Genomic DNA, 121,896 nt, shown 5'->3' with positions numbered 1-121,896 from the left:
CTTTCGCTCTTAAGCCCATTTGAGTTGGGTTTTTGCGCTTTGCAGTCATGAGTCCTCATAATACCACTTCTATGAATTCAGGATCTGGTGACAAGGGGAAGCAGCTTGACCTCTCTCTGCCTCATTCCCAGCCCTGAAGTCCCACCCAGACCCTGATTACAAGAGAACCCTACCACAGGGTCTCTGGATCCCCAAAAACCCCAGACTCCAACAGCTGCAGCATGAAGACATCATCATTCTTCCCTTGGGGTGGAAAGGGGGACCAGCATAACCCCAACCCTGCAGGGAAGGAAGAGCAGAGACATGGAGAAAGTCCTAAATAAGTTTCTGGGGTTTTATTCAAAACAACGCTGGCTGGCGGTAGGGCTTGGTTTCTCTATTCCCGGGCCATCTGGGCCAGCAGGGACCAGCGCCTTCAGCAACTAAGAGGGAAGTTCATTCACACTGTAGAAACTGTACAGTGACCAGAAGTTAGAGTCACAGCAGCAGAGCTGGGCTGGGGGCTTTCTGGACAAGGTGGCCTCTGCCTCCTCCCAGGCTCCAGCTCTGCCCGGGACACTGATTATTGCACAATGACGAAAAGAAAAAGAAAAGTGTGTGTGTGTGTGTGTGTGTGTGTGTGTGTGTGTGTGTGTGTGTGTGTGTGTGTGTGTGTGTCTGGGTTAAACAGCAGCTTCTAAGACCCCAAGCCCTTACACAGACTGGCAAAAGGGGCTGGAGGTGAGCCGGGGAGCTCGGAACTCTAGGAGAAATATTGGGGACAAGCAGATGGGTGAGTTCTGCTCACGGTTCATCCTCCTCAGAGGGACTGCCTGGACCAGAGCAGGAGACAACAAGAAGGGCAGAGCAGACTCTATCTGGCTTCAGACCCTTCCCTAAAGATGTTGCCATGCCCTCCAGGCTCCACACCAAACCACCTGGTAAATTAACAGCTTTAGGGCATTGGTACCTGGGTTCCCGTTCTCCTCACACCCAGGCCCATGTGGATTGGGGGAGTTTGTGCTTTGGTGATGGACAGGCTTGACCTGAGGCCACAGCCCCAAGCCACAGTGTTAAAGAAGGGTCGCCCAACCAATCCTTGCCCATTACAACTCATCTTACCAGCCGCTCACAACTTTCCTGGTCCCTAATTCCCCATTCACAGGCAAAAGACCAAATACCTGGGATTGGTCCTAGGGAAATCCACCCCAGGTCGTTTGTGTGCTTCTGGGCTCAGCTAATCATTCTCTCTAGATGCCCGGTTGTACCCAGCTACAGCCCTTGCTTATTAAACCTTGCTCATTTCCCTAAAACACCCTTCAACATGTCTGCTTGCTCTGGGGTCACACAGCCCACCGTAAAGGTACAGATGCCTGAACATCTCTGCCCAGCCTCAGAACCATGAAAGAGAGAAAGCTGACTGTGAAGAGCAGCATACACACACACACACACACACACACACACACACACACACACACACACACACACACACGGCACCCTGAAGATTTAGCTAGATGACTAACACTGAACCCAGAGAGCAGAGGGTGCTAGATGCTATCAGATAACACAACTATAAAGCCTGAAGACCATGGGCCATAGGCCAACCCTCTCTACACAACAGCCAACTCTTTCCTGGGCCCTTGGAGTCACCCTCCCTTCAACCATGATTGTGTGTGCACAGTCCAGATGTTCAGGCTAGTGCCCTTCACAGGTAACCCAGGCCTTTTGCAGCCAGGGCTGCATGGCTGTTTCACTTACTCAGAGCCTCAGTTTACCATGTGTAAAGCGGGTTTAACAACCACTTTCCCACTCCTCACCCCTAAGAAGGGCTTTGCAGGCAGCACCCCTCAACATTTCTTTCCTCCTCGCTCCCTCACAGTGTCCTGACCCCAGGGTCCCTGTGCCAGAAGGGAGTACCTCAGAGCCTACCAACACTAGCCTGGCTAGAAGCCCACTTCTGTGAAATCAGGATTTGGGAGCAGGGACAAGATACACACCTGCTTTTAGCAGGACCCAGGGCAACGCTTGGTGATCTGGGTGAGCATCCACATCACTGCCCTTATCAGCAGGCCACCACCAGCAGCACGCCCCACTCTTCTTCAAGCTAATTTTAAACCCATCCACTTTAGAGCTGAGCCTGTGAAAGTCACAGGCTCGATGCAAGGTATTTTTTTTTTAAATAAATGGTTAACCATTCCAATAAAAAAAACACCCATCCTGAACTCATTGTGAGACCGGGAAGCACTACCATCGTGAGACCCGACTTGCAGCTTGAAACAGCAAGACATACTCAGGAGTAAGCAGGAGTTGGAGGATGTGAATGTCCAGGTAACTGGCTGGGGGTCCTGGATGGGGAAAGGCTGGAGTCAGGCTTTAGGCAGGTACGCAGAGCCCCCTTTAGATTTGCTGTTACCCCAAATACCCCTGGGTCAGGGGTAAGGTTGCTCAGGGTGGGTTGCAAGAATTATTCCTGTTTGCTGCCTTCCTGGGGAGTTGAACTGTCCCCCAAAGTGCTCACAGAAGTCAAAACTTGACCTGCACACTGAGCCCCCTGCCCAGCCTCAGAACTGTCCTATCCCCCAACCCTGCTCTAAGAAATGACTAAACAACCCCCCCTGGTTTTTCTAAAGAGAACATCTAGCTGGTTAACTAAGAAAGTCTGTGTGTCAGAGCGTCTACAAAAGACTTCACAACACGATAGTCAGAGGGACAAGACTGATACCCCCGACATGTGGGTAGAGATTGGGGATCTTAGCAGCGTCTCTTCTTTAAAAGGGAAAAAAAGTGCACCCTGAATTGCTTCTCTTCTGTCTCCTGGGCCCTGAACTTTCTCCCAAGCTGCTCTCAACTGTGGGAGATACCCGAAACTACAGCCACCGATGCCCCAACGGGAGCGTCTGCGCTGTGCAAGCCTGTATCCTAACCAACAGACGAGACCCCTGTCTGGGCCCTGGCCTGTACCTTCAACTTTAGCACTTTCTGGAATTCATAAGCTCTCAGTAAAAAAAATAAATAAATATATGTCTGTCTCTCTCTATATATATGTATATATGTATATATCTGCATATGCACTGGAAGGGCCACGGATGGGGCCGCATCTGAGCCTCAGCTAACCCAGACCCTCCTCAGTCGTCTGCCCAGTGGCCTGGTGCTGGCTGGCCCCTATGTCACTCCCAGGTGTGGGCAAAGTATTGCTGTCTGCTCCCTGGCTCCTGAGGTAAAAGAAGGCAAGACGGGGCAAGCGGGCGGACAGCGGGTGGCAGGTCCCCCCGCAGCCCCTGTGGGCCCCTCATCTCTTCCTCTTCCTGGCAGCATCAGTTGACTCCAGCTCCCCAGGAGGCGGCTGCGGTTCAGGTGCTGAGGAGCCCAAGCCTGAGGCCAGCTGGACCTGGCCTGGTGGGTCCTTGCTGCGGTCTGCAGCCCAGGAGGGGCTCCTGGCCAGGCCGCGGGCGGAGACAGTGGCTCCAGGACGGCCAGGTCCAGATGCCAGGCTGCTGGTACTGCTGAACTTCCTGGAGGGGGTGAGGCCCGGGGGTGGCAGCGTGGGTGGTGGGCAGAAGAGAGACGTGAGCGACAAGCTGCTGAGGGTCTCGGAGTGCTCACTGCCTGCACCCCCGCCACCTGCACCCCCGCGGCCCTCCTCATCAGAGGGGTCCATGGAGTCGTGGTGGGTGCAACCCGGGCTGGTGGAGCCGCCGCTGCTGTGGCTGCGCTGATGGGCCCGCAGTCCACGCAGACTAAACAGGCCGCGGCCCCGCAGGCTGAGGCGGCGCCGGGTGGCGGGTGACAGGCCGGCACGTGGCCCTGACAACTGGACTGGTGGTCCCAGGGCACGCCGGGGACTGTCGCTCAGTGTCAGACTGTCCTCCAATGTGGTCTGCAGGCTGCCCGCTGAGCTGCTAGGGCTGGCATCCAGTGATGTGTCGCTCACAGTAGCCTGCAGGGAGGTAAGAAGGGATGAGGCTCCCTGTATCATCTCCTTTCCCTGGTCCTTAGTGGACAGTCTGATGATGGGGCCCAGGTTACTTCCCTTCTCAGCATATCCAGGATCCCACAGCATCCCCTCTGCCACATGGGCAATCCCTGGGATCTCTCAGGGCACCTACTGTAGATGCCTCACACGGGGTCCCGGTCCTCTCTGGACAGCCTGAGCCATCTTTCCTAGTCCCGATGTCAATGTCAAGCCCTTCCCTAACATAGTTCCCAGCTGGCTCTCATCCACCCACATCTCCAGCCTTACTTCTCTACCACCCTGTCCCTTGTTCACAAGTTCTTCTACCTGATCCCCCATGGCCCTGCCCCATCCCAGCTGCCCCATCCCAGCTGCCCCATCCCAGCTGCCCCATCCCATGCTCCCATCCTCTCTTCTAGGTAAGCCTTTCCTTGCTATCTCAGCCATGTCTCACCTCCCCACAGATTATACTCCCAGCATGCATTTGCTCTGCCATCTCTCCTTCTGCAATACACACACACACGCACGCACGCACGCACGCACGCACACACGCACGCGCGCACGCACACACACTTTAAACCTGAACTGCCCTCCATGGGAGACAAGGAGTCAGGGTCCACCACCTGCTGCAGAGCTCAGCCTGGAGAAACTGGAGATTAACCATGTCTGACTAAGTGATTACTAGGAAGCCTCCCCTGTCGTATAGGATTACACATGCCGCCCCCACAAAGGTGCTGGCGGACTTTTGTTTCATGCTCCAGAGGCCCTCTGTGCTCAGCTGGCATGGGGGCTGTGGCTCCAGCCATCCTGATACTGGAGACCATACAGCCAAGACTCCCCCTTTCCCAACCTGACCCTCTGGAACCAAGCAATCTGTAGTCTACAAGCAGTCTAGCAATGACACTCTACCACCCACCAAGAACACTCGAGGCATGGTCCCTGACCCCAGCACTGTGTCACCCCACAAGGCCTCCCCAGTGCTACCCTCTCCCTCATCTCAAACTAGGGCCCTGTGTCAGCTGACTGACCAGCTGGGTGCTCCTCAGGGGCTGGTCTTGCAAGTGTTCATCTTTGGTGCCACCTCTCAAGTCTCAACTGCCGTGGCTGTCTGTGTTCAGTGCCTTCCCTTCCCCTCCCCACCTGCCATCCGTGGCTCCAGGACACACTTCAGAGTCCTGGATGTGCCTGTACCTGACGCAAGAGGGTGCAGTTGACACTTGGTGACCTCAGGGATGCCCAGGAGCCCTGAAGGGCGATCTTGGGCAGGGTCCCCGCACTCATGCCCGGTTCCTGTCCCTTCTGGCTGGCAGACACAGCAGGGTGGAAGAACTCAGCAGGCATCTGCAGGAGAGGGCTGGAGGCATCTGGGGAGAAAGGGCTCGGCGGTGCTGCAGGGGAGGAAGAGGAGGTGCTGGGAACAGCCCAGGAGGTGGGTACAGAGCAGCAGCCCTCACTTGGGTTACTTAACACTGGCTGTGAGACTCTGGGCAGGTCTCCAACTTAGAGCCTCGGTTTCTTTGCTGTGAGAGCAAGAAATGCTTCTGGTGCAGTTCCTGGAAGGCCTGGCTCCGAGCAGAAGGCTGCTTCCAGAGCCCAGCAGACCGGACTCCAGGCCTGACTCCTGGGCCTTGGTCCCTCTGGAAATGGGGATAGATACCCATCCAGTAGAGGCGGCATTGTCGACACTGTCAACTTGACAAGCTCTAGAGTCAGCAAGGAGAGGTGCTCTGAGCATGTCTATGAGGAAGTTTCTAGATTGGGTTGGGGTGGAGAAGACCCACCCTAACTGTGGGCGGTCCCATCCCATGGGCTGGGTCCTGGACTGAACACGGAGGAGAAAACGAGCTGAACACCAGCATGCATCTCTCTCTGCTTCCAGTCCGTGGATGCCATGTGACCCGCTGCCTCAAGCTCCTGCCGCCACGCCTTCCCCGCCATGATGGACAATAACCTTGAACTACCAGCCAAAATAAACACTTCCTTAAGTTGATTTCACCAGGCCCTTGGTCACAGCAGTGAGAACAGTAACTAACACAAGAGGAGGGCTGTGGGGATAACAGCAGGTATGGAGCACCTAGCTCAACACCGTGCACATAGTAGTTACTCAATCACTAAGACTCAGCACCCCTCGGGCCCTGACAACTCCACATGGCCTCGCCAGGCCTGAGGGCCCCTCCTGGACAATGCAGGTATCTACCAGGCCCTGCGCTGATGGTATAGAAGCTGCTGGGTGGACCTGGTCTGCCCATTGCGGATAGAAAAGGACAAGGCCAGGCTGGGGGAGCCTGAGGCAGGGCAGACTTTTGTATGCCAGGACCAGCAGCAGCTGCTCTGCCTGTGGCCCCCTCTGCATCTCATAGAATGAAGAAGGAGCACAGGGTTCAGAATACATGAATAGACACCAGGCGGCTGTGTAGGCTGCATCCTGGTAAACTGCCGAGTTACTGAAGGGATGTGAAAATAAACAGTTAAATGAACACTTCATCAGAACATGCCTGGGGTCAGACCCTGGCTCAGGTTTTGAGATCAGGAAATTCGGGGTCCTGGCACCCCAGCCATATGTCCAGTATAGGCCACTGGCTTTACAGAGGGTCCATGGAAAAGCCAGTCATCCAGATATCCCGGAAGACATCTTGGGATGAGTTTGTGGTCTTAGGGTCACTCTTGTGTTAGACTGTCTTCCTTCCTTCCACCAGCCAGTGTTGACACCCAGGCTGTTGTCATCCTCCAAGAGGGAGACAGACAAGCAAGCTCAGTCCCTTGTTATATCCCTAAACACAAACCAGGTCTTCAAGGAGGTTTGGGGTAGCGATCCTTTTATCAAATGGCCATTGAAAACACCAGTCTTCTAGTGACCTTGTGTGTATATCTGGGGGGGCAAACGCCTTTCAGATGATTGTCTACCCAAAGGCAATCATCTGTAAGCCTTCCTTCTGCTTGATAATAAGAGCGGTGTGTGGCAACCTAGTTCCCCTTTCATCACAGAACACAGGAAGCTCAGTGTGACGCTTCCTTTAGACCAGGCTTCAGCTGTCCTTAGCTCCTTTTATCACTTAACCGTATCAGGCCTCTCTAATTGTCAGAACCCCACTTGGTTCTTGGAGGGGAAAAACAAACAGATGCTTAGGACCAGGGTGCGGGGGGGGGGGGGGGGGGGCGGGGGGGGGACTGGTAAGGCTGCCGCCCTCACCTTGGCTGCTCTCGTGTTTGAGCCAGGACTGGACGGGATTGAACGGGATGGCCTCCATCTCACACAGCAGGTTCTCTGGGCCTGCAGACACCGGCGCATTGGCAAAGGAGAAAAAGCATTCGTCCAGGTCTCCTGCCTGCAAGGGTTCCGGAGGCTCCAGCTCACTCTGCAGGCAAGGGGGTGAGATGGTCAGGAAGTTGAGGGAGAGGCAGGGGGCCCCTGCATAGCTGACCCCATCCCTAGGAAGCCCTTCCTCTCACTACCCAACCAGAAGTCACCACTTTCCAGTCCTCAAGTGGAAGGTCCTGACCTCTAGGAAGCCCTCTTGGACGCCCCCAGGCAGCCATGGCTCCCCTGCCCCTTCCTTCCTGACTCTAACTGCCTTGAGACAGCACCCCGTCTTCTTCATATCTATAATCAAAGGCTAATTCAATGTAGCAGTCACTTGGGTGAAGGCCTCAGAGCAGCACAGCCCCTCCCTTTGCCGGGACTCAGTTTCCCCATTCATACTTAGGGAGAGGAGTTCTTCCTCTCTGGCCACGGCCTGGGGTCTTGCACATGGAGCAGAGGGCTATGGCATCTCTTTCCAGACTTTCTCAGCTCTACAACTTCCTTGAGAGCTACCCGATGTCCACTCTGAGGTGGAGGGGCTCACACTATCCCAACCTGTGACTTGCTATCTGTGTCTGACGCAAGATGTGGCCTCAGTTAACTAGACTGTACCTCGCCTGAGCCTGACCTGGCCAGATAAATGTGTACCCCGGCATCGCACATGGAGAACAATGTAAGGAGACTCCTAGCTACTTACCTTACTCTCCTTGGGGCCCTGTGGGCAGGCTGTGGGGTCCTCAAGACTCAGGTCATCCCCCAGCAGGATGGACGAGGACCTGTCTGAGTTCAGGGAGAAGGCCTCTGTCTCAGCCAGCTGCACCTGCAGGGGGAGGTGGTGGCCTCGGGTCACCCTGGGGCTGGGATGGGGCAGCCTGGGCCTGGAGCGCTGAGCAACAGGTCCCTGAAAGGACATGGGGCAGTGGTCAGAGTGGTTCACAGGCCTGCTGGGCATGGGTGGTGGGCCCACTCTGTGTAGGATCCCAGCCTGGGTGACACATGATGGCACAGGGGCCACCCCCCACGAAAACCAGGTCTGAGTGGCCCACCTTGGTATCTGAACACACAAGTAGCCATGGTACAGTGAGCTATGGAGCTCTGTTGTCCATTTGTCCCAGACCAAGTGTCCATAGAGCATGGCTGGGTGTGGCTCCTCTGTGAGGGCTACTTGCATTACATGCCCCTGCAAGACCTGCTATCCTGAGGCATCTGTCTCAGCCATGGGACAGGAGAATTGGGCAACCCACATGTTCAGCCCCTGCCCAAGGCTCCTGGGAATAACCTCACAGCCACTGTCCTTAGAAGGCCATGGGGCCGAGCCCAGGAGTGCATGTGTAGGGCCATAGGAGGAGAAGAGCTCTTGGAAACAGCCTGGGAGATGGCCCCTGAGCAGGGTAGGGCTGAGCTGCCTCTGAGAGGAAGCCAGAACAAGGCTCCCGAGAGAAGTTTTGAGACACTCAGCGGGACCATGGCCACTGGCGAAGAACAGGCACCAGTGACCCCTTCTTGGTTCACAAAGTGCAAAATGCCCTGGAAGGGACTCAAGGCTCTTGGCTGCCCCAGAAGCACAAGGAAGAACAGCTACTTCTTCTGTTCCCCTTTTTACGCCCAAGGTGCTGAGGATGCGGCTCTCTAGGCTGCGCTTCACAGGCAGACTACTAGGACCAGTGGGATCGGTATGCTCCTAGGGGCCTAGAGCCACGACTGCCCCCAACACCCCAGTCACTCCCAGGTGACTCCCAGGGAGCCAGCGCCTCTCAGAAGGCCAGTACCTCTTGCTTGTCATGGTGACACTTGTCACAGCCAGCAGGTGAAGAGTAGTGGTGGAAGATGGAGCCGGACAGGTTGTCAATGATGGTCAGCTCCCCCTCCAAGGAGTCCTTGATGATTAAAGAGACGCTGTCCAGCCACAGGGTCTCCTAGGCGGACGGGGCAGGGTGGGGACAGGTGGGATTATCGGCTGGGTCCCTGGACTTTGGGGTGGGTGGGGCAGAGCTGCCCTCCCATTCTCTGGGCCCACAGCCTAGGACGGAGCCTCTCATCACAGAATCACCCTATCTCAGAGCTGAACACGGAGGGACCCCAAAAGATAAGGCGCCTCCCAGCCCAGCTGCCCAGCTGCCCGGCTGGCCCCGTGGCTCCTGCCCTTTGTGCCCCATCCACCTCTCAGTCCCTGCCCACCTGGGCTGGAGAGCAGCAGTGCCGGCACAGGTGGCTGTCATTGTCACCCCCCAGCACCTGCCCCTCCTGATCCACGGCTGGGGGCTCCTGGTGAACTAGTGGGCAGCCTCGGGCCAGGACAGGGGCAGGGGCAGGGGCCGGGGCCGGGGCCAGGCCCGGGGCCCAGGCCATGGGCCATCTCCAGCTCGATCTCGGCATCCATCTCCGCGTCCTCCTGGGCCTCCTTGTTACTGTCATCCAGATGTTTCATGAGCACGGCCACCACCACGTTGATGAGCACGAACTGAGCCGTGAGCACGAAGCTCACGAAGTACAGGGGCGACACGAACTGAAGGCTGCTTAGGCAGCTGCGCTCGTCGTGGGTGCAGTCTCGCAGCGTGTCCTACCACAGGGACAGGCTGGTGGGGTCAAGGCCACCCGCCACCCGCCACAGCCGCCCAGCCACATACCTCACCTCCATAGCACAGAGGACCCACAAGGCTACCAGAGGTCAGGCACACACACACACACACACACACACACACACACACACACACACACACACACATGAACCCACGTGCACATGCCATGTGGCCTAGGTTCAATCCCCCTCTGGAGTCCTAGCTGCCTTTATTGCCTTCATGCCCATCTAGCTTATGGCTGCCTGAGCTTGCCTCAGTTTCAGCCAAATCCCTAGGGCCCTAATCCAGTGTGCTCCAGCCCTCTTCACTCCCCACTGTGGCTGACCCCACCTCTCAGAGCCACAGGCAAATCTGAGAAGATGCATGGGGTTCCCTGGGCACTCACTGCTGCCCTTCAGGCCAGCCCAACAAGTTGGTCCCGCCTGAACTGACTACAGTTCCATTTCACTGGAGTCAAGGAGGTCTCTGACTCTCCTCCTGTGTACAATGGGGTACTGGGCATGCAAGAGTCCTGTGTCTGGATCAGCAGCAGTACCACCATGCACCCATGACGTGAAACTGCCTGATTTCCCCTCAGCCGGCCCATGAATACCTTCATGATTCCATTCCAGTTATCGCCTGTGGAGACCTGGAAGAGCGTGAGGAAGGCCATGCCGAAGTTCTCGAAGGTAGCATGCCGGCTCATGCCCTCACACGGGTTCTCATCATTGCAGACTGAGAGGGGAGAGGTGGTCAGCCTGTCGGCCAACAGCACCCCAAACTGCCACCCCTCAGCATCCTCTCAGAATACCCCTACAACCCTCATTAGTGTATAGACTGTGCCAAACCCACTGATGGACCTGAGGCTTAAAGAAGTGGTGCCCTGGCTGAGGGCTCAGTCTTAGGAGCATCCGGCTTTTCTATCCAATAATCAGCTCCTGAGAGAGGTGGTAGAGTAAGGGCCAGCCCCTCTGGGAGCCCCTGATTTCTGGAACTGACCTTATGTGCGGGGCTGGGCTCTGTTATTGGGGTGGCCCTGGCTCGGGACAGGCATTGGCTGGAAGCAGAAGAAGGAGGCTCCCACGGAAGACTAGACAGCTTGAGTCCGGGACTCCACCACACAGATCTGATGTACATTCATGAGCCAGGCCTCAGAAAATACCTCATGCTAAGATTGGGTTTGGATGAGGAGTCCTGCTACTGAGGCATCTCCCCATACAATGACCTTGGGTGGCAAGCTGAGGAGCCCAGCCTAGACATTGCTCACCCAGCTTTCCAAAGAGCTCCACTCCCAGAGCAGCGTAGATGAAGAAGAGCAGCATGAAGAGGAGACCCAGGTTGCCCACCTGTGGAGAGAGATGGGCGGGGCTGGGGGCCAGAGGCCTAGGGGTACTCACGAGGAGAAGGGGGAGTCCTGGGGGGGAGCGCAGAGTGGGGAGGAGGAGTCCCAGGCCTGGAGAGGGGCAGGGAAGCAGATCCCTGGAGCAGGAGGGTAGAGGTGAAGGACCTCAGGCCGGGGGGGACAGAGGCAGAGCCAGAGCCAGACTCGGGGCAGCTATAACATTACACCAGACTGAGTATCCATGTCTGCTGCCCCCCTTGTAACCTCCGGAAGGGCGAGACTAGTGAATCATGGATTACCGAATAAGAACTGAATGCTTGAAGTCTATGCCATGAGCATATCACTTGTCCCTGTGAGGGAGTAGGGGAGATGCAAAGTGCCTGTGGCACAAGCGTGGGGACCTGGCTTCAGATCAGCAGCCGTGGAAAAGCTGCACACAGTGCTGTGCATCTGCCCTGCTAATGTGGACAGAGACTGGCAGGTCTCTGGAGTTCGTGAGCTCCAGGCTCAGGAAGATACCCTACCGAAAGAGAGAGAGAAGGGGGGAAATAATATAATAATATACACTAGATGCCACACCCTCACACACATGTGTATGCACTCACACATACACCATCCACCCACCCTCCAATGAATCTATGTGCCGTCTTTTGCCCCATTTCTCAGGTGAGAATGAGACAGACTGAGAACTGAAGTTCCTGTTTAATTACATGGATCGCAAGTGATGGATCAGAGATTCAAGCCCAGCAAACTGTCCTTTGCTGGCCTGGGACACCACTGGATGAAGTCAGATCTGCCTCCACAGGCCAGCACAAGGCTGGTCACAGAAAGGAATTAGTGAAGGAATCACACACGCCCATGGTCCCGGGAGCCTCCTGCAAATGCAGCCACCCCCGTCCCATGGCTCCTACAGGACAGAATGCCCCAGATTCTAAGCCTGGTTCAAATCTAGGCATCAGTGGGAGATTGCCTTTACCTCACGCTATGGATGAGGCTAGAGGGCGTTCCTGCCCTACAAAGAAAATCCCTCTTGACCCTTCAAAGGTTCCTGTGAATTGAGTCAGGAGGCGGTTGAGGTAATCACTATAAAGTAAATCCCCGTGGATCACAGACTGCTCTAGAGGAGGGCTTCCTTCCCAGCTGCTCCACATTGCAGTGCAGGCTAATTAATGACATCCTACTCATTAAGGACACAAGCACTTAGCCTGACAGTCGAGGAAGACCCAGCCTCACCATGGCCCACAGAGCTCAGCTTCCCGCCCTACTCAGACCTGGCTGGTAGTGTTCCTAACCAGGATCCAGTCTTTCCCATCAGTCTCCGACCTTCGCCCTCAGCCCGTTGGGGCCTGAGAGCCCCAGCAGCCTCCTCATCTGTCTCCTTGCCTCCAGCCTTTCCTCCAGTCTCCCCACAGAGGCAGCTCTGCTTGAAGCCCTGTTGTCCAAATACTCCTATGGCCTACGGAGTCCACAGCACAAAGCCCACATCTGTTTTGTCCCAGAGATGAAAGCCTGCTGTGACACCCCCTCTAGCCCCCCTTCCAGTCTGATCTTTCAACTCCTGATTCCAACCATGTGGAAATGGGCTGCCGCGTCTCTGCATAGCCTGCCCCTCTGCAGGGGAGATGTATGGTTAGTCTCAAAGGCCAGTTTAGGTCACCTCCCCTGAGGAGCCTTCCCTGATGTCTCCTCCCTCTGTATTGGGCAAAGTCGGTGGGAAGGGGCTGAAGTCCCATGTTCACAGCACTCTACAGTATCCATCTGTGGTGGCTTATATTGACTGTCCACTTGACAGAACCTAGATCCATCTAGGACACAAGCCTCTGGGCAGGTCTCTGAGGGAGTTTCTAGACCGGGCTGAGGTGGGAAGACACCCCCTGAATGCGAGCAGCTGAGGTTCTGGATTGACGAAAACGGAGAAAGTGAGCTGAACACCATTGTCTCCCTGCTTCCTGGGTGCAGATGCAATGTGAGTCGCTGCCTCGAGCTCCTGCCGCCATGCCTTCCCTGCCGTGATGGACTGCATCCTTGAACTGTGAGCTAAAATACACCCTTCCCTCTGTAAGCCACTTTCGCTGGGTATTTTATAGCGAGAAAAGCAGGGAATACACCATTTAACAACATGAACTTAGACTGGCAGGTTTTTTGAGGGACAAGCCCCTCCCCTGCAGCCACCAGTCACTTGGCACATGCTTATGTCATTGGATTTTTTTCTTTTTTTAAATTTTTTTTAATTAATTAATTAATTTATTTATTTATTTATTTATTTATTTTATTTATTTATTTTGGTTTTTCGAGACAGGGTTTCTCTGTGTAGCTTTGCACCTTTTCCTGGAACTCACTTGGTAGCCCAGGCTGGCCTCGAACTCACAGAGATCCGCCTGGCTCTGCCTCCCAAGTGCTGGGATTAAAGGCGTGCGCCACCACCGCCTGGCTTTTTTTTAAATTTTATTTTATTTAAATTAACATTTTCCCCCATTTATTTCACATACCAACTACAGTTTCCCCTCCTCCTCTCATCCTCCCATTTCCCATCTACCCTCCTCCCCATCCACTCCTCCGCGGTCTCTATTCAGAAAGGGGCAGGCCTCTCAAGGGCTTGAACAAGCATGGCACATGCAGTTGAGGCAGAACCGAGCTCCTCCCCCTGTATCAAGGCTGGACAAGGCAATCCAGCATGGGGAACAGGTTCCCAAAAGCCAGCTAAACGCCAGGGACAGGTCCTGATCTTACCATCATGTGTCTCCTACTTACGCCAGGGATTTCCCCAATATCTCCGCGTACCCTGTGTCAACTTAGTACTGGCCTCCAGAGCCCTGACAGGATGCTCAGGGGTCAGGGAGGCTGGACACGTGCCTGTCACCACCATATCCTCACTCCCACATGCATCAGACTCTGCTAGGGAGCTTCCCATGAGCCAAGCCCTGCTAAGAACTTGATGAGCTTTACCTGTCTGACGCCTCCAACTTTGAAAGACTGTTACCTCATCACTCACAGACGAGGAAGCAAAGCAGGAGCCATTAGGTCACATGCTCAGAGCCCACCCATGGGTCCCAGGCAAGATGTTCAAGTTCAGGCTTCAGTTCACTTCCTGTTTGCACTCAGGTACATCCCAGAACACCCCCTCTCCCAGCAAATGACCTTGCCAGACTGAAGGTGAGCCATGTTGCTTTCCCTTTGGAAATGGACAGACTATTCCTGGACAACTTCTTGGATGGTGGGCTTGGGAGAAGGTACTATGACCTTCTTGGTCATGCCAGATTGTCCCATCCCCTAACTGGGAGAGACTTATTACAAAAACTACAGCCTCCACATCCTTTGGGGAGGCCACTACCCACCCTATTTAGAATCCTACTCATCCCCCAACCTATATTCTTGTGACAAGCCTCCTGTTAGAGGAATACCTCCTCCAATCAAATCTGGTACCAAAAAAATGATACTCAAACTAAGGATACTTGCAGAATTTGCAACAGCAGTGCCCTGGTGTATGAGCTGAGGATAACGCACCAGGACTGGCCATCCACTGGGCACCAACTGTCATCCAACTACTAAGTACTGTACCCAGTATGGATCAAACAGTACTCTGTGAGCCAGGAAACCAAACAGGGGGTTGCTAAACCCAATAACAGTCTACAGAAAGCAGGGATCCTCATCCCCTGCCGTTCCCCTTGGAACACTCCCTGCTCCTGATCCAAAACCAGGTACCAAGGACTACAGAACTGTGAAGGATCCCAGAGAAGACAACAAAAGGGTGGACACCTCCCATGGCTCCTGACCCCTACACCCTCCTGAGTCCCCACCACCAGGAAAACAAGTCCATATAGTTCTGGACTTCAAAGATGCCTTCTTTGCCTCATATTGGCACCTATAAGCCATCCCAATGTTGCCTCTGAACGAACTGGTCCTGAGAGAGGGTTCACAGGCCAGCTGACCTGGACTAGGTTGTCACAAGGGTTCAAAAGTTCCCCCACACTCTTCAATGAGGCCTTGAGTGAAGACCTGACTTTTCGGCAGAGGCATCCAAAGGGCACCCCGTTACAGTATGTGCATGACCTCCTCAGAGCCTCAGAAACAGAGGAGGAATGTAAGAAGGCCAGTCAGGGCCTGAGAGAGATGGTAAAGGGCCCAGGATACTGGGTCTCAGCCAAGAAAACCCAACTATGTGCACCCCATGTCACCTACTTGGGGTACAAGTCGGAAGGAGGCAAATGAACACTTACCCAGAGCCAAATCTTGGCAATCCTATTGATCCCCACACCTCAAACAGAGAAGCAAGTGCAGAGATTTCTGGGAAGGTCAGGTATTGCCGCTTGCGGATACCTGAGGTCTTGAAGCTAGCTAAACCATTGTATGCTAGTACCATTGGGGCGGCACCCAGCCACTGCAATGGACTGACTCTGAACAAGGAGCTTCTGAGGCCTTGAAAAAGGCTCTCATTTCTGTACCAAGCCTAGCCCTCCTGGACATCTCTAAGTCCTTCTACTTACATGTGACTGAAGCCCAGGTCCTGGGTACTACCCAGGCACTGGGACCCTGGAAGAAGCCAGCAGCCCACCTATTGCCTGTTGGCAATATCTGCCTGTTGGCCAGTTTGTGGGTAGTTGTCTCTACAGCCATGCTAGTGAAAAGCTGACAAGTTGAACTTGGGCCAGGAACTGTTCCTAACCACCCTGCACTCTGTAGAGGCCTTCCCAAAGGGGAACCCCAAAAGGGTGGATGTCCAATGCCCCAGAAATGCATTGCCAGGTGGTTCTGGACCAGCCCCACATCTGATTCTGTAAAACCTCGGCCATCAGCCCTGCCAGCCTGTTGCCAGATGATAACCCAACAGAGCCCCTCCATGATTGCCTGGAAGTGACTGATGAGGTCCAATCTGTCACACCTGACCTAACAGATGTCCTACTGTGAGAAGCAGGAGAGGTAATGTAAACTGATGGGAGCAGTTTTGTTCAAGACAGAACCAGGTATGCTGGGCTGCAGTTGTCAGCTTAGACGAGACGGTGTGGGACCAGTCCCTCAGTTGAGGGACCTCAGCACAAAAGCCCAGGCACTTTGCTGGGGGAAGGACAAAACTATCATTTTCTACAGTCCATGTCCATGGGACCCTCTATCAAGAAAGAGGACTCTTCACCTTGGTGGGAAAGGAAATAAAAAAAAAACAAAAAATCTTGGCCCTACTAGAAGCCATATGGCTGCTAAAAAAAAAAAGAAAGAAAGAAAAGAAAATAGCCATTGTCCACTGTGAAGGGCATCAAAAAGGGGATTCCCTAAAGGCCCAAGGAAGCAGGGCAGCAGACCTGATCCATGGAAAGTGGCCATAGAACCAGTGAGGCCTCTCCAGATCTTGGTTACCCTGACCAATCCCAAATTTCTCCAGTGTCCAAACTGTGCACAGGAAGAAACTAAGTGATCAAAGATGAAAAATGTCAAACAGGAGACGAGTGGATGGTGGTTCTTGCCAGGCAGGAGGCCTGTGCTCCCTGCCACTGTCGGGAGACAAATGGTCACCAAACTCCACCAGGCCAGCCACCTGGGGGCATCCAAAACTGCTGAGTTACTCAGACCCAGATAGTACATCCTTCCATTAGACAAAGACTCTTTCCAGAAGTGCTACTTATGCACAAGTGAATTCCAAAGGAGGAAGAAAAGCCCCATGAGGAGTCCATGCCCGAGAAAACAGGGAGCAATGGAAAGTAAATTTTATAAAATCCACAGTTCATGGGTATAAATATTTGTTAGTTTTCATAGACACCTTCTCTAGATGAGTGGAAACCTATCCTACCTGAATGGAGACAGCCTCGGTAGTCACCAAGAAACTCCTCCAAGGGTTGATTCCTAGGTTTGGATTGCCCCTCTCCCAAGGGTCCGACAATGGACCAGCCTTCACAACCAAAGTTTCTAAAAATCTAGCAAAGGTCCTAAATGTTGTGGGAACTACATTGTGCCTCTGGGCCACAAAACTCAGGTCAGATAGAAAGGATGAATAAGACCATGAAGGAAACTTGAACTAGATATGTCCTTGAGACCACCAAATAATGGGCCAACCTCCCATCACTTGCCCTTCTAAAGGCCAGGTGCACCCCATATTGAGACTATTTTACTCCATTGGAAATTACGTTTAAGAACCCTCCCTGTCTCTTCCCTAAGCTAAGAGATGTTCATCAGGAAGAAATTGCTAGCCACTGCCTCCTCCTTATAGACCTTGTAACAATCTCAGAGGACTATTCATCAGACAGTTCAAGAGACCATGGCCTTGTCCATATCTGAGTCTGCCCACAAGTTACAGCCTGTTGATCTTGTGTGGATAAAGAGGATCCTGACCCAAAGCCTGGAGCCAACATGGAAAGGCCCATACCCTGTGGTCCTCACCACCTCTACAGGAGTAAAGATTGTCGGTGTCATCCATGACTCCACCACACTCCCAGCTGAGGAGGCCGCAGAGGACAAAGACAGAGGGCTTGTCACCAGGTCCTCCAAACCCATTAAAGGTAAGACTGACACAGGCCCTATGACTATGATTGTCCTATTTTGTCTTCTTTGTCTCCCTGTGGGAAACGCTCAAAATCCCCATGAGCCAGGACCTTCGGTGTGGGGGACTAAGAAAGAATGGAACTGGGGAGCTGATACCCAGTCGATATGTCCACTGAGACTAACCCACTTCCAGGTAGGTTTCTGTAAAATATGACATCCAGAGGCAACTGGGAGAAGAGGCCACAAAGGAGGCCACAAAAGCTCCTGGGGATATAGGTCCACTTTTGAGTAGATGGGGCTCCAATCTGCCCAATACTAAGCCTGCTCTACTGATGGCCCCCCAAACTAACAAGAGCCAGGTGAACACCATTGTGCACAGTGGGGTTTCGAACGCAAGTCCTCCTAAGGGCACACTGACACTTTCATAGTCCTAGAGAGAAAACCATCACAATCTGTCTATAATTTCACTAGTCTTGGGCAATGCAATCCCGTATCCAACCTATGCAATGCAAAGGTTAGGGCCTGGCAGGAAACTGAAGGTCATTACTGGGATACTGGCAGAACCCAGGGAGCCAGGTTATGTGTGAGTGGTCAAGACCCAGGCTGCAAATTTACTATCCAAAGGAAACCTCCACGTAGGGTTATCTGGCCCATCTGCGCTAAACTGGCCCATCTTGATAACCCTGGAATACGAGCCCCCTAAAGTGGCAAGCCCCAAAACTCCAATATCCGCAGGAATTCCTTTGGTAACCATGGAGAGTAAAGGTCCAACAGAAGCCAGCCCTTCAGTGTTTGGGATGCTAGAAGGAGTCAATAGGTTCCTGAACCATTCTCAACCAGACAGGTAAAGCCTGCTGGCTATCCCTGGATCCCAAACCCCCGTATTATGTTGGGATAGGAACTAGTCAAACAGTACGCTCCACTTCCAATCCTGAAAACTGTAAATGGGACCAACCTAAGCTCACCCTGGGAGACCTCCAAGAAAAGACTGCTTAATGGCACTAAGATGCCCTCTAGAAAGTCCTCCCTGTGCAGATTCCTGTGGCCACGCATGGTAGGTTAACTCCAAGAAGAGAAGATCAGTGTATTTCCAGGCCCCAGCCACCATTTGGCCTGCTTGCAATAACACCTTCACCATGTGGGCATCTTTTGAATCTTCTGCACTGGAGGAGACCTCACTCCTTTGAGCCCTCATGAGTTCCTCAGGTACTCTTCTGTAAGGAAGAACTGGGCAAGGCCGATCGAAAGCTCGATGGTGGGCTGGCCTGTGTGTGTGCCGAGTCAACCCCATTTCCATCCCCCTGTTGGTGGGGAAACGAAATCATGGCTCCACTAGAGTTGGAACTTCAGCCCCAGTTGTGGGGAATAAAAATTTTAAGGAACTCAGTGCTCAAGTAAACACAGACCTAGGCCACCTGGAAAATTCTGTATCCCATCTGGAAACTCAGGTAGGTTCCTTAGCAGAGGTTGTATTTCATGAAACAAGGAGGTCCCTGGTTGGCACTGGGAGAAACCTGTTGCTTCTTCTCCAACAACCAGTCAGGGTAATCAGAGAAAATTTAGCCATGGTCAGAAATAACGTTGAAGAAAGAGAAAAGAGACATCGAGAATCTGATGACAGGTATCAACCTTGTTCTCCTGGTCCCCCTGGTTAACTACTCCACTTAGGGCCATTGCCGGGCCAGTGATCCTTTTGCTCTTAGCCCTCACTATAGGACCCTGCTTGCTCAACTGCCTACTTAACTCCGTAAAGCAGAGAATAAGTTCTGTTAAATTCTTAGTGCTGAGGGGACAGTGTAACTCCCTGCCCTAAGATGACGCCACAGTTTGACTCAGGCCCATACAACCAGTAGGGAATGTAACAGGCCCCAGACCTTAGCACATTGAGTCTGTGTTAGAGGCACCATTGTGACCTTAAAACCCAGCACATAGGCCTCAACACCTGCCAACCTGGGAACAAAGTCTTAAAATCCATCAAAGACCCAATCCATAGTTCCAGGGAAGTCCCTAAATATACAAATCTTGCTTTTTTTCTTTCTTGCCTTTTTTTTTTTTTTTTTTTTTTTGCTTTTGAGTTCCACTTCTTACTAACTGAAGTGTGTCAACCAGGACGTGCTTTTTGTGCATAAAAATCCAAGAGCTGCCGGGCGATGGTGGCACACACTTTTAATCCCAGCACTTGGGAGGCAGAGGCAGGCAGATTTCTGTGAGTTTGAAGCCAGCTTGGTCTACAGAGTGAGTTCCAGGACAGCCAGGGCTACACAGAGAAACCCTGTCTCGAAAAAAATAAAAACAAAAATCCAAGCGCTCAGGGTTGCTGATTTGGGCGAGTTCCCCATGATTTAAGAGTGCCTGTGTGTGCCGGGCGGTGGTGGCTCACGCCTTTAATCCCAGCACTCGGGAGGCAGAGCCAGGCGGATCTCTGTGAGTTCGAGGCCAGCCTGGGCTACCAAATGAGTCCCAGGAAAGGCGCAAAGCTACACAGAGAAACCCTGTCTCGAAAAACCAAAAAAAAAAAAAAAAAAAAAAAAAAAGAGTGTCTGTGTGGTAGTCTCTGGTGGGCTTACCTTGCAACCCTGGGAAGCTCACACCAAACTCCAGAACAGAACTTAACTGGTGTCCTCAGTGGAGGTCCCCGAGAGAATCTACTTTGCCTCCATTTTGTGTGTGATCTATCTATGCCTTTGACTTTTAGAAGACATGAAGTTTCCAATGTGAATAATAATGGGTGAGTGAATGTGTGCAAGGGTCAGCTCAGCACAGGCACTCAACATGGCTGGGGGTGGGGAGGGGAGAGGCAGGAGGGGCTAACACTGCCCAAGTATCAGGAAGATGGCAAATGCCCCCTGGTGAGTCAGATCCCAGCTCACCTTCCTCTGACCAGGGCCATGGTCCTCCCTAATTAGTGTCCCCTCACTCAGCCTGGGGCTTGTACTTCCCCTCCTGGAAGGCTGCATGGGGACCTCATCATCCATTGCGTGACATCTTCCCATAAAGCCACTCTTCAAGGTTCAGCTCAAGAGTCAGCTTCTCTGGTTTCCTAGGGAGTAACATGTGCCTCCTCCCTTCTGGGAGCAGAACACAGTCCTCTTCCCATAGGACTCTGAGGTGTCTAGCTCCCCCACCAACCTAGGGGCTCCCAAAAGCACTGTATGGGTCCTCAGAATCCTCATAGGGCTGGACATAGAGTGGATGCTGGTGACCATGTTGTGAGTTCCCAAATAAAAGCAGGGGAGGGGCTCTGCCCTGGGTCTTGGCAGGCCTGGGGAGGAGGGAAATCGAAGCCTGCATCCCTCCAGGCCCAGGCCCACACAATGAACCCTAGATTTTAAGGCAGGGTTCCAGGAGGGTGTGGCTCTTACCTGGGGCAGAGCCTGTACCACGGTGTCCAGCAGAGCCCGCATTCCTGTGGCCATCTTCAACAGCTTCAACACTGTGGGTGACATTCAGCCCTGGCTGTCAGTTCGGGCTATGAGTGTGTACATGCAAGTGTGTGAACTCGGAAAAGAGAGGGGACACAGAGCAGTATGTGATCAGAGTTCCCTCGTGGGCACCACGTAAGAATATGGCTGCAGGGTCTGGAAGGATGGCCCGGTAGTTAAGAGCACTGGCTGCTCTTCCAGAGGTCCTGAGTTCAATTCCTAGCACCCGCATGGCGGCTCACAACGGTCTATAACTGTAGTCCCATGGAATCCAATGCTCTCTTCCGGTGTGTACATGTACATGCAGACAAAATACCCATTTACACAAAGTACACAGATAAATATTTGTAGGGTGAGGGGTATGTGAACAAAACAGAATACAAAATGGGTACAGAAAAGCTCAAGACCACAAAACACATACCATGGAGTGAGGGGAACACAGGTATGTGGATGAATGAGTCAGTAACTGCTGTATCAAAGCTGGCTAACACAAGGATCTACATCCCTTCCTGTCCCTTCAGGCTAAAGAGGACTCTGGTGTCACAGTTTCTGCACATCTCTCTCTCCTTAGAACATGGAGGCAATGGACAGGAGGTGGGCAGAAGAGCAAGAACCACCCAGCCATTGCTTGGCAATAAGATTTTGAAAAAGTAGGGAAATCTTGGTGATGAAGGAAGGGCTTCTGGGGAGAAAAGGAGGATTCTAAGACATGTTGAGGGCTGTGTCCCTGCTACGGGGCTGGAGAAATGCCAGACAGCACACAAACCTGGAACTGAGTCCTGAGACTGGACCACACAGATGGTGCTGTCATGAGGAAGGAGAGGTGTACACAAGTATGGGGTAGGCATCTTGGTGTGTGGGAGGCTGTGCACACAGAGGGGTGATACATGGGCTTCTTTTGGATCCTGTTCTGCCCTACTCAGCAAGAGCCTCTCTTGCTCATGTGTTCTACCTCTCACCCCACTCCTAAATGCTCTCTCCTAAGCAATGAGGAGTCCCCTTCCTGATCCTGCTTGTCTCTGTCCTGTCCTGTCTCCTACTTACCCCGGGCGATACGCAGAACACGCATGATACGGATGATGGTAGGATTGATGGGCAGGGCTGCGTTGATCTCAATCTCCTCCAGGGTAATGCCCATGACAGACAGCAGCACAATGGCCAAGTCCAGCTGATTCCATCTGTACAGCAGGGCAGTTGAGGCAGGAGTGAGACTCGGGGGGAGGAAAGCATAGTGGCTCAGACACACCTGAGTGGAGGGCCATCTCCCAGCACTTCACACTCCTATGGGGCCCACTATAATGTATGAATATCCTTTCTTCTACCCATCCTCTATGATAACAACAAGTCTGTCTCGCTTTTTTCCTTCCTAAACATGGAGCTGCCCAAGCTGAAGAAACATCTCTGGCCTCCTGTAGGGGAGGAGGCATGGACTCTGACTTCTAAGTCTAAATCCTAAACTAGCTAAATAGTCTAAACTACCTTTGGATAGCTTTTGGCCAGTCTGTTGAGCATTCTGAGCCTCAGCTGCTTCCTCTGAAAAGTTAGCATGGGGCAGACCATGTTCTGTCTTCAGGTTACAGAGGACCCACAGAAGATGAGCTGAGACAGCCTGTATCCATCCAATGAGACTTAATGGCTTCCTGTCCAGGGGTCTAGTCAGCAGCTAGGAGTCTGTGGCCATCAATAGCTAGATGTTACTGGCTCTTTCAGGCTTTCCCAAAGATCAGGACTTCTTCCCAACCCTGCTCAGCCACTCACCGGTCCTTGAAGAAACGCCTCAGGCCAAATGCCACCAGCTTCAGCACAGCCTCCAGCACAAAGACAGTGGTAAACATGTAGTTGCAGTACTTGAGGGCTGTCTCTAGGGACTGCAGTGGGGGGAGAGAAGCATGGTCCAGGACTATGATCTGCCCCAGAACCTTTCTACAACCAGGGAGTCTCTGCCTTTTAAGGGGAGAGTTTAGTCCATTTACATTTAATATAATGCTTTGTTCCTTTTTATTTATTTATATTTCTTTTCATTCCTTATGTCTTCATGTGTGGTAGTCATTTCACATTGTTATTTCCTTATTTGTGTTGGCCCAGCCCAGTTGCTTCTCTTTGGAGACAGTATGGGGTAGTAGTTAAGGATTCCCCAACCTAGACTGCATAGATTTGAATACTGGCTTAGCACTTGTTCCTTATTTAATCTATGATCTGGGATAGTGTTTGAACTCTCTGACACTTAGTTTCTTCAATTAAAATTTTTGGAAATTAACCCCAGCAGCCTATCAGAAAGCTGATGGGATGATTAAATGAGCTAACGATTGAGTGCTGGGCACAGGACAAACAATTGGTCATTGTAAACTGTAATAATCCCATTTCTCCACATTAATTTGGAAATTCTACAGTTACTGTTCACTCTGCCATGGTTCCCTTCCTTTTCACTTCATAATAGTCTTCTCTGTCCACTGAAATAAGATGCTAATTCTTCACTCAGAGACTTGGCTCCACCTTTCCTGCCAACTCTGCTGAGAGGAATCTTTTAGAAAGCACCTTCCCCTTACATTCTTCTCAGGCATGCTGTCTGACATCTATTCCAAGGATGCCTACCATGGGCCTATCCCCAGAAAGTCATCTTCTAGACCCAGGATACTCAGTGGGCAGTGGAGGCCCCAGTAGACTTTGAACACAAATCTAAGTTCCAATTATGGCTCTGCTACCTACTCTCTGAGACTCAACTTCTTCATCTGGAAACCCCAAGCAAAGGTTCTCCCAACATTGACATTACTATGAGGATTAAAGCATGCACCATGCCTTGCAGAGTCCCTATTAACACACCATAACCACTTGTGCTCTAGGCTGTTCTCGAATCCCACCTCCCCCAGGAGTGACCTTTTTCTTTCAATCTTCTAATTCACCAGGACCTCCACCCACCAAGTACCTGGAATAAGCCCATCATGGAGGGACTTCATAGGTGCTGTAGTTAGCTGGCCCTCTACCCAACCCTGTCCCTGAGGTGGGATCCTGCTAAGGCTGGTTCTCACCAAGTGACCTTAGACTAGATGGTGACCCCAAGACTCACTGTAGGTTGGTTGTAGTGTTCCAGGGACATGGTGACCACGTTGAGGCAGATGATGAAGGTGATGAAGATGTCCAGGTAGTGGCTGGTGCACATGGAGTGGATGAGCAGCCTCGTAGGGCAGTAGGTGGCATAGTAGGGCAGCCTCTGAGCCTCTGCAGGGAGCATGGGAGAGTGGCACAGACCACACGGGGATGGACCAAGAAGAGAGAGGAGCACAAAGGCAGGAGAGACCATGGGTAGGGAGAAAGCAAGAGAAGCATGCTGGCTCACACCAGGTCCTAGATGAGAGTTAGCACTCCTCTACCAGCCAGGGCACCATGAGGGAAACCATGAGATATTGGAAGCAGGCAGCAGAGATGTTAGGACACATATTATTCCCAAATACCCCCCAAAAAAGGCCCATGATAAGGACTCTAGGTCTGATTGGTAGAGACAAGGGTCCTAAGGATGGCTATCCAGGGGTGGATGACTGTCCCCAAAGCTATACACAACTTGCATGAGGAAGAACACAAGGGGAGGTGTGTTCTTAAAGTTCCCACTCAGAAAGACTGCCTCTGTCTCTGCCTGCACTGCAGCACCCAGGGCTTCACTCAGGTGGGCAGTGATGTCATCACTGAAGGTCTCAGGTCACCAGGACAAGTAGATGCTGGGGAAGGGGGCTGGGCCATGGGCAGAGGATGGATTAAATCTTTGGTTCCCTTCCATTTCCAAAAGCCCAGCAGGCCTCAATCAGGCCCACCCTAGGGCACCACCCAGGAGGCACAGCAGTGGGTAGAGAGACCCTGCCCATCCCAGCCTCCATCATCTGCTCACTACGGCGCTTCTTTTCCAGGCGCCGTAACCGCTTCTCCTCGCGCCTCCGGGCCTCCTCAGCCTCCTGGTGCTGCCGGCACTTGTGGAAGTTCTCCACAACCACACCCACGAACATGTTGAGCACGAAGAAGCTGACGATGAGTAGGAAGGAGATGAAGTACAGCAGCATCCAGGGGTTGTGGTTGGTCACAGGCTGCAGGAGAGGCAGAGCGAGGGCTCAGGAGGCTGGTCTGCACAGCAGGGCCACAGATGTGCGCTTAATTTCACCAAAGCCTTTGGTGGAACGGGAGTTAGGACAGCTTGCCTCCAAAGTGCACGGTGAAAGCAACACAGCAAACGGGAAATGTCTAGCCTGACCTGAGTAAGGAGGTCAGCAAAAGGGCCCTCTCCTTCCCTGCTCCTGTGGTTCTCTTTACACACATTGGTCTGCTGTCTATTCATTGACTACCACTTATTCACCTATGCAAGCATTCATCTACCCACCATCTACCCAACTCCTCTGTCACCCACCCATCCACCCATCCACCCACTCACTCATCCATTCACCCACCCATCCACCCACCCACCCATCCACCCACTCACTCATCCACCCATTTATCTCATCCACCCATCTATCCATCCATTCATCCACCATCTTTTCAATCCATCTAGCCCTTATCCACCCATCTACCCACTCACCCATTCATCCATCCATCCATCCATCCACCATATATCTAATCCATAATTCCATTACTCACCCATTTACTCACTCATCCATCCATTCACCCACTATCTATCCAACCTATTTATATCTACCCATCATCCCACCTACTCATCCATCCATCTATCTACCCACACATCTTTTCATCCATGAACCCAGTCATCTACCCATTCACCCACCCACTCATTCATCTCTTTGATTTTAGTTTAGTTTAATTTTTGGTTGGTTTTTTTTTTGAGACTGGCTTTCTCTGTGTAGCCCTGGCTGTCCTGAAATGCACTCTGTAGACCAGGCTTGCCTCGAACTCAGAGATCTGCCTGCTTCTGCTTCCTTTGCTGAGATTAAAGGCATGCATCACCACCACCTGGCCCTTCATTCATTTACTTATTTATCTATTTGTCTGTCTGTCTATCTATCTATCTATCTATCTATCTATCATCTATCTATCTATCTACCTATCTATAGACCTGTCTGTCTGTCATCTGTCTATCCATCTATCCATATATCCATTCACCCATTCATAGACTCATCTATGCACCTGCCCATCCATCTATTCATCTACCTTCACACCCACACCATATCCATCTATCTACTCACCCATCCTCCCATCCACTCACCCACCTACCCACCTACCCACCCACCCACTTATTCATCCATCCATAAACAAAGCAGAAAACCAAGTGAGCAGGAGACAGCCAAGCGCAGAATAGTGGGTGGAGTCCACTGCTAGGAAGAGAAGAGAGGCGGACAAGGAGTAGAGGGACACTCACAAGTGTACTCATCACCCCTGACCCTCCTCACCTCCTCTAGCTCCAGATCTAATCTGGTGGGTCCTAGGAGACCAAGAGCCAGAGGTGACTTACGGGTCCCTCCCCACCATCCTCAGCAGCTGTGGCCCAAGCCATGCCCACCTGCTGGTCCACAGCAACAGCATCCAATCCATTATACATGATGTTCACCCAGCCATCCTTGGAGGCCAAGACAAAGAGGGACATCAGTGCCTGGAAAACAAAGGAAGAGGTGGGGGTAAGAGATGTGGGTACATCAGTCCTCCATTGTTCTGCCTCTAGAAGACCAAAAGACAAAGAGGTCTTCCTGAGTAGTAGAGCTGTGCCCTCTGCTGATGGCCTCTCTGAACACCTACTGTGTGCCTCTTGAGTGCCCTGCAGCTGCTATTGTGGAGGTAGAAGGAGAGCTGGAGCCAGAGTCCTGAGCTACCATCTCAGTTCCAGCAGTAACTGTGAGATGTCCAGCAAGAAAGTCCATGAGTTCCCATGCCCTGATCCACCCACGGCAGGAGCACAGGATCCTGTGAAAGGGGCAGCGAGTCTTTAGATGGGAAGTTTCCTGACAAGCCTGAGGGGCTGTGCCATTGTCACCCCAGGAGTCCCCAGGACCTGGAATCAGAAGCTTAGGAGCCCTGGGTCTCAACCCAGCCTCCAGCGTTAAGTCAAGTGTGAGAGTGTAGACCTGTGAGTGAGCATCAGGGAATCTACCATAGGCCACCAGTGAGGGGACCACCAGTGAGTAGCGGGGCAAAGGGAGGGGCCACCAGTGAGGGGGCAAAGGGAGGGGCCACCAGTGGGGGGTAGTAGTGAGGGACTACCAGTGAAGGGACAAAGGGGGGCCACCAGTGAGGGGGCCACCAGTGAGGAGCCACCAGTAGTGGGGGCGCCAGCTTGGACCCTGTTTCTTCTTGCACCCTGGGGAAAAAAGACAGTCCCCTCTCTGCAAATACCTAGCTGCCTGGAGGTCTTTGTGGGGCTAGGGAACAAAGGCTCTTTGGAGGCAGCTCTCACCTGGAACATTACCCAAATGCATCAGGCTCGCAGGAGAGGGTACCAAAGGCAACGTGGGACCCTGCACGCTGACTAAATTGTTAGGAAAGAGAAGCCACCAGGCCAAAGGGTCTAATGGACTGGTCCCGAGTTCAGCTTGCCCATTTGACAGAGAAAGAAACTGAACCTCAGAGAGAACACCCCTACCAAAAAAAAAGCTGGGGTGTATGCCCAAGTGTGGATGGCTCTAAAACTCCCATTACTGTCCCTTGGATGGGAAGTCAAGACCAGAACCAGGATTCCTGAAATACCTGCCAAGTTTCACATGCTGGCAGATTCTGCATGCAGGGTACCAGCCTCACCCCTCCTGTGTGCAGCCTACCCACTTTGCAGGATGGGAAACTGCTGCTCAGAAGGGGAAAAAAATCACAGGGTCTGTCCCAACAGTGCAGGACTAGAGCCGGGCCTGGAACCCCTGAAGTGCTCACCTGGCCCAGGTTGTCAAAGTTGTATTTGTGATGTACCCAGCGATAGTTGGCTGCCACACAGTCAGATCTGTTGGTGATGTTTCGGGTGTCCACTCCCAGGCAATGATAGAACTTTCCCTTGAAAAGCTGTGAAAGGGGGCAGAGCTGGTTGCTTGGAGTGAGGGAGGCCCAATCGGAGGAGGAAAAGGTCCTCCAGGAATTGGCCCACACAACCTGCCCCTTACTCAATCAACCCAGGTTGGGTCTGTCTCCTTCACTTGGCTCCAACAAGACCACGTGAATCCCCAAGTGAGTGAACACAGGTGTGGTGGGGTAGGTACGAATAGGCTGTGCTGGGCTTCTTGTCACCCCACAAAGTGGGCACCCCCTCACCTGCACCCCCAGGATGCCGAAGATGATAAAGAAGGCGCAGCAGATGAGCACGATGTTGCCGATGGGTTTAAGGGAAGAGATGAGTGTCTCTACCACCAGCTTCAAGCCAGGGGCCCGGCTAATGACCCTGCAGGCAGTCAAGGAAGGACAGGACACTGTGAGCCAGCAGAGAGACATCCCCAACTCAGCCCACAGTCACCAGGCCTCCTGAAAGGCGAGGTCCCAACAGGAAATGAAGAGACAGTAGCCAGGTTACCTAGGACGGGGGTGAGCAGCAATCTCTGCCTAGATCAATACACAGAAGGGTACTTGACCCCTCACCCAGTCCCCAGAGGGTACACACCACACCCAAGAAATGACACCAAGAGATGGCAGTGAACCACCCAGGAACACAGAGGAGGTCACACCATGGAAGCAATGTGAGCCCTTGTCCTAGGCTCTTTGGCTCCTCCCCCAGCAATGTGGTATGCTTGACACAATGCTCTTGGGAGCCTGCATTGCCTAGCCAGAGTGACGATCCCCTTAGACTCAGGCAATTTCCCTACACAGTGTAGCAACACTTGTCCTCCACTCCACCCCCATACGTTGTGACAGGGTCCTTACCTCAAAGGACGTAAGGTGCGTAGGAGCCGCAGAACCCGGAGGACCCCCAGAATCTTGGCTCCCCCCGCGGAGGCCACAGATACCACAATATCGATGATGGACACAAAGACTAGGAAGCCATCCAGTACGTTCCAGCTGCTGCGTAAGTATGCCTGCTCACCGAAGTACAGGCCCAGAGAAACCACCTGGAGGCGGGGTTGGGGTCAAACCTTGGGAAGTGGATGGGTCCAGAAGACTCCCACCCAGGGACAGGACAAAGGGAGATCAGGTCTGACTCCTGTACGGAGGTGATGGGTAGGGTGTGGCTCATGATGATGGCTCTTCTGAGGGCTGATGATAAGTAGGAAGGACCAGGGTCTGGGCCCAGGGAAGTCTCCAAGCTATGGTCTCAGAGCATGACTACAAGATCGCTCTCCAAAGCCACCCACACTGGGAAGCGTCCCAGAGTAATGCTTCTACCTAAACATGCCTTTCTAGCTGGGTTTGATGATTGGAGAAGAGGGAGACACTGACCCCCTCTCATCCCAGAAGCTCCACCCAGGGTCTAGAGCCCAACAGGAGTGGACCTCTGGGGCCTGTGAAATGTTGTTAAGGACCAGGCCAGCGGGAGAGGTGAGGCCTAGGCCAGGGGCTCCAGGTGGGGGTGGGAAGGATGCTGGTGAAGCCCAGAACAACCTTCAGTGTCATCTCGCCCACGAAGATGGCTGTGAAGATGTAGTTAGACACCGTGAGGAAGATGCGCTCCTGAAAGAGTGGGGGGAGCCGTGAGTCCAAGTTTTCCACAACTGCCCGGGTGCCTAATCAGCCTCTGCTCCAGCCAGGAGCAGCCGCTAGGGCTACCACTTCTCAGATCTAGTGGCCTTCCACTCCCACAGACAAGCTCCCTGTTCTCTCTGTCTCTCTGTCTCTCTGTCTCTCTGTCTCTCTGTCTCTCTGTCTCTCTCTCTCTCTCTCTCTCTGCATGCTAAGTCTCTGGCTTAGCTGAGCTCTTCCTGGGCTCCCCCCCACCTTGGCCATCACCAGTGTGTGACCCTCTGCCCAGCCCCAGGGTCGCAGCCACTCACAGTGCTACCAGCTTCAATCTGGGGCCTCTCCAGAGCGATGGTGATGCAGTTGAGGAAGATGAAGGCCAAGACCACGTAGTCGAAGAGCTTGTGAGCAATGACAGTCTGACATAGGATCCGGAACCTAAGCGGAAGTCAAGGAAGCCCCAAGAGGGTCAGTTTGCCTCCCACTCTGGCCAGAAAGAAGACAGAGGACCAATACACACACTCAGGGACCAGAATGGGTTAGAGGAAGGGATCCCTCTCCCTTCCTGTAGCCATTCAACAGGTGCCAACTTTTTATCTGCCTCCAACACCCAACACAAAGGCCCCTGATGGGAAGGGCGCCAACTGAGCTTTCAGGCTGCTCGTGGATCTGCCCAGGCTTGTGCCCAACACGAGGCTGGCTCAAAAACAAAAGAGATGCTCAGGAAAGCCGAGGAGGGACATCTGGAACCTCCCCTTTCCTTGAAGACCCTCCTCTCTCTGGCTTATGGAGGTGCCCTTGTCCAGCTTGGTAAATAATTCTCCCTCCCAGGCAAAATAATCCTCCTCTGGCCCTCACTCCCGGCCAGCCACTACTTACTTGTTCTCAGGAGAGAAGAGGTAGACCGACCAGTCCTCACGGACCTCGCACCAGTCAGGCTTGTAGACATCAATCATCTTGCGAACGCGGAAACACAGGGTCTGGCCAGGCAAGGAATCAGGTGCCGGGGTTGGTGCCGCGCAGAGTGACCCCTCTCTTCCCACTCTGCCAGCCAACAAACTGGGGGGCATGGGATGAATTCTCAACTCTTCCCCCAGCCCCCAAACGAAGAAGGATTGGCAACAGGGTAGGTCAGGTGTGGGCAGTTCTAGCCCCGCCCTCCAGCCCCACCCACCACTTCAGCACAACCCAAAGCCATGTCCCTTGGATCTGCCTCTTCCAGCCCCCGCAGACTGCTCTCACAGTCTCCAGCTTCTCAGGGGTCCTGTCCAGTCCCTACTCACATAGTCGATCTCCTCCTCGTCCTCCCCACGGTCACGGCGGTCATCCATCTTGGTGAAGACATCTTTGGCAATGTTGGGCATTCTACCATTACAATCCTCATGCCCCGGAGCCTGGCCCCCTGCCCTCCAAACAGCCCGTGAGTGGGCGCCCACCACGGGCACTAGCTCTGCCAGGTCCACCGAGTCCTTGGTATCGAGGGACAGCGTCCGGCGGTGGTGGCGGTGACGGTGCGCAAGGTGGGGTCCATGGTGCACGTGGTGGGCATGTGGGGCATGCAGGGGTGCGGGGCGGGGCGGCGCCTCCTCCAGGGCACCTTCACAGGCCCTGACACAGCTGCCACCACGCTCCCCCGAGAGCAGGGACTCGTGCTCAGCTGATGGTGGCTTGTGCTTCAGGCTGTTCCAGCTGGAGCGACGGCTGGCCCAGGTCCCGCTGCGGCCCCAGGGTCCATAGTAGGAGCTCCGGGAGCTGGACTGCGGAGAGGCCCGGGCTTGGATCAGCAGCCACCCACACCACAATCTAGCACCAAGGCCCGGACCTCCTGCCAGCAACGCTAGAGTGAGCCCACCCACTCGAATGTATGACTCGGGTTAAACCCCTCCTTCTTGGAGCAAAGCATATAGTAAACAAGGGCTTGCTTTCCAGGTAAGGAAACTGAGACTCAGAGAAAGGTGATAATTTGGTTGCTTTTACACAGCTCAGAGGCGGCAGAGGCCAGATTAAACTTCCATTTGGCCTCACCCCCTAAGTCGATACACTGCTACCAAGATGAAATCCTAGGTCTCTCCACCAGACCACCGACTTTTATTCCAGCTACCAAGACCTGTTCTGGCACACAGCACCCAGAATTGCCATAAACACAGACCCTATTTAGACTAGATAGTATGGTACCCTAGCCAGGGCACTTCGTGCCACAGTCCCTTAGTGCCCTCCACCTCCAGCGGGGAGCATCCATCATAGCATCCACAGGACTCACCAAGGAACGCTGGTCATAGCTCATCCTGCCCAGCGACATGACGCTGCTTTTGCGGGAGTCTAGGGCCATCAGTACCGGGTCCGGCTGCAGTGAGAGGCGGGGGGCAGTGCCCATGGCACCAGCAGGACCCAGATGCCCACCCAGGGGGAGACTAGGGTCCAGGTGTCCATTGGGTGTCATGGGTATTGGGCAGAGCTTGAGATCTGGAGGTGTGAGATGAAGACAGCAGACAGACAGACAGAGGGAAGAGCAGAGGAAGCCATGAGACAATCAGAAGTAGATGTTTGTAGATGGAGAGCCTTTCTGGGGAGACATCCTCTGCCAGGAAATCCTGGTGGTCGCTACCTATTTTGCGTGCCTTCCTCCCTCCTCCCTACGAGGTTGCTTATTTACCTCTTCATGAACCCTTCCTTCTGTTCTAGGGCCAACCTAGACCTCTACCCAGCAGGAGGACCTCCCTTCCATGCTCACAGGCAGGGACACTGGGCTTGGTTGGAAAAGGCTACCGAGTGGTATCAGACATGACCGGAATTCGGGCCATGTCCTAAGACACTGGGGCCCCATGTGGGAAGGGAAGCAGATGGGCTTTCTAGGGGAACCCAGAATGTCCGTGAATGTCCATTTCTGAAACCAAGCATCTCTTTCGGGTAGAATCATAAAAAACAGAAAGGAGTCCCTGAGCCTAGGCTTCATGGGGAAGCCACTGTGCCCTGTGTCCACCTGGGAATCTACATAAGGCTCCTGACCCTGAGTGGAAAGTGGATGTGAGCTTACCCCCACTGTTGTCCAGGACTTCTGGGAGCTTGTCAAACTCCTCCATGTTGGATGAACTCTGGTCCTCATCAGAGTAGGAGCGATTAGCATCACCCTGGGAGATCAGCTCACATTGGAACAGGTCGGCTCTGCCTTTTCCCACCCCGCCCTTGGGATTTTTCAATGGCTGCTTCCACCCTCCTTGTATAGATGGGGAAACTGGTTCAGACCAGGGACCTGAGAGGTTAATGAGGACTTCAGCCACAAAACCCAGTCTTCCTGACTTCCAGCACTCCCCAAAGCCCAACAGAATGGAAGAAAGCCAGATCTTGGAGGCTTTAGAATCTGAGGTAGAGAAGGCTCCTGCATGCAGTTCCCATTTGTATCCAGGATTGGGATGGGAAGCTCGCCGCCTCATTGGCAGCTCTACTTCGGGAGGATGTTACTTGCTAAAATTATGAGCTGGTACTTATCCCCCCCCACACCAGGCTCCCCGTCCCCTGCCCAGTGACCCGCCCAGGGTTACAGTTACCTCAGCCTGGAAGCCCTCGACCAGGATGGCCACCAGGAGATTGAAGAGTACATAATTGCCGAAGGTCATGAGGGCAACGAAGTAGAGGGAGGCCCATGGAGTGGTGGAGGCCATGCCATTGTAGAGGACGACATTCCAGTCCTCCTGAGTGAGGATCTGTTGAGAAGGACACAGCTCAGTCCTGGGATCCTCGCAAGCCCAGACTGTCAGCCTCAGCCCCTCCCAGACCTGCTCTCCAGATGTTCCCCCAGCCCCGCCCCCCACACACACACACACCCCAAATCCATGAACTTGCAGCTGGCACTCACCTGGAACACTGTGACAATGGCCCACAGTAAGGAGTCAAAGTTCTTCCTGTCGGGGACTGTGTCTCCAGTGTCCGTGCGGAGGCTGAATTTGCAGCCGAAGATATGCATCCCAAGGATGCTGTGGAAGGGAGGGAAACGGCTCAGGAGACTCAGCACACTGAGCTCTCTGCAACTCCCAACACCACCCAGAACCAGAACAGAGGGAGATCTCAAGTCCGTGTTAATAGAGGGGAATGCTGGGGCTCAAAGGAAGGACCTGCCCGGAGTCATCAGGGTTGAGTGGTGGTGCCGGGATTCCCAGCCAGATCCTGGCAGCTTTGTCCCTAGGAACTTCCATCAGCCACCACATCCCAGGCTCACGCCCCCAGCCCCCATCAGGCCCCCACTGTTGAGTCCTGGGTGGTCAGGGCTCACCTGAAGATGAAGATGAAGAGCATGAGCAGCATGCAGAAGGTGGCCACGTTGTCCATGGTCTTCATGAGCACCACGAGCTGGCGCCGCAGCGCCGGCATGAAGCGCACCAGCTTCAGCACCCGCAGCAGCCGGAAGGTGCGCAGCACCGACAGGCCTCCGTCCGCCTGCCCCACGATTTCCCAGATGCTGCAGCCAGTGTTGGGGGAGGCAGAAGGGGTCAGTGGGAGGCCAAGAGGATAGGAAGATGGAAGAGGCAGACAGGGCAAGGAGAACAGGGGAACGGCTAACATCATCCATCCATCCATCCATCTATCAAATGGTGTTGGTACTACTCCACAACACTCCTTAAACCGGGGTTTCCTAGCCAGGAGCCCACAGATCCTGCATTAAGAACAATCCTGTGGCTCTAGAGTTGGTGAGATGGCCCAGCAGGTCAAGAAGCTTGCAACCAAGCCTGAAGACCTGAGTTCAATCCTCAGGACCCACAGAGTAGGAGAGAAGTGACTCCTGCCAAGTTGTCCTCTGACCTACACACATGTGCTCATGCACACATGCCCACGCACACACATAAAGAAAGACAGAGAGGAGGCAGCAGTCTTTGTCTGAAGCCTCACAAGTCTCTGAGTGTCACTGTCCTGTCCTCTTTTTGAGGTTGCATGCTTCTTTTGACTATGAACGTAAACAACAAACCAGAGAGCCAACCATAGCCATGATTTCGTGGGCAATCGAAATAGCTGATATCTTCAGGTTGCATAATTAGCTATTCCTGTGTGTTTCCAACCCCTGTTCGGAACTCCAGTAGCCTCAAACTCACTGCTACCTGTCTATTGAGCGCATTAATGCAGAAGCATATACTACTAAATTACCCGGTTTGTTTGGTATTTGGATAACCGCCTGTCAGTAATGGTTTCCTTTGTCATTCCGAGACTCCCTGTGCTGTTAGGGGTTGGGGCTCTCCCTCCTGCTCCTCAGCTGCGGGGTGGCGGGGTGGCAGTGTGCCTACCTGATAATGACAATGATGCTGTCAAAGATGTTGTAAGGGTTCCGCAGGTAGTCGAAGAGCCCGAAGGCAGCCAACTTCAGGATCATCTCCAGGGCAAACATGCTGGTAAAGACAACATTACAGATCTCCAGAATGTTCGTCAGCTCCTCGGGCTGTGGGGGGTGCAGGTGGAGAACGTGTGACCCTGGTGGGTCCCTGTTACTGCACCATAGTCTTTAGGGCTTCTTAGCTGTGCTACCTTTGGATCCTGGGGGAGGGGTGGCATCTACTAAGGAGTGAGGCAGCCCACAAGTGGTGCTGGTACTGTGCACTGGGAGGCATTACACTACCCGTGTTACAGCTGGGTCCGCCTCTCACATGCTGCCAGGAAGTGGAAGTCAAAGACAGGGCACCTACCACATGCCAGGCACAGCCCTGGGCACGGGACACCTCCACAGTGGCTCTCAGGGAACACCAAGAAGAGCAAGGGAAGTGTCCAGAGTCACTAGCTGGTGACACCGGACCCCCATTCTTCAGCCAAGGCCTCCCTCTATCCCTGGACTTCTTTCTCTCAGGGTTTTAAGAGGCAGCTTGGAATGGAACCACTGAGGACCCTGCTTTCAAACAAACGGCGCCATGGGGGATAAAGAAGATGGCTCCAGGCATGGGCCCCTGCCTCTGAGCCTCCCTCCCCTTATCCATGAGCAAGGTGTAGAGTACACAGCCTCATGGACTCGTAGCCTCTGGATAAGGGACAGGCAAGGAGGCTTTCCTCTCTACAGTGAAGGGCCTAGCTTATGCTCAAGGGAACACCATGGCTCCTGTCTGAATCCTAGAAAAAGAATGGCCACTTATTCCGCCCTCATTGAACCGCAAAGCCTGATAGACCACCACTGATCTTTCCATTTGATAACTAAGGAAACCGGCTTGGTGATGGGAACCGACTTGCACAGAACCACCCAGCAAGAATAGTAGATTCTGTTGCAGCCCACAGTAACCCTGCCTGAACCAGCCCATTCACTCATTCATTCATCTGTTCACTCCTGGGTGTATCACATAGGTCTTCCAAGAGCCTGCACTGTGCTGGGCCTATGCTCCTGCAGCGGGTAGGGGGATGCCCACTCTCGGTGACAGAGTCCCACAGATCATCCTAAAACACAGCAAGCCAGTACCCATCAACACCAGTAAAGCTAAGTATGGCTTGAGGGACAGTGCTAGGGAGCCAGGCAGGAAGTAAAAGGAGAGAGCTAGTGACACAGGGGAGCGGAGAAGGGTCACCAAGCCAAAGGCCCAGCCAGGGCAAGGGCTGGGTGACAGACAAGTGCCACGACAGCAAGCCATCCTCTGCCTGCCAGCACCCTGACTCCAAGCTCAGCCCTTCCACCGAGCAGCAGGGAACCCCAGGGGCCCAACTTTCATTCCACATGGCTTACAAGAAGAAAGAAAAAATTATGCAGCCACCAGCCTCCCATCTAGTGCCCAGGAAATCCAATAAAACCGCCAGTTCCTCTCAAGCCCAGATAAAAGGAGAGGGACCCATTTCCATCCGTAATTACATTTGACTCACAAAATGCCAGGGGAGAAGGACCCTGGGAAGGGTGTGGGTGGGAGGGATTCTGACGCTGCTCACCCAGCCCACCCAAGCCAAATCTTTGGAGATGAGTAGGGTGGCTGCTGACAGGTCCGTGATGGCCATCCGCTGGCTCTTAGCCGCATACAATGTGTACACGTTCGCTCCAACCGTGCTGGAGCCACAGCGCTTCAGAAAGGTCACTAACTCGCCTCCCCCCTTCCCCCGCAACAGCTGTTTCTCCAGGCAGCGCACACCTGCTAATCTTCCTCTAATGGACCATCCATCTCTCCCAGGAGCATTTTTTTTTTTTCTGGGAGAGAGGCAGGCTGGAGAGAGGCAGACAGATGAATATAGACACCACAAGTGGGAGGCCAAGTGGGGGATGGAAGGGACGAGGTAGAGATGCAGAGATGTAAGCCAGGTGGATGGACAGACAGACAGGGACACGGTGAGCAAGGGGCAGAGGCGAAAGCCTGGACCTCGACAGGGCTTCTGCCTCTGCCTTTGACGTACAGAAGATGGTCTTCGGATGCGGCTCTGTCGGGGGAGCGCTGGTCTAACACGCACGAGGTCCAAAGTGCAAGCACCACACCCACCGACTTGATAGGGCAGCGCACACCTGTAATCTTAGCACGCCAGAGGTTGGCGGCAGGCAGGAGGATCAGAATTTCAAGGTCATTGTCGACGACCTATTGAGTTCAAGGCCAGCCTAGGCTGCATGAGATCCTATTTTAGCGGGGGGGAAAAGGGAGACAGATTGAGACACAGTGACATGGTGGAAGTCAGAGTCACGCCAGGAAAGGAGAGGCAACACAAACATCACAGACAGACAGACAGGACAACAGACAGTGAGAAGTCTAACAGGAAGGCCTAACATGCACCCTGTGAAAGAGCAGGTGGTCGGTCCAGGTCAGAAAACACCAGCTTACATCTCGAAGGTACAGGGTCTCACCCTGGCCCAATGCTGGGTGTAGTGGCCCCAGGCTGCCCAGCTTCTGGCCACCTCTGCAGGGGTAGATGAAAGGGCATGCAAGGGTCTTTGACCTAGTCTAGGAAGCCCTCAAGCCCAGCCCGGCACCGTGGCGACAATGGCAGCAGACATCAGCTGAGTTCCTCCCTAGGGTGGGTGTGGGAAGTACTTTCTATGCCCTGATCGGCTAAGCTTCAGTCTTGTCTAAGCTGTCCCCACTTAATAGTTAGGAAGAGAATGGTCAAGGTGAGAGTCGGGGTCACGACCAGGCCAAGACGGAATCCGCTCTGGAGTCGTGTCTCCTCCCTCTGCCGTGAACCAGGTGCCATCACTGGGACACATTTTAGAAAAAGTTTGTTCAGCAGACATTATTCCCCTGCTTAAAGCCCTCCCTGGCTCCCCACTGCGCCGAGGATAGAAGCGTCCTTGAGGCCCTCCGTGGATAAGCAGCCCTGCTTGTCCATGGGCTGTCCACCACACCCTTTGCACACGCCTTCTTGAAAGCTCTGGGTCCCGCCCCTCCTTTGTACCTGTCTTTCTGACTGATGATTTGTGGTCATCCTCCAAAATCCATCCTCAGTGCCATCTCTTCCAGGAAGCCCTCCTTGGCTGTGACCCACGTTAGTGCCTCTTTCTCTCATGAGGCTCTCACAGAGTTAAAACGTCAGGCACTAAACCATCCCATAATCCTCTTCCCAGAGTCACCCTAAGCCTGGGTTACTTGACAGGAGGTACCCAATGAGCTCTGAGTCACCCACTACTGGGAAGGCCTGAACCAAAATGATCCTACATCTTAGAGTGGGGTATCCCTAAGCTTGGGGGGACCCCCTCATGGTGCCCATTCCACACAAGCCTCTGCTTTTCACTCTCCGCCTTGACCAGCCTTCACCGAGGCCGAGATGAGGCTTCAGGGTGGCCCTGGCCAGCTCGAGAGGAGTCCCAGGTCTAGTCAGGGAGACACTAAGGCGGGCATTACTCCGAGTGTCTTCCTGACTGTGCCCCACCTCTGTTATGATCATTCACAGCTGCTCTCTGCACTCTGCACCCCGGAGCCAGTCCTGCCAGCTGCTTGTCAGGTCACGTGGGCAGCCTGTTCACCTTCCTCAGTTTCCCCATCTGCCTGCATCTTCCCAGTAGGGATGAGACACATACCCTGCTTGCCCTCCAGGGCTTCTGTGAAGATGAAACCTGGCAGCCAAGTTGACCTGACTCTACTTGCGGTCCCACAACTCAACCAGAGACAACCCAAGGGGTGTAGACTTCTCAAATCTCCCAAGATTCCTGGGGACTCCTTTTTTTTTTTTTTTTTTTTTTTTTGGTGCTGGGAATTGAACCCAGGACATGCTAGGCAAGTGCTCTTCCATCAAGACACACCCTGCCCTTGTTGGGCATTATCTCTCTCTTCATCAGACACATGCAGGTCCATGACTGGCTGACATCCTTTTACCTGGGACTTCCTTCCAGGCCAAGCCCTACAAGGAATATTTGCAGACATATGGAGCCCGAACCAGCAAAGTGTTCATGGTGATGGCCCTCCATTACATTATTTGAGCAGCAGTGGTCATGCTAAAGGCCATGAGCATCTGTACTGAGCTCCCTATAATTAGGGAGGCAGGGGTGACAAGCCAGGACCTCACCACCTGTCCCTTTGCAAGTGGTACACAGAGTTTTCTGCAGGCCCGGGTGGGGTGCAGGGCCCAGTGGAGGCAGGGGGAAAGGACCTGTGACACTCTCCCCTTTTTCCTTGCATGCCATCTGCATGCCTGGGCCACCTCTCACTGTGGGTGCCACCTCAGTGGGGGATGCTCAAAATAAACCTGGGGGCGGATCGGTTTCCCGCAGAGAGATGTCTGAGAGCCCAGGGCGAGGAACAAAAATACCAGCGGCCCTGTGCAGCTCCCAGCTGAACAATGGCTGCCACTTGGTACTGCTTTAAAAAGAATGGTTTAAAAATGCTTCCTCCTCCTTGCTTCTTCTTTAATTAATTTTTGAGGCTCCAGACAGTAGATGGTAAACTCACCCAGGCTAGGGACAGAAGACTCAGACAAAAGACCTGCTAGTAATGATGGAGTCATGAATGCCTGCTAGACAACCAGAATCCACACATTTGCCCTTCCCGACCACCGTGTGTGTGTGTGTGTGTGTGTGTGTGTGTGTGTGTGTGTGTGTGTGTGTGTGTGTGTGTTGGGGATGGGGTGGGGGGACTGTCTGATTTATCTGTAGATAGAGACACTAGCTAGGTAAGTAATTGACTTTCCCACGGCCACCCGGTCTATCAGCAGAAGAACCAGGGTCGGAATCCAGACCACAAATGAAGGATATGGCCCCCAAGCAGTGGCCTTCCAAGTGTGAAAACAGGAAGCTGTGACACCCGCTTGGAAAATACTTGTGAGGACTCAGGGACACCCTGCTCTCTTGAGGCCTGGAGCTTACTAAGTTTCCAGTGATATACCTCGGAGGGAGACATCTCTCAGTTGAGGTTGCAGATGGGGAGATCAGGGTAGACCCTACACATGTCAGGAGCGTCTTTCAGGCAGGTGGGGACCCCAGGCAGGAGGCGACTGCAGTACCACGTGACTTCTGCTGTGCCAATGGAAGAAGCTCCAGCAGAATTAGGAAGTTTGCTCAAGGGGCCCAGTGAGGTGTCAGCTCAATGGGTAAAGATGTAATAAAAACAAACGGTTTTTGTGGTTGTGTTTTCGGGGCAGGGTTTCTGAGTAGCCCTGGCGGTCCACGAACAAGCTCTTTAGACCAAGATGGGCTCAGATTCAGTGATCCACCTGCCTCTGCCTCTCGAGTGCTGGGATTAAAGGCAAGCACTATCGTGCCCAGCTCAAAGCAATATTTTAAAGAAAGGAAGCCTGCTCAAGTGGGATATGGCAGGGACAAGAGATGAGCCAGAAAAGACCCTGAGCAGACTCATGCAGGAACCATGACTGGCCCGAGGTCAGGCTGGAAGTGAAAGGAAAAGCTGCCTTGATTGTTGTCTTGGAGACTCTTCGAGAAGGCAAAGACCAGTGGGGTCCAAACAAACCCACCAGTGAGAAACAGCCTTGCCTTGTAGCATCTGCCACTTTCCATGGTGTAAATTCTTTCTCCATAACCCATTTCAAACCAGTTACTATTTAACAACTGCTTGCTAAATTCCCAAGTGTGAGAAAATTGGCTCTCACCAACTGGTTCCAGGAAGCCAGAGACAGCTCCGACTCCGGTATAGCAGGGTGTAGACACCAGAGCCAGGCACCCAATAGCAGCTCTTCCCCCAGCACCTTCCTCAAGTGTGTAAACCCAGCTGGGTCTCTGCATTCTGACAGGCCGGGGGCCCTGAGGCAAAGGATAGTCCTCTCCTCTCATCAGCTTCCCCCTGCAGAGATCTCACCCCGCAGCCCTCCCCAAAGATCTTTTTAATTAAGTCAGAATAGCTGGCAAACTGGCAGTACCAACAGAGTGTTGGTGGCAGCCCCAGGGGCCACATTTAACTAAATTGAATGAAGCCTGTGCTTGGTGAGCTAATGAGCAGGGAAATGAAGAGCGTGGCCCCCTCTAGGCACAGAGAAGGGGTTTGCAGAATGACGGTGACACCATAGCCAAGGGGACTCAGAATCCAGTTCCTGCTGGGGTGTCAATCTCGCCACAGTAGGTGGGTTCAAGCCAGGTTGCTGGCTATCTGAGGGACCTCGAAGTCAGTGGGCCTGGCATAGCCATCTGGCAAGTGGGGGGTGCCCTACCAGGCTGAGGAGCAGGCCAAGGAAGCCACACCCTCCAAAAAGGGCTAGTGGACAGGAGCCAGGAAATAGGGTTACTCCAAATGGAGCCAGGATGAGACAGGCTGTTAGCCCAGGAGTGCCCTATGGAGTGCAGACTTCCGGGCAGCTTAGGAGGAAAAGAAGTGGGCAGCCCCTGAGTGGAGTCCCAACCTCATGAAGTCCTGTCCTGAGCCACACTCATCATCCATTCATTCTGCAGATACCCAAGAGCATCTGCCCCCCCACCCCCACCCCCACCCCCTCCAAGTGTTATCTTAGGCAAGGCTTTGAAGCCATATGGAAGGGTTAGATTACTCTAGCCAGGGTCAAGGAGATAGACGTGGGGGTGGGCTCAGCCTCGACTGGGTGTGCCCGTCCCCTCCCCGTCCAACCTGAACCCAATGCTCCACACTGGCCTGCTTCTCCCCCACCTCCCACCCCAGCCCCACCCTGTGCCCTCGCTGGCCTGTTCATGGTGCTCGATGCCCATGCTGACAGTGTTGACCAGGATGGCCATCATGATGCCTCTGTTGAAGTACTTGCTGTCTACGATGCCTCGCAGCTTGGCTCGTGTCTCTCTCCACACGTCGCCGCACAGTCGGGCTGCGCCCTCCTCCTGCTCCTCCTCCTTCCCCAAGCCGGAGGAGGTCCCCTCTTCACTGCTCTGGGGTCCGTCCCCGTTGGCCTCAGCCTCTGCAGAGCCCCCGGAGCCCGAGCCTTCCTGGCCTGAGTCCGTGCTGCCCAGGCCTGAGGGCCGCCTGCCTGCCTCATGCTGGCAGCGTGGGCAGCTGCTGGGGTCAGAGGCCAGAATAGCAGAGATGGGCTGCACCAGAGTGTGGGGAGTGGGGTCCAGGGGACTGTGTTGTGGGCACAGCTCTGAAAAAAACAGAGGGCAGCATTAGTGTCCAAACCAGGTCCCCACCTCCCCCAAGGGACACTGCCTGAAACAAGCAGACCCCACCTGGCGGGGCTGCTGCTTCTTAGAAAACAATGTATCTCCATCCAGGCTCTGTCAAAGCTGTGAGATGATTGTCTTCATTAAACACGTGACAGGCTCACCACAGCACCTGGCACCTCAGTCCATGCTAATTCTTGGTCACCTTTGACCTTGACCTCGGGCCAGTCACTCAACAGACCTTCCCAGGCACAGTTACGGGGAACTGGGGACCGCAGGTCTGAGTGGAGAGTGGACAGCCCTCAGAGGAAGCTATGGTGGCTTTGGCATTCCCTACTTTGCCCAAGTGTGAAGCCCTCAGGGAGGAGGATAGCCCCAGACAGAGGCAGGCTCTTGCTCTGGGAGTTCCCAGGCCAGATGGGTGCAGGGGCAGGAGGGATCACAGTGGATGGGGTCTGAGGCTTTCAACCCCTAGGCTGGCCTTGGATCTGGAAGCCTGTTCAAAGAGGTGACAGAGGCTTCCCTCTAGCTGGTTGGGTTTCTTCTTTTTATTTTTTTATTTCTTTTATTATGTTTGTTTGTTTGTTTGTTTGTTTGTTTGTTTGTTTTTTCCGTGTAGTCCTGACTGTCCTGGAACTCACTACATGGACCAGACTGGCCTCGAACTCAGAGATCCACCTGCCTCTGCCTCCCAAGTACTGGGATTAAAGGCTGGTTTCTTCTTTATGCTTTCCTATATTATAGTAACATAAACACATTTTGCTTGAATAAGATTTTTTTTTAAGCTCTAAAGGGTTTGAAGAAAAGCAGGAATTCCTGGACTTCTCCACACCAGCCTCCAAATACTACAAAGCAACCAGATGCCTGAGCCATCCTACTCCAGCCTCAGAGTACCAAAGTTCTTCCCATCCACATCACCACCAGACACAGGGAAAGGAGAAGGTATGGAAGCCTGAGGAGTGAGGGGGACTAAAATGTGTAGAACTTCCCTCCACAGAGTTCCAGGGTGAGGGTGATGGGAACACCCTCATACAAGAAGCCCCCTTATACTCACACCCCTAGAAAGGGGAGAGCTAGCCTTGCCCAGACCCCAGCTCTCCTCTCCACTTGTTAGGCCAGCCCACAGGCCACCTGGCACCACATCTAGATGGCTAGTGTCTTAGGACAGTGGGCAACTGTCTGGTCTCTGCCAGTCTTTAACTGGCAGGGTAAGAGAGCTGGGAACATGGAGTTCACCAGGCAGAGCCTCAGGCAGTAATTGTCACCCACAGGCACAAACTAGCAGATCCCTTTGAGCCCTGCTCTGGAGAAGAGATGGGTCGCCCCGTGGTGTTCAAGTTCATAAGGGGAACAGGACACGCCATGCTCCACAACTGCTCCAAGGAACAGTCCCAGGGCCCATCAACTTCTCAGCACCAACTGGGGGAGAGTAGATCAAACCTGGAGTCCCCTGGTAGCCTGGGCAGCCTCCACTTAGGGTTGGGTGCATTTGCAGTTAGAGACACACTCGGCAACCCAGTTGCCCAGAACCTCTGACACTCCATCTGACTGAACCTTTCATTGACATACCAGGCCACTTAAGTGACTCCATCATCTTCTTGGGCCTTGGTTTTCCCTTCTGAAAACTGGAGACACTATTTTTAGTCTGTCCCCTTCTTAAAAGAAACAGACTCTCTCTCTCTCTCTCTCTCTCTCTCTCTCTCTCTCTCCCCTATCTCTCCTTGCAGCAGGGTCTCCTGTAGCCCAACTTGATCTTGAACTCACTATAAACTTACTTAACTCACTAAGCTAAGGATGCCCTCGAACTTCTGATCCTCCTGTTCTATGTCCAGAGCACCAGGATTACCACCATGCCGCGTGGGGCTTGAACCTAGAGTTTTCACACCTGCTCAGCAAGCACATTCACAACTGCACTACATATCCAGAGAGTATCCTTTCTAAGCTAAACACCAAACTTACACAAACAGTCTAGTGCCACTCAAGCACGAGGCAGGAGTGCAGTATGGGGATGAGGGTCCATCCCAATATACAATGACATGCACCGCCCATGTGCCAGGGGCCTGATGTCCTTACTCGGGTGTGCTGGTGAGCAGGGAACAGCCACGGGGGCCACGGTGGGAGATGGTGTGGGAGGCTACAGGGAGGGAGTCTAGACTTGCAAGGCTGTGAATGATTCACTGTGCGCTTGACTTTCACGTGTAGGTTCAAGGGAGTGGTACCCGTGTTTGCCTACAGAACTTGGAAGGATTTCTCCAGGGAGAGGGCTAACCCACACAGGCTGGACAGGAACTAAGGCAAGGAGTGAGCTGAGCAGATGAGTCCTGGATAAGCCATAAGGGAAACACCAGAGCCTGGAATGAATCCCTGGGATCCCACATCTGATACCGACACCTCTTGTTCCAGCAGGCATGACCCACTTGCAATATTGCCATTCTGAGACCCCAGATAATGCCACGTAAGCTTCAGGGGCAAGGCCACTTACTGCAGTGGCTGGGCTCCTTGGCGTGAGGCCCAGGCTTAGCAGGGGCCGGTGTCCCCGGGCCCGTGGCCTGGCGCCGGTTCTGCAGGGCCTGGTAGAGGCCCAAGGCACGGCGCTTGGCCTTGCGAAGGATGTGACAGACATATTGGAAGATCTCCTCATAGCAGTCGCCAGGCTCGGCGTAACTGGCCACCGTGCTGGAGGACAGGTAGCGCTGGCGCTGCTCCAGCATCAGCCGATGCTCCCGCTGCTTGGTCTCCGAGAACTGGGTCGCTATGACAACGAGGCACAGGTTGATCATGAAGAAGGAGCCCACCTGTGACCAACAGGAGGAAAGGACAGGAACAGGGACGGAGGGGACAGCGGGGCCAGGGAAGTAGAGAGAGAGAGGTAGAGCCAGCAGGAGGGCCCAGGAAAAGGGGACAGAGAGATGGAGAAAGAGTTATCAAGAGCAGCAGACAGAGAGGAAGGCCAGAGAAATGGGGAAGAGGGGAGGGGGCAGGCCAGAGACACGGAAGAGAGGACAGAAGTCAGAGCAGACAGACAGCAAGACAGGGACAGCCAGGGGACAGAGAGTCAAAGACAGAAAGGGGGGAAGGAAGGAGAATGGGAGGGGGGAAGAGAGAAGAGAAAGAAGAGGAGACGGGAGGAGAGGGAGGGAAGACAGAGAGAAGGAGGAAGAGATGGAGAGAGCAGGGACACATGGGAAACGCAGAGTTGGGGTGGAAATAGACAGACAGAGGTTCAGGGAAGGTGGAGGGGCCCAGGGAGACAGAAACACAGACACAGATGGGACAGGAAAAGATCACTGAGTCCTTGCAGGGGAAGGCACCGCCTAGGTGACTTCCCAGGTCAGGCTAGGACTGCATCCAAGCCCAGGCCCCATCAGGACCAAGGCCTGGCCTCACGACCCATCCACGTAGGACAGAGATGCTGAAGCCAAGAGGAAAGCCACACTCCTTCAAGTCAAAGGGTCCTGAGTCCTACTCACTGGCCTGGACTTCGGCTGTGTGCTTGGAGGGGGAGATGGAGCTGGGTAGCCTCGCTATAGCCCATCGAACTATTCCAATACCAGCCGTCTCCTCTGGTACTCACTAACCCCAAATGAACTCCTCTGGCCTGGCAGGAGAGAGGTGGCCTCCATCCTTCTGGGACATCACCAACAGGAACATGCAGATGGCTGCCCCAGTCACTACTTCATCCCGCTTTCCTCTCCCCATTACATACAACTGAAGAGCTAAAGGCGTACAGGGTTTCCTGGCCCAGAGGACCCTGGGAAACAGACTGCCTCTTAGACAAAAAAGATGGCCTGCAGTCCTCTGCCTCCATTATCTTATCTATAACATTTCCCAAAGATCTACCCTGCCCCGGCTTGGTTAGGGACACAGGAACCAGAGAGATTACACTCTGCCCTCTGTACGGTCACCTCTGGCAGACTCCTACCTAGTCTTTGCTGAGCAGTGGTTGCCCTGGATGACCCAGGCAACCCTCATCCTCTCTGTTCCCCATATGTAAAGTTGGGGGACTAGAGCAAAGTGGGTACAGGACTTTCCTAACCAGAGGGGTGCTGGGGGCTATATGTGAAGACTGAAGACCCCCACCAGCCTACTGATGTCATCCTCTGTCCTGAGACAGGGATACTTGGGACTCAAGTGACCCCAATAACATCAGGGCACATTTACTGACCACTTACTGGATACCAAGGGTATACAGGCTCCAGGTTGCATCCCTGCTAATCCTCCCCATCACCTGGGAACTCAGTGTTGTCACTGTCCCACTTCATGGAACCCATGAAGAGCCTGCCTCAAGTCACACTGAATAAATGGATTCCTGTGGGAGAGGACAGAGCCTCCTGTCTTCCTCCAGGAAGTCACCCACATCCCTGTCCTCCTCCAAGTGACTTCTCCAGCCTCTATGGGCTTCTTTCTATCATGATACTTAATGATCTGGATGTCATTGTCACCTGCCAGCCCTTCTTTCCCAGACTGTGAGCTCTTTGGAACAGGGCAGGGCCTGGATCCCTGCTCTGTCCCCAGAACTCAGCTCATCTTCCTGGATGTTCTGTTGAAAGTAAGTTGATGAATGGCCAGTGATGCAGAATGAAATCTGGGCCCTTCTTTTTTTCCCCAGAGTTTCTCCTGAATCCAAGGCCCCAGGCTCCCCAGGAAATCGCTGAAGCTACATCACAGCAGGTGTGTCTCAGGCCAGCAGCCAGCCTGTCCTGACTCCTCGGTCAGGGCGTTACTCACAGGAGTCAAGCTTGCCTTCACTCACCACCAGGAAGCTAGAGAACCCAGCCTTCATGCTGGGGAGTGAACACAGCTCTCCCAGAGGCCTGACCTCCGTGGATTGTGCTGAGGCAGAAGCCACAGGCAGCCAGGACAAAGTGGACACTGGAAAGTGGGGACAGGAAATGCTGGCCTGTAAGGGTGGATAGACCCCTGTCTCCATCACCTGACCACAGACAGAGCTGCAGAGAATCCAGAGTTCAAAGACTTTCCCAGAGCTCCACCAGGCCACCACCAAGGCCAATCTCCTACCCTATGTCCTGCCCAAGAACAAGCCCCATGCAGCCAGTCAGAGCATCTTGTCTGCCCCAGGAAAAATGGGGACCAGATGGAACCCCTAGGAAGCTCCATTCTGGAACTATACCCCCAGCTAAGGCCATGAAAGAATGGATCCCTGGAGATTCGGGCGGAGATGAGAAGTGAGGCAAGGGGCTGTGATGGATGCTCCCAGCCACAGCCCTGATGAGCCCCTTCAATCACTGGCTGGTTGACTGCATTTAAAATATCCCCTCCTTGGAGATGGATTACCCACTCCTCTGGCTGTCTCCTATCTTGCCAGGCTCCCCTAGGGACTGCCCATCCTTCCCCTCCCTCCCCATCCGGACTGAGTGCCATGGTCCATGGTCCCAAACTTGCCCTGATACTTACTATGATGAGCAGGATGAAGTAGATGAAGTTGTAGAAAGAATGTGCATCCATCACATAGTACATGATCTCCACCCAGCCTTCCAGAGTGATCACCTGCAGCAGGCATGAGGACAGGGCCGAGTCTAAGACACTGGGCCCTCCTGTGCACCAGGACTCAAGACACACCCCAACAGAGGCTGGGGTAGGGGGCAGCATGGGTAAGGAAACCAAGGTTCAAAGAGGTGCTGATGTCACAACATCACGCAGCCAGGCAGGAGGGGAGAAGGGACTCCTGTCCTCTCTTGCTCAAAGGCCCACCACTGGGGGGTGGGCACCCAAGCTGGGGAAGCAGAAAGCCTTGGACTTGCGCTAAGTCCTTCAGTACACGGATGACAAGGCCCCCAGCAGAGCGGAGGTGTGGGTCAGCTGACCATTCCCTTCCTTGTTCCCCACAATGCCATCTAGAGCCTCCTCAGAGCCACCTGGGGAAAGACAGGCTGAGCACTGGGGCCTCCCTAGCTCCGCCTCACCTTTCCTGAGCAGCCTCCACCCTCTGGGCTGACCAAGCGAGAGACCCAAAACACAGTGGTTGAGCCCGAGTTCAGCTGCCTCCCAGCTCTGGATCTCTGATACGGCCCTTCCCAGAGTAGAGTGGGGGCCCCCTGGCCTCCTCTGCCCCTCCTTCCCTTCTTCCTTTTGAGGACAGCAGAGCCTCACTGCACAGGGGTGACTTCCCCGTTCACAGCCCTGGCTTATTGCCGGGCAACCAAGGAGTCTGCTAGTACAGTACCCCAATGTGAAGAGCACACTCAGTAAGTATGAAGAGGAGAAAACTGAGGCACAGAGAGGCCAAGCAAGACCCCCAGTGTCCCACAGCCCCAATTACCAGAATCCTGCCTGGTCTCCTCAAGAGTGTAGAGATGGAGTTGGTACAGGAGCCACAATGGTCTGCACAAGGTGGCATCATGGGCGCAATGGTCACAGGATGAAAGCATTTTCTACACAAGCCAGTCAGTCAGGCTCCACTCAGGCCTGACCCCAGCTGTCACTCACCTTCCTTACCACAGTGGGGCCTGGCTTCCAATAGAGCCATGCCCTGGCCCTGCCCTCTGTGACTCAGCCCACCTGGGCATCTGTAAGGAGCAAAGGCTTTGAGGGGAGCCCACGTGGATTGAAATCTCGATGTGCTATTTAGCCCCCACAGACTCCTTGCCCAGCAGGCGTGTTTTTTCTTCCTTCGAACCTTGGGTTTTCTGCCTGCAAAGTGAGCAGGATGGAGCCTCTACCAGCCAGCGTGTGGGACAGATCTCAAGGAGTGGGTGACCAAGTCCAGCTCAAGACTTTACCTGCTGAGTGAAGTTGCCAGCCACGCCACCCGTTGCTGGCCGGCCAGTCCTGGGTCTGCATGCTCTCACCTGGAAGATCACAATCCAGGCATAGCCGATGTTGTCGAAGTTGATGGCGCCCTTGTGAGGGTTGGCGTTGCCCGTGCGGCAGACGTTGTAGTAGCGGTTCCAGTTGACGCAGAGGCCACTGGCGTTGAGGTCTTGGCGCCCCGTCCCAAAGTCGTACACATCATCTTTGGACAGGCAGCATTCTCGGCCCTGCTCCTTCAGCGGGGGGATCTCGTGGCAGCCCATGATGCCATTGTCGCCCGACAGGGAGCAGATAAAGGGCATCTCGTCGTCCTCCTCCGGCTGGTAATAAGGCGGCAGGGCCACATCCCCTTGTCTACGGTAGAAAAGAGCAGTCAAAGAAGGGCAGGGGAGGGTCACCGCCAGGTGTACCAGGCAAAGAAAGGCCGCAAAAGTCTCTGCAGGTCTATTGCCATCCCTTTTCGTGGTTCTCACCTCTGAGGAACCTTTCCTGGAGGAGTCTCCCCTCCACAGAGCTAAGCCAGGGTTCCCTGAGGTACACCATGACCTGGGACAGACTCCACCCAGCTCCCTGGCTGACCCAGGCCACACTGTTTGGACAGATCAAAGCAAATAGTCAGCAGTCACTGGATTCTGCTGGCCAGCGGGTGAGGGGGTGTGCAGCCCTGGACCAGTCTCTTCTCTCCCTGGACATGGATTACCTCATCGGTGACACTTGATCATAAGCTCTGCCCACCACACAACCACAAACGAAATCCCATTGTGATTCTGTCTATGGCACCCAGATAGACGGTTCAAAGAGAAATCATCCAGGCAGGGTTTAAAAGGGAAAATATAAGTGGAAACTAGCCTTACAAGAGAGGACCCTGAGACCAGTGATGAGCCAGTGTGGTACTTTACAGAATGGGGGTCTTAATGGAGACCACAACACAGAGAGACAGACCCATGTCTCAAGGCAAACAGAAGCCAGCACTCAGGAGACTGAGGCAGGAGGATTGTGTTGAGTTCATGGTCAGCCTGAACTGAATAACAATATGCTTTCCCTTCTTTTATTTGTTTGCTTGGTTGGCTGGTTGCTCAAGACAGGTCTCATGTAGCCCAGGCTGTCCTTGAACTTTCTACACAGCTAGCAATGACCTTACACTCTAGGTCCTATGACTTCTACCTCCTGAGCGCTGGGAGCCTAGGTGCACACCAGTACACCTGTCTGGAAATGCTACGTCAAAAAAATATTAATTTAATTTAATTAAATACCCAAAAAAAGAAAGAAAGAAAAAAGCAAGCAAGTTTAGGGTGGTGGTGGTGCATGTCTTTGATCTTGGTGCTCAGGAGGTACAGGCAGGAGGATCTATGTAAGTTTAAGGCCAGGATGGTCGGTCCACATAGCAAGTCCCAGGACAACCAAGGATACACAGAGAGACCATGTCTCATAAAACAAAAAGCAAAAAACAACAACAACAAAAAAAAAAAAACAGCAAACAGAAATCACACAGAAATTGCCTCCTCTCATATGAATGGCCACCTCAAGGTTTTGTAACCAAGTGTGGGAAGCGTGAGTGTAAACAGGCACCCGCACTGTTGGTGAGAGTGTCAACTGCACCACCCCTGTGGAAGACAATTCATCAGCATTCTTTAACAACCAAAACATCACAACCAACCCTGCAAAGGCTCACGACCACCTGCTTCCAATAAAGAGATCACTTGGTCCCCTGCAGAAAGGCCGGACCATACCACACATGATTCTGGGAAGACTGAATACACGTTAAACAATAAATCAACCTTGACATCCCCACGCCCATCGCATACTGCACGCAAAATTCTTTGTGATCGAATAGGCCAGACTGAAAGATGAAGCCAGAAATCTTTTGAGAATGTTTTTCTGACCTCAGGCTCTGAGATTAGTTCAATATGTTATAAAGCTGAACAGGATTGGAGGCCAAGTTTCTGCTGCTCAAAAACATCATTAGCAGAGTTAAACAGCCACTCCTTGGGACTCGTACCTATGAGTGAGTTCACTGCGTGAGCGAGCACACTGCTATTACTTATCCAACCGTCAATTTAGGTCATTTCTGGGTATGGGGCCCTTATGACTCAGAACTACTCTTGTACACATGCTTCAGTGGGCATGTGTGTATGTGTGTGTGTGTGTGTGTGTGTGTGTGTGTGTGTGTGTGTGTGTGTGTGTGTGCATCTGAGGGGGTGTTGGGGGGATGGTATTTGTTTTTTTAACCACAGCTGACTTCCTAAGGTCTTCCTGACAAAAGCATCCTGACCACGGGAATTGCATGGGTGAGCCACCACTGCCCGCTGAAGCTCATCGGCTGTAATTGTCTTTTCCAACTTTACAGTGTTGAAGGCTGAACTCGGGAGCCCCAAGCACGCTAAGAGAACGCTCCGCCAAGGGAGCTACACCATTGGCCCTACCCACCAAACCTTTCTTCTGAGCGAAGCCCCAGGGTACCGCCTGGCAAGCCGAGGGTGTGTTTAGCGTTGGGTCTGTCCAGCCTTCCACAATGGATCCTGAAACCACCCTGAAGGTCCCCTGAGACCTCCCTGAACACGACTGAACATCCATCGCTTGCCCTGTGTCTGTGGCAATAATGGTCCTCATTTAAACCGTCCTGGTGGGGTGCCATGGTACCTCACTGCCATTTCAATTACAGCTCTCTTAAGACCTTGAAGGAGAAGGACCTCTTCAAATACTCGCCCGCCACTCCTGCAGCCCCTTGAGAGGTCTCTGGTAAGGTCTTTTGGACCATTTTTAATTAGATCCTCTTTGGCGTTCTTATTGGTGTATAGTCATTCTTTACATGCTCTGGATTTGAGTTCTCTGGTGGATGAGTGTATTGCAGTTTCTGTTTCAATCTGTTCTTTTTTTTGGATTTAATTACTGCTGCAAACCTACAGACATCTTAAAGTCACAATTCTTAGAGGTTTCCAGTTCACTGTGGACATCAGCCCAGATGGGAGGTGGTGTCCCTGGGTCCACAAGTGATGGATGGAGAGACTTGGGAGATCTGGGACTCTGGGGTCGGTGCAGCTAGCATTGACGGATGATCAGCTCACCCCTGTCTGGTAGCTGATGACCGCTTGTCATTACTGAAGACCCTCCTGCCAGCCCTACTCCATGAACTCAGAAACCCCAGGGCAGCTGTACTAGCGGCCAGCCTGCACCCAAACACTGGTTCAGATGACCAGCCAATCACATGTCGACAGCCCAGCCCTGTTCCCACCCTTGCCCACTCCCAACCCTCCCTCCACCGCAGTGTGGCCGAGCCTCTCTCCTGCGGTTCTCAGGACTCTGCTACTGCCAGCCTTAGTTGATCAAGTGCATGCCTTACATAAGGACCTGAGTTCAGATCCCCAGCACCCACGTAAAAATTGGTCATGGTGATATGTGCCTATACCCCAGCGCTAGGGAGGCAAAGACATGAGGGGCTCCTGGAGCCTGCTGGTCAGCCTGTCTGACCATACCGGTCAGTTCTAGTTTCAGTGAGAAACCCTGTCTCAAAAAATAAAGTGGAGTGCAATCAAGGAAGACACCCCCAAACATTGGCCTCTGGACTCTACACACATGAACACACGAATCACTGGCACATGTACACATTCAGACAAACCAACAAATAAGGATAATATGCTTCCCCCACAGGATGTTGGAAGGTAACTGAATTGGCCCTGCTGAGCACAGTGTCCAGGGTGTACTAAGCACCCTACGAATATCAGCTATCTTTCTCTAGGACCTGACCTTTTCCCTCAGGGCTCATTTATTAAGGGCTGCCATCCATCATCTGTGGCACCAGACTGGGGTGAGCTCACTCATACCCATGATTCCAGGTGCCATTCCAGTGCCTTCCCAATAAATGAACAACGACACACATATATACACACACACACACACACACACACACACACACACACACACACACATACACCAGGAACTTCCCAGGCTGGTGGAACATTACATGGTGTCACACAATGGTTCACTCCTTTGTGGGGTCAGACACTGTCCTAACATCCACATGTTCTAATTTGGGTCATTCCCAAAACAACTCTGCAGTAGGGAAACTGAGGTATGAAGTTGCTGAAGCCACGTGACTAGCAGGTGGCAGAAGCAGAGTTTGACCCTGAAGTCCAGACTCCATTGCCGCGGCCCCCACCTGCATGGCAGTGGAGGGAGGGAGGTTCTGTCACAAATTAACTCCTGCCTCAGCCCGTGATCCAGGAGGCATCCAGCAGTCTTGACATTTCAGGTCCAGAACAAAGTTGCATCCTTAGACATCCCACAAATCCTCTCTTCTCAGCCCAACATCCTAAGTCCCAGTACACATTTAACTCCCTGATCCTCCTAGAGTCAAGACCAAGGAAAAGAGAAGGGCCTGACCCTAGAAGTGACAGACAAATGTTTGTGATAATGCCCATGCTCTGAGACCCCTACAACCAGGAAGGAACCTGGCTGGGTGACTCTGTCTTTTCCCTCTCTAGACTTCAGGCCCTGTCTGCATAGTAACGGCTTGGACTGAGGTCCCCAGAGGGCTCAACACCCACTTGTGTGTTCCATCTAGGAAGTGTCCTGCTCTGCCCAGCCTGTATGACTCATGAGCTTGTTCAGAGTGTCTGGCCAAGGACTGGAGGTGTGATGTGAAGCCTCCAGACAACAAGTTGGTGGGAAAACAAGCCAAGAGGACATGGAGAATTCCCCATTGGGTGCCTGTTGCTCTTGTCTACGGCCAGGCCTGGCTCACCAGATCCTGAACTGGGGTCTGGTCGGAGCCCATCTGTCTGAGGCCCAGGAAAGACCTACTTCTTTGCAAGGCTTCCTTACCCGCTACTCTGCAGCCTGCTCTGAGCCAGGTCTTTTGAGTTGAAGTCTGACCCTGACTCCCTCTATGGGGTCTGCAGACCTGGGATAACCTTGGCTGGGCTCTCTTCCCAAGCCTGGAATTTACCAGCCTGAAGTATGGTCATCCTCTCTCCAGTGAGGCCTGTAAGTCAAGGCCACCTTCCCTGAGAGCATGAGACTCGGAACTCAGGAGTCACCCAGTCTTGCTAGCTAGGTCTTGTCCCTGAGGTTCTCTTGTTCCTCTCATATTTGGAAATCCTCTTCCAAGGGGGCCAGCCACACACTGGCCCTCTTTAATGCTGAGGCCCAGGCACATCCACAGCACTGTGCCCCCATCTCCCCTCATCATAGCCAAGTCAGGGCTGGAGCCACCTCTCAGGGTCTGGACAGGACAAGGGAACAGCCAGCCTCCAACCAGCACATAGACTCTCCTGCTGCAAAGCCAAGGAGAACCAGTCTTCTTCCCAGCCTGCCTCTATGCAGTATCGGCATTCACTCATTCACTCTCTCATTCATTCATTCATTCATTCATTCATGATCTCATTCATTCATAGTGAACAAATTAGGGCCCTATTCCAGGTCCTGAGAAAACAGTGAGAACCAAATATTCCTGGCCTAAGGGAGAACTCACATCCTAGGGTCCCCCCAAGACCAAGTATGCAACTGCTCCAGAAACCCCCAAATACTCAAGCTGACAAATGGGATCACTGCAGGAGAAGATCAGCCAACAAGGAAGTCTAGCAGACAGTGCGTCCACTGCTTGGGGAAGAGATAGCAATCGTCCAGCAGAAGGTGACGTGAAGGCTGAGCCCAGGTAGTGAGACAGGACCAGTCACAGAACACTATAAGAAAGATCCACATGGGACAGAGAGGGTGTGGATGTGCGGGGAACACCCAACGCCAAGAGCTCACACACATGCTGCTCTCTGAAGGCCTTCCCCTCTTCCTGCCCCTGACTACTGGCCTCTGTTGAGCACTCACATAAGTGTAAAAGCCCCTCTTTCACTATCCATGAGTCCCTCACCCAACAAGGTGCCCATTCTCTGACCTACCAAGGTACCCCACAACACAGCAACGGAGAGGTAGGCCAGACCCTCCCTAACTTTCACCTCCTGTTACATCACATTGTACCTACATTCTAAAGCCTGAAAAGGGAGACTGATCCCAACTCAGGCAGTGTCCCTACACCACCGCATCCAGAAGAGCCTGGTGCTCCCCCATGGGTGCCCTAGCTCAACAAAAGGCAGACCCTGGGTACATCTGCCAGGTTAAAACAGACATGATCACTATTTCATTTCAGGCTCCCTGGCACACATCAGCAGCCCAATAGCTTGTGGAAACTGGAAGCCGAAGCACCCTTTCTCCCAGTCACATAGTGTGTGCACATGCTACTTAGGAAGAAGGGATTCTGAAGACATCATTTTCAGAAATTAGACCCAACTTTTAAGCAGATCATGACATTCTACCTTGAGGGGCACCTGGCTCCCACTTTAGACCCAGCAGCAAGATGTGAGCTGATCCTGTGATGGTGCGCGCGCGCGCGCACGCACGTACACACACACACACACACACACACACACACACACACACACACACACACACACCTCCCTGGGTCCTGGAACTTTCCTTCCTTCCAATGTCCAGACCTCCCTCTCTTGCCCTAGCCAGCCTTCCCAAATTGGCCACTCTTACTTTGCTGGCCTGATTCTCAGTTAGCAAATGAATTAGCAAGAGGCAGGTCAGAGTGAGCAGGAACAGAGCAGGTTGGGCATGGGGGTAGGAGTAGGGTGTGCCAGCTAGTTTTTTATATCACGTGACACAAGCTAGGGTCTTCTGAGAAAAGGGAATCTTCGTGAGCAAATGCTTCCATTGGATTGGCCTGTCAGCAAATCTGTAGCGCATTTTCTATTGATGATTGATGTGGGGGGACTCAGCTCCCTGTGGATGTTATCACCCCTAGGCTAGAGGTCCTGGGTGCTATAAGAAAGCAGGCTGAGCAAGCCATGAGGAGCAAGCCAATAAGAAGCACCCCTCCATGGCCTCTGCATCAGCTCCTGCCTGACGTTCCTGCTCTACTTGAGTTTCTGTCCTGACTTCTCTGGATGATGAACTACAAGCTATAAGATGAAATAAACCCTTCCCTCCCCAAGATGCCTCTGGTGCCAATGTTTCATCAAAGCAATAGAAAACCTAGTAAATATGGGGCAGGGGACTTACATGGTGAAGTTCTCCTCCAGGAAACAGCGGTTCCTCAGCAAGCCTGCCCAGAGCTGCACGCCAATGATGCCAAAGATGAAGAAGACGAAGAAACAGAGCAGGAGCACATTTCCCAGCATGGGCAGTGTGTCGAGCAGTAGGTTCACCAGGATCCGCATGCCTGGCAGAAGAATGGCAGAGAGGGTAGCATCCGAGAAGCAAAAAGAACAGGTCAAAAAGCTGAGGGGCGGCTGGAGGAGAGATGGAGCCTCCTGCCCCTGCTGGGGATTGCCAGAGGACCTCTCTCCTCCATGTCTGCCCCTATACCCACAAAGCCAGGAAAATGGCTCTGGGCCCTGATGCACTTCCATAAGATCATGGGTGAAGGAGCAGACACGTACGGAGCTCTTTATTCGGTGATGAGTGCTCTCCTGGGGATGTACACAAACAGGCTCTCCTTCAGCCTTCATAGTAACCACGAGGCTGGCAATATTAATATGATCTCTGTTTTATGCAGGAGATTCAAGGAACCGACTGGAGCCCCACAGCTAAGAAGCAGAAGGATGCTCATTTAAACTGTTGCCTGATTCTGAATCTAACCCTCTTCATATGACCAATCCTTTTACCTCTGCTGCTCGCTCTTCTTGAAACACCCTATCCAACACCTATCCATCCGCCACAGCCAGCCCATGACATCTCATTCTACGGAGCTGTCCAGACCTTTTCTCGCCCAAGCCATCACTCCCCTGCTCCAGGCAATCTCAACAGCTCCTAGCCTAGGCTGCCTTGTACGGTTATAGCTTGCATGTTACACAACCCTAATAGGTCTTATCTGCATCAACAGCTAACCCTAATGAATATTTATCTGTTCACCTTCCTGTCCTGTCTACTGGGATGTAAGTTCCTGGGGACGGGGTCTGTGTCTGAGTCACCTCAATATTCCCAGAATATTCTCAATAACCCAGAAGATAAGCTTCATCAATGTTTGCTGGATGACTGCTCATGAACAAGACTGGAAAAGAGTGGAAGGCCGGAGAGGGGAGGAGTGAAGAACGATGACAAGTAGGAGAGTTGTTCCTGTTGGATTTTGATTTACCCCAGTGTGATGCTGAGGTGGCTATTAATGAGGATAATTATCATGGATTTGCATCACGAACTCAGCGTGGAGTGATTTCCAATCAATAATTAATGTCCACCCCCATCTTCCCTCCCCACAAAACTAGGTCAGCGTCCACTCAGGAAAAGCAATGGGGCTCCCTGACAGGCTGCGTCATCCAACTGAGAACAGCCGGGGCCAAGGCTCAGTCCCCCATTGCTTTACATCCACCCCCCAACATGGGAACAAGGGGTGTTCACTGGGGGAGACCGGAAAACAAACAGATCCCCACATGATCCCCAAAATGGACCAAAAACTCAAGTCAGCCAACTGCAGGCCTTTCTGGGACTGCAATCATTCATTCATGTATGCATGCGTGCATTTATTCATGTATGCACGCATGCATTCCTCAGGCAGTAGATTGCCAGCACTATGCTGAGAATTCCCCTCAGAGCTCACAGCCGAGCAGCAGGGGCCAGGGACAGCAGTGTTGAGCAAAAGGATTATTGCCAAGGACACATTTGTAGGGAGGCTGAGGTGGAGCTGGGCCCTACAGGATGTGAAGAAGCCCCCAGAGGGGCTGAGGGAAGTCTAGCCTGTGAGCACACATAGCTGCCTGGAGACAGGCCTGGGGTTACTGGAGAGGGGTCGAAGGAGTTGCAGGGGGAGCTGTGTAGATGACTAGTCAAAGGCCTGTGCCACCGTCACCAGCAGATCCCTGAGCAGGCACAGCCCTTGAATGGCTCTGACTCTGGGAAGTGCAGTCCTAGAGACCACACAGAGGCAGTGAGTGGATGGAGAGACTGGACCAGAACTACCCTGGGGAGGCTGCAGGCTCCTCTCACTCCACACGCCCAAGACTCTCTAACTAGCACAACGCCAGCCTGACTACTCCTGGCTGCTCCCAAGGGTGGCCTTCGTTGCTCAATTAATTACATCTCCCTTGTTCTCCAGGATATTGAAATTCTGAGCTGCCAGTTCCTTTCCCTGAACAGCAGCCCTTTCTCTCTGCCCAGGGACCCAGATCCTCTCGCAGGGTTCCCTAGGGCCTGGGGAGTCCCGGGGCCACAGAGGCAAGGTGTAATTAGGTAATTAGGAATTTAGCACAAATTGAATTCATCCATGGCTGCCCAGGGAAATGGGATCACAAGATTCGGAGTCAGGAGAGGCTCTGAGGAGCCTGGCTAAGCCTTCTTTTACATACTTGGTATAGTGAGTAGCCAGGACCGACAGGACACTGGTGATCTTCCTCCAGTGCCCTGGTGCCAGGTACATGAGAAAGAAAGAGGTGGGAAAAGGTTAAAAAAAAAAAACCAGAGGCATAGACAGAGTAATAGAAAGAAATGGAGACAGAGAAGGGGGCATGGGTAAGAAGACTTGGGAGAGGGGGACAGAGGGAAGGGTAGATACATGGGAGAAAGAGCCATCTTCAGACTTCTCTCTCTGCAGGCTTTCTCCTCCTCCAAGCAGCCTTCCTGGGTTCTCACCATGCCTGATCTAAAGTGCCCCTCCTCTAGCACTGCTGCCCCCATCACATTCTCCCTCTCTTAGGCTGGGCTTACTTACTTAGGGCGCCATCAGCCTGGGTCAGGAGCCAGGCGGCCCTTGTTAGAGACAGGCTGTCGGTGGCCCCAAGAGTATAGCTAAGGACCTGTTCCACAGGCAATAAGAGACAGAGGACACAGGATATCTGATTAGACCCATCCCGGGTGGCACCCAGCATAGACCAGACACAGAGGTTCTAGTCCCAGCTGGAGCCACAATGGCCGTAGTAGCCTCATTTATAGGCAGGCAATTTCCTTGTGGGCACATGTATTTGATTCGAGGGCTTGTGTACACACACACACACACACACACACACACACACACACACACTTCTTCTTCTTCTTCTTCTTCTTCTTCTTCTTCTTCTTCTTCTTCTTCTTCTTCTTCTTCTCCTTCTCCTTCTCCTTCTCCTTCTCCTTCTCCTTCTCCTTCTCCTTCTCCTTCTCCTTCTTCTTCTTCAACTCCTATCAGGGTGGCTCTAGGTCCACTCCCGGAGGCAGGCCTGGCCCATGCCACTGTAGACCCCAGTCTTCCTGCCTCCCTCCTGGCCAGCACATACCCAGAAGGGCATCTCACTCCTTTGGTCCTCTCTGTCCTGGGGTGTCCTCTTCTGGTCCCTGGGAATGGGCTGGTGCCTGACTTGAGCCTGTTCTTCCTCAGTCACACCACTTACTACCCTGAGTGACTTCTGTAGGTTCAGGGCTCCACTGATTCGGCAAGTCCGCATGCAAGGCCCACGTTCCCCAGTCCTGCCTGGGTCCTGCCCAGAGCAACAGCCCCTTGGGAGACAAGAGCTCAGAGAATGAAAGACTGATGGTAGAGGCTGCAGAGATGACTCAGCAGTTAAGAACACTTAGGGGCTGCTTTTCCAGAAGACCCGGTTCGATTCCCAGAACCCACATAGCAGCTCACAGCCATCTGTAACTCCAGTCCCAGGGGATCTGATACCCATTTCTGGCCTTTATAGGCATCTGGCACACACACAGTGCACAGACATACATACAGCAAACACCCATCTAGACAGTGACAGGTAAATGAATGTTCTGCCTCCACAGCTACAGAACAAGAAGTCTGCCACCACCATACACTGCTCTGGGCCCCAGGGACTCATCAGCTTAAAAAAAAAAAAATCAGATGAGGCCAAATTGGTGAAAAATATTTGTAATTCCTCTGCTTAGGTCAGTTGAAAGGGAAGGATTGCCTCAAGTTTGAACCAGTCTAACTACAGAGGAAAACCCTGCCTCAAAAGTTAATTAACTGCCAGGCAGTGGTGGCGCACGCCTTTAATCTCAGCACTCGGGAGGCAGAGCCAGGCAGATCTCTGTGAGTTCGAGGCCAGCCTGGTCTAAAGAGTGAGAGCCAGGACAGGCTCCAAAAGCAACACAGAGAAGAAACCTTGTCTCGGAGGGTGGGGGGGGGAGTTAATTAACTAATTAAAATAAAATAATAAAAATAAAATTAAAAAAAAAAAACAAAGTTCCCTGCCCCATGAAGCGCACATGAGAATGGACAAGCCTGATGAATATGTAAATCTGTCCAGAGGCACCAACTGTGACGATGGGTGAACCAGGAAAGGGGCGGGGCTGCCAGTCAGGGTCAGGGGACTTCCGGGTATGAAACAGGGACCAGAAAAGCAGATTATTCTGAGCAAAGAAGCAGAGGAAGTGAGGAGTCATGTCTGCATTGAGGAACTTCAGGCAGCAGGAGCAGACAAAGGTCTAGAGAACAGAGCAGTCCAGAGCAGAAGGGGCCACAGGGAAACAGCTCACAGGATCCTATGCAAATCCCCAGTGAATGCACCCATTGCATGAGCCCATTTCTTTATGGAGGACAGGCTCGTGGGCTCTGTGACCAGGAGAGCAATGGTGGCTGCATAATGGCTGGGGTGGGACCCAAGAGGAATGGACTCCCCGTCCCCAGCCTCACAGTTGAGGTTACCCCAGTCACTCTAAGCCTCCTTCACGGCTCCTCAGTACTTTGCCACTGGGCGTCTGATCCATCTGCCCCTGTGTGTCCTGCCTGTCCCTGTCCGGCCATTGCCTGCCCACCATTGTGATAAGCTAAAGGACATAGAGTGGTGTGGAGACACATGGAGGATCCTGGAGATACCGGGAAGGTGGGACCAAGAGATGAGACATTGGATGTGGGAGGGAGGAAAGAGTCATGGACAGCTTGAAGGTTTGGGGTCACAGAGCAGCTATCAGTGGAGACATGTGGAGTGTGGGGTGCCTCGCTGTCCATCCTCATGGAGATGCTTCACTGGGCTCACAGTGTGGAGTTTGGGAGAGAGGGGTCTGGTCTAGGAATGTGACATGAGTAGCATCAAGGTAGATGGTCTTGCTGGCATCAAAACTGGCACCATAGTGGCAAATTCTAGGAGGGAAATGAATATAACAGCTCCAGCCCAACCCTAAGAGATGGAGACCCCAGAGCAGACCCTCCACTGCAAGAGAATCTGGGAGGTCCCTTGGTGGCCACGGAGGAGATGGCAAGAGGGAGGTACACTTCCTAGCAGCCATCCCCTCTCCAGGCCCAAGGTGCTCCACAGACAGGGGCTGTCAAGCCAGATTAGCTCGGCCACTCTGCCAGGCCAATTCAAGCAGAAATCACAGGACGTGTGCCAGCCTCAGCCAGGGGCACAACCCATTGCCGGAGGGAGGGGACAGCCGAGAAAGCGGTGTGCCACGGCTGTGGCCTGGCCCCCAGGGCTGCATACTTTCTGATCGGGCCAGGTTGGCGGAGGGCACTGAACAGCCAGGAGAGGAAAGTGCTGAGCGCGAGGAGAAGCCGTCTGCTACCCTGCCATTGCCAAGCCAACTAATCAGAGGCACGACAGGAGCCGGGGGAGGCCGGGCCAGGCAGCAGACGGTCGGACTGCCAGGGTCACAATGGCTGGCACCAGCCCAGCCTGCAAGGGGCCTGTAGGTTGAAGGCGGACATCAAGTCACGGAGCACCCTGTCTTCTTCATCCCACGGGCCTGGAGTCCCTCCCCCAGAGCAACATGTGCCCCCCCACAGTGTCCCAAACAACCCTCATCCTTCCAAGGTCCCGTCACTCTCCTCTGTGAAGTCTCCTCGAAGCATCTGCAATGCCTTAGCCCTGACCCCGGACCCTGTCCCACCACCTGGGGCTCAGGTGTCAGCCAGCGGTGAGGGGCTACGGGTGAATCTTCATGCATCAGTGAGGGGCTACGAGTGAATCTTTTCTATGATCCTAGCTAGCTCTAGGCCTGGCGTAGTGAGTCCAGGCAATCTGGTACCTTAGATGAAGAGCAATCAAGAGACATTGACATAATCCTCCCACCTGTGCCTTGACCAACATTCTTCCAGATCTCTAGAACAAGACTCAGTACTTGACCCTGAACTGACTGCCCTGGCCCCACCCCCCAGCACATCCTACAATCCCTTTGGGTTCCCATCAGACATCTGGCCAAAATGTTCTCCACCCTGCTCGTCAAAGAAGACAGCAGCTCTTGGCAGTAGGGCCCCTGCCTCATCTCACTCCCTCCCTCTCCCCTCTCCCTCCTTCCCATCCACAGGCTGTAGGTTTTTATATCCCAAGAGGAGAGATCCCATATAGACCAAGGACAGGAAGCCCTGGAACCCCAGATGTATCCAGGAAAGGGTCCACTCACAGTGTTCCTCCTCCTTCCCTTAAGCCCAAGGAGCCACACACTCCAGGGAAAGAAACAAAATGTCCGTGTCAGCTCTGACCCACGATTTTTCTTTCTCCCAGATCCCGTCCCAAATAAAACTCCCTAGGTCCTTCCAAGAAGGAACCCTGGGTCTTCCTGTCCCTTCTCAACACAACTGGCCTGACAGCGATCCACCTGGGGCCCTATCTGGACAGGAAGGACCAAAGCAGTCCTGGGTACCAGGGCAGGTATGTCCCCTGTGGTTGCCACTGCCTCACCTCAGTCAACAGAAAGCTCAGCACCCCCAAAAACTGAGTCTCCAATTCACCACCTGTAAAGTGGAGGTCACACAATCCTAACATCCTACAATTTATTAGAAGATGGAGTAACAGCACTGTGAGACTGAGGGGCTCAGCCCAATGCTTGATAAACTCCAGCCATTTATCATTAAATTCCAGATGTACGCCACCCCTTCTCGATATGTTCCTCTGTCTTCGGATCCTCCAACAGGGGAGCAGAGACAACTGCACTGATTCCCATCCTGTCGTGGTATGATGTGTGTGGAGAGCCATCTGAGGAGGTGAGTGACCAGTAACAACACAAGTCCAGTATGGGGAATGGTGAGAGGTGAGCTCTCACCCGCTCCCAACATGCTGTTTCCAGAGCGGCCACAGCAGACCCAGGAGGTCTCAGAATCATGCGCTGTCTGCAGGAATACCCACCCACACCGTGAGGCCTCTCAGTCCTTGGTGGGTTCTTCTAAGACCAGCCTCTGCTAAGATGTCCCCAAGCCCCCCTGGTCCTGGTCGCAGAACCTGCCCATCACGTCTCACACTTGACATCCTGCAGAAAGTTCTTCAAGCACACAATGCCATTTCATCCACACAACAGGACATAAGTTTGTCAGATTAACTCCACTTTCTAGTTGGAGGATTTAAAGACGGTGGGGGGGGGGGGGGGTGCTGAATCTGAACCGGAGGGCTGACAGTGCAGTAGAGAGACCTGTAGCTGGGAGTCGCTGCAGCAGTCGACATTGCTCCCACCACATCCAGGGTGTGTATCCTGAAGCACCTTTGTCATCCCGCTTAGACAGCCCAGGGTCCCTTGTTGGGAAGGTTGGTTGTGACAGAGCCAGCGACGGTAAGCCCAGGCCCGGCTCAGGACCCTGGAGGTTGCTCAGAGTCCCCCAAGCAGACACCCTTTGGACAGTCTAGCGTGGAGTGCGACACCTAACTGCAGCATGGACTGGCTCCATGCTCCGTGGTGACCGCCCAAGTTCCTACCTGGAGGTAAAAGCAATTTCCCTCTTTCAGAGGACTCAACCATTGGGGCTCAGGGGAACACTGGTTACTTAGGGAAGGTACAGACAGAGCCAGGCCCTGAGGGCACTGGCACCAGGACACAGGCTTGTAGATAATCCAGGCCCATCGTGTTAAGGCCCAGAGAAGAGCAGTGACTAGTAAGAACCAGAACTCGGCCTCCCACCTCTCTCCTCCACCCTCTCCCCTCCTCTGTCTCCTTTCCTGTATCCGTCAAAGGCTGGAGCTGAAGACGAAGCTGCAGGGGTGGGCTGAAGGGACGTATTTTGAAAAAATCTGTAACCCCTGACTTCTGGGTCCCCTGCCCACTTTCTACAAAGCTGAGAACCATACGAGTTAATTCAGCTCTTCTGCTCTGTGCCAGCAGGGAAACTGAGGCCCACGTCACAGCAGAGTGGAGATCAGGACTTGCACTCTCTGACCCCCCAGTTGAGTCTTTCTGGGTGATCGTGTTGGGGCTCTATCCTCCACTACATTTCTTAAGGTTCTGGTAACCCCCCCTCCCTGATTTCCCAATTAATCACTGATCATTGATTGCCCAGTGCTGGCGCTCTAGCTTGCCATCTAGTGGTGAAACAGAGAGCTGCAGGCTACGGCTGAACACGTGCCAAGGCGGACACAGCTAAGGAGCCCAGGCCCCTCCCAGGTCACTCATTACCTGGTGACTCCCAGTCGAAGACAGGGCAACCAGGGACAAAGAAGGCTTTCCTGTGGAATGAGGGGCTGAGTTGTTGGACTTCAGGGAATCTCCATATTCTAACTGCCATGCACTCCCGCGGTTTATTTACTTAAGAAGGTGAGTTCAAGCCAAGCATGGTGGTGCTGGTGATCCCAGAGCTCAGGAGGCAGAGGCAGGAGGATGTCTGTGAGTTCAAGGACAGCCTGGTCTACAAAGTTCCAGAATAGCCAGGACTATGTAGAGAGACCCTGCCTTAAAATAAAAACAAAGATTAGGAAGAGGCAGTGATGGAGGAAGAGGAGGAGGAAGCGGAGGAGGAAGCGGAGGAGGAGAAAGAGGAAAGGGGAAGAGGAGAGAAAGGAGGAGAAGGATGAAAGGGAGAGGGAAGAAGGGGGAGGAGAAAGAGGAGGAGGAAGAGGAGGAGGAAGAGGAGGGAGAAGGGGAAAGAGGTGAAGGAAGGAGAGAAGTTGCTTATCCTAAGGTTCTTTTCCTCGGAACATAGCTGCTCACTCAATCTGGAGGTATTTTGGACCCTGGGGACTCATGCTCTCCACATCTCCACGATGCTGGACTCTGAGAGAGGCGACTGTCAGTGGAGAGGGCATCTGCGGGTTCCCAGGGGGGCCATTAGCTGTTATAAGGTCCTGTGGAAGGACTTGGAGCCTCCCCTGGCTCTCTGTGCACAGAGCCTCGATAATTGGAACTTCCGGGGAACACAGGGGTGCTGGACTTAAGACTGGCCCCTGCCCTTCTCCAGAGAACAGGCAAGCTGGTGCTTGGGACATGGAGTGACCACCTCAGTCCCAAGCCACTTAACAAGCTCTGTACACAGCCAGCCAGGGTGGCCCGGGTTCCACATATGCCCCCGTGAGTGACAGACACCACGACATGGCACGTATATATGTCCTCACAGGCACACCCATGTACATGTACTCATATGTGTACACGTGTGTTCTCCTGGGAATACAAACAGACCTCCATATCCACACACAGATGTCCAGAGAACATCTAGCAAGAGAAAGGCCCACACCCTACATGCCTATCCCATCCCTTTGGGGCTTCTCCCATTCACTAACATCCCTTTGCATGGCTGTCCCATCCCGGGGGAGACCATGATGTGAGATCCTCGACTAATGTCCTCGTGGATGATACCCTGCCACGTGCCCCTCGCCTCCAAAGTGACCAGGCCTGTAGGCTCCATGCCACGAGCACAACTGTAGATGAAGGCAGCTGCCATCCCCAGGACAGAAATAGAAGCATTACAGGTGAGGCCAGGAGAGAGAGGCCCCGGCTCTGTGCTCTCAGCACTGAGCTCCTCCCTTAGTGGTTCAAAGCTAATGCTAATGACTCTCAGACCCCGGCTGGGCTCAGGAGTACCTCCTCCCTCCCTCTGCCCTTGCTTCCTTGTCGATGGAGAAGCTTCAGTGACCAGCTCACCTGACTCTCCTGCTGACCTCTCCATCCCCTCCAGCCTCAGCCCCACTCCCTGATCTTTATCTGGCCCCTGCAGCAGCCCCTCCCTGGGATCCTCAACAGTCAGAGGCTGGTGGCTTCTAGACTCCTGCTCCCCTTTGTCTCACCAGTCTTTCCCACTGCCGGCTAATCCCCAGGTTTCATGGGTCTCAGCTCAGATGTCCTTCCCCACCCTGCATCCCGGGCTTGGCTGTGCCCACGGCACCTCTGTCTGTGCCTTAGCAGCACCGGAGGACCGATAGGTGTGTTTATCGAGCATGCGCATCTCACGCGTGTTTGAGGGGTTCCTTCCATGGTTCTAGGCACTGAATGGCTGAAATCCACCATATGGCTGAGGAGAAAGCTCAGAGGTCAAGTGCCTGCCTCACACGAACGTGAGGACCAGAGTTCCAATCCCCAAAAGCCACGTAAAGGTCAGGCTCTCCGAGCAGCCTCTGTGTAATTCTAGCCCTTGGAAGGCGGAAGCAGAGCAAACTGGCTAGCCCCTGTAGCCGCATCGCTGAGCTCTGGGTTCAGTTAAGAGACTGTGCCTCAAAGAACAAGGTAGAAAGCGATCACGGAAGATTCTCTGACATCAACCTCAGGCCTCCATACGTGCAGACATGTACACACAAACACACACACGCGCAAATGCACATACACACATGTACACTGAGCACACATACGCAAGAGAAAGGAAAGAAAGAACAGTTCCTGGCCTTCCCAAACAGATCTGAAAGTCCCAAGCCTGTGTCCTCCTCCTTCCCTTCCCCACCTCTTCCCACTCCTAACATAGGGCAGTGGAGGAGGCATCCTACATCTGCTACTTGCTGGCAGCGCATCCTTGAGGAGGGAACCATGTCTTCAAGGCTGTTTCTTCATCCCCCAAATAGGAATAGCCTAGATCCCTCCCTGGGTGACTATAAGGCTCAAAAAACATCAAGGGAATACAGACTGGGCAATGCAGAGCAGACCCCAGGCAACCTCTCAGTGTAAGCTGGGTATGGAATGGATGGACAGGTATATGGGTGAGTAGGTGGGCAGATGGATAGATGGACAGATAACTAGGTGGAAAGTGGGGTAAATGGGTAGATAGATGTGTAGGTGAGCTGATAGATAGATAGATAGATAGACAGACAGACAGACAGACAGACAGACAGACAGATAGATAGATAGATAGATAGATAGATAGATGATAGATAGATAGGCAGATAGATAGATAGATAGATAGATAGATAGATAGATAGATAGATAGAGGAGTAGGTAAATGTATGAGTGGATGGGTAGTAGATACAGATAAGTGGTTAGCTGAGTGGATGGGTGGGTGGGTGGGTGGGTGGGTGGGTGAATGGATGGATGGACAAATGGGTGGATGGATGGGAAGGTAGGTGGGCAAATGAGTAGATAGTCCCGTGGGTAAAAGTAGGTGACAGATTCAAGCTCTAAGTCTGCCAGGACGGGCTTCCCAGTGAAGCACTACACTCATTCTCCCTCAGGCTAATCACTTCCTTTTCTTACACAAGCCCCTTTTGACAGTCTGTATGGACCATCCCCAAGTAACCTTTTATCCCAGAACAGTCAGACTTCCCAAGTACTAAAATCCAAGTTGTCTAAGGACTCAGAGGCATCAAGATCCCCTCCCCAGCACTTCTGGGGACCACATGCTGGCCCATGAGTTCAATAGGAGCGAAGTGACATTTGTCCAGCGCCATGAGCATAGATCTGGCCCAGGAAGGAACCAATCTGTCTTCTCTGGGTAAATAAGTGGGGCAAGCTGGGCAGGCGGTGATGGATGGGCAGGGAGGTCCAACTCACTGGGCACACGGTTGATGGCTTTGAGGGGCCTCAGGACACGCACAGTGCGGATGGCTGACAGGTTGATGTTCTGAAGGTCCAGAGAGTATTCGACCATCCTATAAAGAAAGGAGAGAATGAGGGACAGTATAGAAAATACTCGGGACCAGGCCCCAGGCTGAGGCCAACCCAACCACCCGCACTCCCTAGGAGAGTGAGGAAAGGGACCAAGATCCAGCTGTGATGGATCCCAGTCTCCTCTGTAAGCGGGGTTAGCAACAGCAAGACTCTGCCTGTCGTAGGGACTGCAGGTACAGTCATGAGCGGGAGTGGAAGGAACAGAGACTGGTCCCCACTGTAGAGCCAGCACCATACCAGGTGGCTCCCGCCCTCTGGACCCATCTGACCTCTGACCTATGCCAGTCCTGCTTCTAGGACCTCTCTGCCAGTGTGGATGTCTGGCCATCAGATTAAACCCAGAGAGCTGAGGAACCTCAGGCTGGTACCACATGGAAACTGGGTGTCACTGGTACATCAATAATACCTTTACAAAGCCTCCACCACGGATAAGGGTCTAAGAGGGGCCCACCAAGCAGGGACCAAAGCCCCAGTAAGAAAGCATGAGGGTAAGAGAGATGATGTCAAGGGCTTGGGTTACCTTAGATGAGGCTAGAGTCAAGCATCCCACGGGGCCAGCCTCCTCTCTGCCCCACATCACACCAGCCCGGGCATCTTGTGCCACATCTCCAAGACATGGAATACAGCATGTCTCCTTAGGGACCTAAGGAGCCCTGGGCAGCTCAACCACACTTCAGGCTCACAAACACTCCCCAGCCAGCCAAGACCTTTACTCAGTGTCTCTTCTGCCTGGAGGAACCATCCCCGCATCTGTGATGAAATCACGTTTGTGCTAGCAGCGCTCCTGCACACAGCCCTGGAGCCCTAGAAGCTTTTCCACAGAGTCCAGAATGCACCACACCAATGTCCGTACTATAGACCCAAAATGTCTCAACCCCAGCCCTGTTGAGCAGGGTGACTCAAACAAAAAGACAGCCTTGGAGCTTCACAGGGGCCTGGTCCCTTCTTCAGCCTCATCCCCACATCTTACTCCTCATCGCCCTACAGGGCTTTGCTGGCGGTTGCCTCTTCCAAGGAGCCCTCCTGGATTTCGTACAGAGCCGATCTTGAAGACCCACACAGTGGTCAGTCAGATGTTACCTGCTGAGCCATCACTGTCCTCTCCCTCGCTGAAAGATCCCCTCAACAACGGGCCTCAGGTGTCACTCAGCAGACCCTCCCCCCCCCACCCCACCCTGGCTCCCAGCGTGGCTGCCAGCTCCACATGTCACCATCATGTGGGCGGCAAATGAAGGCTTTCCTACACACCCAATAAACCTGTCCAACTGTTGTGAGCCACCGCCCCCTCCTGTCGCTTGAGGAGTAATTGAGCGAAAGCTGCCTCACCTGAGATGCCCCGGTCCATTCCCCCACTCTTGTCCATACCCAGCTCTCTGGCAAGCTCCGCTCCGTATGCACAACCTCCAACACGTGCACACCTGAGCTCCCTCATCCATTCACACGCTCACTCGTGGACACCCTCAGACGCCCGCACTCCTGCTTTAGCCTAAATTCAGATGGGGTGACCTTAAAAAAAAAAAAGGAGTGACAGAGATTAGAATCAGAAGCCAAGATTTGAGGAGAGGAAGGGAGAAGGGAGGAGAGGGCAAGGTGCAGGGCAGCAGTCCGCAGAGAGGGTGAGACAGGCCTGGCCGTGGAGGAGGACAAGAGGGGCCCTGAGCAGGCAGGAGGGAGCAGGCCGCATGAGGATTCCATGCGTGGGTGAGCCAAACTGTCATTTTCATATTGTGTAGAAAGAGCTCTCCCGGCAGCTGGGGGATGCTTGTGACGGAGGCACTGTGGGGGCGGCACAGGCTGGCACACGCACGCACACACTTGGGTGTTCACCCTGGCATGTTTTTGCTCTGGCACACGAGCACACACATGCACGCACACACACACACACACACACACACACACACACACACACACACACACACACACCCTGGGCATGGGGAGCCTCCCTGCAGGATTCACCGGCTCCATAGACCCTCTTCCTGCCGACCCAGGTTCTCTGGATCTGGTCATGAGGGAGGTGCAATGTAAATTCTGCTTGGGGGTGTGGGAGAAGGGGTTCTCATGAACTGTGCCCAAAACCCTAGGTGGCACACCTGCCTAGCTCAGGACAGAGGGAATGTGGAACCATTCCTATCCCCTGTGAAACATAAAATGCAGGCTTGAGAGGTGGGGGGGGTAGACAAAAGATCGGGGCTGTTTGAGGGCTCTGTCTGGGCCCTATCCTGCTGTTCCTTGTGTTCATCTGTCTGAGCCCCACCCCCCACCCCCCCCCACCCCCCGACATTTGAGTGCAGCTACTATTCTGAACCTGCCTCTGTCAACCTTGGAGAGATCCCTGCTCTAGAGCAGCCTCAGCAAGGGAATCCTCAGGACACCTCCTGCCTGTCCCCAGCTCCAGGCCCCACATGGCCACATGCTCCACTATCCCCCCTCCAGAGCCCCCAGGTCCACAGCCTGGACATTCAGCACCGAGCAAAGGGCCTGGGATGAGGCCGCCCTGGGAGGTTCAGCATCTTGGCGAGAAACGGCTCTCTTACATTGTCTTCCACAACCAGGGAGAAGAGACAGGCCCCTGGATGCTGGACGGCATGTGGGCTGCGGCTGGGTATCACCAAGACCCACGACTGCCTGGTTAGTAAACAACAGCAGCTGAACACCTCCTCACAGTGGGAAGTTGATCAGACTCACGGGCTGGGCCTCAGACCCAGCAACCCCTACACTCTGGCTCCCTAGAAGAGCCAGAGCAGTGGCAGCCCAGAAGTACATTAGAACCCTCTTAGATAGAACAGACTTACATACACGTTGCACACTAGCCACACCCCTTCCCTCCACCCCGGACCTGACCCTCCAGGTCTTCAGGCAGGAACACACCCTCTACAGTGAGCTGCAGAATTTCCTGAGACACCATCAGTGCCTCCCTCAGGCTCTCCACCCCCACTCACCCCCCAAGAAACTTCTTGTAGAATTGAATATTGAAATCTGAGTTCCTAGCTTCCTGGCAGCCCATTGAAAAGGGAAAATGTGGTATTATCAAGTTCTTAGCAACATGAACTAACTGGACACTGGGGCTTTGCACAGTTTCTCCTAAGCCGCCTTCTATGTCCCATGATCCTCCTGGGGGCATTCAGCTATGGCTGTGTTTCCTGTCTCAGGGAGGAGTAGGGTCTGATTTATTTGGTGGATAAGAAGCACACATTAGGTGCCCAAGAAGCACACATTAGGTGCACAGTGGAGAACCCAGAGGCTTTCGTTCTTCCCGGAGGGGAAGAGGACAGAGAGGACTCTGGACACGTGTGGGAGGGACAGGGAAGAAGGCTTGACTGGGAGGCTGGAACTGTGTGTTTAAGTCTCTGCCCTGGGACCCTCCCCATCCCGACAGACTCTTGCACCAGCAAGTCCAACCTGGGACAGCTGCTGACATCTCCACCTTCCCTGCTGAGACTGCGTCACTCACTGTCCCTGTCTCCTGACAGCCGCGACAGCCTCCCTCCTCTTCTCCTGTCTCCCGCTTTCCCCTCCCCCCAGCCCAACCACATCACAAATCTAAACCTCCGACGGAGCTGTGCTTCCTTAAAACCTCCCACGGCTCCCACTGCTCTCAGAAAAAGGCCCAGGCCCGTGACCAGAGCCTTCAAGGCCCTCCACAGTCTGGCCTTGCCCCTCACTCCTGTTCCTACCTTCAGCGACCTCAGGTGCCAAGCCAGGCTCACAGGGCACCTTAGGCAAACACCCCACTCTGTGACACAGAGCCCTTCCCTCCCTTCTGCCTTCTTCTGTGAAGGCTCATCCCAATCCTCACCTAGAACAAAACTCACCATCACCCCCCCCACTCCTCACCCTGTTCTGACTCCTCAAAGTCCACACTTCCCAGATTCCCCTCTTCTGAGCCGAGGACTCAGACAGCTCGTTTGCTCAAGAACCCATCCAGGAAACGTGGAAAGGGAGGAGAAGGGGATAGCGAGGGGGGAGTCCAGGTATGACCCATCCGGGAGCCCCAAGAGAACACAGGGATATCTGGAAGATGGAGCGGCAAGGCCAGGCTGCGAACCGGGGCAGAGAGCTTGCCTACCATGTGCTAAGCCCTGGGTTCTATTCCCAGCATGGGGTGCAGAGAGGTGTGCCAAGAGCAACATCACCTGCAGTGCCACACACACACACACACACACACACACACACACACACACACACACACACACATACATACACATATACACACACATACACACACATACACACACACATACACACACACATACACACACATACACACAAACACATACACACACATACTCACACACATACACACACACATACATACACATACACACACACATACACACAAACACATACACACACATACTCACACACATACACACACACATACATACACATACACACACACATACACACACACATACACATACACACACATACACACACACATACACACACACACACATACACACACCGTGGCACTAGGCACGCCCGTCTTCCCGCCTCTGACCTTCAGGCCCAGCTTCACCTGCTGCCCACACCCTGGAGACACTGGGGAAACCAAGCTATGGTGAATAACACCACCCACTCTGTGCCCAAGGCCACCTGCAAAGACAAAAGCCGTCCCCTCCTCCTGTCACCGTGCAAGTGGTCCCTGGGCCCCCATCCTAGCTCCTAACAAGGTGAAAATGAAGCTGTTGAGTGGGTGAATAACCACAGGGCTGACTTCCCTCAGGCCCCAAGTAAGACATCCCTTTCAAGGGTGAGAAATTAATTCCTAATTACACAGTTACTTTATCACACCGTTTCGGTGCTAAAAGTCTTTAAGAGGAAGAAAAAAAAAGTCAACAACTCCCCGCCACCTCCTGCCAGCTCCCAAGCACCTAATTGGGCAAAGCAATTTTGCTTTAAAGCACTTCCACCCTGGAACCGCTCCTGGCGAGGAGGGACTGTCCTCCCTGAGGGGCTGGGCTCGCACGGGGGCCAGCTGCGAGGAAAGCAGAGAGGGTGAGAAGGACTTTTCAGGGCATCTTCTAGTGCTCCCCAGAAAGAGCCTCTTCCTGTAACTCCTGCCTCCAGAGAGGCCCAGGACTGCTCAGATGGAGACATGGGCCCCTGGCATGGTCATGGGCATGCAGCCTCAGGCTGTCCTTGAGGGTAAAGCCAGTCCTTGAGCTGGACCAGGTGAGAGGAGACGTCCCTCCCTAAATGTATGGCCTGGGAACTGGAGGCGCTGAGGGCCACTTGGCCTCAGTGCGGCCTGAGGACGGCACCAACACAGAAGCCTATGTTGCAGGGACAGAGTCCTACGCTCGGGCAGCTCTGCCCTCCATTCTGTCTAGTCTCCTCCCTTGAGGCTTGGGCGATAGGGAGCCGAGATGCCTTGGGTTTCTGCCACCTGCCCCTCAGTCCTGGCAGGCTGGGAAGGGCTTCCTGAGCATTCAGTAGTCACTAAGTAGACACACACATTCCCAGGTAAACTCCCCCCACGGTCTGATTACTGAGCCTATCATCTGCAGAAGAGGACGTTGAGGCCCAGAGAACACCCAGGGGACACAGCCAGGTATGGAAGAACCTACCCCCATCTCATCACAGCTCACGAGCTCCCCCTCAACTGGCCCAGTGACCACCACACACAATAGCAAGTGAGATAGATGGCCAGCATCCTTGGAGGCAGTGTGGTCCAGTGGTCAGAGCATGTTCCTGGGTTCCAGTCCCAGCTCACTCTCAATACACCTAGTAACCTTGAGTGAGACGTTCAATGGAACCAGATGCTAACACAGACTCAGGGGCCTGGCATGAGGCAGGGACAGTCAGGATGAGTCATCGTGAGTTTCCTTGGCTTCTTCAGCTCACCCTCGTCCACAAGTCACATGTACCCTGAAGGAAGAAGTCACATGTGCCCAGGCAGGAAGATCCAGGAAGGCCCAGGCCATAATTCTGGAAGCCCTCTGGCCTCATCCCCAGCACTGCCCACTACCCACTGTGCTCCACTGTCTGGCAACAACCCAGCCAGCTCTCAGAGTGTTCCAGGCCCCTTCAGTTCAATCTTTATCTAAAGAACCCTTTCTGGCTTTCCCAGGCTCACCCCCAAACTGAGCTGAGCTCTTCTTGCCTTGTGTCCCAACTGTCGCTTACTCTGAATGTCTCAGATCCTCAGAGATGCCTCAAGGTCCCAGCCAGGTCCCCAGCACTGAGCCCAGGCCGGGTCCCTGTGAGAGCTTGTCAAATAAACAGCTTGAAGGACAAGATTTAAAAAGGAGCTTGTGGCGCGACTGAGAAGCAACACGGAGTACCTGGGGTATATCTTTCCAGGAAACACCCCACCCAGGGCTGGGGCCTATGTTTGCTTCCTCGATCTCTGGGAGGACCCTGTGGGGGCTTTCTTAAAATGTAGTGGAAGATGGGGTTCATGGCAGGGAAGGTGCGATGCTGGGGATGACTCTGTCAGGAGGCAGCTGGAGATGACTCAGCCTGTCTCACTTGACGATTAGACCATCAGCCTGGGACACTGGCCTGACACCCAGCACACAGTAGGGGTTTTGGGCTGGCCTGACACCCAGCACACAGTAGGGGTTTTGGGGGAGCGTGTGCAGAGCAAGGGAGAAGTAGCAGGTGGAGATACCACGAGAATAACACCGTGGCTCCTGACGCAGAGCAGTTCCTCAAGAGACATGGTGATTTCACCCGTGATTGTGGTCGGTTTATATCCCTTCTGAAGTCATACGTTAAAATTCTAGTGCCCGAAAGCACGGAATGAGGATGTGGGGTTCTTGGGGTACATCAGGGTGAAATTGGTGCCCTTACAGACCAAACCAAAGAGAACTATTCACCCCTCATCGGTGAGGATGCTCTGAGGAAACACATCTGTGAGGGAGTGCACCCTCGCCAGGCTCCAAACCCTCCTGCAGCTTGACCTTGGAGTCCCAGCCTCCGGAACTGGGAATATGTGTCTGTTGTTTATAACAATAGCTCCCGGCACCCAGGCAGCCTGTGGTGTTTCCTTATAGCATGACGGTACTAAGATACCCATGGTTCCTCACACCAAGTCTCCAAGTCCAGGCGGCTGGAGGTGGTTAAGCCCGCTTGACTACTGAGGAAAGTGAACATAACTGAGTGAACCTTGGTGCATAGTTCAGGGGGGATTCTGCAGGAGGAAGGACGGCTACAAAGTCTTAGGGTGGGTTACAAAGGCAGACCCCAGGAGGGTGGGAACCTGGGTGGCCCTGGGAACTCAGTGATCAAGAGACTCAAGACCCTCCCTCTGCTGACCTGCACTCAGCGTTCTGCCACAAGGCCTCGTCTTTGCTAGGGTCGTGAGATAAATGCATGGTGCTCGGGTAAAGTATGTATGCTGTTTGGTCTGGTTTGTAGACGGAGTCTTCCTTTGTGGCTCAGACTCTCGGCAATCTTTCTGCCTCGGCCTCATGAGTGCTAGGTTCCTAGACATGAGCTGAGCCCCATGCCCCACTCAATAATGCCTGTGTCTTTGAACAGTGTATATTCGTGTTCCCATGTGTGAGGGTGCATGTGTGCCTGAGAAAGCCTGAGTCTAATGTTGGGCATCTTTCTTGATGCTCTCCACCCTTATTCATTGAGGCACAAAATTTCTTAATTGAACCCAAAGCTCACCAATACAAAGAGTCTAGCCAGGGATACCCTGTCTTGGCCTTCAGAGCTTTGAAATTACAGGTGAGCTGCCATGCCCTCCTGGCTTTTAAGAGAGTCAGAGTTCCAAGTTCTAATCACGCTTGTGGGGTGAGCGCGTAATGCACTGAGCTATCCTCAATGCATGCTTTTTTTTTTTTTTTATGTGTCATCGTCCATCCCCACCCCCACCCCCCACCCCCACCACCCCTGCCTTTTGCAATGTCTGCCTCCCTTGAGTGAGCTCAGGCTTGTCTTGGTCACACCCGGGGTGGGCTATGCTACTGGGCAGTGGGGGAAGACACTATAGCTCTGCCACAGACAGTGAGAAGCAAACACCCCTTGCAGCTTCCTCGTCCCACGTCCTTGGGACAGGCCAATGGGACTATTTTGACTTCTGAAAAGGTGACACTCCCTCATACCTGGAGTGAGCATGGGCTCCAGGGCAGCCATATCTGAGCAATCCCAGATCCCCCTGTATAGGGTGGTGACCTGGAGCAGGCCACCAACTTCTATGAGCCGCCATTTCCTCATCTTCAAAGCAGCTTTAACAGCCTGAACCCCTTGGGATCCTGAGGCTGAGGACATGATGGGAGATGTAAAAGATCCCAGCCCATCAGCAAGCCACACATAAGCCAGCTCCTGCTGCCCCAGCTCCTGGCTGCACTCCAAGGAACCCAGGGCCAGGGATCCTCCCCGCCCCGCCCCCCCTGCACCCTCCCACATCCTCCTGGGATATCCTCCTTGTTCTCAAGCCATGAGGCATGCGTAAAGCTCAAGGATGAACCCAGAGCCCACTCCAGCCAATCAGAGCCAAGAAGGCTCAATTCCGGGCCTCAATGGCTGAGCAGAAAAGGAAATATGAGTAACCGTGGGGAGCTGCTGCTGCCTGCCATCCTGCACAGCTCGGCAAACTCCGGTGAGCAGCACTAGCCCCAGAGAAACAGCAGAGCTAAGAGATGGCTGCACAGACAAGGACGTCTGTCCGGATTCCGGAGCCAGCCATGACGGAAGGCAAGGCTCTTCATCAAAGGAGCTGGGAGAATCCCCGCATCATCTGACTTTGAGGTTCCTGCCTGACTCACACCTGACCGGTATGACTCATCAGGCAGGTCTGAGGATCTCTGGCAACTCACCCATCCCCCACGGTGGCTACCATCTTGTTTCTATGGAAACAGGCCCACACAGTGACCATCACCTATTCCAGCCAGCCCTGTCTGCAAATGAAACCAACATTTACACCCAGATTCTGATTGGAACCTTCCCAGGTCCACACCCACCCAGTCACAGATCTTCACCCAACAGACAGGAAAACCATGCAGCTTGCGGCCTCAGGAGCCAGGTCCTTGACCCAAGGCCAGGCTCTGGGGGCCTGCCATCAGACAGAAGACCTGTAAAGTCCCGAAGTAGAGTGGTCAGTGACAGATCAGCACACAGGGCCTCTTGAGACTCTCGGCAACTACAGGGCTTCCCTGAGCCACAGATAACAAACACAGCCATGTGGGAGGAAGGTTCCTCCAGCAGCGTCTTCGAGCAGCCCCAGGAATGACCCTCTGCCCACTGACCGCAGCTGGTCCATCGGCACGCACTGGCCTGTGTGGCACATGTACGATCAGTACCAACCTTAGATTTCTCAGGACCATGGCTTCAACGAGGACACTGCCAACCTGACAGGAATCCTCTTCTCCAGTCTGACTCGACCCCACAGAGTAGCTCTTGGTTGGCTGAGCCAAGTGCAAAGATGGTTCTGCTTTCCTTGCCTCCCTGTAGCTAAGAGTAGCCATGAGATTTGGCTCCAGCCAAAAGCACCAGGAAAGGAAGGGGTTTGGTAAAGAAAACACTGTTTTCCAGCCCAAGTAGACAGGCATGGCTGGCATAGCCATCTCTACCATATGGCCTTCAATCCAGATACTCATAGCTCCAGCCACTGCCTTGTGACCATGAAAGAAAAGACCCAGAAAGTCACAAGGACATTAGCTCCTGCATGGCAACGCTTTCACCAATAACTAGAACTGGAAGTCATGATCTCCACCCCTCATAGCTTCCTGTGGAGGTCACAAGAGCCAGCTTCTCTGACAGCAACCACAGACCACCAGAGCAGGACCCCTAGGTCCCGTCATGCCCACATCCCTGGAGTGGGCCCAAGAGGCTGCCCCCGTGACTCTGCTGCTCCCTGAAACATGGAGAGAGGTGAAAGGTTGTGTTTGAAGGATGAGGAGATCACCCATCCCAACTTGCACACAGCTGTGTGGACTGTCCCCCTCCCTCAACAGGCTGTACCAGAAAGCCTCTACCCAGCAGGGATGTGGGCTTCGCCACAGCCTGGAGTTCGAGCCCCTCTCCCCCTTAGTCTTCCCTGGCCTGCCACATGCGTTCAAGGCAGAGAAGTAGAAAGCAGCTGGATACTCGGGTGAGGGTCTTGTGACCCTCCACGAGGGAGTGTAAACAGTCAACAAGCTCAGCTGGGATAATCCTCAGTTTGTCACTGGGACCTTGGGAGAACGGGTAGACATTGCTTCCTTCTCCTCTGGGAAGGAATTTTAGCAGCACACCCCCTTGTCCCTCAGTCGGCAGCTCTTTTCTGCATGGAGGTCCTCCCTTGTGATGTCACCGTCCTTAGTTTTCAAGGGCGTTCAGATCCAAAGCGCTGACACTTGCTCCCTACGTTCACCCACCAAAGAGCTCACAGCCCCACCCAGGTCCCTGTCCTCCCAAGGACCAGCTTCGAAATTCCTGTGGAAGCTTTTAACTTTCCACACAGGCGTCTCACTGGCCCCCTCGCTGCTGGCAGTGGTCACTTCATAAAGGCCTGGGCACGGAGGAGGGGATGGAATTCAGCATGATGTCAGAAGGGACGTATGCAGGCAAAGAATATCTCAAGTTCAAGACAGTCGTTGAATATTTCATGACCTCCTAATGGACAGGGCAGGAGAGAGGGGCTTAAGGGAAAGGCGGTAGGATGGGTCGGCCACACCCGAAGAGCAACAGAGACTGCCTGCTCTGTCACAGGGTGGGAAATAAGAATGGCAGGGCTCCCGGGCCAGGCTGAGCAAGAACAGGAAGAGTGAGACAGAGAACAGGCAGCTGGATCTCTCCTCCAGAAGCCCCTCTGGGATGAAAGTACCAGCTACGGGGCAAGTTCGTGTTTTAAAGTCACCCGCTATTATTTATCCCAAAGTCACCTGCTGTTTGGGTTTAAAAGTCACCCGCTACGAATCCCAAGGTGAAGGAGACCCGGCTTGGAGGGCAAACCCGACCATGAGACACTTTACAGGGATGGTGCAGCCTCTCCCATCTGCCCCAAAGCCATTGTCGTTGGAGGCTATGACCCTATCCTCCAGGAAAGACTGTGATGATAGAGACAGCGTGATGCAAGCCCTGCGAGTGGAGCATCTTTGAACACTGTCCTCAGACAAACGGTTGGGAGGGCCTGGGTGGTTCATCCTGAAGGGAAAGACAAAGCCACCTCTAGACTTCTGGAGGGCTGCGGAGAGTCTGAACACAAACCCCTCCCTGTGGCCTCAGTTTCCCCATGTGAGAGGCCTCAGACCTGTCTCCTAGCCTCATCTCTCAGCTCCACAAATTCCAGAACATGAGCCTTCTGCCTAAGATTCCATTGGCTTCTCACTACTGGACAGTTGCCATCCCCAGCTCTGTGTCTTGAGGACATTCCAGCCCCTGGTGGATATTGGACCCATGTCCTTGTGTCACCCTGGTCCTTCTGGGCAGGATTTGTCTGTCATGTGTGTTCTGTATCTCTTTTCTACACTCTGAGCCCCACGCCATCAGGAAGAGCATTTGCCTCCCTTACCTTATGGTCCCACTTCCCAGGACAAAGTCTGGACTGTAAGAGCATCTCACCAAATGCTGACTCAGGGACGCATGGCACTAACAGGTAGGCGCCACAAAAAAAGCAAACTTTAGCTCAGCGAACGAACTTTCTAGCACTTTTTTTAATGTTCCAATTTGAGACGGGCTGCCTTGCATGATAGTGAGTTCCCTGCAGGGGCAGCATACAAATGGGGCCTCTGATCTCAATTCAGCTCCACTGAGCTGGAGATGAAGGGCTGTGACCTCTAAGGAACCTTGCAACTCAGAGGTTCTGTGTCACCCTCTGTGTCTCGGAAGAAGCAGCCAGTAATTTGGGGAAGGGGTGGGGCGGGAAGGGAGAAAATATCCTTGGGATGTCAGGCCTGTTACTCTGGAAACAGAACGTTTTTAGTACTGAGGGGACTTTGGTGGGGGCGGGGGGGCAGCTCTGGGGGTGATAAGAACCAGGTGGAGGTGGGAAGGATGAAACTGAGTTCTGGAGTACCAGCTGTAACCATCACCCTGCCCTCTCCATCCACACCATTCTCAGGAGAGTGAAGACCCTGGAAACAAGGGTAGGTCTGGTTCCGCATCTAGTACAGGGGTAGGCCTGTGGGTGTTCATGACTCTGGGAGAAAGTCCCCCGTGAAGCTGATGGACAAGTTGCATCACCAGTGGACCACAATGAGGGTGACAGTGCAGGGCTCCCCCCACCCACCCAGCTCATACAGTAAGACTGTGAAAATGTGCTTTACATAGCAGCCCCATGCCAGCCTTTCCTGATGCTACCCCCCAACTTATCCTGAACCGGGAAGATATCAACAGAGAAGATATCACACAATACTGGATGCTGAAGTTGATCCAGATCCTCTCCCTGATCAGATCCCAGTGTGACAGCACACAGGAGCAGAACAAGAAACAGAGCTGAGCTTGAGGTCTAACCAACCGAGGAGGGGTGGGGTTCGAGATGAGAAGGGCAGACCCAGCCAAAGAAATGACATTCCCGAGACAAGAGTTAGGAAAGCTGCCTGACATGCCACGCACCCTCAATCTCAGCACTGGGAAATTGGAAGCAGGCAATCTCTGTGAATCCAAAGCCAGCCTAGTCTACATAGTGAGGTCCAGGCCAGCCAGGGCTACAGAGTGAGGCCCTGTTAGCATGAGCTAACAGATGTTCCTGGTGATTTTTCAGTATCTAGGGGACAATGCCTTTGTTTGATTTATTCTTTCCTGTTAATTAAAAGGTGTAGACGCTGGGGAATTGCAAGCTGATTTATAGATTTTTTACCAGGCAAAGATGGATGCAATTTCTGCCCAACAGGAAAGACTTCTGCCCATCACCAGCCTATGCTGTCTTCATGGGAGGCCATCACCATGTCGTCACTCAGCTCCAATGGCTCCCTTGTCTTCTACACCTGCTCCCAGAGGCTGTCATCACCATCCCACCTGTCCCCCATTTAGCAGAATAACCAAGGGTGCACAGGCACTGTCAGATTTGTGCAAGGGTCACTTTTCTTCATATTTTTTTTTAACTTTTGGCAATGGCACTCTGATCTAAGTTCCTTCCAGAAGCAGGGGCTTTAGAGAGGCATCATCAGTACTCCCAAGGAGATGTGGGTGAATAGCACACCCATAAAACAAAACCAGGCACAAACTGTCCTGAAACCCAGAAAACACAACAGCAAGAAGACATGCAGGGGACGAGAATGGCAGAGAAGAGGACAATTCCAGGAGGGGCAGTGAGGGACAAAGGGCCCTGCTGAGAGAGAGCCCAGGGGTGACTCACAAAGCTGAGTCCAGAACTCCCTCCCATCCCAGGCGAACACAGGACAGATGCCGAGACAAGAGAGAGGAGAGATGGTCCAGCTCTCGGGAATTTGAGAAGGACAGAGCAGGAGAACGAGTTAGAAAAGCAAAGAAGAACCAGGGCAAGCGCTCTGAGCCACGGGAGCCCTTGAAGTGGGAACTCCAAGCTCTGGATACCCCAGAGAAAGTCTGAATTCTGAAGACAAGGAGGAAAATAACCAGCCTCTTGGCTGGACAAAGCTGTTCCCTTCCGACAAAGGAGAGCAAGGTGGTACTGGGCTCCAAACAGCCCCGTGTTATCAATTCACATGCCACAGTGTCACCAATCTAAGGGAGTAAAACCACAGTGCTATAAAAGAGCAGACACACTCCGTCCTTCCCGTTCCAAGATCAAAGGGATGAGTTTGCACAGCCAATATGAAAAAATGATACTATCCAAAACCTTTTCTTTGAAATTCTACTTAAGAGTATTCTCCAGCCAGCCCAAAATGAAAACGCACCTGACAAAGGTGATGACCTGGTACCCAAGAAACCATCTGAAGTCTACTTGCCTTCAGGCAGGGTCCAAATCCCTAGGGGACAAGGGGCTGGGCGTCTGAATAGCACCATCAGGAAGGGATGCTTGGAAACAGAGCGGTGACATAAACTGTCACATTTCAGGACAGAGCCCAAGAACTCAGCACATTCCTGGGCCTGTACATCTCCAGTGCTCCCTCTCAGGCACTTACAGGTGACTGCTGCCCCTCATGGATGGCAAAACACTCATGTACAAACGCATACATATGCTCACACACACACACACTAACAGGCACACCTGCATTCACGGTCACCAGCCTTCTTCTCTCCTAATTCCCGCCCTGTGGAGCCATGGCTAAGCATGGTTAGTACCTGCTTGCCTTTTACCTCCCATGTGTTACCTCCTCAGAACAGAACTTAAGTCCGCATATCCCCAGCCTGGTTCCTTCCGACTCCTGGGTTAAATGATCTCAGCAAAACACAGCACCTTGCTCAGAGCCCCAGTCCAAGTGTGGGCAGACCCCACCACAGCCGAGCCGCCGGACACTGTCCCGGAGTGAGCCTGACAGGACTGGCCTGCAGATGGCCTTCTCTTCCCCTCACCGGGTCTCCAGGGCAGCACCCACACTCAACAGAGCCCTCTGCATCCCTGGCTGCTGAGCAGACTCCAGGGAAGTAGGAAGGAAGCCTGAAGTGACACTCCAAATGGGTAAAATGGAACCTAGTTTCTCCTGGCTTCCCTGGCTGTAGCATGTGGCTTTTTTCTTTTCTGCATCCAGTCTCATTCTATGACCCAGGTCTTAAATTCCTTGGGTTAAGTGACCGTTCGTGCTTCATTAGAAGTGACCAGAAATGAGGTCAGATGGCGCCTAAGTCTGCCCTCCGTTTCTGACCTGCTGAGTGACCATAATAATGACGATGGTGATGCTGACGGTGATGATGATGATGATGATGATGAGTGATAGTAATGATGATGTGGTGATGACGATGATGGTGATGGTGATGATAACTGTGGAGATGATGGTGATGATAATGGTTATGATGTTGATGATGATGGATGGTGGTGAAGATATGATGTGATGATGAAGAGGACTATAATGATGATGGTGGTGATGATCATGATAGTGAGTGATCATGGTGATGATGATGATAATGATGGCCATGGTAACAGTAATGGTTATGGTGGTGGTGATGATGAAGGATAACAGTAATAGGGTGGTGGTGATGGCGGTGACAATGATGATAATCACGGTTATGATGGTGATGGCGGTGGTGGTGCTGCTGCTGCTGTTGGCATCTGACACTTCTTGGTGTTCATTTTGACCAAGCAGATATCTTTACTCCTTTTTTACAGATGGGGAAATGGAGGCTTCGAGAGGTTAAGTGACCTTCCTTTTCAATGAATCAACATAACATAAGACAGTCCTCGCTGCCCATCTAGAAGAGCAGATGCTTACAGTGGTCTGTCCAGGCCTGTCCACAGAGAGCGTCATTTCTCCTGTCCTCTGGACCAGAGGCCCTGCATTCTCACACGGCATCATCATCATCCCCCAGAAGCCCCTAGGTTAGCTGCGTGGCAACTGGCACGCATCAAAAACAGGCCATTACCTACCCTGCCATGACAATGAAGAAATCCAGGCGGTTCCATGTGTCCCCGAGGTAGCACTTCTTGCCAAAAATGCCCAGGGCCACCATCTTAAGCACCATCTCCATGGCGAAGAAGATAAAAATGAAGTCATCGAAGACCTGTGGGGGAGGAGGAAGACAGCGCAGGGCAGAGTGAGCTCTCAGGGCGGAAGTGGAAGTCAGAGGCACTGTGAGGTCAAAGGTGGGGCAGGAAGTGAACCTCAGAGGCCCTGGTCCACTCAACCACTTCACAGAGAGGAGTCCAGGGCCCAGAGAAGGGATGAAGTTGCCCAAGGTTGCACGGCCCATTCTCTTCATCGCTTTAGCCCAGACAATGACAAGGTCCCAGGGGCTGAGCACCGGGATCTCCCTCGTTATCTTGACTAATGGCCAAGCACTAAGACAGACAGAACTACACTCTCACCCCTAATTCTCAAAATGGCACACACGGGGCAGCCCCCTTTACAGTTAATGAAACAAGACTCAGAGAAGCCAAGCAACTTGCCCCAGGTTGCACAGCAACTACATGCCATGATTAAAATGAAAGTCGGGTCTGGTTCCCAGGGATGGGCCTCAAATAGTCTACTTCTGTGAAATGGGTACAGCCCCAGAGTCCTGTTCTATGGTTCCTCAAACTCTGCCCAAACCCATGCAGACACCATGTCTGGACCCACCCAGGACCTGAGAAGCAAGAACAGGAAAAAATGCAAGAGGACACCCCTAAAAGACACGGGGAGAGCGGTACTAGGGAGCCAAGGCAGGCTCTAGGCAGAGAGTGTCAGCCGCTGCACTTCACTGGTGTGAGTGGGATGGGGTGAGGACCCTCAGCTGGGAAATAAAAGGAGGCTGGAGGGGCAATTAGGGAGGAGAGGTGGGGAGCTGCACCCGAGCGGAGCCCTGAGGTTGGGAGAGGACACCCCAGAAGGGAGGGGGGGAAGGGGAGAACTCAGAGGCTCACCTGCAGGATCTTGCAGCGGTCTGACAGGCACTCCATGTCGTCACATGGCTGGTACATGCCCAGGGTCACACAGTTCAGCAGGATGACCAGCATGCTCACACACTCGAACCATGTACACAGGCGTCAAGGACGAACTGGTGGCAGAGCGGCCTAAGGTGCTACACGTTCCTGAATGTGACATCCCAGGAACAGACCCACAGACCATCTCTGCCCTCCCTCCCACCCGCGTGGACCCCTCAGTGGCCCAGGCCCAAGTTTTCAAAGACTGTGCAGCTGGCCCTGCCCCACCACAAAGTCACACCCTGGAAGGAACCAAACCAAACCACGGAAGCTTCCACTGGAGGATGCTCCTGGTCCCACCCAGGAAGGAGTGGCCCCCAGAAAGGTCCCCAGCCCCAACAGCTCCCATGCCTAAGCCCTTCTCCGACCACCTTCTCCCATCACCCACCCCTCCTCCTGCAGAGGCCTCGGGATTCCAGTTCACGGGCTCTATGGCATTTCTGAGACCTCCTGGACACACGTTCTCCTGACCGGCCCATCTCTGTGATTGAAGGTCACGGTCACCCTCTGGCTGCTGCTCCCAGAGCAGCCCCACCCAGAGAGTCTGCCTCCCCAGGTTCGGCCCCAGCAGAAAGCTGCTGCTTGGAGCCAGACTAAGATCAGTTCTTCACTCAGCCACAAGCCACCGGCAGGACAAGGCATCCCACTGCCCCGACAGAAGCGAACTTCCCAAGTGCCCCTTCCCCCTGCTAACAACCCCTCTTAGGCCACAGCTGACTCCACCCACATTTGCCTATCTCAATCTACCTACCAAGGGAGCTCAAAACTCAAAGAGACCTCGGGGCTATGTCACTCACAGCCCCACAACTGTCATGAGAGAGGTGGAATCTGCTCGTATCTCCCAAAATGGCCTCTCCTCTCTTGCCCAAGCCCTGGGTCCTGAGGAGATCTGTGCCAAGAAAGTTCATCATGGTAAAATAAAAGTGTAACATGGTAAAATGAAGTTAAACCATGCACAGCACAAATGACTGAAGTTAGACTAAGGGGTGAACCTCCAGACTGAAGAGTCTGACTTCATTGAAGGTGATGGCTGACCCAGAAGTGTTTCTCATCCTGCTTATTCTGTCTGATCTGAGGAGCCTGACAGGCCCTGCCACCAGATATCTGTACACTCCTATCCCTGACTCCATCACTTAGCACCAGGGCCTGCATGTGACTCCAGTACCAGCATAGCATGGCTCTGGGGTCTCAAGCAAGCCTCTTCCCATATCTAAGCTCCCAGAGGGTCCTTACTGGAGTCTAGGGGCACCTCACAGGTCCATAGAGGCTGTCCCAACCCTCCTCTTTAATGGCATCAGTGAGCCATTAAAAATATCAGGGAGGCCGGCGCATACTTTTAATCCCAACACTCGGGAGGTAGAGGTAGGTGAACCTCTGAGTTTGAGGCCAGCCTGGTCTACAGAGCAAGTTCCAGGACAGCCAGGGCTGCACAGAGAAACCCTGTCTCAAAAAGCAAATAAACAAAAAAATCAGGGAGGTGTTTCCTCCTCTGCTCAGAGTTCTGCTATGGCTCCCAGCTTCTCTTGGCTTTGGTCCTTCCCAAAGCTAGCCAGCAAGACCCTGCCTTCCTCTCTTTCCCTTGACTGCCTCCCTCCAGCCTGTGGCCTCCTGCCTATTCGGTCTGGTCTCAGGCACATGCCACCTCAGGACCTTTGCAAGAACTGACCCTTCCACTGGAAGACACTTCCCAAGACTCTCCAGGGCTATATACGGGCACTCCCTGCAAGGAGTTCCACCCACCCCTTCAACCCCAGAAGCCCCTTCCCCAACAGCGCTCCAGCTTGACCTCTCTCTCAAGCATTTCTAGACCATGGAGATGGTGCTCATTGTCTCTGTCCACTTCCAGAGCAGAGTTTGGATAGCTGGGATTCACACTCTCAGTTCAAACCATAACAGCCTATAGATGCTCAACCCAGGTCTGCTGAGTGAATAAATGAGCTTCTCTCAAGGCCCTGGCCACACTAGCTCAACCCCAGCTCATAGCACCATGAAGCCACACCAGCCCACCACAGCCAGATACCAACCACAGTGGACTGGGCCCCTCCTGCCTGCTAAGAGAGCTGACCTAGTTTCCACGGCAACAGCCCCCTCTGCTCCCCAGACCCTGCTCACCTTGAAAGCTGCTTTCCATGGCCTCCATCCCTGCCCTGCTCCTTCCTGTCCCTGGCCTGGCTGCCACTCTCCCGCCATAGCCTGTAATTAATTTCAGTCGCTGCCAGGCCCCCTTTGAGCCCAAGCATCGTTTCGGCAGCAGCTTCATCATTAATTAACTTTCTGAAGTTCAAACGTTCTAATTACCAGCGAGCATCCCCATTCCCCCTTGATCCCCTCCGCCCCACCTCCCTCTCACATCCCAGTTTCTGCTGCCTCTGCCCTTTCTGAAGACCCAAGTCCAAGTGCACCTGGCAGGCCCGTTTACAGATGGGGAAACTCAAGGCCTCTCCTGGGTCACATGGCTAGGATCTGTCGACAGCAGGCCTGCTGGGCTCCTTGGCCAGTGTCCCCTCCCAGCCATGCGTCCTGCTTGTGCAATGCTGTCCCTGCCTTCCCAGAGCCCACGGCACGTCCCTGACCCAGTACCAGCCTCTCCTGGGGATGCAGCTCTGATCCCTGCCTCTCCAGTGGACCCCACGTGATGCCCAGCGCTGACTCCTTGATAAGCCCACACAGAAAAAGAAGAATGAAGTGAGATACAGAGGGGAACGGATTTAACCAGGTACAGTGGTACACATCTGTAATCCCGGCACTAGGGAGGCTGAAGCGGGAGGTTCAAGGCCAGCTTGAGCTACCCAGCTTGTCTACGCAACTCAAACCAAACAAACGAAAGCGGGGTGGAGCTGGAGAGGCCGCTCAGTTGGTAGTGTTTCACTAGCGCAGACATAGGACTGGGTTCCATCCCAAGAATCACAGAAAGCCAAGCATGGTTGCATGGTAGCCAATCCCTGTAGTCCCAGCAGTACTCAGGAGGCAGAGGCAGGAGGATCAAGAGTTGAAGGTCATCCTCAGCTACATTTTGAGTCTGAAGCCAGTTTAGCTGCACGAGGTCCTGTCTTGGAGGGGAGAGGAGAGCAGCTTTACTTCAAGTAGCTGAAGCAGCACTATGTGTGCAACCATACCTGTCTGTTCTTGCCCCCAAACTGGTTTGTCCCCTCTAGCTAATCCATGCATGCCTGTCCCTCTCTTGCTCTAAAGCTTTCTGTGGCTCCCCATAATCCCCTTAGCCTGACACCCAAGGCCTCCTGGATTCTGATCTCAATGAGTTCAATGGCTGAGTCTCCTGCTGGCCCTGGGGGCACACTAAGCTCCTGCTACCTACAAGCATCCCCACTGCATGGTTATACCTTCCCTCTAAGGTTAACCCCCACCCACCCTTCACAACCTCACTCATCTGCCACCCATTCCAAAAGCTTTCCACCTTTCACCCTCCCCAGCTGGTGCCCAGCCTCCCACCCACCTGGTCTAGCACATACCCCAGTGATGAACTTGGCCATCACTATGACTACTTCATGCCAGGCACCCTAGAGACATGGCCTTAACTGTCACTTGCATCAGGAGAGACAAGGAAGTGGGTCTGGAGGGCCATTGCGACTTCCCCAAAGTCACACTGCAGCTCGGGCTGAGCCATTCCAAGTGCCACCTGCTTCCTTTTGTCGCTCAGCTACCCTGAGCATGGCACAGAGGCCCTGCGGGCAGCGGAGCAGGTCCAGCCCCTGGTCCCCTCAGCTCCTGCTGGCCGCAGGCGCAAGGGGAAATCCCAGATGGCAGGGCTTGGGACTCAGCCAAGAGCGCCAAGGCTCAGAAGTCAGGCCAGTGCGGCACCGCTGCCCACGGCTCCTGGCACATTCCCTCGGCTCAGGGATGAAAGGACCCAAGCCTATTGGAAGATGAACCAGGCCATGCATGCAGCGAGGGTAGGAGCTGTCAGGAGTCACAGCCTCCAGGTTGGACAGCTTGGTGGCCTGGTCCAATACCCACTTTCCCAGCATTAGTCATAAGTACCAAGGAGCTTGGAGCTCAAGCAAGCCAGGCTGAATTCTGGGAAAATGGAAGAAAGATGGAGACCCCAAGAGGGTGGAACGGGAATTCTGGGTAACAGAACAAGTGGGGTTTGAATGCTGTCTCCACAAGAGAATGAAGTAATCAATAGCTCCCATTGCTCCTCACATTTCAGGAACAAAGCCCTGGACTGGCATCTAAGGATGTGCAATGGGGACCCAACCACCCTGTCTTCTTTGTCTGGGGATTCTCAATCCTGTAGGGTGACAGCAGAGCAGCCCCCTTCAATCCTGAGACAGCATGGGATCCAAGGCCTCCCCGCATGAAGAGGTAACGGAAAGAGAGATTTGGCCGAGCACAGGGAGAGTCAGAACAGAAACAATACCCACAGCACCTTGACCCCTGGGGATCCCTGAGTCACAACAGTCTGACAAACCCACCAGCCCTGAGCTTCCCCCACCTGTCATCCTAAACAGCCCCAGAGCGGGTGACCACCCTCAGGAGCCTGCAGAACAAATCAGTGTCCGTCAGATCAATGCAATCTCCTTGGTGGCAAAGCTGCCTTTTCAGCAGGCACAAGAGACGACACTCAAACACCCTTGTCGGTGGCAGGGACCTTCCGACACCTCAGCCCCACCACCAGCCAGACTTAAGGGAGCCCTACAGAAGCCTGGACCCTCACCAGCCCTCCCCACTCTCACGGCCTCCCAAAGTCCTCAGGGCCTCACAGAGAATTAATGAGAACATATGGAGTGCCTGCTGTATACCAGGTGCCTAGTGAACACCTGCTGATTACAGACACCTCCCGGGTGACCAAGAGTATTTGCTAATGAGTTTTCTAGCCAAACGTCAAGCCAGGAGTGCAGGCATAGGCCGGTGATCCTGCACTCGGGAGATAGAGGCAGGATGTGTGAGCTTGAGGCCAGCCTGGGCTACACAGATCCTATCTTAAACAGACTTAGGATGTCAGCATGTGCAGCCAGGAGCCAGGAGGTCCCTCCCAGTGTGCAGAGCCAGCATAGCAGGGTCAGTAGGAGGAGCCTCTTTGACAACAGAGCCAGGGCTCTCCTGGATTTCGAAAGGGACAGAGATCCCACCTGGACATTCTCTGCTCATTGATGACTATGGCCTTGCGTGGAAGCTGAAGGTGTCTTTACAAGTCCTTTGAGTGAGAGCTGCTTCACAGCTTACAGCCTCCCAAAGAGAGTCAGCCTGGCTGGGTGTGGTGGAACACACCTGATACTACCACAGGGGGATCACTAGAGGACACCCTGGACGACAGTGACCCTGTCTCAAAAACAACGACAATAAAAGAACTGGGTAACCCACAGGAGCCCAAGCTTGAGACACAGGGTCTGGTCCCTCACCTGGCACACACTACTGCTGCTGCCAATTGACAGATAAGGAAACTGAGGCAGCCAGCATTATGGCATGTGGCATGGTAGAATCTGTACTGTTTCTTGCTGGCTCCAGGTCCCCTGTTCTCAGCCACTCCCTGGGCTCAGCACCTTAGACCTGGGCTTCCCTGATGTTGAATGCTCAGGGGACCCTGCTTTGCTCTTTGTGACTGGCAGCTTCAGGAGAGAAAGCCAAGACTATGTTTGCCACCCCAGCCTTAAAAGATCAAGCTGAGTCAATATGAAACTCCACAGCCCAGCACTGAGTCCTGACAAGACCAGAATGTTGTCCAGGGTGGGTGGGCTCAGGGCCACCGTGGACTCCACCACGTAAAGACCTCATACACACACACATGCCTGCCAGGCCCAGGCAGAAGAGTGACCAGGTAGAGGAACAGTGCAACTCTCCCAAGCAGGCCCTCCAGGGCAGCCTCCTCTCAGAGAGCAGCCGGAGGCCTGCGGTTACCATGACGACCACCACCCTCCTTCCTGCATTGCTGATGAGAGCCTTCTGTACTTGGGGGTGGGGGCACTGGAGAGGGGCGCTGAGCTGGAGGGGGCGGGCAGGGGGGGTAAGAGGTGGCCAAGTTTGTTTTTATTTTTGTCAAATCAAAGTCTGATCTGTTTCCTAGGGTTCTACTCAGTTGTCTAAATATGTCAAGTGGAGGAAGTGGGCTGAGGCCATGCCCTCCATGACAGGGAGCAGGCATGACAGGAAGTCTCCCTGCCAAGCCCCCTCAGTCTATCTCCAGGATAGTGGAGAGTTCAGGCTGGGGGGACCTCAGAGGCCTACACAGCCCAGGTCTTGAGCCAGTTCTGTTTCCCTGAGGCCAGGTCCCCGAGCATCTATGGAGCGCCTGCTGTATACCTGATATCAGTGTACTGAGGTAAAGAAAGTTTAGTTCATTCCCCGGAGGTCCCCAGAGTGTGGTCCTGTTGCCAAACCATTCTGGATATGTGGCCATATTGTATTTGCCACAAGGACAGTGGCTGCCATGTTTGAATGCCTGGGGATTAAAGCTATCCTGTCACTCAGTCATTCCTTCATCTACTCAACTGATCTTTATGGACAGCAGTCATCCTGGAGAGTTGTTTCACGGTGCCTGCTAAAGTTGAACACCGACTCAGACTGAGGCTGGAGAAGACAAGCGCTGATGACAAGTGGGTGGCGACCAGGGATGGTGCCAGACACCTACACTGCCCAGGACAGTCCCTGTCACAAAGAATCAGTCGACCCACATTGTCAATGATGTCAAGATTGGGAAACGTTGCTGGATATTTCTATGGTGGTATACTACACAACCAGGAAAAAGAATGAGCAGCCAATATATAAACAGAAGAGAGGAGCCTCTGTTGGGTGAAGAAAACAAAGACACAGAGGTCATCTGAGTCCAGGTCTGGGAAGTCTAAAATCAGGCAAACGCACTCAGGATAGCAGCAGGGTGGGGAAACCCCCGTAGGAGAAGAGGACCAAGTTGTTTCCAAAGACTGGAGATGGTCTCAAACTGAGTGGTGGTCACAGAAGACAAATCGTAGGAAACTGTGTGGACCCTATGATGTGTGAGCCCACCTGCCTGTGGGTTTTACGTCACTGAAGAGTAAAGCAGAAGCTGGGAGGGGGTGGCACACACCTGGCATCCCAGCACTCAGGAAGCAAAGGCAGGAGGATTTCAAGCTTGAGATTGTGTCTCAAAAAAAAGAAAGGGCCGGGCGGTGGTGGCGCACGCCTTTAATCCCAGCACTCGGGAGGCAAAGGCAGGTGGATCTTTGTGAGTTCGAGGCCAGCCTGGTCTACAGAGCGAGATCCAGGAAAAGGCGCAAAGCTACACAGGGAAACCCTGTCTCAAAAAACCAAAAAAAAAAAAAGAAAGGAAGAAAAAAGGAAGAGAGGGAGGGAGGAAGGGAGGGGGAACCTGGTTCAAAAATAAAGAAATAAAACACACAAGCAGCATGCTGGGGCTCTCGCTGGCCCCGGCCTCCACTGCGATTTTCCCAGCAGCCCTTGCACTCCTGCTCAGTGACTTACCTGCACTTACAGCTAAGGAAAGCCCTAGCTGGGATCAGGCCCTACGCCACCCCTCTTCTCATATGTGGCTGTAGGTCTGCTCTGGCTCACCATTCCCCCCACGGTCCAGGGAGACGGATGCCGCAGACATTACTACACTCCCTTTCCAGTCACAGAAAAGAAGGTCTAGAGACCATACAGCTGGCCCCAAATGGCACAGCAGTTGAGCTGGGGCAAAAAGCTGCTCCAGGGAGTGAACTGGTATACCGGCTACAGGCTGCACTCAGCTTGCAGGTCCCCAGTGACAGGAAGTGTCCTGAAGGACAGACAGCCAAGCCTTGTTGGCTCTGCTTAGAAGCCCTGAAGTCCCTTAAGCTTAAGACAAGGGCAAATCCACCCTCTTCTCTCCCTCCTTGCCTCTCTCCTTTCCTGTCCCCACCCCCCTCTCAAAATCCCCACCATATGAGAATTTGGTGGGTTTGTCCAGTCTCTGATTCCCATATGCCCAGCAAGCTATGATGCCTGGCACAGACAGCCAGTGTGGGGGAGGCAGCAGTGAGCAGATAAGGATGCCAGCCTGGAAGAGAACCTAGGGTGGGTGGCCCACAGGAAAGAGGCTCTGGCCAAGAAGACTTGCCAGACATACCCCTTGACCACTAGGGAAGAGAAGGCGGGGCAGGCACCAGGGCCCCAGCTGTCCAGGGGCAGACATGGCCTCAGGAGTCCACCTCAAAGAAACTGCACCCACAGAGCTTGCCATGACCTTCTGCAGCCAAATGTGAACGCATCCGCTAAGACAAACCACGAGCACTATTGACCAGACTTGGGCACCTCACCCCAGCCACCCTGTGCTCCTCATCCCATCCCACAAATTTGAGAGTCTTCCCCAGGACAGCCACACAGGGCGTCTGCATCTTTGGGGGGGTAAGACTCCCATTGCTATGGAGGCTGGGGAGGGGGTTCCTGCTCAGCTTCCCATCCTGAATGTCCTCTCCCTCTCCTTTTTCACATCTGCTACTCCTTATTCAACTTCCTTTGCACATTATTCGTGCAACCCTCCTCCACTGAGGCCTCCCTCTGTGCCTGGTGCTTAGAAACCAGGATGAAGGACACTTGGTCCCTGATGCCAGAGACCCAATAGAGACAGAGGGCGACGTCACTGCTTCTCTCCAGTAACATGTCCTTTACCACATCTGCCCCAGAGCACACACCTGTTAATGTTCACCTGCGTGCTCCCACAGAAACACACAGCATGCACACATGTGTGCACGTGTGCAGACACACACACACACACACACAGTATGCTCACAACCACCTCTCCCTCACTCCCAGCCATCAGCACTGGGTCTGGCCAACCCCTCTTCTTTGAGAACACAGGTTCTTCATCTTTTCTGTCTTAAACACAGAAATAACAGATTGTTTTTCTTTTATTTACTTATTTGTATGTGTGCAGCACGGCATATGTATGGAGGTCAGAGGACAATTTACGGGAGTCCATTCTCTCCTTCTCCCAATGTGGGTTCTAAGAATTGAACTCAGGTTGCCAGGATTGGCAGCAACTAACTTCACAGGTTAAACCATCTCAACAGCCCAGGACAATTTTTAGTGTAAATTTTCTAAAAACTTAGGAATAGAAAGGGAACCTGTTATACTAAATATAATTATCAAAAAAATATATATATAAATGTGTGACAAGGTCTTACTCATTAGAGCAGGCTGGCCTCAGACTTTTAGGGTTTTTGTTTTGTTTTGTTGTCTGTTTTTGTTTCTGGGACAGGATCTCTCTCTGTAGCCCTGGCTGTCCTAGAACTAGAACTACATAGACCTGGCTGGCTTTGAGCCTATGGAGATCCAGCTGCCTCTGCCGACCCAGTGCTGGGATTAAATGTGCCCAGACTCAGGTCTCAAAATTGAAATTCTCTTGCCTCAGCCTCCCAAGAACTAGGATTGCAGGCATGAGCCACCACACCAAGAAAACGATGTTTGTTTGGTAAGTACACATGTTCTATTATCAACACAGTAAGTAGCAAGGCCCAGATATGGGTCTGAGGTTATATGACAACCGGTCACCATGAAGAATGTGCCTGCTAATCCAGGAGCCCTGCAGTGACCCTGGTGTAACAGAAAACACTCATGACTCTTCCCTCAGGTGGCAGGAACTACTGCTGTGATGTGTGGGTTTGTTTTTACCTTTGCTGTTTATTTTTTTTTAATGCTAAATTTGAGTCACAGGTCCATGAAATTCAACTTGTCCCCATAAGAGCTCATGAGCCCCATCTTAAGACATCTGTCCTAGGAACTCCCCAGACTAGAGGAGTCACCCCAAGTCCCAGTCTGATCCTCACACTTCCTGGACTCTATCTTCCAACCCTGGGTCTCAGGTGCCAGCCCTGGGGTCCCGCCTCTCCTCTCTCTGACCCCACTGCTGACGGCCTTCCATGGGATGATCGGAGTCCAAGGTTGTCCCAAGATTGGACTCACTCATAGCCAAGCAAGCGCCCCCCAGATTCTGCACCAAAGATCTCTATCAACCCCAAATTCATCATACATTAAGCAGAACGTGTCACACTCTCCTCAGTCCACAATACATTCCTGTGCCTTTCCACCTTGCCACCAGCCTTAGAAGTGGCCCACAGCCCCCTGGAGCCTCCTTCCACCCTAGCAACCTGTCCACAGCCCTCCAGGCCCTATTTCCACGCTAGTGGCCTGTCCATTTTGCCATCTCCTCACCACTCACTCCTCTGCACCCCACAACTACCTTGGAGATAAGTCCATTTCACCACCACAACCAACCTCACCACCTACTCCTCACGTCCCACATCCCTAAGCAGGCAGCTTAGGAGTCTCTGTAGTCAGTCCCCTCCTTCAGCCTTGCCTTCTAGGATGCATCCTCCTCATGTAGCCCAGCAGCTCTTCCAAAACCAAAAGTGTGAATGCCCTACCCCACACCACCCCCAGCCTCTGCTTCTCAGCCCTGAATACTTGTGTGGCATTCAAGGCCATTTGTCTTCACCACCAACCAGCCTCGTCACTGTCCGTACAACCTCTACCCCTTCACCTCTGCCTGCTAAGAGGCACTCCATCAAAAGCCTTGCCACATGTCTGTTCTGTACAGGGATGTGGGTCAAGGCCTGGAGAAGAGGTATGCATCCATGGAATATGGAGCTTGAGCACAAGAGGTTCTCTAATTCGCAGAAGGGGAATATACATTGTATGTCAAAGCCCCTGAAAGGGCTTCACAGGAAGAATAACAGTGCCCAACACAGGCTCGTCTTGGCACTGAGCAGATGACAGGAGGCATTAAAAAAACGGGGATGGGGTGGCCAACTAGCATTTGCCAAACATGATCCAACAGGTTAGTGGAGGGGCTGATGCATGTGTGGGCAGGAGGCAGGGAGAGGCCTCCTCGTGGAGGACAGGTGGGAGATGGTTAGAAGGCAGGTAGATGCTGCACCAACGTGAGGGTCTGTGAGTGGATGTGGGGGAGCAAATGAGTGGATGGAGAGATGGAAGACAGGTAAGTGGATGGATGGATGGATGGATGGATGGATGGATGGATGGATGGATGGATGATGGAGGGATGATGGATGGATGGAGGGATGATGGAGGGATGATGGATGGATGATGGATAGATGGATAGATGGGTGGGTGGATGGATGGATGGATGATGGATAGATGGATAGATGGGTGGGTGGATGGATGGATGGATGATGGATGGATGGATGGATGGATGGATGGATGGTTGATGGAGGGATGGATGGGTGGGTGGATGGATGGATGGATGGATGGATGAATAAGTGAATGGATGGGTGGGTGGGTGGGTGAGTGGATGGACCTGTGATTGAATGAGTAGGTGATGGATGGAAGATAGGTGGGTAAATGGAAGAATGTGTAGGTGGGTGGATGAGTGAATGGGTGGGTAAATCATTATACAGGGATCGGTGGGTGGATAGGAAGATAAGTGGGTGGGCAAATGGGTAGGTAAGAGAGTGAGTATATGAATCATGATAGATGGGTAGGTAGATGGTTGGTAGATGGGTGGGTGTGTGGATGAGTAGGTGGGTGCATGGTTAAATGGACAGATGATGAATTAATGATTAGATGTGTAGACAGAGGACAGATGGACAGGTGGGTTCCTGGAAGGTGCTGGACACAGGACACTGGAGGCAATGGCAGTTCCAGCAGTGAAAGAGACCTGGGTAGCATAGGAAACCCTTTGCTCAGGACTCAGCTTCATCCCCCACCTGCCTAAGACCCACTCTCAGGCTCTCCCAGACCCAGCTCACACTGGTCCTGTCCTTCCCCCAGACCTGGGGTTCCTACCCTCCACCTCAGTGACTTTGGGACCGGTAGTTCTCTGAATGGGCTGTCCTAGTCATGGGAGGAGCTTTGCCTCTAGACATTGTCAAATGTCCCCTGGGGACAAAATCAGCCTGACAGCAACCTCCAGCTCTCCATTGTATGGATCAGAATACTGACACCCAGAAAAGGGTGACTCAGCCCCACGGTCACCGCACTTGTACCCTGCAGAGGACAGACCTGAGCCAGGCCCCATCACCACCACCAGCTAGCAGTGATCAGGGTAGGTCTAGGCACCCACTGCAGCTTCATCCCCAGAGGGGCTTCTGCCCCAGAGGGACACGGAGCCCAGAGAGGTCCAGGTGTCTGCCCCGTACCACACAGCTCCACCTGGCAGATCACGATGCTACAGCAGCTTGGAGGGAGATTAGCAGAAAGACATTCTGGCTGATTAAAAAGACTATTGATTCCTCTCTGAGGGAAACAAACAGGCCATTTGTCTCCCAACAGGATCCTGACAGTCTGAGGGAGATGGCAGGTCAAAGTCAGCTTGGAGGCCCCAGGCAGAATATAAGAGCAAACTAGAATTCAATCACCTTTAAGTCCCCAGCCAGTCCATGTCATGTTCATGGGTGTCTCCCTTGTCACCTCCTGTCACCCTCACCTCTGGGCTGGGTGGCCCCCCACAGCATCTTCATGCTAGGCCTCTTTCTTTTCCACGTAGTGAGGCTCTGGTGGGCTCCCAAGTTGGGACAAGCTGATCTCATTATTTTGTCACTGTGGTCCCAGAATTCCTCTTCCTAGCTCTTCCCAGCACCCTGCTGTTGAAGGGTTGAGACAGGGGTGCCTCTTATATTTGACCAGGGGCTGTGTAGACACCTTGGTTACCTGGACTTGCTTGGTGGCCATGGGGTATGACTGGACCCTGGGCCACTTCTCCATTCAGAGCCAGCAAGCTCCAACTCTCCTTGGGTGAACAACAGACCCTACCAAACAGTGTTGCTACAGGAACCTCTTGGCCGGTCACAGGCTCTCTCTTTCCCTCAGAATCCCTCCACACACATGCCATGGCATATGTGTGCGCGCGCGCACACACACACACACACACACACACACACACACACACACACACACACACACATATTTAATAAATTAATACTTTTAAAAAAAGAAGAAGAAAGGGGGGAGAAAGTGAGTGTGCCCATGGCCCATCCCTGCTGCTCACCTGCCCTGGCTCCACCACACCCCCAAGTGTTGCACAGACAGGCCTTTGCCTGGCCACACCCTGCTCTCCAGTCCCTGCCTCACTGTCCCAGGCCCACAGATCTCCACTATTCCCTCTACCAGGATCACACTCCTTCAGCCGTTCTGGAAACTCCTATTCATATGGCAAGACCCAGGTGGAACGATCCCTTCCTGCAGTTAAGCTTTACCAATGCCTCAGGACTCCATCACAGGCAGCCTCTACCCCTGCAGCTCTCATCACACAGAACTCTCCAGATAGAGCCTGAGGCTGCCCAGAAGTTCCGGGAGATCCCTAGCTGGGCCAGGCTGTTGGGACCCTGGTGGCCAGTTGGAGTGCAGTTTCTGCTCTGGCCTCCAGTTGCATCTTGGGGGATGGTACTTGACTCTGACTTTTATTTCTGAGAAAAACAACTTTCTCCACACCAGATGGAGGAAACGGACAATTTCCCGGGCATGTGCTGCTTCTCCCGGCAGTGCCTGCCACCGTCTGGACTGTCCCATTAGGCCAGGGCTGGAGGAGGAGGGGACAGCTCCCTTTAGGGAGCCCCTCCTACCCGGATGGAGCTGAGCCAGGCAGCGGTCCACAGTGCTGGCCTCTAACTAAGCGGCCTGCTTATGACAAATAATATATAATTATATGTAAGAGGTTCCACCTTATTCAACAGGTAACCTTGGGTGAACACACTCCCTCCAAGGCCTCCGTCTCACCCCACCCCCCAGCTAAAGGACATAGCGTTAGCACACTGCACACACACACACACACACACACACACACACACACACACACACACACACACACACACACGAGGTACCAAAGCCACGAGGGCAGCAGGGACACGAACATGGAGACCGAATGCTGACCCAACATTAACCCCAGGCTTAGCTGGACAGCAGACACAGACCCTGCTCTCTAGGGTGTGGGGAAGCTGGGCTGTATGGGGCTGCCGGGGTTCATGAAGGGGGAGAGATTAGCAGAGACAACAGGGAACAGGGACCACGTGGGGAAGCATGGAGGGAGAGGGGGGGCGTGTGGGCTTCAGGACAGAATATAGAGCAGGGCAGGCAGTCAATCCAAGCAAATCGCAGACACCTCAAGCCCAGGCCATTACACTATGCTGAGCCCATTGCGGAGACCAGGAGACCCCACAGCTGAGCCGGGAAGACAGAGGGAGGGAGGGAAGGAGGGAGGGAAGGAGGGAGGGAGGGAGGGAGACAGCATCCTCCTCCAGGCGTCTGTGAAGGACAACTAGCTTCATGATCAGGAGCCCCAGGCCTACACGAGAAAGGAGGGTTTGGGAGGGGATAGCATATCCAGGCAAGGTACTGTCAGAAACCACACAGCTTGAGTCCCTGTCTCTGCTCTAGGGGAAGGGACGGGGGACAAGGCCAGTTGTTACATGGAGCGTGAGGGGTAAAGACCAACAAAAGCCCAGTCCCAGACCCTCTGCACCATGGGTAGAAAAGGTTCAGGTATGATGAGGTGGGGACATCCCCGCATACACCCTGAGAGATCCAAGAAGGCTTTATGGGGCAGCCTGGGGTCCTGTCTGATACAGCAGAACTGAGAGGAATCCAATCCAGAGACAGGGCCAGACTAGCTGACCGAGGTAGGGGCCGCAGTGATGGGGGCAGGGTCTTTCACAGTACTAGCCTGTCTTTCCCTCCCTACCTTTACAGTGTCCCAGCATACACCATACATACACACATACTCATGAGCACACATGCACACATAGGCACACACACAAGCATGCACACACACATGCACACACTATGCCCTCTCTTAACCTGGAGTAACACACTTCCCACTTGCATCCCCTGGGCTCCTGAGCCTGTCACCATAGACCAGTGCCCAGCTCCCCGGCTGCTGCAGGCCCTGCTGGCTCTACCAGCCATGTCATGATGTGTATGGTGATACATGGTACTGAGCAGCTTGCCCAGTGCTGGCCCTGGGATTCTCACTCCATCCCGACATTCCCACGGCCCCGTTACACAGACACACAAGGAGAAGCTCAGCAAGGGAAGGGCCTCACCCAAGACCACTCAGCATCGAGCCAGGCTCGGGTCTTCATTCACTCAGACACCGAGATGTTGACACCCTGGTGCCACTGAGCCATTTGTAACCAACACCAGACCCAAAGGCTGCAACATCCCCACCATAACTCCCTCTCTAGACCCCTGGACCATACTCTAAGATCTATCACTCATCAGCAGGGTCCCCAAGCACCTTTTTCTGGTAGGTCTCATGATCCTCCCTCCTAGAGCCACAAAATGACCAGCACTGTGGCCTATGAGACACCCAGCATGCAGTGGACACCCTTGGGCTCATCATTCCCATTTACTCCATGGATAGACACTCTGAGTCTCTCATGACCAGCGTAAACCTCCAGGGCTGGGACCACAGCAAGGCCTGTCCCATTGCTACCCAGAGATGGGCCACCTCAGCCAGGATAAATACCAAAACCAGCCACTGGCCACTTCATCAGCCCCAGCAGGGAGTGGGCTGGAGCTCCTCAAAGATGGCAACGGAGAAGTCAACGCCTGCCTCCCTTCCAAACTGCTGCCTGCCCAGTCATTTTGAAAGCAGAGAGAGAGAGACAAAGGATTCTAGAGGAAGGGGACATGTCCAAGGTCACCGAGTGGCTGGTGGCTCCTGCCTCATCCCAAGCAGAAGAGTAGCCTTCCCAGCCTGTTGGCTTTCCCACCATGCTTCTCCTACCACTGCTCAGTACTGGCTGTCACAGCCCAGGAGCACACAGAAAGGGGAGGGGCTACAGACCCAAAGGTATGCCCAGCTGGCCATAGCCAGGCGGTTTCTGAGTATGCACACCAAGAGCCTAGGGAACTCTGACCTACTCCACTGCCTGAAACTGCCAAGCCAGCTTGTGGCCCCCAGGCAGAGTGTGGAGAAATGGGTTCAGGTAGCTGTAGAGTTCTGAATAAAGCTGGGGGTGGGGGTGACAGAAGTTGAGGGTTCGGGCCAGCTCTGCCACATGCTGGCTGTGTAACCTGGCTGGATTTCAGCCTGTATGGGCCTCACTGTCCTCATCTATAAAATGGGGTTATGAAGCCTGTCTCCAAGGATGGCTAGGATGGTTAAAGACAACACTGCAGGTAGGAGCCCTCCAACCAGCCCATGGCAGGTGGACATATGCTGGAGGCCTATGGAGAGCCACCTCTAATCCTCTGCCATGGCCCCATTATAGAGAGAGAAAAAGTGAGTCTCCAGGACAGGCAATGAACATGAGCATATGCAACCACTTACCACTAAGAGGGGGTTTGAAAGCCCAATGAGGGTGGGAAGGGGGCTTCCAGATTAGGCACAGCTTGGGGAGGGGGACAGGTGGCAGATGCCACGGTCAGTTAATGTCTGCCCTGACATTGGCTTGACCATGAGCAGCCAGACTCACAATGATTCATGTTAATAACAGAGGCAGAATCAGATTTTCCCTGGGAACAATGTCCTCTGAAGGTATTACGTTCCATCTAAGGGCCTGTCGCCTGGCATCTTATTGAATCTCCTGCAGGCCAAGTGTTTACTGAGCCGTGCACGCATGCATGAGAGCCCATTTCACCCCACAACTCTCAGCACGGTGGTAACCACGTCCGCCTTGCTCCTTTGTGAAGGTCCACTGTTACAGCCCCCTCACTGACGATACTGGTCTTCGGTATGCCCTGTGAAGGGAACCCCACCACCCTCTTCCTCCCACAGGGGGACTGAAGCTCGGAGGGGTTGTGACACTGGCCGTGGTTGCCCAGCAATGAGCAGAAAAGCCAGCGCCAGTCTGTGTGACTCAGGTCGCCAGTGACTTCCACAAGCCACATGCCTCTCCCCCAATGAGTGAAAAGGCACAGTCTATGCATTGCAAAGCCAGAGGCCTCCCAGTTGCTAGTGAGTGCCCCAGGCCCAGGCCAGGCAGGGAGTGGGCTGATGCTTGGGTGAGCAGGGTCCCTGCCTACAAGGGTCCCCACCGCCTAGTGGCTCACAGTGACTCAGGCAGTGACTCAGGCCTTACTTGCTCTGAGCTGCACAAGAAGCTGAGTCAGGAGCTCCAAGTTCCAAAGAACCCTGGGCCAGGGCCCTAGGAACCAGGGAGGTAAGCTCAGGATGGACTGTCACGAGCTGACTCCCATTACCCTGCCCTGCCTGAGACTGGTAAAGAGGGGGCAGCTCTCGCTTGCCTGGCCTGTCATGGCAGGCCTTCCCCTTTCAGGCTCAATTTTAGTGAGGAGCTGAGCCACCATCTGCAAAGACTGCACATGCAAAAGATCATATTTGGTGGTCACAGTAACCTGGGGATACTCCAGCATTCTGTGCCCAAGATCAGGAATGACCAACATCCTATTATGTGCAAGACAGTCCAGACCCTCAAATGCCAACAGCTCAAAATCCAAGCAGGGCTCCATTAAGAGGGAACATTAGATTAAGTGCTGCCCTGTCTCCCCTAACACTGATGAGGGCTAGGTTAAACGTTACCCCACCCCATGCCCTCCTACAAGGAGAACTAAGTTAAGTACTACATACCCACTAAGGAGCACCAGTTGAAACACTACCCTAACTTCCTCCCACTGAGGAGGACTAGGTTAGACACTGCTTGACACTGCCCCCACTGATTGTCAGAGACATTTCCAGCCAGGAGAGCAGATCCTCAACGCCTGATAGAAGGTCCCTCTCCACCACAGGCTGTCTCTGAGCACTGAAACCTACTCTGAGGTCCCCCAAGTCCCTGCCGCAGAGTCCCCCTGTTGATACAGCAGTCCCCTGGCTCCCACCTACCTGTCTACCAGGAGACTTCAGCCTCAGCTCTGTGATCACAGCCCCAAGTCCCAGGTCCCTGGACCCCAGGCACACAACATCCCAGCTGCCAAGTTCACACATCTGGAACATGAATTTTTCAGAGCTTGGATTATTTCAAGTGTCCAGCTTTCCTGTCACCCAGCCTTAAATCCTGCTTGTAAACTCTGAGACTCCGTCACAGAAGCTTCTAGACTTGACTCTGAGCCTGGAATCCCTGACCTCACTCTGCTTTGGCACTACCTCAGCTGTGATCTGAAGTTCCGGCTGAGAACTGAGTCCCTACCCCAACGCAGAAACAGCAACTGTTGCCACTGACAGCACCAGACCTTCAGAGTTGAGGAGACTTTTCCAAGGAAGAGGAAAAAAAGGAGAGAGGGAGGGAGGGAGGGAGTAGAAAATGAAGGAGGTGGAAGGAAGATGGAGGAAGTGGAAGTTGGAGGATGGAGATGGAGGATGGAGGAGATGAAGGTGGAGGAGATGGAGGATGGAGATGATGAAGGTGGAGAAGATGGAGGATGGAGGAGATGGAGGATGGAGGAGATGGAGGATGGAGGAGATGGAGGATGGAGGAGATGGAGGATGGAGATGATGAAGGTGGAGGAGATGGAGGATGGAGATGATGAAGGTGGAGGAGATGGAGGATGGAGATGATGAAGTGGAGGAGATGGAGGATGGAGGAGATGGAGGATGGAGGAGATGGAGGATGGAGATGATGAAGGTGGAGGAGATGGAGGATGGAGGAGATGGAGGTGGAGGACATGGAGGATGGAGGAGATGGAGGATGGAGGAGATGGAGGATGGAGGAGATGGAGGATGGAGGAGATGGAGGATGGAGATGATGAAGGTAGAGGAGATGGAGGATGGAGATGATGAAGTGGAGGAGATGGAGGATGGAGATGATGAAGTGGAGGAGATGGAGGATGGAGATGATGAAGTGGAGGAGATGGAGGATGGAGATGATGAAGTGGAGGAGATGGAGGATGGAGATGATGAAGTGGAGGAGATGGAGGATGGAGATGATGAAGTGGAGGAGATGGAGGATGGAGATGATGAAGTGGAGGAGATGGAGGATGGAGGAGATGGAGGAGGTGAAAGGAGAATGGATGATGAAGGGGAAATAGAAGGTGTAAGGATGGAGGATGAGGAAAGAAAAGGAATATTGAAAGAAAAAAACAGGATGGAGGAAGAGAAAGGGGGATGGAGAAAGGGCGAAGAGGTGAAAGATGGAAGATGGAGGGGAGGGAAGAGGGCTGAGAATGAAAAATGGAGAAAGGAAGGAGGAGAGGGAGAAAAGATAGAGGGTAGAGGATTGGAAACGGAAGAATAGAGATTGATGTGGAGGAAGGAATATAGAAAAGGAGTGTCGAGAATGGAGATTGGATTAAGAAGGAAAGGAGATGGAGGAAAATGGAAAGATGGAGAAAGAAGGCCAGAGGAGGGATGAAGGATAGAGGGAGGAAGGATGATTGAAGGTGGAGGAGGAGGAGGAGGAGTGGGATGCAGGTGGGTAGCAAGAGGATGTGTAGATGGCAGAGGGCAGAGCAGAAGGAGAAGTGCTGCTGAACTGTGTCCCTTTGGCTAAATCTGTCCTATTTCATTCTTATTATTTTTGTATGTGTGCCATATGTCTTCAGGGGCCTGCAGAGTCCAGAAGGGAGCATCAGATCCCTTAGGGCTTGTCTTAGTTAGAGTTTCTAGTACTGTGATTAAACGCCATAGCCAAAGGCAACTTGGGGAAGAAAGGGTGTGTTTGGCTTACAGCAATCGGGTCACACTCCATCGCTGAGGGAAGTCAAGATAGAAAGTCACGGGAGAAACCAGGAGACAGGAACTGAAGCAGAGACCATGGAGGGACGCTGCTTACTGTCTTGCTCCCCATGGTTTGTTCAGCCTGCTTTCTAAAAAGCTCAGTACCACCAGCCCAGGGGTGACACCACCCACTGTGGGCTAGACTCACTCACATCAACCATGAATCAAGAAAATGCCAATCAGGCACAATGGCGCACACCTTTAATCCCAGCACTTGGGAGGCTGAGGCAGGCAGATCTCTGAGTTCAAAGCCAGCCTGGTCTACAGAGCAAGTTCCAAGATAGCCAGAACTACATAGAGAAAGTCTGTCTCAAAAAACCAAAAAGAAAGAAAAAGAAAATGCCCCCACAGGCTTGTGTCCGGGCAATCTGGATGGAGGTTTTTTTCTCAGCTGAGTCTCCTCTTCCCAAATGCTAGTTTGTGTCAAGTTGACAAAAATCTAACCAAGAAAAGCTCGAGTTGCAAATGGTTGTGAGCTGTCCATGGGTCTTCTGGAAGAGAGCACACGCTGTTAACTACTTACTGAGCATCTCTCCAGCCACCAAATCTCTTTTCGCCCAGCTCCACCAAAGGCCCCTTCTCTCCCTCCCAGACCAGCCCCATTGTGTCCTGCTCAAACTGGACTCTCTGAGCAGAGGTGACAGGGAGGGTGAAGTCAATGGGCAGAGTGGCTGGAGGGCCCTATTTAACCAACAGGTCAGCAATGTAGCTGCCCAGTCTAGTTAAGTGACAGCCTGAGTTCCTGTGCTAGGCACTGTCCCACTGGGTGAGCATGGCTGGCCTTGACTCGCAGAGCCGAAAGGAGACATCTCACCAGCCCCTCCTCTCCAGATGGAGGCACTGGGGCTCAGAGAAAAGGGCCAGCACAAAGTCACACACACTCAGCAGACAGGACACTGGTCACCTCTCAAGTAGGGGCTTCTCCATAGCACTTGGGACAGATAGCATGGGTAATGTCAGCCCAGTCATTCCTGCCAGAGCCTATGAGAGTCATACTCCCAAGCCCAGGTCTTCTGCAGGCCAGAGCCATAGTGACCAGCCTACCAAGAGAAATTCAGAGGTCCAGTGACTTATTTAATCTCATACAGCACCCAAAACGCTCTCCTGTCACCTGCCAAGATAGGCCTCTGACCTTGTCCTGCTGTCTCCCGGGTCCTCTAGCCTTCTCTTCCTCAAAAGCTCAAACCTCAGCCACACCGAAGGTTTACCTTCCTTGAAAAGCCTGACAGAGCTGGGCAGTGGTGGCGCACGCCTTTAATCCCAGGACTCGGTAGGCAGAGGCAGGAGGATCTCTGTGAGTTCCAGGACAGCCCCGTCTACAGAGTGAGTTCCAGGACAGCTAGGGCTACACAGAGAAACCCTGTCTCAAAAAGGAAGGAAGGGAGGGAGGGAAGGAAGAAAGAAGGAAAGGAGGGAGGGAAGGGAGGAGGGAAGGGAGGAGGGAAGGGAGGAGGGAAGGGGAAAAGCTCCAACCTCCTGCAGTCACCTCTTCTTTGGCCTGAACACTGCTCACAGGTCTTGCTCTGTAGACCAGGCTGGCCTTGAACTCACCGACATCTGCCAGCCTCTGCCTCCTGAGTGCTGGCAGTAGAAGGATAAGAAGTTCAAGGTCATCCTTAACTACACAGCTAATCTTGGCTATGAGATATTGCCACAAAGAAAAAAACCATTCCACAACTTGATATGAGGTTACATGAGGCCCAGGAGCCCCAGGGAATCACAGAGGGCTGCTGAGGAGGCGACACTGAGGATGTGATTTGAAGGATATGGCAAAGGATCTGGCCAGGTGAAGAGGGAAGGAAAGGGCATTTTAGACAGAGGGAATGGTATGTGGGAAGCCCGGGTCATGGATGAACCCAGGGGGGGAGCAGAGTGTGGAGAAGAAGGCTAGGTCAGGGTACCGCGGGTCTGGTGGGCTAGATTAGGACATGTCTCCGAAACCTGGGAGTAATAGGAACCTGTGAAGGATCTTGAATATGTGTCCCAAAGCTTACGAACCGGAAACTTTATCTCCCATGCAGCAGTGATGAGAGGTGGGCATCACAGAAGCAATAAGGGCTCACGAGTTCAGTGCCCCAAGCAGATTATTGCTTAAGGAACTGGTCCCTTAGCAGAAAACAGCCATCAGCAGCTTCCAGAAGACTCCAACAAGACCCCAGGTCCAGCCTCCACCCTTGGCATCTCCCCAGACGGCTATGTGTCCACCCACCAAGGCCCAGGAGGCTCACTGAAGCCCTCAGTTCTGCTGGCCAGAGACCATGTTGGCAGCTCAGTGGCCAGGAAGCAGCTCTACCCATCCTTCCTCCCAACGCTGGCCCCAGGGCTGGGCACAGACACACCGGCCTCCAAAGGATATGGGTTACATACCATCTTGATGCACCAGTTCCGGGGGCTCGTGGTCTGGCGCAGGCAGAAGAAGGCAACAGGAGCCAGGTCTGGGTGTGGGACTTCAGGGTTGGTTCCATCCAGTGGCTCCTCCAGGCCTGGAGGGGATGGAGGGGGACTCCGGGGCCCTGGCTGCTCAGTGATTCCCGGCTCAGGGGCCGGGGCTGCTGCAGATAAGGGTGGCAAGGTGCTGTCAGCCATGTCAGCGTGGAGCAGGGAGCCCTAGGGAGCAGAGAAGGACACAAAGGGGAGTTGGTTTGGCACCCAGGGCACCCACTCCCCAGCCTAGCTGGGTGACACAGCCCAGACAGCCTAGCTGAAAGCTACCCCTTGCCCTCGCTATGGCCACGTGCATTATAGGAGAGTCACAGCCATTGCACCTAAGTCAGGATCACTCAGGCAGATGGCCATTAGGCAAGCCTAGCCAGAGTGGGTTTCGGCAAACGACAGCTATAAAAAAATAAATAAATAAAACCTCAGAATGTAAACGACGTCTTTTTCTTTTACTTTCATGGTGCTGAGCTAGAGTTCTGGTTGGGGATTGTGACTCAGTGGTAGAGGGTATTCCTAGTACTGTCTAAATAAATAATAAATAAATAAATAGGCAAGCTGGGCCTTTAATCCCAGCACTCGGGAGGCAGAGGCAGGCAAATCTCTGTTGAGTTTGAGGCCAGCCTGGGCTACAGAGTGAGTTCCAGGACAGGCTCCAAAGCTACACAGAGAAACTCTGTCTCAAAAAAAAAAAACAAAAATAAATAAATAAATAAATAGATAGATAGATAAATAAATAAATAAGCAAACTAACTAACTAAATGAAAGTCTAGGACTAAGGATGTAGCTCAATTAGTAGAGTGCTTGCCTAGCATGCACAAGGTCCTAGGTTCGATCTCTAGCATCACATAGACCGGGCACAGTGGTACACCTACAATCCTAGCACAGGAGAGGTAGAGGCAGAAGAATAAGAAGTGTAAGGGAGTCCTCGACTACGCAGGTTGTCTGAGGCCAACTTAGGCTAGAGAACCTGTCTCCAAAAAAAATAATAAATACAATTTAAAGGGGAAGCAGAGATGGCTGAGCAGTTAAGAATGCATGCTGCTCTTGCGAGGACCCTAATTCAGTTCCCAGCACACGTTAGGCCATTCACAACTGTCTGTAATTATAGGCTTCAAGGGATCTGATGCCCTCTTCTGGACTCCTTGAGCACCTGCACTCACATTCACATACCCACACATAGACACACACACACACACACACACACACACACACACACACACACACACACACACACACACACGAACCCAGGGATCTACAAGACTAATCTCTCTGCTTTACAGGCAGAGAAACTGAAGCCCAGAGCAGACACACAGCTCGGTAAGAGCAGAGCTGGGCCTCAGCCACATGGCTTCTGGGTCTGTCTTGCCTCTCTGAAATTCTTATTGCTTTACCAAGGGCCTTGATTTGAAGTGTCCTTAGCCTGCCAATCTTACACACTGGCTCTGACCCCACTCAGGGGGAGCTCTACATACTAATCTTACTCAGATGCATTCAGCCACCTTACAGGGGGCTAATCATAGGGAAACTGAGGCCCAGTAAAAGGGGTAACTTGTATAGAATCAGGGGTAAACGAGAAGTCAGAATTCCAGTTCCAGCCCTCCAGATCCACTTAGGACAAGTGGCAACTGGCACTGGACTGACTGGCCCCCTGGCAGGCTAGGAAGGGCAGGCACTCCCAGGGCCCAGCCCCCTAGAACCTCACCCTAGAGGCTGCACATCCCTGAAGGCTTATCCAAACTAGGCAGCAAAGGGGGGTCTAAAGGCCTGCAGTCCTGGTTGCTGCTGGCAGCTGCAAGGCTATTGACTGAGCCACCCTGAGCTGATGGATCCAGGCACTTCTCTGCTCCCATGAGCGACGGACAGGAGCTGGTACTTCCTGCCGCTTCGCCCGACTGGTCAGGGCCGCAGTGTTTTCTCCTGAGCTCCGAGTTTTGCTCCCAATTCCAGAAAAACAGCACAAGCCTTACATAAGAGCCTTGGCTGGCCACGCATCAACCACCCAGGTAGAACAGCACCCTCCCTGGGGTGGCTCCAGGCCTTCCCATCACTGGACCAGCTTTGGAACCCACCACTCCCTCCACCAACCATTGCCCTAGCCAAATGGGACCTCCTGGGTCCCGAGGGCAGCGCTGCCTCTCCCAGGATTCAACTCACACTACACCCTCTTACTGGAGCATACTCCCTTGCCTTGTCCTGATCTTGTCCTGATGAGCACCTACTGTGTGCACAGGCCCCACGGCTATGCTGGTGAATTTGCATCGGCCCTCATTCAGCCCACACAACAGCGTAAGAAAAGGATGCACATTTCAGTTCTCTTTGTGGCTTTTCACTACCCCGGCCTCCCTCCTATGTAGTGTACAATTTTTGTTTTTGTATCTCTGTGATTTGGACTCTGTCTTCCTAGCCTTCCACAGGGCTGTAACTGAGAGCACAGATTGTAACTCCAGCCCCTGGAACAGTGAGTGCCTGGAACATACTAGATGCTCCATAAATATTTGTTGAATACATAAATCAAAAGTATTGAAAAGTAAATAAACAAGGGGGTACGGTGGGAATCATAATAAATCCCCTTCTCTTTCTCTAAAGGGAGAGCCATTTAAGAGCAAAACGGGAAACCTCAAAAGGCAACGCCAGCAACGCTCTGGGGAAAGGACACTCCAGGCAGAAGGAATGGCCTGTGCAGAGACTAGGAGGCTGGAAGTGGCTGGATGCATTTAAGGGACAGAGGAAAGGAATGAGGCCAGTGTGGCTAATGGAGCAGGGAAGGGAGAGAAGCTGGAGAGCCCCTGTAGGAAGACTCCAAGTGCAACCTAAGTCACGGGAGGGTTTTAGGCAGGGACTGGTGTGCCCTGAGCCACACGTCTAATGGTATGCCCTCTGGGGGTAGGAGTTCTTCAGAGTCAGAGGTGGACATAGAGAGCAAAGAGGGCTGGATAAATGGGCTGGGGACATGAGTCAAGGCTCTGGGTCTTGCGTCCCCAGTGGCAGCCTCTCCCCATCACGGAAACCCTTCATGTAGCCACACAGAGGGGAGAACTGCTGGGCTGAGAGGCCACACATAACTAGCTACACCTTCTCCTCTCTCAACTCCACCTCCTACCACCTGGTAGGAAGGAGGTCCTCTGGCCCCTGTTTAGACCCACTAAAGTTACCATCCTCCATCCTCGTACCTCTCCTAGAGATCATTACCACTGCGGCCACCACCTCTGTGACAGGCCAGCCTCCAACCTCTGGCCTGCTTCCCGCACTCACCTAGCCTCCATCCTCAACTAGATCCCCATCACCCACCCAGCCTCCGGCCTCTGGCCCGCTCCCCTGCATCTGCCCAGCCTCCACCTTTTGACTTGACTTCAGCACTCATTCACCGAGCCTCCACTTTTTGACTTGATCTCCAGGGTTCATCGACCCTCCGTTCTCTGACTTGGTCCCCAGCACCCACCCAGCCTCCCACTCTCTAACCTGCTCCCTGGTGACTGCCTAGCCTCCACTCTCCGTTCCTAAAGCTCCTACACCTAGCTCAAAATCCCCTCCTTCCCGCCTATGGCCTGACTCCTTTCCCCGGCCGCCTGTGCCATGACTAGGAGGCCTTGAGGAACTGGAAGCTGAGCTCCTGAGCTCCACCCTGTCTTGACTCACCAAGACAAAAAGACACACTCTAGCTGAAGATGTCAGTGGGTTCAGAGTCAGGTCCATCAGGCCTCAGAGTCAGAGTTCCTCCACATCCCCAAAGCTCCTCCCTCTTGATGCTCTATGGGTCCGATCCTGACACTCTTTCCTCCATGATCCTTCCAGGCAGTGGTGGGTAACCCTGAGGAGAGCACAGAGAGGCCCCTGTGTCTGGAACCACCCCAGTTCCTGAGCCCGCTGGCCCCTTGGAGCCTCACTTCTCTCTACAAAGCTCAGCCTTTCTCCTGCCTCTCTCAGCAGGCCCCTGTGGAGAAGCGATGTGCTGTGGATGGAAGGCCACGGGGAAAAAAAAAGTCTGAGCATGCGTGTGACCATGTGTACCATGCGTAAGGGCTGCTAACCCGATGCTCCCTTTGCTATAACTGTTACCACCACCATCAAAATCATTGTCATCACAACCACCACCAATACCATCATTACCATCATCATCACCACCTTCACCACCATCACCATCACCTTCATCACCGCCATCACCATCATCATCACCACCATCACCTTCATCACCACCATCATCACCATTACCACATCAGCAGCATCACCATCCACATCAGCACCATTACCACCATCATCATCATCTCCATCACCACCACCATCACTTACCATCAGCACCATCACCATTATCAACATCACCACCATCACCACTGTCACCACCATCACCATTAGGCAATGTCCAAAAGCCCTATCAATCTTACAACTGCATGAATATTGTTCTTTTTGGAAGAAGAGATCAGGACCCAGAGGAGTTCAGCAGTGTTCAGTGTCACCCAGCTGACACAGGGTAGTGGGTGGAAAAGATGAATCCCAGATCAAGTCTGCCCATTCCCAAGTCCAAAACCCCAACTATTGCAGCAACAACTTGGGTGCCCTAAAAACAGGCTGGGTCAAGAGGCAGTGGAGACAAAGCTGCTGGTCCAAATAAGACCCTCAGCCTCCCAAAGCAGCAGGAAACCTATCTTCCAGAGTATCCCAGTCAGCACCTAGAGTTCTTGGAGTCCTTGTGTCTCCATAGCTCACAGCCCTAGGAGGTGCGTGCATGCGTGCGTGCGTGCGTGCGTGCGTGCGTGTGTGTGTTTTCTCATGGGCTCAAGTAACCTATTTATTCTTTAGTCAACAACCACAAAGCAGACAATAAAATCATTCAGAGAATTTGAGAGTCCAGGAATCTCAAAATCAGGATGTCTTGCTCTCAATAGAACCAGAGGCAAACAGTTAGTTCTTTGATGAATGAAAACCTTCAGTGTGGTGTTTCGGGGCTTGGAGCTCAGAATTGCAGCCTGTGTTCAAGTCCCAGCTCTGACACCAGCCCACATTGGCACATGACAGCTTGGAGGTGCTATCTGACTATGAAATGTGGCCGTGGTTGCTCTGAGGCAGAGCTGCTGCCGGGGTGAGCTGGGGTAACCCACCAGGCACAGGGCTTGTGTACAGTGAGACCTCAGGCTGTTCTCCCATGCTCCACAGTGGCCTCAGCCACAGATTTCTACAGTCCTGGGAGTCTAGAGTCCTGAAAACAGTGCCTGGTTTCATAGGTTTTCATGGTCTCCAGATCTTCTCAGAGAGGGGACTCTGGAAACAAACAGAACCCTTAAAATGGCCCAACCCACTATCACACACACAAACAGCACCAAGCATACATACACACCCACAGTCTCATGCTCACTGTTACACTCAGACACACTCCTGTGTGGACACACAATATACCCTCTGGCAACAGGCATTCACAAGTATAACATACAGTCACACACAGAACAAATACACAATACCATACACACAACATATCTTCACATACAACCACAGACATGGATAATATGTAACACAGAAATGCATACAAACACCCCATAAAATGCAGATACATACACACAATCACACACACATAGCACAGATATTCATTATGTATACCACAGATATGCAGCACCCACAGACACACACAACATATACATATAATCATACCCAGATACACACACACCATATGATCACAAAGACCAGTACACCACACACTCACAGACACATACTCACATACACACAGAAATCACAGGCACACCAGGTGATGTGGTACATGCCTTTTAATCCCAGCATTCAGGAGGTGGAAGCAGGCAGATCTCTGAGTTCAAGGCTAGCCTGATCTATAGAGTGAGTTCCAGGACAGCCAGGGATATACAGAGAAACCCTGTCTTGAAAAACCAACCCAAAAAGAAAAAAAAGAAGGAAGGAAGGAAGGAAGGAAGGAAGGAAGGAAGGAAGGAAGGAAGGAAGGAAGGAAGGAAGGAAGGAAGGAAGGAGAAGAGAGAGAGAGAGAGAGAGAGAGAGAGAGAGAGAGAGAGAGAGAGAGAGAGAGAGAGAGAGAGACCACAGACACATACATGCATGCTTAGGCCCTCACACAGATACACAGCCCTCACACATACAAACCAGGGCAAAGCCTGAATTTGGGGGCCACCAAGAAATCCAGTAAAGCTTTGGGAAGACTGCCTCCCAGAGTCTTGCAGGCATCGTCTCCGAGCCCCTAGATCCCTGTCTGCTCCCTCTTCCGCATGACAGCCCTGCAGATGCACGATGACAGCCCGCCCACCCCTGAGCCTCATCTGCCCCAGGCCTCTTGTCACCAGCTCCCTCAACCATTCCTCAGATGACAATTTCCAGATCGCCAGACTCCCAGAACCCCTCTTGGTCTAACTTGAGCTTACCCGATGTCCTCTGCGGGGACAGGGCTGGATTCACACTGAGGCTGCAGGTCACCTGCCTGAGGCTGCAGGTAAGGCCTCTCTCATGCAGACTGGTGCTCTAGAGCCCAAACACAACACAGACGCCAGCCCCTATGCCTCAGGGGGTTCCACTGCCCCCCTCAGGTCGTCTGAGTTGCTGTGCGGTTGCTCAGATGGGAAAGGCTTACCTTTGGCCCCCAGGTGAACGAACTCACATGGAACTTGCTCTGGTCTGGCTAGCTGAGCCTGCCCACGTCCTAAACTCCTCTTGACTCCCCAACTAAAATCAACAGCTAGCCTTCCTCCGGGCTTTGCAGCACACTCAGAGAACTGGCTCAGCAACTTCTCCTGGGACAACTAGCAAGTGTCACAGCCAGCATCGTTTGTGGTCACTTACAGCATGCCAGGCACCTAGTCACAACCTAGAGCAGCAAGCATAGGTGCTGTCTCCTGAAAAGAGGAAACTGAGGCACGGAGAGAGGAATGGGTCTTTCCCAAGGTCAAAGACTACTTAGTGGAAGAACTGGGAGGCCTATCTGTGAGTTAGGAGTTAAAATGTGGGCCAGGGGCCCCTGCCCCGCTAAAGCACCTGCCCACCTGGGCCCAGACATTGTGTTTGTTTTCGGTGGCCCTTGGCCTCATGATGAATATGAACAAGGAAGGCTGTACCTGAATCGCCACCATTTGCACGTCCCCCAGCAGGTGTCTCTGCTGATTGCTTTCTTCACTTTGCAATAATTAGAGCTTTGGGTCTCCCTCCAACTAACAACTCGGGGTGCGGGCGGTCCCTGATGGGAGTGAGGTGGGTCCCACGAAAAGGAACACTGGACCGGGAGTCCCAAAGCCCGGGCTGTGCCCAGCATCCCTTCCCTATCTCCCTTTTCATCTCCACCTGTGAAAAACACGGAGGATGGTGCCTCTCTCCCTCTCAAAGCAGATAACAAATGGAGCGAGATTTGGAAAGTACCTTAACGAAAGGAAAACAGCTTCCCCCTCCGAGGCCCCATGCTAGGTACTGCAGAGACACTTCTAAGTCTAGCAAAAAAAAAAAAATCCTTTAAGGTAGAAGCATTATCCCAATTACAACAAGCTGAGCTCGCCATGCTGAGTGGCCTGCCCCCTCGGAGTCCCCAATCACAGACTCGCTTATTCCTTTCACGGCTGGGATAAAAGCTTGGGTGGGGGCACTCGGGCCTCAACCCAGGCCTTGGTGCTGAGTAGGTCAGGCTGCACAGCAGGGGATGGAACACGAGCCCAAATGTCCGTCTCAGGATGCATCATTAGCCAAGGCCAGCAGAAGGGGACAGCTGGCCCAGGGAGGACCCTGGAGACCAAGGTCTCTTCTGATTCCAACCCCAAAGAGACACTGGCTCCAGGGCCCTCTACTCTCCAGTACACACTTCTCCTCCCTCTCTCCTGTTCAAGAGCCCCAAGTTGCCAGCACCTGCTTAGGGTGTCCAATGACCATGTGTCCTGCACCCCCATGAGTCATGCCCAGCCTGAGTCTCACTCCCAGAGCACAAGAGGGTATGGAGACTTGCAGCTGCGTCTCCACAGTGCCCTCAGCGAGGAAGCCAGACCCTCCCTCAAAGCATGGAAGCCCCTAGAAGACCCATCCAGGCTGTTCTCTTCTCTCACCTCTGGGTCCTAGAGACCAGAATCAGGCCTGGCACTCAGTAGGTGCTTAATAACTCAGAAATCCAGGTTTATTGTCTTCTTGTTTCCAGCTGGCAGCTTAGGACGGGGAAGACTTGCCCTCCATCTTTCAGATTTCAGGACCCACAGGCCTGCAGACCAGGGATCTACAGATGTTCACCCAGGAGCATGCACCCACACATCTGTGTAGTCAACGGCCCCAGCCGGGGCCTAACACTCTGGAGGACATCGGGGTGAACGGAGGGCACTATGCAAGGCACACTCTGGGAACACGTGGGAAGGAAATGTTCTCCAGAAAGGAGAGCGGGAGGGAAGAGACGAAGTGGGGAAAAGAGAGAGGGAGGAGGAGGGAGAAGAGACGGAGGTGCCAAGGGTGGGAAGTGGGCCTTGATTTCCCCTCCTCTGGCCCTCCACCCTCAACCCAGCTTTCACTCTTGGCAGACAGTTTTGAAGCACCCCAGATGCAGTGCTGGAGAGTCAGAGAGCAAGGCAAGGGTGAGAGACGGTACAGCTCAGGAAACCACACCAGCCTTGACAACGAGCTCCGAGCTGCTGGGGGTGGGAGCGCATCTCTGTGGGTGGGGGGAGGGTAGGGCCCAGAGTCTGCCCTGGGAGCTGCACCTGGGGTGTGGGGTGAACAATGGAATTGGGCAGGTAATGGGGGTTATGATGAAGGGACTGGGGACAGGGAGGCAGAGGTGGCCAGATTGTGTGCTCAGGCTCAGAGCAGGTCTCTGAGTTCAGAAGCTTCAGGCTCTGGCTTCAGGATGGTACTTGCTGTAACCGCGCCCCAGTCTCAATGGGTGATAGGCAGGGCCCTCCAGGGCCAGGTCTAGAACCAGCTAGAGTGGATGAGTGAGCGGGAGGTTCCAACAGCAAAACCCCACCCACCTGCCCAAGGTCAAGGGGAGTCAACCAGCGGGGATGAAGACTTCCTGGCGCCCTCTGGCGGGCTTAGAAGATACCCTCTCTGGCCCAGCCTAGCAGGAGCTACTGATATAAGAGACAGACGTGGAGGAGACAGGCAAGGAGGCTAGATAGAAACTCAGGTAAGGAGGATAAAGAACTTTAGTCAAGGGAAAGAGGTCTCCAGACAGGCTTTCAGCCCCTCCCCCCCCAAGCTGATCTGGCTGCTTGAAGAGCCTCCCTCTGGCTGGCACAGCTCTGAACAGTCAGAATGGATCCTGCAGGACAAAGTACGATGAGGCCCAAGCCTTCGAGGGTATGGAAGGTTCTCCAGTTCAGTGCCAGGCCAGCAGAGTGTCCCGAGGATATCCTCTTCCTGTCTCTGCATTCACCCCTAGCCTGCTGCCCCAAGCTTGGTTTCCATCTCACTATCTCCCTATCCCATCCTGAACTCTCACCCGCCAACACCTCTTGCCTGGGATCACCATTGCCCAGCCCCAGGGACTTGGAGCTCAAACAGAAAGTTTGTCCTGAGGGGTGGACAAGAGTTTTGAATGAGTCCTTGGAGCTGAATGGGGATGCTAATTCAAGCAGTGGTTCCCGCTTCGTGAGAAAGGACAGGGAGAAGACAGACCTGAACTCCCTCATCAAATCCCCTCCCCTCCACCCTGGACCCTGGACCCTTTTCTGTGTGGCATCAGATCCTCCAGGCAGTGGCAGAGTCTGCAGGGACAAATCCCTCAGGCAGTGAGGCAAAGGATTGACAGATAGCTCAGGCCAGCCTGAGCCCTCCAGCCTAGGACACTGTTCACATGCGGTTCAGACCCTGTCAGCACGCAGACACAGACAGGCTTGAGCTCAAGCTCGGGTGCTTGCTCGCTCTCTCCCTCCCTCCCTCCCTCTTTCTGTATCTCATACACACACACACACACACACACACACACACACACACACACACACACACACACACGCATACAACCCAAAACAGATTCCAAAGGCCAGAACACATCTCAGGGGTCTCTCCTCGGACCCCAATCTCATCCACAGCCTACGATCCTGCCGAGAAAGGACACAGCACAGGAGCTGGTGGCTGTCTCAGCTGGGCCTATCCTGAGCCCCCCTCCCCCGGGCATCATGACCTCCCCCAAAAGAGACCTACCCACCCCCTGCCAAGCCCTCTTGCCCCTTTCACCCCACACACACCACTCAACAGACAATTAAACCTCAATCAACACAAACGCTCATTATATAACCATTTCTCTGGCAGCTGAGGACTCCTCTTGGCCCCTGGAGTGCCCGCTCCAACCCGACCTGGCTTCATGCAGCGCGACCTGGGTGGGCACCCAGGGTACTGGCCAAGGAGGGGCCCTGCGCCACCCGGCCTGGAGGAAAGTTAAACCCTGCCTGGGGTTCTCGCACTCAGTCCTGCCGCGGTTCTCCCTCCCTAGCTAACGCTCCCAGCTCAGCCCTGCCGGACACTGGCACCAGCTCTGATCCAGCTGGTCGCAGAGCCGCAGCAGCAGAGGGACAGCAGGACGGACAGACAGACAGCCCCGGCCCCCGCCAGCAGCCTGACTTGTTGAATAAATTTCTGCAGCGCTGGTTCAGCCGGCTTTGGGCTTCAGTATTGGCACCAAGAGAACTTTCGTGGCCTTGGAGAGGGGCCCGGTCAAAGTTCCCTGTCCTTCCTCCCAATGCAGGGTCCCCACCCCCAAGCACAAGATGTGGCGCCCACCTGATGGGCACGCGCTGGCAGATGGGGGCAGGGGGATCAGTCCCCAGAAATAATAAATAAATAAATAAACGTCTCTAGAAAGAAAAAGCCCGACGCGCCAAGAAAACGACCAGGGGGCTCAGCCTTTTCTACCCTTCCACCTCCATCCACTGCCTCACCTACCTTGGCATGGACGTGGCCGGGCAGCTGGGTCGTCCCGGGCAGAGATGTGGGGGGTGACGCGTGTCCCCGAAGCCGGCGTGGAGAGGGACCCCCGCGCCCCGCCGGCTCCACGCCTCGGATTCCGGGATCAGCTGCGCCCCCGGGGCGAGGGGGGCGGCGCGCGCAGGGTGGCGGGCCCGGGGGCGCGGGCCATGGCGGGCGGGTCGCCGCGGCTCCGGGCGGGCGGCGCGGACGAGCGGCTAGCCGCGCGGAGTTGGAGCGCGCGGCGGGAGGCGGGCGCGCGGCGCTCCGGGCCGGGGGCGGGGGCGCGGGGCCGCGGCGGGGCAGGTGCGGGGCGGCGGGCGCGGCGGGGCGCGGGGTCGGGCCGCCTGGGTCCCCGGTTCCGGCGCCGCTCGCGCCCCCGGCCCGTACTCGAGGCGCAAGGGGGCTGCGCTCGGCGGGGGCTGCGGAGGAGCCGGAGCGCCCGGGCGGTGCGGGGACGTGCGGCGGCGGCGAGACCGAGCCGCGCCGCGTGCGAGGAAAAGCCGTCCTTATACTGACACCAAATGTCTTCGGGGAAAGCTGCAGGCTTGGGATGCTGGAGGGGGAGGCGTGCGGGCGACAGACTGAGTGACGGCGGCGGCGAGTGAGCCCCCTCCGGAGGGGCGGGAGCCCCCGGGAGTGCTGCCACCTCCCGACAATTTAGGGTCGCACCCCTGGAGAGGGTCCTGACCCCTTTGGCACTGGGCTGCGTCATGCGTAAAAAAACGGGAGACCCTATGAATGAGCGGCCCAGGTGCCGAGTGTTTATTGGTCCTGTCACACCTCAGATTCTCACTGGGCTTCCCGTTGGGGTGCTTGCTCCACTACCCAGTGACCAGCTTAGCGGTGGAACTCAGCCTCACAGGTCTTCAAAGGTCCCTCAGAGACTCAAGTTCCCACCAAGCTTCGCGTTCCGGCCCCTCTTCTTCCTGCCCTTCAAGATTGACTCAAAGACCACCAGTAGTGGTGTTGCACGCCTTTAATTCCAGCAGAGGCAGGAGGATCTCTGTAAGTTCGAGACCAGCCTTGGTCCGCAAAGCCAGTTCCAGGCTACATAGTAAAATCCCCTTTTATTGGTTCACATATATATATGCAAAATAAGGCATCAAGATCCTGCCAAATACCAATCAAATGCTTGTTTTCCTGACACGGTGACATAACACCTCATTTTCACTGTCAACAAAACTGAGACCAGAGATAAGTGTGAAGCCAGAGGTCACTCATCTGGGAAGCAGCCACCCCGTACACGAATTGGGTGCTCCCCAGTCCATACCCACTGTCCACTTGTCTTAGTTAGCTTTCCACTGCTGGGAGGAACGCTAACCAACAGCAACTTGGGGAAGAAAGGATTTATTTGGCTTCCACGTTGATCATGAAGGGAAGGTAGGAACCTGGAGGAGGGAGCTGAACCAGAGGCCGTGGAAGAATGCTGCTTACTGGCTTGCTCCTGGTGGCTTGCTTAGCTTGCTTTCTTATACAACCCAGGACCACTTGCCCAGGGGTAGTACCACAGTAGGCAACCGTTAATCAAGAAAATACCCCATAGATATGTCCACAGGCCGATCTAAGGAGGCAGTTCCTCAACTGAGCGTCCCTCTTCTCAGGTGACTCTAGTTTGTGTCCAGTTAACAAAAATAACAACTAACTAACCAGCTCCCCACCACCACCGTGCTCAGCCCTTCCGACTTCCGTGGAGGGAGTATGGCAGGGTTTCTTCACCAGGATGGAGCTCCAGGAAAGATACAGCGTCTGCCCCGGGGACCAGTTGTTCTCTAATGGAGAGTCCTGTAGGTGCACACAAAGCTAGGGGTCGTTCTGCAGCGTGAACTGAACCAACCAGAGAGCAGCCCCAAGGTGGATGGGAGGGCTTCAGATCATCGTGGATTCCAAGGATGGCTCGTCAAAGGTGAGACACATGAACTGGGCCTCGGAGGCTATGCAAGACCGAGTCGGGAGGAGAGATGGGTGATGCGGTAAGGGAGAAGAAAGACACTGAGGCAGGAGTAGGTGGTGAGGGCAGGATGCCCAGCCCCGGCCAGCAGGATACACAGCAGAAAAGACCAGGGCACAGAGAATGAAAGACTTCAGGGTGGGAAGAAAATCATGGCTGTTCTCTCCTAACAACACTGTTGTCATACTCCAGAGGCTCCCAGGGACTTAGAGAACCCACCAGGTAATAAGCTGAGGGTCTAGGCCCTTAGTACAACCTCCTGAAGGGCTACCCAGCCCTAGATTGCATTCCCTAGGGTGATGTACACCTCACTTCCTTCTGGGCAATTCCTTTGTTTCTCTTGGCACCTCTGATCTCCAATCCATCCAGCCTATCCTACTACATCCCCGGGACAGTGAGCGGATCCTAGAGACATAGAGAATTCAAATAGCAGCCAGGATGGAAGTGGGAGTAAGAGGCGCCATCGACCTAGTGCAGGCTGGGAGTGCAACTCCTGTCTCCACAAGAAGCAAGGCTGGGGCGGTCCCTCTCAGAGGCCTCCCTGGCTGCGGGAGCTTCATTTATTCATTATTGCTATTTATATTGTGCCTGGTATTTGCAGAAGGCTGCATCAGCCGCACACACTCATTAGGCCCCACCATGCCCTGGGAACTGAGCCTGCCAAGTCCTGCCAGGAGGTGGGTGAAGTAGATGACGACCGGGGGTCCTCCAACATACCCACCTGACAGCCAGCGGGCTCCCCATTGCTTCTGCACAAGCTGGCTCCCAGGGGCAATGCCTAGCTTGTTCATTGTTCTAGTGCCACTGGACAGAGTATACACACACACACACACACACACACACACACACACACACACACACACACACAAACAGAGTCACCCTGTTGGAGAACTTTCTTACAGTTGCAATAACCAGACAGTCATCTATTGCTGGGGCTGGAGGAAGCTGGGGAAGAATTCTGACCCTAGGATCTAAAATTAGGTCCTTTCTGGACTTAAAGATCATAAGGGCATGGAGATAGATATTTCAATATCTTCACAATCATGCTGATTTGTCTCTCAGATATTCATAGATCGTTTAATCTATCCGTGCCTGGCTCTGATGGGAGGCCCTGGCAAGTGCTAACACTTTTAATCCTTGCCACAATCTTGTAAAATCCTTGCTTCTATTTTACAGACGAGGGTCAATTGGCACAGAGAGATCAGGTGACATCTTGGAGGGCACATAACTAAGTGGCAGAGCTGGAACTCAAATTTGGAGCATCTGCTCTTAACTAGAATTCTAAATTCAAAGCACTGAAGAAACAGGCCAGCAAGATGTCTCAGCAGGTTAAGGCACTTGCTGCCAATTCTGACAACCTGAGTTCGGTCCCCAGGACCCATATGGTGGAAGGGGGCACCAATTCTCAAGGGCTGTCCTCTGACCTCTACACACACACACACACACACACACACACACACACACACACACACACACACGCACACACACACACGCACACATTAAATAGACAAATAAAAATGTAACAACATTTTTTAAAAACTCAAAAACTTCCATAGCCAAGCTTTCCAGGACTCCAAGCCAAGAGCGGCTTTGGCAGCTAAAGAAGGGAAGACTCCTGGCCCAACGGGTATCAGTGTGAAGGGGGGTGCCCTGATTGGCATTGCCCAGCCCCCATCATCGCCCTCAGTTATCCTCCAAACAGAGATGTACCCTGACATCTAAGAGCAAGATCCAGACAGGAGCCCTGGGGCCCACTAGCAAGACCCTGGGAGCAGCCCATTGCAGGAGACAGAGGCGGGAAGACATTCACAGTGGAAACTGAACTTCAACCTTCCCAAAGCTCCTACTGGGTTCTGGGTCTGCGCCAGGGTAGAGGACACTTCAAAAGGAAAAGCTGGAAGTGCTGACTCCAGGAAACATGGAGGAGGTTTGGAGCTAGAGGTTTGAGCTAGAGGGAGGAAGGGAAGGCGAGGGGAGGGAGGAAGGGAGGAAGGGAGGGAGGAAGGGAGGAAGGGAGGGAGGGAGGGGGGAGAGAGGGAGGGAGGGAGGGACTTGCTTCCCATACAGGATGGACAGGCTGAACTGACACCTCATGGGGCCCACAGAGGCCCTGGAGGCCTCGGAATCCACTGTTTAGGGTAGAGGAGGAAATGAAGACAGAGAAGAGATTATAAGAAGGAGAGGGAGGTGCCCCAAGAGAACCCCAAAGGGCCTCAGGACTTCAAAGCTCCCGATGAGACTATTTATGTAGATACAGTGTTGTTCCTTTCCACAAGGGTCTGTCTAGTGGGGATTTCTAAGAGTCCCCTCCAAGCTGATACGGCCAAGAACAGCTCTGGGTGGGTCAGACAGTGTATGCCACCTCCAAATGGCCCAGCCAGCAGAAGCAAAGAGCGAAAGGCAGGGCCCAGAGAAGGTGGGGTGCAGTTGGCTCACCCAGCTAAGGAGGAGGGGATGCCTCCTCTCCTCTGGCAGGTACCCACTTGCTTCTTTAATCCACTTAACCCCACCCCCATGGCCCAAGGTGACAGGGTTGGGAACCTCCACATATGACGGGGAGAGCCAGAGCCCATCAAAATTAAATGAATGGCCCGGGGTCACATGGCTAATGAGCAGCAAAAACTGGATTCTGTGCCGGGGTGAACAAGGGTGAGTGTGTGCAGGTATGGGAAGGGGGATCCTTCTCATACCTCCTTGAGATGCAAGACAGAAGGGGCAGAGAGCAAGCGGGAGAGGGGAGCTGTAAAGGACCTCGCTCAGGTCCTGCTGGGTAGGAAACACCTGACATTCAGCCAGACATGAGAGCTGATGGCCTAGAAGCTTGCTGGAATGAGGTCTGAAACACTCAGTCTGGACACATCTGAAACGGCTACCTGGTACCCAGCACCTGCCACTGGCAAGGGGGAGAAGAGTGACAGGAAGGACTGTCCGACCCCCACCCAGGCCAAAACACCAGCCATCCCCCGCAAACTGCACTTGACAGTTGGCAGACTGTTCCTATTTGCCTCACACTATCCCAGGCTCCAGCATACAGTAGGCACTCAATATTGGCTGGGTGCCTCTCTCTTTTCTTTTCAAGACAGTTTCAAGTAGCTCAGGCTGGCCTCAGATTTGCTTTGTAGCTGAGGATAACCTTGAACTTAAGATTCTCCTACCTCTGCCAGCAGAGAGCTGGGATGACAGGCGTAGA

The 121,896-nt window shown here is 53.4% G+C and overlaps 1 protein-coding gene across 1 annotated transcript; it reads right to left on the bottom strand.

Moving 5' to 3' along the window:
* Positions 1 to 320: 320 nt before the first annotated feature.
* Cacna1i (calcium voltage-gated channel subunit alpha1 I) lies at positions 321 to 116,939 on the bottom strand. Its single transcript, XM_052748386.1, is given in 38 exon segments — positions 321 to 3,916; positions 5,123 to 5,319; positions 7,122 to 7,287; positions 7,930 to 8,052; positions 9,002 to 9,148; positions 9,411 to 9,461; positions 9,463 to 9,792; positions 10,404 to 10,525; positions 11,058 to 11,136; positions 20,963 to 21,033; positions 22,067 to 22,200; positions 22,781 to 22,890; positions 24,087 to 24,238; positions 24,900 to 25,092; positions 26,511 to 26,600; positions 27,866 to 27,991; positions 28,238 to 28,364; positions 28,841 to 29,025; positions 29,516 to 29,584; positions 29,905 to 30,028; positions 30,470 to 30,570; positions 30,874 to 31,347; positions 31,851 to 32,053; positions 32,625 to 32,718; positions 33,136 to 33,291; positions 33,444 to 33,561; positions 33,858 to 34,043; positions 34,861 to 35,012; positions 41,595 to 42,004; positions 44,506 to 44,818; positions 47,439 to 47,531; positions 48,833 to 49,148; positions 55,851 to 56,010; positions 67,371 to 67,468; positions 82,870 to 83,003; positions 83,842 to 83,954; positions 105,805 to 106,054; positions 116,735 to 116,939. Coding segments are annotated over 37 exon segments (6,594 nt in total). The 5' UTR covers positions 106,034 to 106,054; positions 116,735 to 116,939; the 3' UTR covers positions 321 to 3,268.
* Positions 116,940 to 121,896: the final 4,957 nt, after the last annotated feature.

This window comes from Peromyscus californicus, unplaced genomic scaffold (assembly GCF_007827085.1).
Source record: "Peromyscus californicus insignis strain IS unplaced genomic scaffold, ASM782708v3 Scaffold_20__1_contigs__length_68692818, whole genome shotgun sequence".
NCBI lineage: Eukaryota > Metazoa > Chordata > Mammalia > Rodentia > Cricetidae > Peromyscus > Peromyscus californicus.
The sequence above is the reverse complement of the archived record's forward strand: the minus strand, read 5'-3'. Positions and strand labels throughout refer to the sequence as shown.